This window comes from Ornithodoros turicata, chromosome 3 (assembly GCF_037126465.1).
Source record: "Ornithodoros turicata isolate Travis chromosome 3, ASM3712646v1, whole genome shotgun sequence".
Lineage (NCBI taxonomy): Eukaryota > Metazoa > Arthropoda > Arachnida > Ixodida > Argasidae > Ornithodoros > Ornithodoros turicata.
The window spans coordinates 77477733-77596067 of NC_088203.1; the positions used below are offsets into that span (position 1 = coordinate 77477733).

The 118335-nt window shown below is 44.8% G+C and overlaps 7 protein-coding genes and 1 long non-coding RNA gene across 10 annotated transcripts; 5 read left to right on the plus strand and 3 right to left on the minus strand.

Moving 5' to 3' along the window:
- Positions 1–394: 394 nt before the first annotated feature.
- LOC135388675 (homocysteine S-methyltransferase YbgG-like) lies at positions 395–1998 on the minus strand. Its single transcript, XM_064618378.1, has one exon. The coding sequence runs from the start codon at positions 1370–1372 to the stop codon at positions 452–454; it is 921 nt and encodes a 306-aa protein (XP_064474448.1). The 5' UTR covers positions 1373–1998; the 3' UTR covers positions 395–451.
- Positions 1999–3064: 1066 nt separating this feature from the next.
- LOC135388673 (protein fem-1 homolog CG6966-like) lies at positions 3065–9320 on the minus strand. The gene is made up of 4 exons (XM_064618376.1): positions 9119–9320; positions 6941–7090; positions 5277–5610; positions 3065–4544 (listed from the first exon to the last, which is right to left on the minus strand). Exons 1-4 carry the CDS (start codon positions 9176–9178, stop codon positions 3229–3231), a joined length of 1860 nt encoding a protein of 619 aa, XP_064474446.1. The 5' UTR covers positions 9179–9320; the 3' UTR covers positions 3065–3228.
- LOC135388674 (protein misato homolog 1-like) lies at positions 9308–23843 on the plus strand. The gene is made up of 14 exons (XM_064618377.1): positions 9308–9638; positions 9832–9921; positions 9989–10110; positions 10373–10442; positions 11178–11223; positions 11694–11829; positions 13491–13605; positions 14381–14527; positions 17834–17980; positions 18084–18215; positions 18427–18608; positions 18686–18760; positions 23278–23396; positions 23485–23843. Exons 1-14 carry the CDS (start codon positions 9564–9566, stop codon positions 23679–23681), a joined length of 1653 nt encoding a protein of 550 aa, XP_064474447.1. The 5' UTR covers positions 9308–9563; the 3' UTR covers positions 23682–23843.
- Positions 23844–24481: 638 nt separating this feature from the next.
- On the plus strand, positions 24482–31803 carry LOC135388676 (peptidyl-alpha-hydroxyglycine alpha-amidating lyase 2-like). Its single transcript, XM_064618379.1, has 9 exons — positions 24482–24819; positions 25043–25078; positions 25164–25303; positions 25585–25698; positions 25765–25837; positions 25905–26112; positions 26993–27184; positions 27270–27376; positions 30036–31803. The coding sequence occupies exons 1-9, from the start codon at positions 24688–24690 to the stop codon at positions 30135–30137; spliced, it is 1104 nt and encodes a 367-aa protein (XP_064474449.1). The 5' UTR covers positions 24482–24687; the 3' UTR covers positions 30138–31803.
- A 426-nt stretch (positions 31804–32229) lies between these two features.
- Positions 32230–61152, plus strand: LOC135388677 (peptidylglycine alpha-amidating monooxygenase-like). 2 transcript variants are annotated; one of them, XM_064618380.1, is made up of 22 exons: positions 32230–32427; positions 32827–32964; positions 34537–34591; positions 34672–34765; positions 34848–34933; positions 35005–35082; positions 35202–35250; positions 36906–36973; positions 37184–37350; positions 38442–38492; positions 38578–38630; positions 39449–39717; positions 43277–43400; positions 43539–43655; positions 43734–43806; positions 44115–44257; positions 46351–46427; positions 48220–48362; positions 50783–50956; positions 51084–51180; positions 53251–53493; positions 57105–61152. In XM_064618380.1, exons 2-22 carry the CDS (start codon positions 32827–32829, stop codon positions 57296–57298), a joined length of 2493 nt encoding a protein of 830 aa, XP_064474450.1. In that variant the 5' UTR covers positions 32230–32427; the 3' UTR covers positions 57299–61152. The 2 variants fall into 2 exon arrangements, with proteins under 2 accessions (XP_064474450.1, XP_064474451.1); XM_064618381.1 differs by having other exon boundaries at positions 32423–32468.
- A 160-nt stretch (positions 61153–61312) lies between these two features.
- On the minus strand, positions 61313–63075 carry LOC135388679 (uncharacterized). The gene is made up of 5 exons (XM_064618382.1): positions 62901–63075; positions 62460–62590; positions 62297–62373; positions 61529–61609; positions 61313–61459 (listed from the first exon to the last, which is right to left on the minus strand). The coding sequence occupies exons 1-5, from the start codon at positions 63003–63005 to the stop codon at positions 61314–61316; spliced, it is 540 nt and encodes a 179-aa protein (XP_064474452.1). The 5' UTR covers positions 63006–63075; the 3' UTR covers position 61313.
- Positions 63076–63989: 914 nt separating this feature from the next.
- Positions 63990–75212, plus strand: LOC135388680 (pyroglutamyl-peptidase 1-like). 2 transcript variants are annotated; one of them, XM_064618383.1, is made up of 5 exons: positions 63990–64052; positions 64347–64388; positions 67502–67668; positions 70788–71026; positions 74616–75212. In XM_064618383.1, exons 1-5 carry the CDS (start codon positions 64022–64024, stop codon positions 74791–74793), a joined length of 657 nt encoding a protein of 218 aa, XP_064474453.1. In that variant the 5' UTR covers positions 63990–64021; the 3' UTR covers positions 74794–75212. The 2 variants fall into 2 exon arrangements, with proteins under 2 accessions (XP_064474453.1, XP_064474454.1); XM_064618384.1 differs by having other exon boundaries at positions 64038–64123.
- Positions 75213–109328: 34116 nt separating this feature from the next.
- LOC135387372 (uncharacterized) lies at positions 109329–110371 on the plus strand. The gene is made up of 2 exons (XR_010421076.1): positions 109329–109821; positions 109896–110371. It is a non-coding gene; the product is annotated as an uncharacterized LOC135387372 (long non-coding RNA).
- The last annotated feature ends 7964 nt before the right edge of the window (positions 110372–118335 follow it).

Consider the following 118335-nt stretch of genomic DNA (forward strand, 5'->3'; position numbering starts at 1 on the left):
GCTATGTGAAAGTTCAAGGTTCTGGCCCAGGAGGACAGTTGCTTTCAACTTCTTGCCCCTGGAACTCCTTCCTGGTACATACGTTTTACCTTGGTTGTCACTGGCACGAGGTGCTTTGTCGACCTTGGCTGCCAGCTTAATCTGCCCTGTCATAAACTGAGGTCTAAAGTCCAGAGTACATAGGTTCTAGGGGGTCCAGATGACTTCACCCCAATCCTTGTTACTGAGTGTTTCAGTTTATCTTTGGCAGTATTATATATAGTGTATCCTCCTAGACGAGACCTTCTACTCCCTTGGAAAGGTGTGTTCAGGATCGTTCTCCCGTCCTACGACACGCTGTTCATAAAACGAGGGAATTTACTGCATAGACTAGCTTCAATCTATACACATTAAGCAACAACAAATGAAACTGATGTACTTCGAACTCAAGATTGAACACAGGATCAACCACTTATGCTGAACAGTCATTTCTTAGCCTTACCACATTGACTATGCCTTCAATGTCTTTTGGTCCTGTTCTGCAGCAGCCACCAATAAATAGCGCATTCAGCTCAATCCACTCATTCACGTACGACGAAAGAGGTTTTAGGTCCTGTTTTCCAACCCAGCCTTCTGGGGTGTATGTCTCTCCACTATTTGGATACACCACATACGGAACTGTGAGTCTCCCTGTGGTTTTAAGTAGTCTTGAGACCGTCTCCGGCGGGCAACAGTTTACACCGATGGCTACAAGCTGACGGCCAACGTCTTCCTGTAGGCACTTCTGAACAACATCTGAGAACAGTTCGCCCTTGACTGTATGTTCGCCGTCTTGACACGAAAAGCTTAACCATGCTTTTGCGTTTGGAAACTCCCGGAGTAATCTCGTAAGTGCCAGTCCTTCTAAAAGTGCCGGGATTGTCTCAAAAGCGAATAAGTTGCAGCCAACCCTATGTAAACACTGAAGCCGTGGTTTGTGCCAAGCCATTAATTCCTCTGTGGTTATGTGGTCGGCATAGGCTCCTGTGTACTCCGAACAGTCGGCCAGGGCTGCACCGTACGGACCAATAGAACCCGCAATGACTACATTAGGTCGCTGACATTCCTGTCTTGCCGTACAGGCGATCTCATAACTGCTGGCAATGATGCGTTCAGCTTCCGCACTGCTAATTTTCAGATGTTGCTGCAAATTCGTTATTCCGGCCTGGTAGCTGATCGTAGAAATCACGTCACTGCCGCTTTCAATATATCGTTTGTGCAAGTCTATGACAGCTCTGGGATTTGATACAAGGCATCGAGCGCTCCAGAGGGGGTCTTTAGCACGAACAAATCCCAGCTTTTTTAGTTCTGATCCGGCACTGCCGTCTAAAACACGTACCGTCTGATGGGCCATATGCTAGTCTCCTATAGCACAGCTGGTAGCACAGTTCAGGTACGTCGCTTCCCTTTTTGTGTTTGAGCAGAGTTCACTGGACTGCGGTTGGACTGTGGTAGTGAAACTGGACACTGGACTACGTTTCACTACCACAGTACGCGAGTCGCGCCGTCCGGTTGGCGACCGACTCCAATATCATTCCATTGGTCTAACTCCAATGTTGAATTTGTGAGGTTCCGTGACGATGGCTCTGTCTGTGCTGCCACGTGGTCTGTGCAAACTTCGGGTTTCACTTGTGTATACTTTGCAACTTTTTCTTTACTTTCCTTTTCCCATTCTTCAGTCTCCGCCGTTTTGATTTCTTCGGCCGTGATGTTTGACCACTCTCTCTCGTTGCGAGCTTTGTGTCGCCTCGTGCCTCTGCTGTATTTTCGTTATCCAGGTTGTTTTACGTTGCCGAGGAACCGAGGTATCGAATATGCTGCAAAATGGCATAGCCATATTGGTATGGTATAATATTGGCATTATGGTTCACCATATTGGTGATATTGAAATCATGGTGGTTCATATACTGATCAGTATATAGGAGGCTATGGGTGGTTCCTTCCTCCATGATTGCCATGCCATGGCCATGCATATTGGTCGCTGCCAGTCGCCGCAATGAGAAGTAGTCCCCAGTTGTCGTCACGTGACATGTAAAATGAAACCGAAACCACGGCAATGTTCCAGAGCAAATATTGCACTTGCCAGTTATTTATCCAGACTCCCCCCCACAAAAAAAAAAAAAATTGTTTGGCACCCTCCAACTTTTTTTACCTGTGCACCCCCAATACAGGGGAGGGGGGCGCAGGGGGGCTTGCTGTTTCAGCTTTAGGCATGTAACGGCACGTGAACCTGTTATCACGTAATTATGGTAATGACCCCCAACCTGTATGCTCGGGGTTCTGGATAAACCACTGGCCACTTGCAGCCAACACCTCCCAAGACAAAGCAACCCTAGCTTCCAAAAAAAAAAAAGGCCTGGGGCCCATAACTTGTGCATATGCTGTAGATTTGGTGTAGCCAGAGGGGGGAGGGGTTCAAACTCCTGAAACTGTACCTTTGGTACTGCTTTTGGCAGTGGGAAAATAGGGCAAAATCCGCCCCCCCCCCCCCTATGTAAAGTTCCCATCAAACCCCTCACGAAATATTCTTCTGGCTACGCTACTGTGCCGTAGCAAGCGTTAACTGTGTCATTTCCCCCGCGATTTGTATAGAAACAGCCGTCCCATCACGTTTAATGTGACTGCAATGCTCAGTATGCGACAATTCAAGATAGTGACCCCGAACACTACAGTCACACTAGCAAACAGGCTCAATTTTCTCCTCACGATTACCTCCTTTCCTGTAGAACTTTTACTCCAGGTTAACATTGAGGCAACAGTGTTGTACACATATCTAATATAACAGGGTCGACTCTAACAGGCCCGCTATGTACAACATTCCTTTATAACGCTATGTAATAAATATCCCTTGACAATTTGGGGTGAGAGTAATAGAGTTGATTGATAAAATGGCGCCGTAATCAGCAGGTCTTGTTATGAACCGGTGGCTTGACTGCTTGGCAAAAGACACTGTACCGTAACTGGTTGCAAATACATGTATTGCATGATTTGGTTTGGGTCCAGATTGTTGCTACAAGCCATGCTACAAGCACTTGCACACAATACATAGCTGCCAGCTGAGTTTTATTTTTACACACTGCATCTCGACCTTTGAGAACCAAGGCATATGGTGAAACAAAACCACTCTTCCCCAAGTTCTTTTTCCTTTGGACATATAAAACATGAAAATGTTGAATGCCACTCAACTTTCTCCTGTCCCATCTTTTATGATCAGTGACACTCAACAAAATCCTCCAAGTTCCTGGGCACAAATCCACGGTAGGGGACTCGTAGCCTTACGATAACTCGAGCACAGAGGCACTTCAAGCTGGTATAATGCAAGGGGCTATTGTCTAAGAGGTTTGAGCAGTAGTCTGTCGCCACATTCCCCATCTTGTCCGCTTTATCCAGGTGTGCACCATGAGCCAGGAGCACCTTAGCAACTGCAAACGCAGCAAAGGGCTTTGCCCTAGCTGAGGTGTGCAGGGGTGTTCGGCCATCTTTATCCACTGCATTGGGATCGCTGCCTAGTTCCAGGAGTAGCTTGGCTAGCTCTGCAGATGGGAACGACACAATGCAAGCAGTGCCGAGACTCGATGGGGCAGAGTTTGGGTCCCTGCGACATGCAAGGTGTAATGGCGTTTCTCCATTTGTTCCACGTACGTTGAGCTTAATGAGACGATACACTGTACTCTTCAGTTCTTCCTCCTGTTCTGGGCAAGGAGACAGACGACAAAGAATGGTACAGAGCTGCAAGGCCACAACCAGTGTGCGATGAACTGCTTCTTCCGTAGATGACAGGATCGGGGCAGATGCCAGTTCGTTGACAGCACGATGGAAAACGGCAAGTACGTCGCCAAATGACACCAGGGCTGGGAGCCTCCTGGAAGGTCCAGACCGTGATCGTGTTTCCACGAGCATGAAATAGAACAGCTCAGCAAACGATAGCAAGCTGCTCTGCGTCATAGGACTTAGTGGTTCGAGGCATTTCTGCTGCATGTCGAGAGCATAGAGCCACAAGCGAAGACAGCGGGGGAAGTCGCCCAAATCTGCAGAGACTGCGCCACGGTATCGGATGTAGTAAGCTGTATCAGGGTGCGCTGAGCCAAGGACGCGTTCCCTGACCAACAAGGCTTGCATCTGCATACGGTCCAGATCGTAGAAGAGGTCTTCGAGGTCAGTCAGTGTTTGTGCTTCAACAGCGTTTCCATAGGCTTCAGCCGGTTCTCGCTTTGGTTTCAGTATTGGTGGTTTGCTGCAGTGCCTCTCTTTGAGTGCTCGGTGCCAGAATCGCAGTGCTCCCGATGTATCTCGTTTCTTGTCGATGTACGTGGCGCCAAGGAGCTCGAGGGCTTCGATGCGTTCCAGGCGTGAGCAGCTATCAAGCGTTGAAAGGTACTCGACAACTGGTCCGTGACCTGTTACAGCTGCAGCCAATAGGGGAGTGAGACCATAGGAGTCTCGTTCAGAGACTGCTCCGTGGTTCAGGAGCAGACGTAGAATGTCTAAGCTACCAGATTCTGCACAGTCGTGTAGTGCTGTGTTTCCTGGAGTGAAGCAAAGCAGAACATTATGGCGCAAGTCTGGGAACACGAATATTCAAAATTTTCGATACAATTCATTTCTCTTCTCTGACCCAATTAAGAAAATCTGCTTATCAAAGTTTACCCGACACAAAAAAGTTACCCACAGACATCCAAACTGCTACGATACACCTAATATTAAAGGGACAGTCGCATCAGTTCAAGTCATATTTTGATACAGAGCGTCGAACAGAACTGAAAACCAAAATTAACCATAATTTTTGGCTGGAATTGAACCGTAAGTAGTAGCGCCATCTTGGAGCTGAACCGGAATCGAACTGACCTAAAACTTCGATTACCGGTTCGGGATACTGGTCCGGTTTGGGTTGGTGTGTGGTGGGGATGACGTGGGGATTCGAGCGGTCTGCCTGCCTAGATTGGCGGCATGTTGCTCGGGGAAGGGATGAAAGGGGGTCCTGTTTGTCGAAGAACAGAAATAAATGCATAAAAAGCGTAACTAAGAGATCTTGTATTGTTTTCAGTGGCTACCTATAATCTTGTAGCATATTAGAACCTCAAAGCGGTTCTGAACAGGTTTACAGCCTCTGAACCGGTTAATCTAACCTATATATTTGAACTACGGAGCTGAACCGGAACCGAACCCGAAACAAACCAAAAAGCATTTCATTTCGACGCTCTTGCAGCGGCCTTTGGAGGCTCACGACCGTAACTGGAAACAGACACTCTGTGGCTTACCTTTGGCACTCTTTCTATTCACGTCAGCTCCACATGCTACTAGATATGCAGCAATGTCAAGGTGCCCCTTGTAGCAGGCTATCATGAGACACGTGTGCCCATGGCGATTGGCAATCTCGATGTCAGCACCAAGTCGCACAAGGAACCGCACAATCTCAAAGTGTCCATCAAAGCATGCAGCTCGGAGGGGTGTAGAATTTGTGGACGTGGTGGCATTGACGCTTGCTCCTCTCACGACTAAACTCTGCACCACGTTCATATAACCAGCAGCTGCAGCGCACCACAGTGGAGGAGCTCCTTCGATTGTTTCCCCGTCAAACGTGACAGATCCTACCTGCAATGTGGGAATGCGCGTAATATGAAGACGTGCAAAGTGGACAGACTACAATTTTGTAAAAATCGTTTTTTGCCAAAGCACTGCAAAAGTAGAGCACTGCGCCGGCTCAGGCTTACCCAAAAGCTTGAGCCTTACGGAGTAATTGTTCTCTTGGTAGGGCCGTGCTGGCCTCGGGAACGACACTTGTGGGCATGGGACAGGCCCAGATACGGATCGGGCCCGTCCTACGCTACTGTGAGTTAGCCACGGTCAACTTTTATAGCCAGCTACTCTGTAGTTGATGCGCCAGGTAGTCTAAAAATTTCTCGGGCACGTGGCCTGGCCTGGGAAACCTGGCAGGTAAATCCAAGGAAGATCGGGCTCGGTCCAAGGATAGAGCCCAAGCAGTGCTCTATTTCAAAGATATTTCCTGACAATGCAACATGATCTGCTCCCAAGTGGGACTTTGTCATGTTAAAGGGGCACTGAAGCGCAAAAATTTTTCCTTGTCGAACGAAAGATGCTATTACCTTAACAGCAATAAAAAAAGGAACGACACAACTGATGAATCCTGTTCCTTTTGTGTTGGTGTCAAGGTAACTGTGTTTTTCATTTTGCGAGGAGATATTTTTGCACTTTATTGCCCATTTAAACTCCTTTCACACTTATGTCAGTAAAGCTAGTAAGTGCCATGCAGATTACTCTGCTAACGCCACCTAGATACAGAAGGCCTGCTTATTTCCTCCTCTCCCTCCTTCGCTACGTGGACATATAAAGTCAGAATTAGTCTGCTACTGCGATTCGCCGTTCTGTGAATTCAACTTGGAACCTGTAGATCTAAATCTGTAGACAAACAACAACAAGTTTATTTTGAGATGATGAATGGAACTGTAGACAAAAAGTGCAACACGCCTTCCAGAAAATCAGTCTTGAGAAAGCTATGGGACCGTTTTGCGCTTTATTTTAAATGATTTTCCATTCAGTACGTGGCGACGTTCAATCACTGATCGCAGACGACGGTGCTTCGTCTCCCTGGCCACGACCGCTGAAAGCATGTTTGTGATTGCCAACCGCTGTTGAAAACATGATCTCAATTGGCTGACTCTTAGTTATGTAATGTCGACGACTAAGCAGGCTTGCTTACCAACGGTTATTTTTCCTGCACAGTTTGCCATCTACTGACACAAAGTTGATTAACTAACATTATAACAGCTTGGGAGGTTTTGCTAGAACGTGACATGGAACTTTAAAATTAGTATTATTATGACTCAATTTCTCATTTATTTTGAATCATAGTTTGCGAGTCCATTTAACCTTGAAGAAAAGACAAGTTAGTTGCTTTGCATACCTGTTCAATATCCGCATTGCACCTTTCTATGAGGTACTCAATGACTTCCAAGTGGCCATTTCGAGCTGCCATTACTAAAGGTGTTGAACCATCGGTCTTCGCGGAAGTGAGCATAGCCATTTCGTCCTTTGGTCTGTGGTCCAAGAACACCTAGACGTAACATTAACGGCACATTTATTTTTAATTCTTTCAAAGGGTTAGTGCAATGGCTAACTTTTTGCCTCCAAAACAGAACTGAAAAGACAGTGACGTTATGGTGTAAACAATGTCTTAACAGCTACCAAAAGCTCACCACGGAGAAATTGTAAGGCTAAATATAACAGTTCAGAAAGCCAGAGGAAGAGGTCATAGTCAGATAGGCAAAGTTAATGTTGACACGAGGCGATTCAGTGACTGCTGTGATAATGTTCACCTACATCTAGGATCCCTTGGGTTTTTCTAGATATTTACACTTTCATAGAACGCCGTGTCTAGAGGTCCGTCGGACGGTCGGTGATCTGAAGAATGCGACAGGGTCTGATATGCCGGCACCACCCAGAAGATGCACGAAGCTAACTTGGGACTAATCTAACGATAGACTCAGTTACCTAACCTAACCTAACCTAGAGCTGCACAAAACTAACATGTGTACAAACAATCAGGTCCATCCGATGGACCTGACTGTTTATGCAGCGGGGTCCGTCGAACTGTCCGTCACATGATGAACTAGACTCAGTTGCCTAACCTAACTTGATCTAACCCAACATTGCATAAAGGGAGAAGTGAAGCAGACTCGCAGAATGGTGTGTTCAACCAAAACAATCCCCAGCCAATGTTACTTGTACTTACTAAGTACTTTTTTTAGCTAGGTTCCTGTCACCATTCCATATCAAGTCAGGTGACCATTTGGCGGAAGCTAGAGTCACTCAATAAGCTTCGCTTCAGAGTATCGACACTGAGGTCCAAGGGAGAGCAGGAGCGCCATCTTGTTTCTGCACCACACCGGTACCATCCCCAGTTGAGGATCAAAGACGACTAAGACAATGCTCACTGTTGGATGGGGAAGCGTGAATGATTGTTGTACGATAATCCATGTATTGTCCACCAGTGTGTCCCGAGGATGTCAAGGTGAGCACAATGCCGTCAACCTTGATGAGCTGCTTGCTAGATAAAGGAATATTTCACCCGCGCACGATAGATGGCATCATCCGCTAAAATGCGCCTGAAGTGCGCGTGGCTACCGTGGCGCGTAAACAAGATGACGCATGCTCGCTCTTGGAACTTGGTGTCAACACTCTGAAGCGAAGCGTATTGAGTGACTCTAGCAGAAGCGAGCATATAAAATTGTCAGAACCCATCCAGGGGACCCAGTGATGTTGAAAGCAGAGTGCATCCGACGGACTCCGATGTATAAAGAATCAGGTCCGTTCGACAGACCTCTAGACAGCTCCTTCATTGATACCTTACCAAGTGCATGCTCTTAGTAATTTTGCTCTTTACACAGCTTTTTCCGCGATGCCCTTTGCAAATATTATGACCAAAGTCACAGCCAACACTTGTCTGCGCAGTTTCCTGTAATTCGGGAGTGTTTTCAAGTTTCATTAGATCAGCAGTGGGCAGAAAATAAAAATAGAGATGTACGGCTGTCATGTTGAAGGGGCCAGGGACAACCAGTACACTGTTATATAGTTATACAGCGAAGTTGGAGCTGCTAAGACGTTCTTCCCCGCTAGCTGCACACACATGAACGTGTTTCATAGTCCCGGCTGTTCCAATACTGACTGTAACACATACTCCAAGTCGGTTACTGCAGGAAGGAACACAAACCATCGCAAAGCTCCCAACGTTCATGTCCAGCTCTCAAGAGTCACGCGACGACGACGGTAGTGCACTGTCTTAAGACTTTATTTTTGCGGAAGGTCATATTGGACATTGTCTACTCCTACAACACCTCTGGACAGTCTCCAAAATACCGAGCGCGATGGATTTTGCAGGCCCTGTCGGTTGACCAACCGTGGACATGCGGACACTGCAATAGCTCATACGCAGTCCATGCCATCGTTTTCTGTTGCTGGCACTATCACATCGCAACTTTATGGCAACAACAATAATGAAAAAGCAGGATCCAGGAAATAAGAAAGTGTGAGCAATTTACTGTAAGCCTAACTTCAGATCGAAAGCGTCAATTACATCACCTACCTTGAGTCGTTTTAGGTTACCATCTTTTGCAGCGTTAAACACGACGCTCTTGAATTCCATGGCGATACGAACGCTGGTTTGTGTTAAGAAATTTATGCAACTGATGCAAAATCAGACGCCGCGGATGAAACTATGACCACAACAGCGGCCATGGAGACTTTTAAATGACGTCATGGTCATGGGCTTCGGAGCACGTGACCTATGGCAAAAAAGGAGCCGCAAAAGGAACGAGTGGGCACGTTCGTGAGTGTTCGTGAGTTCGTGAGCGCTGTAATAATCATGGTAACAACAGAGAAGATGAAAAGCGAAAGTCTGGCTAGCCTCGTGCAGTGGCCGCGACAGAAAGTTGTTATTGAGAAATAACGACACATAGATCGACTGTCACCATGTGTTTTCAAATGCAAGAGCGCATGGCATAGCATTGAATCGAGCACGATTGGTAGTGATGTCTAGGGAGGTCATCTCACTTCAGCTGGGACACTATGCTAACTATGTGGGTTCACACATTTGGAACCTGCAGGTGAGGAAACATGTCATTCTGCAGACGTTACTTCTAGCCTTCCATTTAGTAAATTCTTCTTCATGGAGAGTTCATTTGTAAGAAAAGTATAGGAGACGTCTGCCCTTACAGGGTGGAATGTGCTGGGCGAACTAGAGATGTTCCTTCATTTGTTCAATGTTTTCTGAATAAGAAACAATACACCTTTTTCTAGGAATCATGTTTTTCCTATGACCAGGCTGACACCAAAATTCCTCATGAGTTCAACCATGATGTATTCTACCGAGAAGGTTTGAGCCCTAGGGTAAGTAATAGGTTGTCAGAAAGGTATATATCTGTTCGTTAACCGAGATTTAATTGTTGAATTATAGGGGAAATTCACCTATGCACCACGGCTGCTTCTCGTAGACCTTCGTGGGAGCTTGAAGTCTCTGCGTCAAGAAGGTTCACTTTATGACCCTTTGCCATCTCCAGCAAAAGAGTATATATGTTGGTACGCAAAGAATTGCAAGCTCAATACAAAATCATTATCACCCATAATGAAAAACAACGGAGATTTGCAACGACAAGAGAATGCTCATGAACTTCACCTTGTTCGTGTGCATTTTTCTGGCAGTCTCCCTCAGATTTTTTGTTTTGTTTGTTACGGGTCTATGCTGCCAGCTCGCTTGCGTTTAAATCATTTTCCCAGTGTTGTTATTATAATCATTATTTATGCTTATGCATAACAAATACAAATGTTGATGTCCACTAAGGTCCGAAAAAGTAACCATACACAAGACTGAGCCCGAAAGGAAGCCTACGTGCACAAAGTCGAAGGACGAGGTATAAGTTACGTTTGTTGTGTGACTAGGTTTTCTGGTTTTCTGCAGTTTTCGAAAATTGCCAATTTTCTTGGAAACTTGATAACTGTGGCAAAAACATTTTTGATTATGTCTGAGATGGTGCAAATAGGTGAAAAACGAAAATTCAGTAATAGAAGTTTTAATTTGTTTACATCTTCATAATATAGCAGGTAAGATAAGCACATCTACAACTTCAGGTTGTTGTAGTAGATTGTTGTGTACATATTGAGGGACTCGCATTACATAGCACTTTTTTTTCCACACATTGTTTCTTGACTCTGACTTCTTGAAGGGACAACACATCCTTACCTTGTCCTGAATGCAGCCGTTGGAACTGTCTATTGTTACTGTAAGGTTTTTCTCTCTTACAGAACCCCACTTGTCGAGAACAACTTCGTATTTTTTATGTTATCGCGCATTTTGTGTGATCTGGCAACATCTGTGGGGGACTCCAGAAGGGCCATTGTATTTGACTCACGATCTAGATTTAGTGTCCTTTGCAGGACAATTTTCCCTGTCTGACCTTCCAAAGAGCCGTTGAGCGCGGACCACGTGCCCTTCTCACAGCAGTTGTCTATGATTACTTGTTTTTGCCAAACATATAAAAAAGTCGCTATTGGGCTGTTATCGGCAGTTTTCGTTAAATATTGAAAACCGGAAAGCCTATGTGCAGCAAATACGTGATCAGTGCTGAATTTTTTTCTGATCTATGTAGGAAGGGTCTGGGGTGCAGCACGATGAAGACAAGGATGTTTGTCGGAGTACGTATATCTAGCTAACTTTGCCCGTGGTTTTGAGCATTGAGCATTTGAACCGTTTACCTACTTAGAATAAAGCAGGATTGGAACGCAGGCTGTTACTCGAGTTCATTCTCGAGCATATCCTCGGTGCTAGGATGAATTCCCCGGAGTATAAAAGGCTGTGGACACGAAACCGGTGCATCCCTCATGTACTTGTAGTTGCTGGCTTGTCCCAGTCTTTGAGCACCCCTCTTTGCCCTAATGCCACGATCCTGTAAAGAAACAAAAAGGACCAGCGACATTCTGCGTTATTGTTGTAGGAATGGCTGCTATGATGATGTGCATGGAAAAGGTAGTAGAATTGATCGATGTAGTACATATATCAACGAATATTACCTGTATCAGTTCAGAGATGCCCTGAAGCACCTTGTAAGCTAAAGCAAAACTGGAGTCAAATGCTGCTTTCAAAATTTCGTATTACTCCATTTCAGGTGAAGTACCACAGACGAGTGGTAGAACACAGCAGCAGCAACAGCTAGAAAATAATGTAGAAGTGTGGTCAGATTTCCTTCAAGCCCGTCTGCATTCACGAAGCATACATCTGCTGCAGGACTATGTCTACGAAAAGTAAGCTTCCCCCGATTGAACTATATTTCTTTGTGAATTAAGCACTGACCAATTTTCCTCGAGATATACGATGTTGTACTAGCACAACGATGTGAGATTTTGTACCTGGCGAATGTGATGACTAGAGCCCAGATTTGTAGGCACGAAAAAAACCTTGTTTTAGGCGCCTATAAAAGGTGCTAAAAATCCAGGTTTGGGCACTAAAAATGATAATATAGGCACTATAAATTGTTGATTTCTTATCTGTATCTCCGCAAGTGCAAAAGCAAAGCGAATAAATCAGTTCCATCCGCAAGAACAATACTGTAAATGGGAGTTTTGACTTTTTTTCTGATCTTTTTGCTGTACGAAATGCAAAACTTATCCATCCTACTACGGTCACAAGGCTTCTAGCCGTTGTCACCGGTTCCACGACACTTCTCAGAAGGACTTGTCGCGGGCAGCACACTGATGATATGCGAGATGGGTTTCGAGCATCGGAGGCTTTGGCCTAACGCGCAAATTTCTTAGTCCTCAAACTTTTTAAGCTTCGCATTCTAGATTTCGTTTTCGGCATTACCACAAGGCTCTCAATAGTAGGCAAATATGGGGGATCTATTCTGCTCACACTGGACGCGGCGTCACAGCCCGCGAGGAGGGCAGCTTCCTCAGGTTGCCAAACTGTAGGGATTGTACCGAGCCCGCACCTACATTTGTACATCACGCCCCCTCGTCAGCATTTTACGTATGTGAGATTCGATTAAGCATGGGAGATTCGTTGTACAAAAAAAAAAAAAAAAATTAAAGTCGCTTCGGGGGCTCTTCTAGATGTAACAAGCAATAGCGTTGAGAGTTCTAGATTGTGTATATTTCATAATAATGACCCAACAACCCAAACAACACAATCCTGGAAGGGAGAGAAAGAACGAGTAAACGACTGTACCGAGTAACCGATTTTCAATTCTCAGCTTACATTCCAGCACCTTTGAGATACTGTACTCGCTTCTTTAGAGCGATTGATGGTTTCAAAAGGACGTGCGACGTGACCGGTGTCAGTTTCGCCTGGACAACGCAGATTCGCCACCGCTTTAGGGCTGTTGTAGACGTTTTTTTAATGTTTAATCGGAGTTTCAGGCATCTACGCTACAATAGGCACCAGCACTGGAATAGGCATTTATAGGCACTATCAAATCGATACAGGACGTTCCGCAGCACCCAGTTTGTGCTCCTGTATTGGAAAGGCACTGTTACAACCACATGAAAAAAAATAGGCAGTTGCCTAGGAATCCGGGGTCTAGTGATGACACACATTTTTTGTGGACGTGTATTTTTGCTAGCTGGGATATTCTCATAGATATCACACTGCGTGTGCCTGCACGCACTGGTGTAACAAAATTTCTCTCTCAGCTGCATGCACCCGAAGAATACTCTTTGGGTACAACCTGAGGCCATGTTTACCAGGCCCCCTAAGGACTCCTAATAAGGACATTGCAGATACCATTGTTGTCCTATAACGTCTGTAAGGGGGACGCTTACATGATATTAGGGCCAGGCAGTTGAGTGAGTGAGGGCAAGGGTTCGTGCTGGAGTCAAGCAGACCTATGACATCATGATATGCTAGTACAAAGCTTTATATTTCTTCATGTTCAAGATGCTTAATGGGGCCAAACCTTTCTCCGCAGCAAAGATCCCCTTGACCAGTTTGGTTTAGGTCTCCAAGTTTGTGAAAGTACCGAATGGCATGATGGGTTTCTGAACCACCTACGACAGTACGTCGAAGAATGTGATTGCTTGCAGGTAATTTTTGAACTGACATAGATCGCTCCTCTTTTTAGTTGTGCCTTAGCTTCAATTTTACCATATTTTCTCGACGACCTTTTTTTTCTCCAAAATCCCGCGTTCCAAAGTCTGGAGTCATCTTGGATTCGAATATCCGTGCCACAACGAGTTCAGGGGAGAGGCGGGACCAGGTGACGGGATCAGGCCAATAGCGTGGCATGAACGACACCACGTGTTGCGGTTGTCAGTGCCAGTGAGCGTGAAACAAACGAACCAATGCAAATGGGGATGGACTGTCATGGCGTCATCACTGCTGCGTTCGAACGCAAAATTATCGCTTTCGCCACGGAATGTGGCAGCAATTTAGCGGTGGCAAGCCAGTTTCAGGTATCGGAAGCGAATGTTAGAAGATGGCTAATGCGCCAGCGTAGTGGATTTTGAATGCTTGGTGCGATGCGCCTGTCGATGTTGTCGTGCGCGCTTTTAGAAAGTATGGTTTGTGTAACGCTTTGGGACGGAACGGAGGACAATGAGCTGTGGGCAGATAGCGACAAAGAAAACAGCAGCGAAGAAAGTGGTGATGAATAAATGGCATCGTGCATTGTTTTCAACTGTTATACTGCCTCCCAATCTCTGGTTACTTTTTTTTCTCTAAATTTGTGTACCCTAAACTCAGGGGTCATCTTAGATTCAAGGTAGTCTTAGATTCAAGGCCATCTTAGATTCTCGAAAAAACGGTACTCATTGGCTGGTCAGTAACATTGCAGTGTTACATATCCAATAACCATTACAGGCCTTCAACGTTATGTTTGATGCTTACGATGGGTTTGCCGGTTTGTGCAACGGCCTGCTGGAGCACATTGACGACGAGTATCCTCGGAAGAGCTCCCTCTGTTGGCCACTTTTTCAGCCTCACTACCGCATCTTGAAAGAGGAACGGGTAGGATTCTTGCTTTGAATTACATTTTGTACTGTCATTACCGAAACACGGGAGGTTACGTCCTATACCCTTTGTTCCGCAAGATACCACCACGGTGCATCCTGACTCTACTCTTTCTAATTTACAACCTAATAAGTTGTGAATGTCCATGATAGAAGGAGCAAGAAAAACAGAGACGACCACAAGACACAAGCTTCGACTAACAACTGGCGCTTTATTACTACACAATGAGGGGAGAGGGGGAAATGGAAGAAGACACTATTGGCGAATTCACGTGGTCATTTCCTGGCAGATGTCTTTGCCAGATTCCGAGCAACTGCGTTCTCTGTTCTCGGTTCTCTTCGGAACTGGGTTCTCTCACTCACAAAAAGTTCACTTGGTCAAAACGTACCAATCTCGTGTGTTCTCGTGGCACTTCCTGAGCACCAGGAATTTGCCAGCTAGCACTTTTCCGCCTGGCCTCGAAGCGACCGGGCGGCGGATTGCCCAACTTTATCCGCTGTCGTCACATCCACACCGCGAGGGTGGTGAGGGTCCTCATTGGCCCGCACGTAGAAGTTCACACGGGTTAGCAGATGACGGAACCCGAAGACGAGCGAGAGCGATGCCCTCAGCGTGATCCAAGCGACTAAAACCGCTAGATTCCTAGCACTCATGTTTGGGTGGCTATGGTCATGCAATCCAGCACGGGCGCCGACCTAGCAAATTTCCGAGCACTAGGCCGCGTTGCCACGAAACGACCACCTGAATTTGCCATATGAGTCACCCAGAAATACCAGCTCCTCCTTGGACAGCCTGACTGAAGGGTGACTTAAACAAGGCCAGCCTGCCTGGAATATCCTCAAGGCCGCCCTTCAGTCCGGCTGTCCACGGAGGAACTGGTATTTCTGGGTGACTCATAGTGCCTTCTTCCATTTCCCCCTCTCCCCCTTGTTGTTTCATAATAAAGTGCCAGTTGTTAGTCCGAGCTTGTGTGTTGAGGTTGTCTCTGTTTAGCTTGCTTCTTCTAAATCATGTACCAACCAACTAGCCCGTCTTGACATGCTTAGTTTCGAATGAGCCAGGATTTGGAAGAGCGGTCAAATAATTGGGACCACAGCGAGCCTTCAAATTAAACAACCACCACCACTTTATTTTGATGATGATGATGATGATTCGGGTGTTTCATCGCCAGAGGCGACGTGTAAAGAGGCACTAAATAGGGATACAAGTGGTACACTTTTTTGGCAGCAATATGCTACATAGCCGATTGAGTTTTCCAACAACTACTGGCGCTGAAAAGTAGAAAGTAAAAAGTAGAAAAAGAGTGCCTACAAACCGACAAAATATGCACTACACTCTGTCATACTCGTGCTCCGCCCTGCGATGCCTTGCTGACAATAGCCACTTACCACTACCAATACCACCGATAGCCACTTACTTATTAGGTAAATGGTCATTTACCCCCTTGAAGGGCAGGCAAAAATTACAACTATGCTCCAAAATGGGTAAGGTGCTTCATAAACAATGTACACACCTGATGAATTCTGGAAAGTTATTTATCGAGTATTCCTACGAATATCCCACGGGCCTTTGATAGTCATATTGCTTATATTTGCACTTCGGTTATGTATAATAGAACATGTTTTGTGTTTTTCTCTTGTCTGCAAAGGTTCGTGAGAGTATGGTGCCACATGAATTAAGGCACAGCTGTATGTAGAGACCTTTGTCATACTCAACGCATATGAATTCGGTGTCTTTCCATAGCTGAGCGTGCCGCGTTGCCTGTTGGTGCAAGCGAAGTGCCTCCTACACGTCCGACTTCCCTGCACCGCCATCCGCAGTACCGGCGATGCTCACCCTCCAGCGATATTTCCAGTATACTTGTAAAAATAGCCCACAGATGGCTCCACAGTTCCACAGAGAAGCCTCGAGCAGCCAAACATCACTCCCAAAGCAGCGCCGCAGCACCATAAAGAGAGGGTGCGAAAATTCAAACAGAGAGCTTCTGACGCACTGGTGCACCCGTACCCTTCAAATGGTTAATGTTGCACCCCATCAACCAGTCACAATACAGGATCATATCGGCTTACTGCAGCAATAGATGTGGGCAAGGAGTTGGAACATAAATGGGACAAACCACCTCCGGATCATCATAGCGCATATCAGAACCCAGTACACGTCAGCAATTTCACAGACTCACCACGTGGTAACTTAGAAAGTGTTACAGTCATACTCCTGACCTTGAGGGTTCACCAAGGTTCAACAAATTTCGTATACCGTCAAGAAATTCCTTTTCCTGGTTATATAAGGAAGGTGAGCTGACACGTTTCTCACCAAACATATGGATGGCAAAGGCCTCCGTTATTTAACACACAGTTTGGTCTGTTTAGTTTGGTCTGTGTGTATTGATAGCACTGAAGCCTGGTGAAACATAGGTGTACACGAGCATTGCCTGCAATGGAGTGCAAGATTACTAGATGGGGCAGAGCTGTTTCCGTAGTACCACATGTGTTATGGTGAGGTCGCCATAGTGTCCACAGAACCAGTGCACTGAGCACGCCACAGCTTATCACAACAGGGACCCCTTCATTGACGAGGAGTGCAAAACACCACGGAGCTCCAGTTCTTGGAATGTGGCATTGCAATACATGGGTGCTTCATGACCTAGCTGAGTGACACAGGGAAGGCAGAAGAGAGTCGTATGGATTATGCTTTCAGAATAGCATTGTCTCTCGGTAAATACGCTCGCTAGAGCTGAAGAAATTGCTTGTGTTTATATTGTGAGCTTCGTTTTTTTGTGGAGCATGATACTTGGAATATGTTCAGCAAGCTCTTTTGTGCAGTTTCCAGAAAAAAAAATGAAAAATAAGTTTTGCGCTACGGTAATAACTGGCATTGCGCCCAACTTTGCCCGTCAAAGGGGTTGCGACACTCCATCTCAAGTGATTCCGGATAAATGTAAAATGTATTTATTTGCATCGATGTGAACGTGCATTCCAAGTTAAACTGGCACAGCGAATACCGAAACTCGTGCGGTTCTGACGTTGCGACAGGTGTCTCTGCCAGTGAGGAAGTGCGAGAGAGGCCACGTGCTTACCAATGGGAATGGAGTACATAAGTGTGTTCAAGGGTTTATATCTCGCAAAGTACGACACGTACAAAAATAAGACAAGTTGATAAGTAAATTTTTTTTTTAAATATGGAGAAATTGAGTTACGTAGAAAAATAATTATTTTTTCCTTAGTACCCTAGTGCACAACACAATTTGTGCATGATGAAATGAAGCGCATGTATTAAAGTGCCACAATCCCTTCAATATTTCAGGCAACCATGGAGGCCGCCTTCCGCAACTTCAATGCAGTCATGTGTTACGATTCCCTCTCCAGGCTCTCCTCCGCTTTCTGCCCCCTCAGTGTTTCGGAAAGCCAGTTTGAGCCGAAGCTAAGGCCCTTCCCTCACCTCACATTCCAGGTACACTTTTTGCTTGTTTTCTTCAAACGTGTAATCCACTACGTTTCTTGGCACAACTAACGTTGAAGTATCGTTATCTGTTTGTTTGATTTACCGTGCAAAGGAGAATCTGCCTTACCATACCAGTGCCATCCTAGCTGCAGCACTTGACAACATGTGGAGTGGGCTGAAACTCAAGAATGATCCCCTGAGCATTCCAGAGCTGATTGGCCAACTGACCGGATACGGCCGGAAGGTGAGCATGCAAAGGTTCTTGTCGAGATTCACTGTAATTGCACCAAGTGCAATGTAGGGCTTATTAAACACAGTTTCTTTTACCATTCAAAGTGTCGAGCAGGCAGACTTTTGGATTAAATTTGTGTGCCAAGAATCACTGGTTTTGAGTACTGTAAACCGGTGTCATTGCAATTTGAGTAATTAATGTAGATGAAATTACCTTTTTATAGGCTCTTGCATTGGGAAGTGCCTTTCCAATGGGATTAGCTGCAGAGCAGTACGTTGCAGATTGGAAAGAAGGGTGTTCCGTAAGCCCACTCACACCTGGGGTGCCAGCGCGAATTAAACCTTCTGACAGATCATCAGTTTCCTTTGCTGTCATCCGTGGACTTCCTGGTGACATGATATCCAGGTAAAGATGCTTTGAGGGACTTGTAACCGCACATTTTTTTGCCCAACAGCTTCGTAACCCTGCCTTTACATTTGTAGGGTTCCGGCACACATTGAGGCTCGGCAAGAGGCTCTCTTCAAGTTTGTTGATCGTCATTGTCACGATGGTCTCATGTAAGGTCATTGCTCGATTTCTTTTACAAAATGCAGGGTTGTAAATATGTGGTATGTACTTGTACTACTACCAGAGCACATTACAGTACTTGCAACATCAAAGTGCACTTGCATCTTGAGCAGGGTACCTAAAAGGAAGTACCGAGAGAGACAACATTTTCCTCCACAGTTCAGAGCAATTAGTTATATACGGAACTAAGTTTAGTAAGAACAGCTTGTCGGACTGACCAACCTACAGACCTTATCGCATACCGCCGGATGAAAGCTAAACTAGTACGAGCATTTAAGAAAGAATACCGGAAGCACTGGCATAATTTTTGTCAACACCTTTCACCATTCGACCGGGCCACAAAGATCTGGAGGACAATCCGATCTCTGAAAGAGGCGCACACGCAAAGGCATCCTCTCACAACCTTGGCTATTGTTAAGGGTGTAGACGAAAACACACTCGCGACGGATTTATGTGCGGTATTAATGACACCGGCCACAGCCTCGACAACTCTGATACACAGTACTTTTGCCCAGAGTTTGATGGCTGAAATTCATCAAGACTGGCCCAGTCCACTGGAGGTTATGGACCGTGACTTGACTCTAATCGAGCTAAACACAGCATTGAAGCTTGTGAACGTGGGCTCATTCCCAGTATCCGATAAAATCACCTATGTGGCAATCTTGATGGACGATCACTCCAAGCTCTCATTCATGTATATAATACATCTTGGCAAGGTGTGTTTCCTCAGGAAATGGCTTGATTTCGTCGCCACTGAAGCTCTATGGATCCACTGCCCGAACTAGTCTCTACACGATGAAAATTGATGTTCTGAGGCAGGAACACAGAAGAAAGGATAAACACACAAAGCCTCAAGTGCCTAAGAACAATGCCCTTCTTTCATCGTTCATCAGCCTCTACAGTCCAGCAGGCTCGTGCTCAACGGCAGATTGTGGTATCGGTTTTCCTGGACATCAAGCTCACATTTGTGTGCTACAGGCCCTCCACATTTTTGGTGTACCCGGTCTACTCTTCAACTGGCTCTAGGACTTCCTTACAGACCAAACTGTCACTCTCCGCAAAACCCCAAGCATCACGTTCATCAAGGAGTTCCACAAGGAAGCATCCTGAGTCTGACACTCTTTAATGTGGTGATGGTGGGCCTAAAATGGATAATTCCTCGAAAAGTGGCATCCTCTGTGTATGCTGATGCCGTTGCCCTTCGGACAGTAGAAAAATCACAACTTGCCATTCAGCGCTACTTGCAACTGGTTTTAAATAACATCCACAAGTATCTCACGCAACTTGGGATGGATCTTTCACCTGAAAAGTGCGTCTAGCTCCCGTTCACACGCAAGGCTATGACAAATTTCCCTCTGTGGGTTGGTGCCAAGAAGCTTCAGCCTGCACGTTTCCATAGCTTCCTTGACGTAGCCATGGACTCGGATCTACGCTGGACTCGCATGTGTGATACCGCCCCAAAAAGTGATGCATATGACACGCCCGAGCCTCACTGGCTTTATAGCAAAGGATGTATCGCCGCCGGAAGCGTCCTTACTGCGGTGTTACGTCCTTAGTACGGAGCCCCTTGGTCCCTGCCGGTCCCACCCAATCTTTATGAATCTTCAGGATCTTTGGGAACGACGAGACCAAGTGCCCCCTCAAGTCCTTCGAGCCCATTTTTATGCCCTGGCAGAAGAGAAATTTTCCACTTCTGCAGCAGTATACACGGATGGCGCTTCCTGAAATGGCAAATCTGCATCAGCCGTTGTAATGCCATCCGAAGGCGTAGCGCAAGGATGACGCTTGTCGCATCTAACCTCATCAGCAGCTGCAAAACTCTATGCCATTCTATTCTTTCTGCAGCACATAGTTGATTTTAGCCCGCGAGAATGGGTAATGTTGATAATGGATAATGTAAGCTATTGAGAACACAGGCATACCAGGTTTGTCTGCACCCCTAATGACGGATGGCTTACCAGCTTGTGTACAAAGCAGGCCATAGGCTGGCTCTCCTGTGGGTTCCAGCCCATTGTGGTGTCATGGGGAATGAACAGGCAGACTGCGCCGCAGAAGCAGCTCTCTCATATCGGAGACGTTGAGAAATGCACTGCTGAGATGAGACTGTTGTTCCATTCTTCGACGTCTAGTTGCTCCCCTGACTTCCCATCAGTGGACAATTGACATTTTCCCCCCATCTATGCTAAGAAGAGTTGTTCCAACGCTCGCTTTCCGGATGCCACAAAACACCTTTCATCATGACCACGACCTACTAGATTATAGTGGCCATGTCATAGGCACCCCTTCCCAGCGCCGCATTTGAAGGCTAGCAGTGGCGCTAGTCATTGGCCCGGTTATTGCTTCCTCAATTTCTACAATACTTTGTACTTCAGCTTACCTTAGTATTTTCATACAAGCGGTGGATGTCCCATGAGAGATGCTTCTTTCTAAACTTAATTACCACCATCATTCTACGCGTTTTCATAGAAGCTGTTGCTGTCGTCTGCTACGGTAGTCGTACGTCCGCGGACGGGCTCCACATAGGTGCTGCCGATTATGACATGGTCGCTATAATCTAGTAGGTCGTGGTCAAGACGCGTCAATTCATCGGATGCGAATAAATGTGGCATTACCTCTTGCGACGAGTTAACTCTCCTGTATGCCATCACTCCGGTGCTCTGGAAAATCTAGGGCACATCCTCCTTCATTGCCCGCACTACCAACCTTTCAGGTCCACACTTTGAGTGTCTCTAAATCGGCTGGACTCTCACCCTCTCGCTACGTCAAAATTGCTTGGTCGATGGCCAAATCCAGCCCACCAACACTTTGCCTAAAAGCAGGGATCGGAACCGGAACTGAACCCGAACCGAAAACCGGAAAAAAACGTTATTTTCTGACGAACCCGAACCGAACCCGAACAATTTTTTTGCTTGTCCTGAGCCGAACCGGAACTGAACCGGAAAAAATTGATACGGTTACCGGTTCGGGAATTGGTTCGGAGGTGAATTAATTGTACTACTGACCGACCTTTTTTTCGCTCACCTGAAACGGTTATCTCACACCTTTCTCTTACAATCGTGTACGGTGAGCGTAAGCTTGCTTGCATGTAGCAAAATTACTGCCCATGGACCGGTTAAACCGAGGCCGAAAAAAGTAACTGTTCCAATCCCTGTAAATGCCCCGACCGCTGACAGATTTTTTTTTGTCTGTGTATGTGCGGGGGTGGGGGGGTTCTCCCTGAGCCGAACCCGAACCGAACCGATATACCTGAACCGTTTAAGCTGATAATTTCAGTTCAGCGGAGCTAAACCCGAACCGAACCAATATGCCTGAACCCGAACCCGAACCCGAACCGGACAAAAAAAAATACCGGTTCCGACCCCTGCCTAAAAGCACTTGTAAACTTTTTGGAGAGGCGACTCATTATTCCCCCCCCTTCCCCCACCACCAGGCTAGAGATTGTGTCTTCCTCCCCCAATGGGCGCGTCGACAAAGAACCCCCCTTTAAAGGGACTATGAAATTTCCCGAACCCCCATACTTTTTTTCGATGGAAACTGTTCTTCCCGCAGAGAAACTAATATGCCACAAATTTTCCCGGACGAAATCGCTCCACTCTGCGAGGAGCGCGCGCTGGAAATGTCTCTTCCGCGTTCCTCCTCTCCCGCACATATTTCCCTGCCGATGGTGTAACTGTACGGACCGCTCTTCGGTTCCCCGTTACGTCACCGGTGTTGCACAATGGCAAGTAATGCCGCGAGCTCGCGCTGTGGCTGCCGCCACTGCCGAAATCTGCCGATCGCGCGAAAGCTGCTGTCATGGAGATTTCCACTCCCGATGAACGCATATGCGGGATCCTACGGCGCATGCTCCTGGCGGGATTCCTCGGCTCGGCAACACGTCACGATGACGTGTTGCTGAGCCGGCCGTGGTCGCGTCAAGTTACCCGTTGTGTCTCCGCTCGGCAGCTCGTCACGGCGCGGCGCCAGCTGTCCTCCCTTCGCCGCTCCGTTTAAATTCGCTCCCGAGAAATCCGCTCGCGCGACGAAAGTAAAATTTCGGTTCTAGACTCAGAAAAATGTCTTCTTTCGAACGAAACGAAGAAAAAAATCGTTTCATAGTCCCTTTAAGAAAGAAAAAGGGGGAGGGGTCTGGATCTGCCCCTATAGTGAGTAAATACATATTGCTGGCGCTGAAGAATAGCTTTGGGGAAGGTTACATGTGACACGATAAAGTGAAAGTGTTATGGATGAAACATGCAAGTGGAAGGCAGCAATGTACTGAAAAATCAATGTTATATATTAACATCAAAATTATAGCTTCATGATGAAATCCATTACCTTTAATAAACTCTTTGTCAGACAAAAGGTTTGCATGCACATCTGCCAAACAAAAATATGTTCTAAATTAAAATGGATGTGTTATTTCTATCGCACTTCTGCTGTTTTTTGTTGAATGTATAAATAAATACGTATATTTACATAAATATATATTTAAATATGTAGTTACATAGTTTCTTTCCCTCAAAAGGTTAATGCGGGGAGTACAAAACCCATCACGAACACACTCACCCTTTCCGAGCATATTTGGGAGTGCTGTGTCGTCTGAGGGATTAATTTTGCCTAGTGGTACAGTGAGAAGTAAACCAGGTAAGTTCCAATTTTATTAATGTTCTCATTAGTACTTGTGATAACAGTGCCCACGAAGATGTGTTCTCGTTACTCTGGATTTATTTAGGTGTGGATCAAGTGCCGTCTCTTACGACTCTCTCCTGCAACGAAAGTGCTGGCAGCCCTCTGCACGAAGCAATTGCAGCAGGTTCCAAGCTTCGGTTGTCAAAGCTTCACCGATGTGTGCTCACAGGCACTGAGACTGACTCTTTCAATGAGGCACTGAACAGGGTTCAGGAACTTGCATATGCATATGAGTCATAGGAGTAACAAACAAATGAAGTTTTGCTGGTGATGCAGTGGCATTCCTTCTATGTGCTTCTGTGAAGCCTGGTAAACTTATTCATCGGTGAAGACTTTGTGCTTTTCTGAACCTGTACTGATCACTCTTTACACCGAAAAGCTATAATAAATGAATTGTGTGTACCTGTGGTATTGCAGTGTAAATAAGGAAGCAGAAAATGGTGCATGCATAAACATATGCAATGTGCGGCATTATAGCCAGAAAAATATATATTGGGGGGGGGGAAGGTCTTAGGGGCTTTACATTGGGGAGGAGGTGTTTCCTTCTCCCAAATGCACTACCGAAGGTACATCTCCGGGGGCGGTTGAACCTCCCCGCCCATGGCAATGTGGATGCTACATTTGTGTGTGTCCCCTGACTGAAGGTGTTTTTGCATTTGAGTTGCTGTTCGTGTTGAACTTGTCAGAACTTGTTTGTTCTTCATATATATATATATTTATATATATATATATATATATATTTGTTTGTTTTGTTTTGCAGTTCCTGACAAAAAAAATATATATATTTGCACTTGGTATGATGCATTAAGACTGTCAGGGTGTCTTGTCACAATGCAAACAATTATTTTTTAACTCACTTTAGTTTAGTTTAAATGATGCGTACGTGTGCGCAGGGCGAAACCGAAAGTATGCGAGGAGCAAGGTCAGCCAGACTGCGAGGGAAAAGGACATTGTGAAAGCTAGGCTAAGAGATTTCGACCTAAAAGTGCAGCAGAGCGTTCCAGAACCGAAAGCAAAAGAAAGAAAATGTTTTCTGTTACACTTTGCTTATTCTTATTACCCTTGCGTTCGACCATTTGCGCAGTGACGTCAAGGTAAATGTTGGTGACGTTTTGTGCCCTAGCGGCAGTCTGCGGCAACTACTTATAGAAACCAAAACTGCATTCTTCTGTGTTGTTACATGTGATACATGACTATATAACTACTTCGTATGGTATTCATTCATATTTAGCATAATCTCGTAACTATGAAGGCTCTTATACTCAGCACGCTCGTGCTAGCCGCAGTAATCGTTGGAACGGAGGCTCGAATACTTCGAGAAGGAGAGCCAGATGTGGTACGATACTTCGATCAAGAAACGTTTGACAGTTTGCGCTCAGTAAGTGTTGACTCTTCTTCATACATCAGAAACTCCACACTCACGTTGGTTTAGATTTTCCTCATTCAAGGAAAGTTACGATCGGATGTCGTTGAAACTGTTCACATGAACAGGAACCACCATATGCTTCGTTGTTCCAGTGATCGGGGGATTTTTTCTTGGGTGTCTTGAGATAGGATTTCTATGATTTTATCTTGTCTTTAATAATTCACGTAAATTTTAGGAGTTGCTTTCCCGGATGCTGGGAACTCGTAGAAACGTGAGTATTGTTTTTGTTCCTTCTTATAAATATGCACAATATATGCATATGCACATCATAAATATCTCGAATATACCTTCTTCAGGAGGACTCTGGTATAGTGGAAGTCACACAGTGGCCACCTGCACACATCACTAGCAGCCTTGGTCAGGTGTCCGGTGTAGCTGTTGACAGTCGTGGATTGGTCTACATATTTCATCGTGGTGCCACTGTTTGGGATGCCCAGTATGTCATGCTCGTTTTAAATATGCAACAGTTGTATGTGCTGTGATGAGGCAGCCTCATACTTCATACAGTCTTTTGAATCTTTTTTTTATTATTATTGATAGCACTTAGCTTATATTGCAGTTATCCATATTTTTTGCTTTATATGCCTTCCCTCCAGCTCATCATCAGTCCTTCTGTTCGTTGTGCTACACCTTGACCAGCTGTGCAGCACAGTTGAACGAAATATTTTATGATGAAATATATTAATCTCTCTCCCTCATATTTTTCATTTTTTCCAGGTCATTCAACATGGACAATGTGTACAGTCATCCGGATAAGTTCATTGACGTCCCCACAATTTGGGTACTGGACCCCAAGTCAGGAAAAGTATTGAAACGCTGGGGTGAAAACATGTGAGGAATTCTTGAATGATACAAATGATTGGAAGAGTAAGCTTATCACTTGTTTTCTTTAATCAGGTTCTTGATGCCTCATGGCTTGTACATCGATCCTGAAGACAATGTCTGGGTCACAGATGTTGGATTACATCAGGTATGGTACATGTTAGAAGTAGTACTGTTTTCTGATAATCAGTGTATCTTCCTCCTTGGCTATGCAGGTTTTTAAGTTCCCGAAAAACGAAACAAAGCCATCCCTGGTACTGGGTGAAGCATTAGTGCCTGGAGATGATTCTGCTCACTTCTGCAAACCAACGGACGTCGCCGTTCTAAATTCGGGTGTTGTATTCATTGGGGATGGTTATTGCAATCAGCGTGTAGCAGTGTTCAACGGAGAGGGACAGTTCCTGACTGATATCGGTCGTGCGGGTAAGGAAAACTGGTGTAGTTCCAGAATATTGTACAACAATTGCTTCACAATTTTTTGGCGTCTAAGCCAACTCAGAAAGAAGCTTTTGGACAATTCTTTACAATAGGGCTGAATTCAAAGGAACATTTGTTGTGGTTGCAAGGCACCTCGTAATATAAGCTGAAGATGGGGAAGTTGTATATTTAGGGCCCTGTGTTTTCAGGTTCTATGTTTTTTTGAAAATCGGGTGAGGGGGGGTTATATCAGGAGCTGTAAAATAGGATAAAATCGGGTAACACCGGGTGGAAAATAAAAAAAGAGTGCTTCACGCATTTTAGATTGACATAAGATTCGGAACGGCTGTGCTGAATGTAACGAATGTAGCTGAAATTGTTTAGCGATCTCCGGTGCCCAGTTGGTGGCTGAATTGGCACTGTGCAGAGTTTGTTTTCGGGTGTTTTCAGATCTTACCCTAAGTGATGGTGATGCAAATCGGGGGGAGTGGGTTTTACCCTAACACACCGGGCCTACATATATTCCCATGTAATAATTTTTAGAGTACTGGAATATTTTTTAAAGTTTGTAATACACAAACTTGTCTAAAATTGTATTGCCACAAAGGAATCAAAGCTTTTCAGGACACTAATCCAGTGTAGGAAAAACTTTTTAATACTGTAAATATTCTCTGGTCTGGTAAATTGACAGCTGACAAAGGAAAAGTAGAAGGAATACTAATTTTACTATGAAAGCAATCAAAAACATCTTCCATATTCTGCAAGCAGTGGGGCCTGAATACAAGGAGGCTTATGCACCGGATTCCAAGTGCATGCCGGTTCACATGCGATACATCTGTGATGCAATTTTGGATTAACATGTGCACCTCCTTTTCTTTTCTGTTAGATGGCATGTTAGTTCCACATAGCATTACCCTTCTGGAAGGAAACGATACCCTCTGCGTTGCTGACCGTGAGAATTCTCGCATCCTGTGTTACGCAACTGGACTGTCCACTAACGGAGAGTATGGCCTTGGAGACATAAAATTTGCTAATGCCGATGAAAGTCTTGGAAAGGTCTACGCCATAGCTGGGCACGGTATGTAATGTGATGCCATTCATACGCACAATTTCTGTATCAGTGTCTCTAACTTTATACAGAAATGTTTTAACCTCACATTTAGGCAACCGCTTGTACGGAGTTGAAGTGTACAGAAACGGTCAGCCACATGCTGGGTTTGTGACGGAGGTTTTGGAGAATTCCCCTATTCAGACTTTCACACCAAAGGAGGTATGGTACTGTCAAAGAAATTCACAATACGTGTTAGTGTCCTTGAGCAGCAAAACAACAGCTTTATTTAAATGATGATGAGCGGGGAGTTTCATCGCGCTGCTGATCATTGCCAGGGGCCCTTATCTGTGGCCCTAATACAATGGATATCCTAAAGTTTTCATGTGCTAATCAAATCTACCCTAATTATTCTACGGTGCCTTCCAGTTAGTCTGCAACTGCACTCTGTGGCATAAATCTGGAAGAAATTCGGAACACTATGTTTATGGGCACCACATATTTGGAAAAACTATGACATTAAAACTGCATTTTTTATAGAGATGTGTGAATAGCAAAATTGCTGTTGTAAATAGTTTACGAATATTTCACTTACACTGCGAATCGAATCCGAATAATTTCTTCAGATGGCGAATGGAGTTCGAATAATCAGAAAAGGCCGAATTTGAATAATTTCGAATACATCACGGTGAAATATCTTGTGGTGTTGTGCTCATAAGATGATGTTCTGCTCCAAACATGTGAGCCTTTCCACCCATCATAACACATCGTGAGAGAAGGGTCCCTCTGTGTTGTGTATGGTAGGCTGCATTAGTGGGATGAACTGCACTGAGAGTTAGTCAACATGGTCCATGCAGCCTGCTTTGTGTGCATCTCCTCATTTCTATGTTTACATTGTGAATTTCCTGTGCTTTTTTTTTTTAGAAACTGCACATATTTCCATCGGTTACTGAACATAACTCTGAAAGTTGGGAGTACATTTACTGGAACTTGCAATGCCCAGAGTATAGTGTTGACCATGAGCTCACAAAATTTGTAGACTTTAGTGACAGAATATAGAAGCGTATACGAAGAGGGGAGTCAAGTCCTGTAGATCACATAAACAAAATACAGAAACCGACACTGAAGATTTTTGTTTAAGTTTAATTTGTACAAGCTTTCGCGTGGAGGTCCACGCTTCCTCAGGTGCCTGAGGTTCCTCAGGTGCCACGCTTCCTCAGGTACCTGTACTTAAACAAAAATCTTCAGTGTCGGTTTCTGTATTTTGACAGAATATAGTAAACAGTGTAAAGCGGGCTTCACCTAACGCTCGAGAGTAATGAGGGGAAGCCGACTTGCAGAATGGAGCCGCACACCAAAAGAGCAATGGCAGTGACGTGAAGTGGACTTCACCTAATTCTAGGATGTAATGAGACTAAGCCCACATGCAGAATGGCGATAATGATAGCTCGCTTCAGTACTATCAAAAATATTCGAAAATTCCGAACACTGAAAATAGAGTGCGAATAGCATCAGATATTCGTTTCATATTGGAAATTTCGAATATTTGCGCACCTCTAATTTTTTAAATGTAAGTAGTAGCTTAATATTGTTGCAGTGTACAATAGTGTAACAATTCTTTCTTCTTGGGTCACAGCAAAATTATGGTTTCATTTTTTTATAGGAACTGCTGCTACCAGATAAACATTTGCTCATCCCTTTCTGATACCTCAAATGCACTGTAGAGCATGATGTAGATCAGCACCCAGTAGACATTGTATCGCCATCTGTAGGATGGGGTAAGCGTTAGCTTGCCCACATCACGCTTCAAAAATAGACCACAAAACAGCAACCGCCTGAGATCCCTCAGAAGCCTTCATTGGGACCGCAAGCGCCACCTATGACACACAAGGGCTCATGGGAACTTAGAGCGCCTGAGAGCATTACGAGACAACCAGAGGCGGAGGTAGAAGAAGAATAACAACATTCCTGGTGGCATAGCAGCAGACCGAAGCAGACGACGGAGCAGTGTCCCTCAAAGTACCCATGCCACTTTGCGCTGCGCGTTTGGTGGAGCGCGTATCTTTGTAAAATCGTCTATTTTGATCACAGCCACCTCGTTTTAGAGAACCTTGCTATCCGCGCTTGACATCAGGGATCCAGGTTTTCACTTACCGCCACCTGTAGGGAGCTGATCATGTTGGACACTGAAGCGGTGAATACATTCTGCATCACTGAGTTTAACCACAAAACACAGGGCCCTAGTTATGCGGTGTCTGGTTGAGAATGCCGAAAGAGTACGCAGCAATTTCCGTACCTCGGCACATGCTGTGTTGTTCCTGGCTGCAGTGCGCGGTCGGGTACCAGTCTGCCATGAGGAATGGGAATGGAGGTTGCATGCCTAGATGAACCTAGCGAGTGAGTCTCTCAAACGTCTATAAGGGTCGTTATTTCAGCGTGCGTCCACAGGCTTTCTTTGCACGCTCAGCCATATTTCGCAGAGGCATGGCTGTGCTGTCGGCACCACAAGGATTGGAGGGAGAAGGAAAACAAATGGAGCACACTGCGCCGGTGCAAGCCCTTCCTGAAGTGCGCCATCTTCGAGAACGAGGGGCGGATATCCGTGTTGATCATTTCGGTTGTTCAGACCCAAGTTGTCCACATGCAAGAGGGATTGCGATCGTAGCCGTATCATGCTTTCGCACAATCCAAATCCTGCGCCAGTGCGAACAGGGTATCAGATTGAAGTGTGCTGTTTGTAAATATATCGAGTGTTAGTAACTTTGAAGGAGAAGCAGCTCCTGTGAAAGCCAATATAGTAACAAAATCTTTCTGTGGTATGTTGCAGTGTACCCTGAATACCACACCCTTAAATCTCATTTGCCTCCTTTGTGATCCACAGCCTTTCGTCCTTCCTCACGATATTGCCCTTTCTCCTGATGGATCCAGTATCTATGTTGTGGATGCTGGAAGCAAGAAGAAGATTTACAAGTTTATCGCTTAATTCTGTTCAACTAGCACTGGAATGAGAAGCGTAATTCAGCACATTCCACTTCTGGCAACGTATGGTAAGAAATCACGTCTGAAACGTGGGCATGAGGTTAGTATCAAATGACCTCGTTGGTATTTTTTGAACAAAGTTTACTTTTCTTCTGTGAGGTGATAGTGATACTCACGTGTGAGTGATATTCAAGATCAATATCAATTTAGATCTTGTCTCTATCAATGTTACTTTAGTATTGTGAGCTCCGTGGACCCCGTGTGATATTTGACTTGTTTTAAAGAGATGCAGGAATTTATCTATGAACTGTTGCAGTACGGGTTACTCTATATCAGACCAAAGGCAGGGTTCTCCACACCATATGTGATAATGTTTTCATGGAATTGCTTTTGGCATGTTCCCCTGTATGAGTTTAGGATCTCTCCATATCAGTGTTTATTTACATGTAAAAGTTGCTTAGAAGTAAATAGTATTTGTGTTTTGAAATGTATATTGTATATGTCATATTACCAATGGAGAGTGAAAATATTTATACTTATACAATATTGTGAACAAATTGTTTTATTTCTCGTGCATTTTAACCACTCAATTTACTCACATGCTTGTCGTAAGAGCTAATTTATTGTAGAGGATTTAGAGAATTTCTGGTTTAACACACAACGTGCAGCATAGTCTGTTCATGTGAAGTCATCCTCAGAGGAGTAGCAGAAAAGTTAACTATACCCACTAATTTGACAACATCACTGCTCCAATACATGCTACGTACATTTGCAAAAGACCTGTGTGCCAGAGATGCATGCTTTACAGCTTACATTGAGTAGGAAGGGATTGAACTCAATACTTGTGCAACCAGTCGCATGAGTTGCCTACTATTTTGTTGAGTGCAGGATGGCTATAAATTACCCATTGTTGTTGCTCTGTTTTAGATGTAAGTTTTATTTCGTGGAATGTGCAACAGTGTTTTACATGTACCGATATTTTGTTGCTGGATAAAATTTTGTAGTAGTCTCATGTGGGACCTGCACTGTTTGAGTACTTTCCAATTGTGAAGCATCTAAGTTAGTGTATTTCTTGGTGTCATACGAATAACAGAATCTTTAAAGCACTGTTGCAATAAAGTACTAGAAAATATATTTTGAACTTTTGAAGTGCATGTATTGTATATGGTCAATGCTGCCTAGAACACGCCCGATGTTAGAGCATTCTTTAGAGCGGTCACTCGCCACCAGCCTCAGCTGTTTGTTTTGTACATTGGCACTAATGTATATACTGGACATTTGTCTAGTTCTAGCAAGCAGTCACAAGCAGTCACAGGCTCTGACAACTGTTTTCTATACAATTCTACATGATTGCAACTATAAATTTGTGCAGTGTGATACGTACAACGCAGCAGTTCACAAAGAGGTACCACTGCATACATGGAATTCTTTTTTTATTATGGGCACTGGGAAGAGAATTCTGTGGTAGTGCAACCGTTGGATATGCTTTCGTGGGTTACAGGACTCTCAAACATTCCAAGAAGTGTATAGTATATTATGTATAGTTTATTTTGTGATACACATTATTTCGAGTGTAGGGATCCTACATGCAGCTTGTTTTCTCTTGATACCTTGTTCTCCTTAAAACGTTGCCGTAGAAATGGAGGCAAAAAATAAAGGTGTTCCATATATTGTGTGGCTTATTTTCTTGTGGGAGCAAAACCAAACCCCTGTCGACCTTATGGTCGTGAGTGGTCCAGGCAGTTGATTCTTGATAGCTGACTGGGTACGACCGTACGACACTAAAATTTGACATGATTGACTTCATTTTTTGCGTGTGCACCCTTGATGAAAAGATTTATTTAGTAAGAAAGGGGCTGGGGAGCTTTTGGTTTCGAGTTGATCCTCGCAATAAATTCATTTGACATTGCCCTGTGAGACAAATAATCAGGTTGCGAATAACAGAAAGGGGAATTCGTGTAAATGGAAAAGTTGTTTTCGTGCGTTTGTGTTATTATTATTATTATTATTATTATTTATTACTGATTCATTATTCATTACCAGATGACGCCACCACCGGCTACCGTGGATGCCCTCTGTCAGAGTAGAGGAGAACTAAGGATGTTGTCTGTACGGTGGCGTCAGTGTTGTTTCCCTCTGACTTTTTAGATGAGTCGGAAATGTTGACAGTGTTGTGATTAAGTATTCTCTCGTTCCTCCACAAATCAGACAGCCTCCCAATGTTGTACGCGAGACGGCATCACAAATTTTCAAGCTCTCAAGGATAATAGAGCCATAGGACAACGAAAATAACGGTACCCATCCTCAATATGCTGACAAGCTCTTCTCCACAGATGTTCGTGTCTTACAGCAGTGTTACCAATCGTGTGTCCTTCAGCACATGTGTTCGGCAGAAATAGTTTGCTCGCTGCTGATTTGAGGTCATAGACAAGATTGATCAATCTAATCATGGCAATGAAGCAATGGTGAATCAGTGAAACGTCAGTGCAGATTGCACAGCCTACTCTGGTAGATACTTCAGCGGATGAATGACTTTTGTTTTCGGTTCAACAACTTTTCCGAAGGGAAAGTTCGAAGTGTAGTGACTGTGTAATTAAGGTTTAATGACAGTATTGACCGTACATGTGTCACACGAGCCCTCCACTTTATCATCACAACTACATGCACTTTGTTTTTCTCTTTATCGATTCCAGATGACTTCTGGGCTGCTTATCCTACTTTTGTTGATGCTAGCAAGGTGTGCCCATGCGGTTTGGCGTCGGGGCGAGCCACCTTATGGAAGGACTCACGAAACATTCGATTTTGTTATGCCAAAAGTGCAGCCAAAACAGGTAACACAGTGTTTATGGGAGTGAACAGAGTAGTGTGCAACACATTAAAAAAAAAAAGGCCCACAGGAATCTTAATTTTGAACACAAAATCCAGAAACACATGAATCCAGAAGGTTGCTGACCTGGCCCAGGGATGTGCAAATCATATCGCATGCATTGATGTTCCTAGGAGGGACAGTTTTCTTATGTCAGGGTGTTTCAGTTGACCAAGTGCAATTTATGTATTACAGCACCCTCTGAAAGTTCTTCAGAGGCTACTGCATAACTTAAGGGCGACAAATGCATGCACGACATTGCACGTTGCGATATACAAGAGCAAGAGCAATGCATCTATCTGGCCACATGAACAGAAATTAGAAATGAATTTGTCCCTTCGTGTCTTCTCCTCGCACTCAATGAAATGTTACCTACATGAACTGAAATGCTATTAAAGCAGTCAAGTAGGCATGTCCCCAGAAAAAAAAAAGTCATGTACATAGTAGAAACTTAGAAAGTAACAAATTATGGATTATTATGTATTTTTCACGACATACAAGTGATAACTGTAGGAAGAAATGCATGTGCCTCAACGTTGACGATAAGCCACTTCCTGAAAATCTTTGCTGTTTTGACCAGTTGAAGAATGTAGAGGGTTGGGTCAAGGCCCACTTGGCAGAAGTAACAACAAAATTATAAAACACTGAAGCATTCCGTTAATGGTTACAAGCTTTCATGCAGTGGACTGCATTTCATCAGGTACAAAAACAACAGCATTGGAGTTACAAATATATATATACACACTCGGATGACACTCGTTGACATACGAAAAGGGAGAGGGTAAAGGATATAAAGTAACAGAGGGATGACAGATACCACGTGGCTAGAAAAGGGTGTTCGCAAGCCTGCAGGCACAGCAGAAGCGATAATGGAAGGAATGCAGAAACCGGACATGATTCAAAGAAAAAGGCACGAAACCAGTTGAAACTGGCATATTGGATATAACTGGATATAATATGGATATATAACTGGATATAACTGGAAGCAGCATATTATAAGTGCCAAAGGGATTGGGATCCAACCCAATTGGGAAGGCAGGCTATCCCTTCCCTTTGGCACGTCTAATATGCCGCTTCCGGTGTGCCACCTTTGCCTCCAGTTTCAACTGGTGCTTAACTGTTATGTTGCACTAATGTAATTTCAGCACTGCCTGTTCACATTGCTTGAGCAGATCCCAACTGACAGTGCAGCCATTTTTAATGAAATTTTTTAACAGCTACGGACCTATGCTTATAGAAAATGATCTTATCAAATGTTGAATTGCTTCGCAGTTTTTAATAATGCAGTTTTTTATTGACATGTACCATTAGATTTCTAAATAGTTGTTTTGTCAAATTTATAGCCATAGCGTCTCACATTGGCACAATGGCAAATCAAATGCTGCGGTGTGTTTTGGGCATAATTTTCAGCAGTTCTCATCGCAGCAACCATTCTTGTTACTGCATAAAATCTGTATGTTTGGTCGAGCCAGTGCATGTCTCGTGTAATGTTTCGAGTCAGAAAGTTTGTAACATATTTCACTGATACTTTCCACAGGCCGATGATTATTATTGTACAGCAAAGCATGTAACATATGATGAATGTTTCATAGGTCAGTATTAATTTTGTTATAGGCTACTCAACCTGTTTATGATAGCCAGCCCTGAGACTACAGTACTGTTTCTTTCCCAGTTAATTTTGATCCAAAGCCGGAGAAGGCAAACCACATGTTGCTCTTTGGCTGCGCTAATATTTCCAATGAAGAACACATTTACCCAGGTTTCTGGTATGTGCTGCACATCGTGTTATATTTACGCATTATATTTCCCATCCCTTCTTTCACAAATGTTATTTCATTTATGAACTAGGAATTGTGATCGTAATGAACCATGTAAGGATCTTACGATACTCTATGGATGGGCACAAAATACGACTTCTATAACGTTGCCCAAAGGTATGTAAAAGAAAAGTTCCCTCTGAAGAAATGGAAAGCATCTTTCAAATACCTCTTTTTCTTTTCTTTAGATGTAGGATTTAGAATTGGGCAACAGTCTCCGATCAAGTATCTTGTGTTACAAACGCATTATGCAAAGGGCTTAGAAGGTTGGTTCAGTTCGAAATGTTTATTTTGTAGTTTACATAGTTTAGCAGTTTTTGTAATTTTGTACGATATACTAGAATAAGGCTGTCCTGACATTGCTCGTGTAATATTGTATCCACAGGTGACGAAAGTGATTCAAGTGGCTTAAGGTTACAAATCAGCAAGTTGCCGTAAGTTTCAGTCTTTTGAATCAGTTTGAGCCCTCCTAAGTGAGAATGCCCAGATTCTTTAGATTGTTTGACTGTGGCATCATTGCTAGTACTTATTTAGGTATTCGCATGGGTCAAGTGACATTGCATAGTGCAAAGAGAGTGAATCTTTAGTTATTTAAAATAATTAAATAATTACAAAGGCAAAAAGTACTAGTATACATCCAATTAGGATATGAAACAGTCTTTTGTTGCAAAGTGACAGAAGGGGACATTCTAGGTGCAACCATAATTGTCTTCTGGGAGATTATTTCATCCGCTAGTGGCAGTAAAAGTCAAAATGACAAACGATGTGACACGGTTCTTAAAATACAGGCTCGATTTTTAGATGGTGTCCACAACATGGAAAGTTTGGCCAAGAGTTAGAGCATGCAGTTGGAATGTGCCCATAATACACTGTGGAGATAGCACTTTAAGCAACATGTGAGCACCAAAAATGGGCACAAGATTGTTATAATTTTTTTTTTGTTACTATGTTACGAAAGCTCATTAGCGGTACAACCCCTTTTAGCAGGATTGCATGTATAGTGTGCAATGTGCATGTGATTCATTTTTGTTTAACTGGATACCAGGTACAGAGCAGTAAAAAGAACAACAGAAATGACACCATGGTTCGAGATCCATAGCATTAGCTAGCAAAGGACTTCTGTAACACAGAGTGTAAATAAAAGGAAAGGGTAATAACTGACAACATAAGACAAGCAAAGGATACAGTTCAAGTGGACAGATGTAGCTATTATGTATTCTGTTCATCCAATTCAGTCAAATTTTTATTAAAGTCCCTGAAGGAGAGATTGCTACCTTTCTGGCTGTTTTGACAATGAATTCCAAGACTTGGCACTGAGGGATACAATCAAATGTTGCTTGGTCTGTTATTAACATGAGCAGTTGGCAGTCGTGTGTCACACAATTCTGTGGAGCGAAGTTCCTCTTGTTTTTGGGAGTCATCCATTTCGGAACTTCTGCACCACATTAATTACCACTCGCTCTATGGCACTTCGCTTTGGGTTTAAAAAGTGTTAATAATGCGACTAAATACTGTAATGTACTGACACTTCAGTTCAGGAAGTAGAGGCTATTAATTGTGCATGTCAGTAATGATCATAATGAATAATGGGTGAGTATGTAATGAGCCGTTTTCCAGTAAGAAATGAGTTAGACGCATTTTTATAATTTATTATGTATTCTTAGGGCCCAGTGTTTTCGGGTTTTATGTTTTTTGAAAACCAGGGGGTGTTAAAAACTGGTTTTATTTCAGAAGCCGTAAAACAGGGTTAAATTGGGTGATATCAGGTGGAAAAGTAGATTTTCAGTAGAAAATTAAAAAAAAAAAACATTTCTCTCATTTTAGATAGACAGAAGATGCGGACAGCTGTGATGAGCGTTGAATGCTTAGCGTCCTCCAGTGCCCGTATTGGTGGCTGGATTGGCACTTTTCCAAGTTCATTTTCGGGTTTTTTCGGGTTTTACCCTAAGTGATGATGAATTGATGATGCAAATCGGGGAGTAAAAATGGGTTTTACCGGATTTTACCCAAAAACACAGGGCCCCATGTATACTTTAGATGTTTGTTGACTCGGGACCATTCGCTCACACTTGTTTTCCTTTCTTTGCAGACAAAGGTTTCTTGCTGGAATTCATGTTCTTTATGCAAGCAACCACGTCATTCCTCCTGGACATTACAGTAAGTTTGTTACTATTACAGTAAGCCTGCATAAGAATGATCTTACGTTCCTTTTGCCTGTTCTGCAATTGCAGATTTCTTATTTATCTGCAGAGTTGAATTATTTCACATTTCAGTGTGTAACAGATGACGATGATAGAAAATAGACAAGTATCAAAGCTAATAAAATGACAATGAAAAAATGGACAATGAAAAGACCTTTATTTACAGACTACCACATAGACATAAACTGCCGCATGCTGCTGCAGGAGAGTATGTTCCTGTTTGCGTATCGCGTTCACACACACTCCCTTGGAACCACGGTGTCGGGATACAAGTACAACATGGACAATTCCTCGTGGAGTCTCCTGGCAAAGGGCAACCCACATTGGCCGCAGGTAATGTTACTTGCTTTCCTCTTGTAAGAGTTCCGTTTGCGCCCATTTGCATTAAACATTTGCAGTTTTCTTTAAAAATAAATTTAAAGCAGTCATCCCCTCTTTTCCTTTTGCCATCGCTGTTTTCCGTGAGAATACGGGTGTTTGGAGTAGCGTCGAGACATTTAGACGATAGACGTTTAGGAAGGGCTCAGAACATACTGAGTTCCAATGCAATGCAAGTTCCAATTTGAAATCACACGTTTTACATAATGAATAAGTTGCGGGGGACGATTAAGCTGTCAGTGACCTGATTGACATGCTTTGTGATATTCAAACGTAGTGAAAGAGCGCTACAATACGTGGGACACAGAGAGAACAGATGGGATGAGCGCTACACTACTAACAAATAAACTTTAATGTACAGAGGTGTGTCGACACAAAACAGGTTCTTCTTTCCTTTGAGAAGCTGACGTTAACAGCGAAAACCGTGTGTTTCATACACATGTGTTGTGATAGTCACGGTGAGATCCCAACAGCTATCTGCCCAAGATTTGGGGCACTAATTGAGTGTTGTCAGCAGATTTATGTTGTCTGCTAGTTTTCTCTTACGTTCTTGATTGACTCACTCCAAATATTGTCCCCGTCCCCACAAGGATGAATGAATGGATGCGTGTGACATATCTGAGATATTTTACAAATATCCCACATTTTTGGGAGGCATTATTTTAGTGACTATGTCATAGACTGCTGCTACACAGCAGAGTATAATCCCTTCAATTCGTTTATCTGTAACAGAGATATCGCACATAGAAAATCTCACACACATTCTAAGAAACCTGAGATAAATATTTTCGGTGGCCTCAGTTCCAATTTAATGCAAGGATCCAAATGGACCACGTCAGAATTTAACTGCTGAGAGCAGATACAGAGTTTTCTATTAGACTTCTTTGTGAGCCTTGGTCATTCTTTCTCCAGTTTAACTGGAGAAAATTGTGATTTAATTACTATCTCAGTATCCCACCATCTGTTTGTTGATCTGTGTTGTAGTTTGTTGTCCCTGTTCGTGTGTGTCTTGTTTTGTTGTAAACAATGTTTGTCGTCTCTTACAGGCGTTCTATCCAATGAGCAGGACTGTCAGAGTACAGCCTGGAGACATTTTGGTATGTTGCTATACACTGTAGTAGTGTGTGCAGCTGTAGTGTTTCCGAGTGGCTGTTGGCATACTAAGCACGAGACCTCTTTCAGGCTGCACGCTGTACATATAATACAATGGGAAAGAAGACACCAACAAGCATCGGGTATGTGTGAAGCTAAATCTGCAAACATATAATCAGTATCAATTTTGGATAAACATGGTCAAAGGGGAAGATTAGATTAGTGACATCAAGCTGGCAGTTCCAGGTAGTTGGCGTGATAACTGTGATCTGAACGTGATTGTAACTGCACAAGGAAACATGGACAAGAAAGGCACTGACAACATGTTGAGAGCTTGTTTGACATTTGCTGAGAGTTCAGCATCGTGTTGTCTGTGTCTTTCTTGCACATGTTTCCTTGCGCTGTTAGAGTCATGTATCTACATTAGTGACACTGAATACATTTCCTTGAATGTGATAGTAGATGAGGCAATTAAATGTAGAAGGACGAACACAACACAAGCCTCACAATGCCTGATTGCATACCTCAATTGAATAATGGCAGTTGAAGAAAAGGGCTAACTGCTGGTGCCTTTACTTCAACTGCCATTATTCAACATTTCATTGAGTTTGAGGAAAACTCAACATACACGCAACACAACAGAGGGCTCTGAACCAGCAAAAAGGTTTGTTGGACTACTGAGGATTGTAAGTATATTTTACAGTAAGGTGCATAAACGCTTTCCTTTAGATAAAAAAAAAAAGTTCAATACCAGTGTCAAACCAGATAGCTTGATACATTCTTCTTGCTTCAGTATCATGTTATTGGCACAGAGATTAGATCTATTCTGAGTAACCATCACAACCATGAAGCAAAGTGCGAGCTGTGTTGTTAGAAACTTCATAAATTTATCGTGATGAAGTTTCCTCCGTTAAAACATACAAATCTCAGCTGTCTCCTGGAAACCTCCTTTCTTATGCAGCCGAGATGCGTCCATGGAGATGTGCAATCTCTACTTCATGTACTATGCCCTGTCATCGAGCAGACGTTCATCTGGAAAGTGTGAGAATGTCGAGCTCTCTCGTCTGGCGCAGCGGATGCCATCCGACGATGATCGGCCAGATGACAGCAGCTACGGACCGGTATTTAAAGAAGGCACACCTTACCATGAAACAAATGTAGTAGATAACCACTTCAACATACCTGGAGCTGTAGATCACCGTCATCATCTACCACCTACTTCACGGTTCTGTAAGTACAACGTTACGTTTAATACGACTGAGTCACATGTTTTACAAGCCTTACAACTTAAGTTGATGAAGAGGGTAAAAGAGGGTCGTCAAGTAAAATAATAATGCAAGAATGAAGCACGAAGTCAGAATAACTATTTAATACGTAAGCTTTCGGACAGAGCCTGTCCTTCTTCAGACCTTATGTTTTACAGGACTTGTATACTGTAAAATTCATTGATTTAATGTGGAACATATTTTCGCATTTGGTGGAGATCTTTCTTGAGAAACAATCCACAGGAACATAAATTCGTGAAAAATGCGGGTTCATGTTTCTCAGTGATCTCAGAGAGCACCCCATTGGAGTACAATAGAACAAAGACCCAGCCCTTTGCGATGACGGTACAATTCTTCACCGAGAAATTCTCCTGCATAGTCATCGGCTGGGTTGGCAAAAACGGGTGCTGTGTGCTAGCCTGCTTTTTTTTTTCTTACAAACAAACTCGAAACCTTTTCTTCCAAGAACCACAGCTTCTTCTAGTCTCATACGAAGAAGAAGAAGATGCTCTGTTGTATTCGGAATTTCACATCCTGCTGGTTTCACATCAGTTATTACTAGGGTTCCGCATTTTCGGCATTTATTTCTCAGAAGACGTTTCGGGCATTTTTCCGCATCTATATTTTTTTTGTCAAATTCGCAAATTATCGTCATTTCAAAACGTTTGTGACAAAAATAAGTGCCGAAAAATCCACAGCTATAATCACCGGGCAAAGTTACACAGGGAGGAGCAATTTCCCTAAAAACTGCGTGAAATACAGCCAAATGATGAAATTATGAAATGAAACATACTTGCATATCAAACCATCAATCCCTGCTATAGAGGATGCTTCAAAATCAGGATTTTCTTTCACATAGCCATCAGGAGCTTTCCTCTTGTGTCCCGTTTTGCAGCCGCTGGAGAGTCTGCCTTAGGGTTTCGCTCCAACCAACTTAAAAAGGCGACCCCTGACCTAAGCATGCAGGGCCATCCCTACTCCTTGACCAATGACAGGTACAGGCGTGATTCATGGAAGGAGAGCAGCTTAGTAGGAAGGCATTGGGTGCGTTAAGTAGGCGCATCTCTTTTAGCGCACTAAGATCGGGAGTGTGAGACACGAGGAGCAGTCACAAAACAGTAAAAAGTAACTTTGGAGCGCTACACTGCTTGCTCGCTGGTGCCGCTTCCTGTTGCCTGCTCATGCAGTCCACAGACGGAGGACACGTTGGCTTAGTTTGAACCTATAGCAACGTTGGAAGAGACGACCGTGGTTGTGAAGACTTTTCCTTGTCAGCAAACGAAATGGAAAAGATGGGAATGGACCATTTCCGACAACGCGTATGCGCATGCCCAGCCCTTGAGTCCGCCATCTTTGAGTGGAAAACATCGCTATGGACCCACCTGCGGGAGATTGTCGTGTTCATTGTGGGGAGATAATCGGTTTCAAGGTTACGCGGACGTTTGAGGTCTGGTAACGAGTACAATGTGCTTTTCACTCTTTCCGCATTCTTCTTCCAATCTTCTCTTGCTACTTTCCCACGCAAGGTGCCAGTCCGAAAAGCGCTTCACCATTATTGGGGGGAAAGACACGACGTTCGACATTCCGTCGGCAGGGGCGACGCGAATGTGGAAATGGTCCATTTGTGTGATGGGAAGGTGTCTGCATTAAAGCACTGCATTTCCCACGAATAACCAACGATATCCGTTTGGAAGTTGTCCACTAAGAGAAAAAGCATGGTAACAGTTATAAAAATATACAGTTTAGTGAAATTGGAGCACTGGGTAACACAGAAAGCCCATATTATGCTTCCGAGCACAGACCTCAAAGGTTGTCCTGCCGCCGCTCAACAGGAAGTATGTCACGGAAAATCACAAGCACCCAGGCATCTGCTTTCATGCACCGAAATGAAACGGGAGTGTGCGAGCGTCGCTGGTGTCTGAAACACTCGTGCCCGGAGGCGCTTACTCAATGCACTTGCGGAGGCGCTTACTTAATTGGGGATGGAAATAATTTCTTTTTCCTTTGTTGAGGGGCTCTAGGTGTACTTGACCACGTTGACCCACTGATAAATGTTACAGGGGAGGGTTCTTCCACAACCTAGAGGTTAGTGGCCTCACTGGGCTGAGAAAACAACACAGTCGGGTTCCATCACTTTCAGCATGTAGCACCGTATGCAAGAGTATAATTCAGATTTTTTCGGAATATGCCGAATTTCGAAACAAATATTCATCGGGTGTTTATCGCCATTTTTCGGTAAATGCCGAAAACGCGAAACCCTAGTTATTACATTACGCGAGATGTTCGTATTCGAAGTCAGCTTATTCATAGTAAACATTGTATCTACTTCATGGGTACTTAAATTCGTGAATTACTGTTGCTCGCGAAAAATGCAAAAACTCGTTCCGCACGAAAAGAAAAAAAAAACACTTTTACAATATTTACGACTGAGCACACATACAAAATCTGACTACATAGTCAGACAGGTAGTCCAATAACACCCTTAAAGGAACAGTGAATAAATAATTTTTTGTTCTCTTACAGGTTCAGGGGTATCTAGAGGGTGTACTGTGTAAAGATCAGATGTCCTATTCTAGAGGGTCGATTCCGCCGTCCTACCAGTTTTGGCTCAGTGGAGCAATATGTCCTGTTTTCGTGGATGGTGATTCAGTGTGGAATCAGTATGGAGCGAACAAAAACAATGTTCACTTCTCATATGTGTAGTATTCTTTACTAAACATGCTGCGAAAATATTTTCTTCCATGGAATACAATTTATTACTGCCTTCGTTGTTACCATCAGTGCCTTTTCTTTTTTTTTTTGTTCCGAGATTGATGCGCACAAACTTTTGTGGTGCAAAATTTAGCATGGTTGTAGAACATCATTTCGGTAACCCTCCATCATAGCTCAGAAATGGTGAAAAACGTCCATGCATGTTTAATGAAGGTTTCAATGAATAAATCGATTTTTTTGGTTCAGCTTAATATAGCAGCAGAGTTCATTGTCATACCTGTGGTGTCTGTGTTTTGCTGGTGAGCCTTGAGGCCACAGTGACTTAGTTGAAAGTCGTATTGTGTTGCTGCATGAAACCAAAAATAATTTCAGTGCTTTTTTTGTGCAAATTGTTCTCCCTATCCCCCTCACTCTCATGCCCCATTTTCTACCTTCAGAAATATGGTCGCCCTAGGTACACCCTAGCCTTCATTCTTGCATGGAAGCTTATGTTATTTAATGCATGATATGCTGCAGCAAAAAAGAGAAAATTTATGGGGGGGGCTTTACTACTTTTGTAATGCTGTGTCGAGCATGAGCATGTATGAGTACTGCAAGGAACGACAGGAAATAAGCAGGCACAAATAGAATAGTTGCATTCCATGCGTATTAGAAAATTTCAGTGTTCATACACCAGCAAAATTACTCTTCACGTCTACCTTGTGTCTTCTGCCTTGTCTTTCGAGCATGTTGCGATTAAATGTTTTGGATTTCTGGGTTCTACATGAGTGGGAGGTTGAACAAGTTGCATTTATCTGTTGTACTGTACGCAGCCTACAAGACTAACACAGGATGGCCAACACCAAAAGTGAACCTGGGGCAAGTTGTAGCTGTTTCTCTCGATAGGGATGGCAACGTCGTCATCTTTCACCGGGGTAGCCATATTTGGTCTGCATGGTGAGGGCCTGTTTACACGACCTGTCTGAAAACTGATAATCGTTGCGGGCGTGATGGGCTAGTGATGAGCTGGCATGCCTTTGTCTTTTGCAATGTGGCGTACAACAGAGTTACTGTAACGCCGAATTTTTTGTTAAGGTCATTCAACGATGATGATGTCTACGTACGTGTTGAAGAAGGTCCCATACCTGAGGCGACGGTTGTGACATTTGATGCTGCTAATGGACACCTGCTGTATCAGTGGGGCGATAAGATGTGAGTTTAATTTTCTTCGTCCCAACTTGTGTTTGATTTAGAATTATCGTTAATGTCGAATGAATTTTAATATTGCAGGTTTTATCTTCCTCATGGGCTCACGATTGACAGCAGAGGCTTTATATGGGTCACTGACGTTGCATTGCATCAGGTTAGAACAGATGTCGTTGTATCCCATGGTGCTGCCATGGTAAAACGTAAAAATAATGTCCACTACTGTCACCTTGCAATAGAAATTTTGTGATGCTAACAGCACAGGAAGAAAGAAATGGTTAAGAAATTGTGGAGTTAAACATGCATTCTCAAACATAAATTCATTCTTTTCTGGACTTGGAACCAAATATGTGGTCAGACCTCTACCATATGCATGACTTTTTATTTTGTTGTGATGGACAAATCTTATGTATCTTACTTATCTATAATTAATCTTACTTATCTATATGCACCTGTCTTATCCAGGTGCAGAAATATCCTCCTTCTGGAGGTCGACATCCCTTGCTGACACTCGGCAAAGCATTTACTCCTGGCCATGGAGAAAATTTGTTCTGTAAACCGACCAGTGTTGCCGTTACGTTGGCTGGTGACTTTTTCGTTGCTGATGGGTTAGTATGCTTGTTATAGTGCAGCTGTGGGCATCTGGCTTTGTAAACATTAGCTTAGGAAACATGAAAGGCATGCTGGATTTTGCAGTTCTACCCTGCTGTTCATTGCTAAGGCCCTCGGTTTTCTGCGATTCCGCGAAATTAGCGGAATCCTTCGTTTGGCACGGAATTTCGCGGAATCCCATATTTTTCTCGAAATTTTGCGGAATTCTTGGTTTTGCACTGAAGTTCGCGGAAATCTGATTGGGTTGAAGGACTCGATTGGCACGATGTGGACCGTTACTACGTGTCTGTTACTCTCTCTGTTACTGTTCTCTGTTACTACGTGACCGTTACTATGTGTAGTGTCTCAGGAGAAGTATTGCATGCTCACGCAAAAGACTGTCAGATAAGTGCATGTACTGCGCGCACTTCCAACACGCTCTGCAAGCAACCGAGCGTTCTGCGCATATATCGTCTCCCGGTTACTCCACTCGGGAAGCCCCATTGGCTACGGCGGCGCCCTCCCTCTTCCCTCTCACAGCCTCCTCTCATGCGCAGAGACGCACTTGCACAGCGTACTGCTCTAAGGTGCCCGTGACCTTGGAGAACTGACAGAACTTGTGTTGACAACAGTGCTGCCTGCGTGACCCGACCTAAGTACTTTCGTTTCGCACGAGCAGCCCGTGTATCCATCTATCTTGTGCTGCATGTTCCCAATACATATTGCCACGCTTCTTGTTTGATAACGACTGTAACACGCGGCCGACGTCAAGGTCAAGGGCAATCAGCACTTCGTGAACTTTTGTGAGCAATCTGTCTATGGCGCGCGCCATCTACGTTGCGCATGCTAGTACTTATACCTTGACGATGCACGCAGTCCCTTCTCGATTATTCCCTCCCGGGCAGGGGCGGATCCAGACCCTCGGTGTGTCGGGTATAGAATGATTGTAAGCCTCAAGCTTGAGCATTCAAAGAATCAAGTATGATTTTGTGCTCATCTCAGCAAGAGCTCAAGTATTCTACCCATTGCGTAGCGGTATTCGGCAAAAAGGTTGCAAGTCTAGGCAAGAAGGCGGGTGAGGGTCAGCGAGTTGCTTCCCACAAGGTGTTCAATGCCATGTTTGCATTATGGGGCTATCTGAAAGCTGCATCGGTGGAGAATTATGTTGCCCAAATTAGGCAGGAAGGAGTAGAAGAGGTAGAAGCTACCCACGTGCGAGAAAAGCTAGAAAGAGGCAGGCAGCAGGCAGCTCAGAAAGCACAACAGATCCTTGAAAACATTGAGAGCTGGCAATTCTTCCAAAGCAAGAGGGTCTTGGACCTACTACAGGTCAAGTCTCTGTCACATGAACTCACCAAATTCGACAACAAACTCCAGCCATAGAAACAGAAAGTTCAAACCTTCTGGCAGAATGGCAACTTTATCCACAGAAAGCCAAGGACCTGAAGTCTGTGGATAGTGACTTGGCTCCATCAGTGTCTAAGCAGATCAGCCCACCTCCTCATGCCTTCGACATAATTGGGTTTTGGAGCCGGATGAGGGAGCTTGATTCGAACTTAGCGTTCGTTGCAATAAAGTATTTGTTAGTTCCTATAAATTCTGTAGATGCTGAAAGATCTTTCAGCAGGTATAAAATGATTGTAGGCAACAGACAGCATTCTCTGTCAGAGAATAACACAAAATATCATGTAATGCTGAGCAACAACAATGCTTTCAACCTGTCGTTTGATAAAATATTTTTTCTTCCACGTTATCCAAGAAAAGAAAGTGTTTCCCATTTCCAGCAGCCGTTGACTCCTTGCCGTGGAAAGTTGTGGAATTTATGAGTCAGTGCTGCAAAATTTTGGAATTACCACAGCTGGAAACCGGGTACCTTATTCATTGCTTGGGGGTTTAGTAGATCAAAAGATATTCGTGACAACTGTTTCGAAAACAAGATAAGCCAAGTGGCTGATGTTGCTGATGTCACATTGCCAAATTTTTATTTGGAACTGCCTTTCATCATTTCATTTTTTGGAAAGTGCTTCCAAACTACTAAAACTCCTTGTCAATGTAGAATACTGTCGTTTCTTTTATTTGTAGCACTTTGAACTCTGTTGTTTTGCTGCAGGTATTGCAATGCACGTGTTGCACATTTCGATAAAAATGGCAAGTTTCTACAAGAAATTGGAGAGCAATCACCAAATGGTGAGTCATTTTTTGTCTGAAACCTTAATGAGCTGGGATTCATGCAAAGAGCTCTAATGTATGGGCTGTAGGTTGGTTTCGTAGTTTCGTGCAGATATCACTGACAGGATCATGTGGTGGTGGTAGAATATATCGGTTGCTCCACTCGAAGCATACTGGAGGTGTCCCTCTTGCGCTTCTGAGATCTTTATTTTTAAAAAAATCTGTGCAGTGTATGCTTTATTATACAGGATGCATCACGTAAGCCTGACCAGAATTTTCTTAAATTTGCGATTTATTTTTCTTTTGGAAAAGTCGCTGAATATATCTATTCACCTACTGGGGCCTACTCAAAGGTAGTGGTGTATCAGTAATTAGTGCAGCTGTTAAGTAAATTTCATATTTAATCTTAATAATCAGTGAAGATAGGTTGACTGCATAATTACAAAGTTGTAGAGCACAACCCTGGGGAGCCTAGTCCGATAGAATCGAAACTGCAGTGCTTTTATGTGCTCTAGTAAAAAATTTGCGAGAGTGCACAGTTTTCTAGCTTTGCGCGGGTTTTGCGGCCACTTTCTCCTCTCCCCTTTCGGTGTCGCCCTTTCTCAACCGCCTTTCATTTTGTTCTCTCCATTTGTCTTGTTTAACCTGCTCAACACCCCCCAAGACACAGTTCACAATTTCATCTGATAATGTCACGCAATAAAGCTGCCAATCCATAACTTCCAAATAACACGCAGATAACAAAAATAAAATACCGTAATTAATTAAATAAATAATAAATAAATACCGTAGGTAATTGATTCCGCTACTGGATAAGTGTGGTACGTTCTTCGAGGTTTGAACAAAACAAAACAAACAACTGTATCGGCTGGGGCAGTAGGAAGCGCCTGCTTTTCAGGTGAGTACATACTGGGGTAATGATCTTGATTTCAAAATTTGATGTCAGCAAATGGCATGTTATACAGGAGAGGCTGCAATTGTTTCTGAACATCCATAGGTCACTTGTGAAACAAATAAATTGGCGTCCTGCCTCAGCTTTGTCGTGAACATCTTTTAGCTTCTTTGCTGGAGTGTGTATGTCTGGGGAAGTTCGGTTGCTAAAGTTTTGAATATAAAAAAAACACCTTTTTGACACCCGTTTTGTCTCTGTGCTGTAGGAATTATTTAAGAGTCTTATTAACTTTTTAAAGGCAACCTCCCAGACATCAAATCAAAATCTTGCGCAGCCCCATCCTCGTGCGAAGTATGCGCAATAAACTTGGGCTAACGTTATCTTAAGCTTAACTACAGTCCGTCTGTGTTGATCCTGCAGCACAGGCAATTTCATAAAGCAGGCTTCAATTTTGTAAAGCAGGCTTCTCCTCATGCAGAGAAGCATCATGTGAAGCCCACTTTTGGGAGGTGTCGTTCATATTTGGCGAATAGTCGAATATAAACTCGAATATTTGCACACCACATAAAAAAACATGAAGCCCGAAAACACAGGGCCCTACTTATACTCTATAGCACATTTGTGCATTTTGTAGAGGTATCTTATATAATTAGACTTCCGTGAGCTCTAAACTTGAGACAGTTAACTGTATCTCCGGTCCCATTATCTAAGCAAGTTGTCCAAGGCAATGCTATCGAAGGAACAGAATTTTTTTCATTAAAATTTTAGGGAGCTCGAGCCTCCAGCTCGTTTGGTGTGGAACGATAATTGCGTAACATCTACCTAGGAAGAGTAATATTGTAGGGAATAGGGCTATGGGCACTGGATTGACTGAGACTCTGTGTTGGTTGTTACAGCTAGCAATGTCTTCTTTTCCAGTACCAGGACAACCACCTCCAAGCACTTTCAGCATACCTCACAAGGTTGTGCTTGCTGAAAGGGAAGGGCTTCTCTGTGTAGCTGACAGAGAAAATGGCCGTATCCAGTGCTTTGCCATCAAAGATGGGACTTTCGCTTTCCAGGTAATTATTCGAGGAACTTCCATTCTGTTATGATGAAAGACATAATAGCCTGTAAAGGTCCCTTGTAGCTATACATCCATAAATTGAATTTGTTATAGCATGCACTTTGTTACATCATGCAATAGTATGATGTGCTACACTTCAATAAAATTATGCTTGGGAGTACAATGTCTAGGGTGATTGTATGGTTTTCTCTCCTCCTCTTTTCTCTATTGTATGGGGCTTTGGAAAGGAATGGGGCCATGATGATGATGGGGAATGATTGCCCTGTGCTCTTACTTTTGCCCAAAATCCCCTAATTAAATCGTTAATTGATGGATTTTAGGTAATTAGTCATCTTTTAGTAGCACACTTTCTTCGAGAGGATGTCCACCTGGCTGTAGAACTCAACTGCAAAAATGGCAGTTATACTGCTCTCGTAGCCTTTTAATAAAAATTCTGTAAATGCTAAAAAAAACCATCCTGTATAGTTATTTGAGAGTATTGAAAGCTTGTTTATGTCAAGTTTTTCTTAATATATTGTCACAGATCAGAGACAAAGACAAGACGACAAATACTTCCAACTACTTTATTTAGCTGCCTTGGCTTTAAAGGAGTACAGAGGGCCATCCAAAAAAATTTCAGATTAAGACATCTGATGAAAGTGTGTGTGTCATTATACCGAATAGCGCGAAAGGTTTTGATGTGTGCAATTTGTTTGCCAGAAAAAAACTCACATAAACATAGCTCCGCGCCTTCACCCTTAACTCGCCACTCCAGCTATAACGAGGATGAGGAGGTACGATGGCACGTCACCGATGACGGCATAAGGGGACTCGTTCTGGTTTGCCGATCAGTGGGGGTCAGCGCATTGTTCCTTTGCCGCCGTAAACCTGTTTTGCCAGTTTTCCCGGAGAATTGGGGATACAAGGAGCGCCCGAAGCTTTACCGAGCAAGGAGAAAGGCTTTATCAGAACCCCGAACAGCCGAGTAGCAGACAACATTTTTCTAGGCCAATCAGCGAGCGAGTCCTTATAGCGTCAGCGCGAGGTTCCAGGCAGATCACAGGCTGGTACTGCTCTTCACCACCGTTGCGCACGGTCGCTTTTTGCGGCATATTTTAAATTCAGTTTCTGCGATAATTATGACTCTGTGGTGTAAATTACTTCGCATGGTGCATCTTACTGGCAAACTTAACAGTTTTATAAGAAGAAAACTGGGTGTTAAAAATGACTTCTGTGCTACTTTAAGGGGCACTACCACTATGGGAATGCCCGAGATTTTACAAACCTGGTCACGGAAGCTCTCTCACGCATATCGTCTAAAGTTTGTCATTAGTAGGGCCTGGAATTTGAGGCATTTGCCTATAGATGTCTATAAGTGCCTAAATTCAAAACTTTGGGGGTTGCCTGCTTTTTTATTGGCTCTATTGAATTGTAGCCTTTTGAAAATTTTTACATGCCATAATAGCCTTTTTTAGAGGTGCAAGTGTGAGTGCGCCTTTCAGTCTTATGCTGAGTGCTGCATTTTGTTTTTCGTTTCTGCATGTTGACGCTTTTTGTTCTTTTTTTTGGGGGGGGGGGGGGGCGGGGGTTGGTTTCTTACAGTATCTTGGTTTGCTAGAAGGGGTTCAAGTATATTTGATCAAAAGATTTGGCCTTTCTTGGCCATTTGAGATCTGTGAGGGTGGAGAACTAAAAGTAGTACAGTTGAACCTCTCAATAACGAACGTCCATTTAATGAAATCCTCCGTTTAACGAAAAATTTCCGTTGCACGAGCGCGTCCCCATAGACGCCAATGTATTTTTGAGCTCGATTTAACGAAATACGTTCGTTTGGTCACCTCTATTTAACGAAGTCCCCGGGCTCTCCTGCGCATGTCTTTACCCCTTAACCACAAAGAAAAGGAGGAGAAACTTTCCTTCTCCGTTGGTTTTACGCGAGTTTTCGTTGGTTACTTCGGTTGTCACGTGCTGGGGGCGCGAACGTGCCGACATATTTAATATCGCGTGGTTCCAGGCAGTCTCAGCATTCGTGTACAAGACCTCAAAGCTTGTACGGTACCACAGTGTTTTTCCCTGGATGGAGCATTCTGAAGCACCAACAAAGCCAAAGAGTGTACCAGATTAATGTGTCTATTTTTGTATTTTCTTGACTATTGAGGGCCTAATTGCCTGCCTGTTTCCATCATTTTTAGTGCCTAAATTTCCGGGCCCTACCATTAGATACACCAGGCTAGATTTAGCAAATCTTCTGTCTTCAGTCTGCCATGTGTATGTCATGCGCGGCATCACTGTGGCCGAAACGGAAACATCGGAATGTAGCAGTATGCGGCCTGTGGTGTCCATCTTGACATTGCTTGCTGGGTTTGCGGCACCACCGCTGCATAGTTGTTTCTTACTCGACTGAAAATACACTGTTGATTCGAAATACATTTTCAGATTGCCATACCAGAGTTCCAGCACCAGCTGTATTCGATTGCATACAGTGAGGCAGAAGCCGGTGGACTTCTTCTGGCAGTTTCGGGCCCCGTGGTTCTGTCAAACTCATCGAAAGGGTTCATATTTAATTTGACGTCACACGACCTACTAGGAACCCTTGCACCTCCTAATGGTGTAAGTATTTTCTTGTCATGCTTCGGAACATTTCCAGCCGTTCAGAGTGACACCATATATATCATCTTCGGTGACTTGCATATAGGTTGAAAAACCTGAGCGTGTTTTGTGTTTGCTTCTTTCTTAGACTTTCACCACCCCTCACGATATTGCTTGCTCCAAGGATGTCGAAGAAGTCTATGTTGGTGAAATTAACCCCGACAAAATCTGGCGCTTTGTGAAAGGTGGGTATTTCTGGAATTTTGTATGACTTCGATACAAATTGTAAATGATGTATGCAGCTAGCGTGCAGTCAAAAACAAAATCGATATTTGTTTAGTCTTTTAAGTGTGGCTTCCTGACAGTTTTTGCATTTTGAGTTGAATTTCTCCGAACCTCCAAAATTTGTACTCTCATTTCATGGGAACAAATTCCTACGTGATACATGCTGCGTTCTATACAGGTACCTGAATATGCTTTGGATAATTCCCAGTTAGGCATGTTAACGAATTTTGGTTGATTATAAGTAGGGTTTCCGGTTTTCGGTATTTACCGAAAAGCACCGACCAACACAGCTGGTAATTTTTTTACGCGCTCGGTGAAAATAATTCTTTGCCGATAATCGCTGAAATAAGCTCCTCAAAATACTTTATGTTGTGTTGTGTAAGTACCCACTGGACGACTGGCAGTGGTCACCCGAGGTGAGGTCACTCCCAAAATAACAAGTGATCCTCCTGTAGCCTCTCAAGGTGTCCAGGTGTGACACACAGGCTGGGTACAGTATGATCACAAGTAGGTCCGTTTGGTCAAGAAGTGCCCCAGTTAGTGGCTAGGATACATTCTACGGGTGTACTTGGACAACAAGAAAGGCAAAATCTATACGTGAGAAGAAAGATTATCCGGGCAGAAAAAAGAATGCGCACCACATGCCATTCCCTTGAAGCTTGTACGTGTGGCAGCTCTTGAGAGCTTGGTTGTCATTTGGAGCTCTATGCGCAACAGGATGGGACGGAAGCGTGAGCACGTGGAGGACTACGCAACCGAGTATAGTGACTTTGAAGTTTCCAACGCAGGTGGTCTAAATCGCCTTGTGTGCAAATACTGCCACATTAATATACATATACGATATAATGCCAATATAACATTTAAAAGTGGTCATGGAAAGTCCAGTATAACAGAACAGTTGTCATCTGAAAGACACAAGTCAGGTCAAGTACCAGGCGACAGGTAAGCTGTGTCACCATTGCACAGCTATTTCATGTACTGCCGTTCATTTCACTCTTAGTGCTTACCGCTCAGTGCTTACGTTACTTGGGTTGCCTGTATCAAGCGCTAATGTAGAACGGGCATTTTCGAACTTGACGCTACTGCAACGAAAGGAGCGGTGTGTGATTTCTTGTCAGTCACTTAAAATGTACTTATCAATTTATTATAACAAGTTCAGGATGTAACCCATGTAGCCATCTGGTTTTGAAATAAAGCGTTACATGTAGTGTGCATGTAAGACGCTTCTATTTTTCGCCGGTTTTCACCGAATCTCTACGCCACCGAAAGCCACCGATTCGTGGTAAGCGAAATAACCACCGATTTTCCGTGCCGAATCTGGCTACAAATAAACACTGAAAACCGGAAACTCTAATTATAAGTTACAGAATATGCAGCATATGTGCTACATTTCATTCTCTGTGTTGCTCTTTGCCCACACATGCTCTGATGTTATTGGCGGGCAGTGTGCGAGACAATTTGCATGCTTGCAGTCTAATTGTTCACTTTACCTGCTGTTGGTGATGCTGCTCATGAACTTCTGCTCTAAACTACTAACACAAGCAGGCAAACACGGATTTATTAAGTTAGTTATTTTTGTGCCCTTGACACATGGACATGGTATTACAAACATAACGATGAATTTATTATAATAATTAGAAGAATGTGCGTAAGAGCCATCACGCACATCACATTCTCATCTAGTCATGAGGTATCACTCACACAGTGAACATTTGTTTGAAATGACGTGTCTCTTTTCAACTAGTCTCAACAGATGGTATTGTTACTGTGAAATTAAAGCTCGCAAATGTCACAGTACTGGTTTATCTTCTAGTTATTAACTCTGGTCTGCTTTTAATTCAAAATCATCAGGATGCGTGGTTTTTGCTTCATGTGTTACCTTACTGTTTTCTATTTTATCGCATGTGTCTCTTATCATCACATGAGGTGGTGAATGTGTACTTTTTGGAATACATGTTGAGTAAATTTCTTTCCTGCTGCCATTACTGAAAACCATTCTTGTGGATTTTTTCCTGTTTCATCGCAAACAGATGTTCATCGCTCAACAAAGAAAATTCTCATCACCACATCTGAAGCAGAACAGCCGCACGTTACGCACCACGGGAGCAATAATCACCTCGGGAACACGTCAGCTGGTGTGTTCCCTGTCAACCCGAGCGGCACAGATGAAGATGGAGAGAATTTTGGTGTCTCCATGGTCATCATGGCACTGCTTGCAATTCCAGTCTTATCCTTCATCGTCATTACAATAATTGTACGACTTAGAAAGAGAGGTAAGGCTCACGACACAACTTAGAGGCTAACAAAATCTTGTCTGACGAATCCTTACTACTCGCAGATTCATCACTCTTACTTTCATTGTGAAAATTAGTAGAAACATAAGCACCATGGTATTTTATGTCGCAAATTTTTCATGGACTGCACAACTTCACACAACTCACAACTTCATGCAGCTTTCACAACCTTTCAAATGTCTATTCACTGAGGTCTGCAAAGGTTCACACACTTGACCTTTCTGTCCTATATTTCACAAGATGTAAAGTGCATGTGCATGTGCCACTGTAACATAATTAGGGCATGATTTCTTCGGGTTATATTTTTCTGTAAAATCGGAGGTAAATATTGGGTTATACTTTCCTTTCAATATTCAATATTCAATATTCAATTTCAATATTCCGGCAAATTCGAGCTATACAGTCACTGACCGATTTTTCGGACTTCTAGGTGCCACGAAATCAGTTATAATTATCGGGCAGTGTAAGTTTTTAGTGAGTGGCATAAATCCACTTTGTTTCAAAAGCCTTCATTCAGAACATTCAGAGTGACATTTAAAAGTGCCTATACTTGTCTGCTTCGCAGTGCAAACGGTGAACAACGTATCGCGGCAAGTTTCAGCGAGTGTACAGTCATGCCTCGTTAATATGAACACTTTCATCCCCGACCAAAATCGTCCATAAAGCTTATTGTCCATCTTATCAAATACCAAGGAAGTAACGAAAACAGTGATGAAGTTTTATTGGAAAAGCTCCCGAATTAGTAGCTGTTTAGGGGTACACTTGGTTGCACATCGATTTAAGCTAAGCAAAACGTTGGCCATTAAAAGCATCAAACCTTTATTTTTTACTAATAATAATTGAGAGTAGACTTACACGTAAAATCTTTATTTTCTTGTCTGTGCTCACATTGGGTAATGAGTTAACACTCATGCACTTAGCCTTGTATAGGAGTAGATATACTCAGCTCTCAAGGGCACTGTCACATCTGGGAACTTGTGTATGAGACCAATAGAGTATTGTTCGGCACCGATTCAGAGTCCATTTGGAGAAGTTTCTGTTCTGAAAACAGCTTAAATATTCAATGAAACAGTTTTAAAGATTCGCATTCCCTCTGCAGCCAAGGAAGGCCTAGTGATAGTAACATCATGATTACGTAAGCCAGGCACACGGATGGGAGCGCAGTGCAGGCGATTGTCTCTGAGCTTGTCTGCTTCTTGTTCGCACAGCAGTAGATTACGTGAAAAGTCCTTAGCTGTTACCTGTGGGAACTCTGACATGACCATGTAGCATGTAGCAAAGTGCTACGCCCACGTCTGATGCTAACCCAGATGCTAAACCAGAAATGACGCTTTCCACAACCGATCACAGAATCTCAACGGCCTGCAGACGCCATTCCAACCGCCCGTCGGTCGGTCGCCAAAGACTCTCCGACCGCTCCCTGATTGGATTTTCTGCGCCAAAGGGTGCTTTCTGATGAAAAGCTTCTGGCGCTTCTGATGAAAAAAAAAAGACGTTTTCTCCGATGTCCAGTGAGGGAATTCCAGAAGGCTCTCATCATACGTCGTCTGCTCTTGCAAAGCATTACACCAAATTGCACACAAACTATTCCACCAATTCGTGTCAAATTTTCGCCGTTATTGCCTCTGATGAACAAGGAGTAAAATGGCACTATAGTTTCGGAATCAGCCGTGACGGATGTGATGGTCCCTTTAATGTGCATCATGAGGTGCATTTTAGAGCTCATCACTCATGCTGGAATGCTGTGGCCATTGTATGTATCCCATTTTTGAAAATGACCTCCCATATCACAACTGGTATTTGGGATAGATGAGAGGCTTAATGAAGCAGTTGAGAGTACATCGGGTAACAGGCCTTCGTGGCACTGCAAAACGTCGTACGGTTTCTTCTTAGGATCTCCATTGATCTTAATCGCATACCTTCTCGTTTACAACTTCTAGTGCTTCGTACTCTACACAGCAGACTTCAAACATTTTGGCGAACTTGGGCTTGTTGATCCAAGACATAGTTTGCTTCGCAACTACCTCCTTCGCCTTCGTAGCTTTCGCTTTGCCCCTACACTACGCACATGAGGGCACGCCCCCCACAGTCGCCTTCTGATGAAAAGGCATAGCCAGCATAGCGCTCACCGGTAGCTCATTGCAGTGACCACTGCATTAAATCAGAAGTATAACTGCACGGGCTTGTAAACGCTCGCAACCCGTTAATTGGTTACGTAGATGTCATGCAGAAGCAACTGCTCCAACGGAGCTCATATACGTCACATGCGTGCCATACATCGCGCATTTATGCAGGCGGAACGGGCGGGAAGCGAGAAACTTCGATTAGCTCAGCAAAACTGGATCGACCACAGTGCGATAATATCGATATACAGTGAATGGCGGCAAATAAAAATTTAAAAACCCTAGTTTTGACTGTTTCCAGACGAGGTTGCCAGTCGGTAGTGTCAACTGCGATGCCAAGAAAAGCCCACGTAAATGACTTGTGGAGACTGTGGAAATGACTCGGGGAGAAATCGGACAAAACCTGAAAATGACTAATTTGGATCGGAAGGGTAAATATCGGACGTTTTTGGGTTATTATCCGAAAAAGTCGCGGCCCTAAATGTAATGTAGAGGAGGCCAATGCAGCCAATTAATTATGCAGGCCACACATGCACAAGCAGAGTTTATTTACAACACAGTAGTTTAGCAGTGTCTGGCTACAAGAACACCATCTGGTCCGTTGCAGGTGTTCTAGAATAGTTTGCAATAGAGTGTTATTAAATACACGTGGCAAAGAGGAAATTATGAATGTTTGTGGAATGCAGCCTTTTCATTACACCAGCACAGTTTCTTAGGTAGTGCCCATAATAGATACATGTAGTATTTTCCATCTGGCTAGCATTAGCCAATCAAGATACTGTGCATAGCTGGGCTTACAATGTCATAACCCAAACATAAGAGCAATATGTGGCAGCTTCTTGAATTATGAACCATGCATGAGCTTCCACTTTCAACCGTGCAAGCTTTCATAAGCTTTTATGCATGCGCAATAAAGTCAAACCCTGCAAACCGTTCTTAATGTGCTGCATAGAACTTGTAGCTTAACAAGCTGTTAGGAATTTGAGCATCGACGAGTTTGTGCCATCACTATCCATGACTTTTATTAGACACGATGTGAGCTCAGCAGGCCATCATTCTAGGTAATACTTTCAGCCCACTGTTTACATTTTTTCTTGTTGCTGCCTACAGGCCAGAATAACATGAATAGAAACACGAGGTGTACTTGCAAATCTCGTTAGTTGAAGTGGTTGGAGTTGGGTTGAAGGTGCACTAACGTGCAAACATTTCTCCTGGCAGAGTGAAAGACATCGTTACCTTGACACCAACACAAAAGCAACGGGAGAGATCCATTGTGTCGTTTGTAATTTGGTAGCCTAGCAAATTGTGGTGATGCGTGCTATTCCTCTCCCTCTCCTTCTCAAGAAGCCCGATAATGTGGAGGGGCCTCATATTGGTCTCCTCAAACGATCCCCCACAATGATATCTGAATTTGTGGCTTTGCAAGATCCTATTACCTAAACTGAATGTTCTTGCATGCCTTACCAGGAAAACTTAAGGTGCAACACAGCGGCGGCAAGCACTGGTTGAGTGGTAGCGTGAATGGACAGAGCAAGTTTGACTTGGGAAAGCTTCTGAATCCGCACAGAGGATTCGATAGGGTAGCACTGGAGGAGAGCGATGGAGGAATCAGCAGTGACTCGGACGTCGAAGAGTTTAATGCGGCAACGCGCAAGGCGTAACACTCTCCGCTATGCCTGTGTCTTTTCTGATTTCGCGCGGTAATCCACCAGGACTTATGGTGCTGGTGGTGGCCACTCTCTGAATCACAAGCTGCAACACTTGTGTGTGTGACAACGTGATTGTATAACAGAGAAGTGGAAAAAGATCTCAGAGACAAGCCACCGAGAGAGCATCACATGCAGCACGATGGATATACATAACTGAATTGTCTTTTTGTTAACCCAGTAAACGACAAACCCTGCACAAACTACGGTGACATGAGTTGAAAGCCAAGTAATCAACATGGACATGCAAATCTGAAATGTGGCTATCATGATGAACTGCTTAATGGGATGATGGAAAGTCCAGCAGTCAATATGTGAAAGACATAGAGCACCCCTCTTTATTTATTTTTGTTTTTGCTTTCTTTTCGAGACAAAGCTTCTTCCTCTTATTCGGGTCAAAAGGATTTGTTTGTATGTAGCCATGTGAGCTTGCAAGGCTGGACCTCTGTGTAGTTTAACAGCGTTTACGTATGACAGCATCCTTGGGGTAGGTGTTTTGTATTGTGTTTACATAAATGCTTTTTTTGTGTGATAAGTGTTTTGTCTGCTTGTGTGCCTGTACATACTTGGGTGTGACACTGAAGAGTGAGACTAACGATTTAGGTTCCAGTATGGCCTGGTTGACATTTTATGTGAGCATTAAAAAGGAGGTTTGGTGGTTTTGTGGCAAAAAGTAATGGTCACTCTAGATGTATTTCCTTTGTAATTCATGTTGGGTACTCTTCTTGGCTGGTAGTAAACCACTACTTTGTGTAACACATGCAATATGGTGCGCTACATTTTGGGGGGCTCAGGCCTGGTATGCATTAATTTCTTTGCGCAGCATATCATGTGTCTGATACCCAACATCAATGTCAATGAGAAAACCGCCGATATCTGGTACAACGTAAGGAATAAAAAGAGCAGAACAAGGTGCATGTAGCATATCATTGAGGTCCAGCCTTGTGCTTAAACTAGAATCTTCTGTTGGATATCATCACAGCCATATATGTACCTTGGTTTCTGTCGGAACAATTGTATGACTAGCGCTGATGCGACTTTTGACAGGGTTTGTCATATCATGCATCTGAAATGTATGCAAGAATGTGTCGTACGTTAATGTCAAGCACCTACTGTTGTGTAATATCACGTGCTGGTGTCAAATACCCGTAAATGATTGCGTATCTCGTCTCACATTCATGTATTTAGCCATTGCGTCTTCTTTTGTTGCTCTTTTTTTTACTTTTTTACAGTTTGCTTGAAATGCCTGTGGCTTTGGTGTTTGTTTGCTTGTTTGAAATGGAGTGAGACCAAGTGAACACTCACACATGCTGATCACACTATCAAGTGTACTGTAATTTACCTTTTTTCTATTCATTATTATTGTATTCATATTTAGTCATGTTCTTTCATACCCTCGTTAAACACTTCATTCTCATTACGTATGTTGGCAGCTTCTCCTTGTGCTTTTAGGCTTTACATACTTGTGTTTGCTTATACTTTGGGTATCCATAATTCATTGCATAACTTCCTCTGGAATATTTTAGTAATCTTAATGAACAAGTGAGCTATATTCGATGAACACAAGCACGCCAATTTCCTCTGCAGTGTGAAAACACAACATTCTAAAATATAAATCATTAACTTGGATGTGTCACAAGCATTACTGCTAATACTGTGTCATTTGCATTGCATTGTGTAGGGAGAGTTATATACGCAACATCCTTTGACATGCAGAACAGGGTCTCCCATGAGATAGCACGACCTGACTGTGCTAACATAATTTTCCCGGTAGAATGTACAAAACAGATATTTAACTCTCCTGTTTATTTTTTTCCTTATCATTACACCTGCATTCTTTGCAAGCAAAATCTGTGCCTTTGTAGAAACAGTTTTTTCATTTATGTTTGTCTTCCTGTGCCTTTTTGTAATTTGGGCACAGCTGGGTAACGTTTATGCATAGGAACACTAGACCATTGATCCTAGCAATTCGGGTATTATTTTTGTGTGTAGGTACTGCACATGTGTGTGGTGCGTTCCTAAAGGCAGCTGCGACATGTTGCTGGGTGCCGCTTCTGGGAACACCTTCTCAGTTTTCTTTTTTGCAATAACATTGTATACACCAATATCTAGTGAATGTGTTGTCCCTTCAGTCTATGAGACCCATATTGGTGTGTTCAAATGCATTTGCACAGATGCCAGAGTACACAACACTTGCTTAGTTAATGAAATTTTTGTCTATACCACTGTGGGTACAGGAGAGAGTAACAAAGGGGATTTTGAGACTAGAATGAAAAAGGAAAAACTAACTTATTATGCATGTTATTGTATAGTATGGAGTATTCTTATTTTTCCACAGTAGGCAGTGACAAGAAAGTATAGGAGTCACAGCAGTTTTTAGTATGCCTCGAAATCTTAGCATTGTGTGCAGGAGCAGCAGAACGATTGTGAAAAACTACAAAAAACACAGCAGCTACAATCAAACCCTATCAGTACGGGCTCCCATAAATACAAACTCACAACATAAGGGACGAAGATATACCCCACAGAAGTGGATATGCCAGTTGTATTTAGGGCCCCGTGGCTCCTACTTCCAACTGCTCTCTGTAAAATTATAGACTTCCAAGGTGGGTAGTCTATGTAAGATAGATCGCTACCTGTCTGACTTTCCTCTACAGTAACATTTGGGTTATTCTATTGTACAGTCACCCACCCACCATTCCCTCAGCTTTCCACATAAAAAGAACAAACCTGAGTGTCGAGCAGCCAACCAGTAGAGTTATGAAGAGCGAACCATTTGACCTGTTGGTGCCACAGTATTTGAGTAGATTGGAGTGTGAAAATTTAACACTCACTGAGAATGAAGCAGAAAAGTACAGCTTGACTAGCACACCATTACCAGTGCCAATGGAACAGCACCAAATGTAATCTCATGGCACGCTGCATACTGTAGATTTAGATTACTGTATAGCTACAGTAATCTACGTGCTACATACTATATACATAGGGCCATGTGTTTTCAGGTTTTCTATTTTTTGAAAATCGGGGGGAGGGGGGGGGGAGGGAATAGGGTTTTATACCTGGAGCCGTAAGAGGTGTAAAATTGGGCGATATCAGGTGGAAAAGTAAATTTTCGAGTGGAAAATAAAAAAAGAGTGCTTTTCATATCTTTGATGAACACAAGAAGAGCTGTGTTGAATATGCAATGCAAAGCATTCTGCAGTGCCTGTATCGCTGGCTGAGTTGGCACTTTGCCAAGTTAACTTTCGAGGGTTTTTGAGTCTTGCCCTGAATGACAATGATGCAAATTGGGAGTGGGTTTTACTGGGTTCAACTGTAAAACATGGGGCCCGATGTACACAGGCACGCTGCGTACTGTATTTAAATTATTAACTGAGTGAAGTAAATAATCTCGTCATTTCGAACCTGTTGCCACTACAAAGAAAGGGTTTGATTGCACTGCTGGTAAAATAGAATGTATGAGCATACTTTTAAATCGCATGTGTGTAATAAATATTGTGGTAGGTTATTGTTCTTTATCGTGTCACAAGCTTGCAGATCACAATGCACTGACAGTTATCAGCGGTTGTGTACCGGAGACTTGCCCTCTGCTTATTGTGACAAAGTTGCTAGATTTTCCTTTTGCCAGCTTAATCCTTATAGCAGTGAACGTTGTCATTTATGCCACAAAAGCAATTTCTTTTAAGCTTAGGTATTATGTTTTTCAATTTAACCTCAAGTGCATTGTCAGATACATACTGTACTGCTTGTACTTACACCACTGTGATGTACTGTATGGTCCTTTGATAAAATATTGCCTTAACACAAATTACTATGGACATTGTAAGGAGTGGCCTAAAAAAGCTGGCCCAGCTCAGTATGGAAAATGTAAACGGTACATCCTGCAACAGAAATGAGTCCACCTGTCAAAACATGCATTGACACAGAAACAAATTGTCTTTAATGTTCATTAACTTCAATAGTGCCAATTTTAAATAGTGTCTTTCTTTGTGCAGTCTTCATTGGGAACAGTCTTAAATTCACTCTTCTTAACCCCCACTTTGTCCAGTACTTCCTGAATGGGACCTTGAAACTGACTTTCCATGTTTGGCTTGCGTGTCACGACATTATAAGATGCTGTTAAGAGAAAAAAGGTATGTTAGGGGTGTCACTATACACATGGTAAATGTAGGGAAGGCACCTTACCAACAGTTCCACTTTTTGCCCAGACGACAGCCCAGTTGTCGTAGTCACTTCCAACTATTGCAATTTCCATAATTGTATCATCTGAAGAACAATATTCTTTGTACTTCCAAAATTTGACATTTTTCGTTTGTGTACCTATGTAAAATGTGGCTATGGTCTGTAAGATAAGGTATGTGCTTGTATATGAGTTTCTACAGTGTAGCCGTAATCGCATGGAGGGAGGCATTCACGGAGCAGTGCAAGTCTGACAAGTCACATGCCCTAGCCCTATCCTTTGGTCAATGCTTTTAGTGCTGTCACTGTTCATCAATGGTGAGATTATCTGTGTATTCACACGAGCGACATGCAATAGAATACTCCAGCAGAGGATGGCTTTGCGGTGCTAACACGGAATTTAATAATTTAAGCAGAGGATGGCTTTGCAGCGCTAACACGGAATTTAATGATTTAAGCAGAGGATGGCAAAATGTCACAGCTTTCTGCCCTCGACGTCATGTCCTTTCGTGCTCTTCTAACCACGGCGAACATCCTGCGGCTCAGCGACAAGATATTCCATAGCAGACGATAGGGTCGCGATGGTGTCGTCTGCTAAGTGCGCAGAACTCCACAGCCGATATTCTGTCGCCATGCATATGTGCTCAAGAATAGACATGACAGAACTTCTGCCCCGCAGTTTTTCTCTTCTTTTTGGCTTTTTCTTCTACAGAATATTCTGTGGGAATGTCGTTCGTGCGAATAGACAGTATGCCTTCTGAAAAACGACCATACCTCCAACCTTTAAGAAGAAGCGGGCAGGGTGCCTGTCGTCCTCTGTCACGTCGATAGCCAGCTCTACGAGTTCATTGCTTGAAGAGAGAAACTCACGTTAGAACAAGGACTTTGTCATTCGCTTGTGCGTTGCAAAAACCTGCTCAAATTTATCATCACATACTCTTCCGAAACATATTCTGCCGTAATCTTGTAGACGTCGTCGTGATTCTTCTGGATGGTGAAGTGTGCGCAGCGATCTGTATCGCCGTAAATTGCTTGGCTGAAGCTGTCTACCCACCACTTGCCTGCAAACTGCAGTAAGTGATTGTGTAAGTGTTGCGATCCTGTTGCGCAGATATTTATCTTTGTAAAACACAAAATATCTTCTTACAAACGCAAACGCATGCTATATTCGGACTCATTACTATTAAAGTATTTTCCTACAGCTATCCAAAACGGATGCAGGTAGGAACAATGCAACACAGGTGTAGGTTTGGGAACACACCCTTTCTAAAAATTCTTGAGCCCAACAGAACTTTTCTACTAATTGTCAGAAACCTTACATCAGGTGCTTGTAGGGTGCACGAATTGAAAGCGCACACACACAAAAAGAGGAACAAACCTTGACTGGTGTAAAGCCTTCCATTACGTATTTCGGAGTTCCGTAGGACATTTTTGCAAGCGTTACCACAATGACTGTGGTCAATATCGTGGTAAGTGGAGACATGCTTGGGCTTCCTTGCCAGTCGAATTCCAGGCTCGTCTATGACAGTTCGATATTGCGGCGTACGTGGTTAGCGCGCTAATCGTTAAAAATCCTTTGTGTGCACAACTGGTGGTCGGGTGAAAGAAATGCAGACATGTTCTAGCGTCGCTGTTTCCGTTACGAATGATTAATTGAGTCCATTACCTTTGCAGCTGTCATTTTTTTGCATTTCAAATGAAGGCTAAGCGTGTCGTTCTATGTAATTTAATTTTGTCATTTCGTGAAGAAATTTCCGCAAAAATTCATTCATTCTCATGAAGAAGTGTGTGTACGAAGTAGGACTTCGCTCAATCCTCGTGCCATGACCGAAAGTACTGTATTGAGTTATTCTGAGTTTCGCGCCACACGAAAAACAACCTTATCCGCTATTCTACGACTATATACATAATAGCAGAACAGTAAACCCTCGTTATAACGCAGCCAACGGAAAGAGAAAAAGAAAAAGAAATCGGCAAGAGCGTCGGTTCGATATGAGCGAAAAGTCCCACAAAAACAACGACCGTGGCCTCGAGAACGCTGAAGCAAAGAAATCTTTGTGGATGAGAACCACGGCCAGTCATTTGCTTACAAAGAAAAAAGACGTAAGCTAGATACGGCATCCGCACTAACCAGAGTAGCCTGGCAGAACACTCCCAGTTCGAAATGCATGCATTTAGGGCGATACAGTGTGACATTTAGAATACTATAGCGATTTCGTTATAACGAGAGGTATACTAGTGTACGGTGATGTGCGTCCTATTTTCGAGTACTAAATATTGGGGAAGCGGCAACTGCGAAAAAAGTCAAGCTTCTGAAAGCAATGAGATCTTTATGGTGATACTAACATAATTAATTACGTGTATGATAGGACGAACATCACGCGCGTAAGTGAAACACATTTATTCAGTCTGAAAACGAGCGCAATGGAAAGAAACCGAAACTGAAAGTACGGCGGTGCGGCCGAATTCAAAGCAGTGGATGGTGATGGTGAGCAAGCAATGGCGTCTGGAGCTGGTTGCCTGGTAAACGGTGAGCCTGTTTAGGTTGTTTGGTACAATAATCTGTTTATTCGGCTTTGAATTTGCATTCATTCATCGCTGGTAAGTTCCCTGACATGTCCGTGTGGCGATTTAGTGGAGCCACCTTGTTGAAAGTGTAGGTGAATCGTGCTGACGAATGTATGAAAATGTGCAAAAGCTTATGACAGCGATGAGCGGATGAGCTGACGCAATCTGTGTTTTGTTCGCGACATAATCGTGTCGCGGTTTTGTAAAATATCTGGGATATTGGAGAATGCAGACTCAACTGTAATTTGCATTTCAGGCATGTGCGTAACGCAGGAACAGCCCACCGTACTGTTGACAGGTGAGCGTCATTTTCGTGGACTGCTTTTTTCTTTCTTTTTTGCGAAGTGTTGCGTTCTATTGCCGGCGAAAACACTTGTGCAACACCTTCGACAAGCGTGGGAGCGTCAAACTACAACATAAAGGAGACGGAAAGGTCCCGTGACAATCACGCAACGCCTCCCAGTTTATTACTGATACAGCCGTGTTGCGGTAATATTCACTGCAGACGAAAAAGGGGGCTTTTGAAACCTTAATTGAACAATGGCAGTCGAAACCGTTTCGAGAAGCCTTCTTGCTATAATGCTTGCGTCATGTGTTTCAGCATTTATTCTGCCCCTGTTATCCAAGCAGGGCCATAAATCTTTCGCCATGCCTATGATCATAAACCTTAATTGTACATATGTGTACATACGTGATTGTACATACGTGTATATAGATGTGCCTGTTCAGCTTGTTATGCATAGAGCTGAGCAGTAATGGGCAAAGTACCCAGAATTGTATGTGGCTTTTTGTCAACGGTTCCTGTCACAAAAGTGATGAAATAAATAAATAAAGTAATACTCGCCAAGTATATTGCAACTGAGTTAGGGCAGTAATCGAGGCAAGTTGGTACGTGTTCACGAGGAAAAACTTGCAATGCATGTACGTGCAAACAACGGGACTAAGGAAGAGTGTGTGTTGCGAATTTGTGCTTGCGAATGTATTGCTTATATAGGCTAAATGCCAGTGGTAACATTTTTTTGCAAATGCTAGTTCTGAAGCCCAGCTACTCAGTGCTTGCCCATGAGTATGAACTGTATCAGATTGCATAATTTCCGTTTACAGCTGCTCAGGCAAGCAGCTGTGCTAGTGGAAAGGATTTTTATTTCCTGATTTATTCCTCCTTGCATCTCTCGGTACTATGAAAAAGGAGGACAGCACTCCACTTTCTTGTTCAAAAATACTGCTTCTAGACACAAAACTTACTTGATATTTTACATTTTTTCTATCTTTGTATTTCCAGTTGGGTACTTGAGCACTTGATGGGAAAGTACTAGACAAAATAACTTAAAGTACAGTAAAAAGTGTGCAATTGAAAATGTACTTAAGTACAAGTACTCAGAAATGTACTTAACGTAGTACCTGGTACTTCAAGTACTGCCCATCACTGGAGCTGACACATCAAGTCTGCTCAGAATGGAGGCAAACTGCAACGGTGCACTTGACATGGCACTTCCAAATGGATGTATTTGGAGCCGGAGATGATGCAGACTTTTCCTGTGGGAGGAGAGGCCTGTCCTAGGAAGCATGCTCATAATATCAATTAAAGCACATGATGAAGACAGAAATTGAGGGGGGTTGGGGACACTCCCCCCATGTGTTGTGTGATTTGTATTGACACTCAGCATGACACTCATTGTACTATGTATCACAGCGAGAACAAAAGAAAAGTAACATTCAGCTGCCAGTGTTTTCTTGCCAGATCCTTCTGCATATTTTTGCGTGAACTGTTCGTAAGTAATGTAGGGCTGAAGGAGGACTCTGTAGGAAATATGGAGAATGGGGGCACTGATAAAAACCGAGTCTTTGCTTTAAATACAGAGCAATAATACCAATTTGGGCCTGTTGGTCACCCATGATAAAATCGCTAAAACCAGCGCTAAAAACATTAAGGACGACGCAGGATGGACGCAGTGCTTAGCAGTGTGTCTGTCCTGTGTCGTCCTTAGTGCTTTTAGCACTGGTTTTAGCGATTTTATACAGAGCAAAATGCATTGCAAGGAGGTTTTCTATTTAGAGACTTATTTACCAATATGAGCACAGTTTTTGTTTCTGGGTATACCTTACAGAAAAAAACTGCAGCCAGGAAATGCTCTCTAGATTTGTAATTCATAAAAACAAAGTGGGAAATTATGAGCCTGCTGAACAGGATACATAAATAAATTTTTGTGTCTGACTTCACGAAAGTAGCATTCTTGACAATCGCTGCTCTGGCTATGTCTACCACTATCTCATTTCTATGCATTAAGTGCCAGCTGAACTAAGTTCACTTAGGACGGCCACTGCATGTTAGAGTTTTCAAAGAGAAAACACAGTCTGAAGCTAGCCAGCAGTCAATCCCGTGCTGATTCGGTGTTGACAATGACATGACTGTTGATTCTGAAGGTTAGACACCTGGATGTCCCAGAGTAAGACTGTAGCGAGTCTACTTGTTGAGGCAACACCTTTTTTTTTTTTTTTTCTCTGTTTCTTGCCTAATGACGTACGGCTTCTGTGGCACTATCTTTTCAAATTAGGAGAGCTAGTTAATCTGGAAAGCTGGCATAGTTAGAGTCACTAAATATGCTTCGCTTCAGAGTATCGAAATTGAGTTTCAAGGGCGACCATGCGCCATCTTGTTTCCGCGGCTCGGTAGCCACACGCACGCGCGCTTCAGAGTGCACTTTAGCGCACAATGCCATCTACCGTGTGTGGGTATAATGTTCCTTTGTCTTGAAAGCAGCTCATCAGGTTTGACGGCCTTGAGTTCACCTTGACATCCTCGGGACGTCCTGGTGGACAATACATGGATTATCGCGCAACAATCATTGCACGCATCTCTATCCCACATCGAGCATTATGTTTGCCGTCTTTGATCCCCATCTGGGGATGGTACCGGTGTGGTGCGGAAACAAGATTGTGCTCCTGCTCTCCCTTGGATTTCAGTGTTGATACCCTGAAGCGAAGCTTGTTTAGGGACTCTAGGCATAGTTAGCTGTGCATTTCAACACAGAATCACAGAAAAGGCTACTCCACCTAGACATTGGGTGTGGGTTCACCACCATTCTTGTTTCATAGCATGTTTGTAACGGATAAATGGTGCAGCTGAAGAGTGCTGCTCTACTCCTACTCTCTTCTAAAAAAAAAAGTCTCGCTTCCTACTTCCTGAAAATTCTCGAGGGGAGGGTGGCGGACCTCAAGCTGCTGTACCTGACAGCTACTATCAGTGCAATGATTTGTTCGCAAAACATGCACAGAGTAGTGCACACAATGCCTGTAGGGTCAGTGTTGAGAAGTTATTTTTTGGTGGTTCACCTGCAAAACATGCCGTCTTGCTAGCATCATGTGCAAACTATTATGTATGATTTCCTGATACTTTGTCCACTATTCCAGGTTTTGGGCTGTTCAGGGATTACAAGAACAACTCCAGCAAAGAAGTGGTCTCTGAGCTGTCTCGTATGGGCATTCCTGGTGTCCGTATTGTCACAGCTGAGTTGCCAGTCGAATATGAAGTTGTCTCAAAAACTGTGCCCGAGCTCTGGGAAAAACACAAGCCAGTGGTCAGTAACGAAAGCTGCATTTTTTTTTTCTTGGGAATATTCTTGGGCATTACAAAGTTGTGCCAGCTCTCGGGGGGGGGGGGGGGGGGGGGGGGGAGGGGGGGGGGGGTCTGGCCCCAACAACATCCCCACCTGCCTCGAGGTCTGCAGCGGACGCTCTCATTTGATGTGCCCCTGTTCAGCATCTGAGGAGGTTTGAAGTCAGAACGAAGTGAAGTCTGTGGTTTAGGCATCGTGTTGTTGCTGTGCGCTTGTGAGTTTGGCAAGGGTGCGCTTCCCTCTGCACTGTCAGCAGTGATGTAAGCACCTCCGAAGTCTATATCGCTTGCACATCGCAGTTCAGTCCTTTTAGTCAGAACTGCCCTTATGCTCTGATGCTGTCTTCAGCTTCATTCGAGATGCTCAACTTCTTCATCTAATCTAAATGCTCTTCTCATCATGTCATTATCAAGGTCCTTAATTTAAGCCTGGAATAAGACAGAACAGGATTTCAACCCATCGCTCAGAGTATTCTCAGAAGTCGTGATAGACAGAGGTGGAGTTATGACTGGTAAGCCATGGAATCCTCTAGGGTAGAAGGCTTAGTGATCCCCCAGCCAGGAATACAACTGAAGTTTCATGTGTCAAGTAGGGGAATACATACCTGCAACTCCTTTCAGTTATATTAAGGTGCAACTTTGTCATGTATGCTTTTACAGCGACAGCTGTTAGTGTCTCCTTTCCCGAGATCGCGCCGTCAACGTCGTTCCCAGAAGGAAAAGTTAGGACAATGTTAGAATGGTGCTTGAGTAAGAAAACACCCTTAGTAATTCTCAGGGTTCGCACAGGCTCTTGAAGTCTTTGAATACCCTTGATTTCGAAAAACACTTCTCAAGGGCCTTAGAACTCCTTGAGCATAGTGTATCCTTGTATTCCATGAAAATGCAGCGGTTAAGCACGCTAAGAGACACGTCCGGCCGCTACATTTTTTCCAGATTCGTCACTCCTCTGCATTTTCTACCCCTGACCCACACCTGCACGTTCGAAAGTGCGCAACTTTTTTCCACGTCTCCGTCAGATTTTTGCTTTCATCGCATCTTGCAAGAAGATGCCGGGTGGAAAATGCAAATTCCAAGCTGCCTGGCTTAACCATGATGACTATCGTTTGTGGGTGAGACCAGACGCCAGTAACCTCCACTGAGCAAAGTGCACATTATGTGGACAATTTTTGGACATTGCCGCAATGGGTGAGTCAGCCTTGAGGAGTCATCTGAAAAGCTCCAAGCATGCATCCCGAGAAACGGCAAGTGAAGCTCTGGTTCTTCTTTTGCCAGTTGTATGACACTGTGACTGGAGAGTCATACGTTGGGAACTCTTGGATACAGGCGTGAAGATACGCCGAGTTCATCTTACCTTCCAGCAGCTGATGCGGCAAGTAAGAAGCACTAAGATAGTGTGGGCTATGAAAGTAGTGGCCTCCCACTAGTTCTATAATTCTTGTGCAAACATTTTTCATCGCATGTACCCAGACAGTGAAATCCATTCCGAACTTCCTTGAATTTGATCCGTTTGAACCTTGAAATCCTTGAAATATCCTTGAGTTTTTGCTCAGGTATTCTGTACAAACCCTGGTCTGCTTCAGACACCATGGAGATACTAGGTCCTGCTGATGCACAAGCTTTGCGGTGGGCACGAGAATGAGAACGGAAGCGCAGAGCTTCCGAAGACCCAGCTTATCGCGCAGCCGAGGCCGCAAACAAGAGAGTACGATGTCAGGATTCCAACGTGAGTGACGCTGAAGCTGAGGCAAAACCACATGGAGGCGAAGACCTTGCAGTGCGTGCCGCCGAAGTGGAGGCCAAGAGGCCTCTGAGGCAAGCGAAAGCCGAAGGAGCTGCTAAGGGCTTCACTAGGCAATTAAGGGGAGCCCATTTGGGTACAGTTGCTCGGTGTGCGATTGCTTGTGGTTCAAGAATGATCTTACTGCGACGGTTAAAATGATGGCCTAATGCCGACGGTGGAGTCTCTGAAATTCGCGTTACACAACCGTAACTGTGCTGTGATTTATTCTGACAACCTATTTACATTTTATCCGACCTGGATGAGAGTGATCTGACCACAGATTGCGTACCACATTGGTGTCGCACAATGGTGAAAGCTCGGCGCTCCAATGGCCGCGGTTACACGAACCTGACAGAAACGGGTCAAGTTGACTTATCGCACCTCCTCACATCAGTCCTCCCCAGAAGATTGGTTGACATGGCCTGATGGGAGAGGATTTGCTGCTATAAACCAACTCGACCTGTTTCTGTCTCGTTCGTCTAACCGCGGCTAATGATGTGATCATTGACTCATTGTTATTACCCCGTAATGTTGTTCGTTCTACACGGAAACACAGCCACCCTCCAGATATTTGCACACTGTACCTCAGTTTGTGATAGAATGCTGGCTGATGACACCGTTAACTTGGTGGCCTCTTATGAGCTGCTTAATATTACCTTCTGCGAGAGACGTTAAATACAGTATGCTTCGGTTTCAGTGCACACCAAGGAACCCTCAAGTGTTCATAAGCCAAGTATAGTGGATATTCCTTGAGACTGAGGAAGGAAATAAGACTACAACCAGCATGGTGGCACTCATGATCATAGTTTTTTTGTGATGTAGTGCCACAGATTACCATGAATTATCTCTTTCCCAATAAATAATGATCTTATAACAGAAATTCTGAGCCTAGGGATGGCAAGAAAACACACAAACACTTGTTCATGTGTGTTTTCTTGTCATCCCTAGTCTCAGGTTTTTTGTTCTGGACCTTTTTGCAGAGAGCTTGCTTGCTTTTGAACCATACTTTCAGTTATCCTAATTTAACATCAGACTATTATTGTAACTGCATCGTCCCGCACCGCATGATCTTCATTGTCCTTGCACCACTTAATTTCAAGTCAAGTCAAATAATATCTGACATTGAAATTATGTATACATTCATCGAATAAATTCAAGCTGTACAACCAAACTGGGTACGCATAATTTGAGGACAATGTGAGTAACAGAGAATAGGCAACATGCAAACAGTGCAAACAAATAATATAGTAAGGTGCTTTTCCAGCTCATGAATGGGGTGTTTGTGTATGGTTTTGCAGTTAGCTGTGCACTGCGGCATGAATGCTAATGCTGATGCTCTTACACTGGAGAAAGTTGCCAACAATGGTGGATATGGCTCTGTGGACAATGTTGGTGCTTGCCCTCAAGGGGGACTCTGCACTGTGGAATGTGCTAGCGACCTCCTGCTTTGTACCCGCTTGGATGTAGATGCCGTCTGCAAGCGGTTGCAGGAAGATAAACTAGACGTTCCCGTGAAAGTGTCTCAAGATGCTGGCAGGTAAGTGTATGGAGGGATGCATCTACTATTACTGTGTGCTGGCACCCCCCCTTGTTGTACAAATGTCTAAACTCCTCATGTTGTGGAATGTACGCATGCTAGGTGTCCTTTCTTTTTTTTTTTTCCCAGTTAATTACTTGAAACAGTTACAGTAGAATATCCACAGGGCACACATATACCTAGCAGCGATAGGCAAAGTGCCTCAAAACTGTACTTAAAGGGAAGTACCAAATACTGGCAAAGCACTTTAAATTTTAAGGTACTCGTCAAGTACATTGTCGTTTGTATTTTACTGTTCGATGGTGGCAAAGAGTGATAAAGCAATTATCGTACTATAGCACACTTTCAGTTGTCAAGTGCAACTTGCGGCGTCTTCCAGCAGCGTCGCAGCGTCTTGACATATTTCACTGGTAGATGAGGCACTGATAGATGAGGCACTGGTAGATGAGGATGTAGTGGGCCCAGCATTTTGCATCTTACCATCTCCGGTTGTGCAGTACTTGAGTACTTCTTTCGCGCTTGTGCAATGCAGTGATAACGTGAATATCGGCTCTACCGGGAGCCCATGTGACCGGCATACTAAAATTTTCAAATTTTGCATTGTTTGGATATCGTAACGAACGTTCCTGCACAATTTGCACATCCCCAACTTTTCCGACTTTTGGGGGGAGAAAAAGCGCGCAAATTATGCGAGTAAATGCAGTATGTTTTGAATGGAATGTATAGCCAGTGCTTTTTATGAGGCATGGCCAGTTCACTTCTTACTGATGAATATGAACTGAAACAGGTGGAGTTATTTGCAATTACGCTGCACGACAATCTGCTGTGCTAATGCACATTATTTGTGTAGTGGAAAGCGTGCTAATATCTAGGCGTTATATGAACGAAGACATAACTTCAGAAAAAAGGGAAACAAGCAGATAGATATGGGTTACCTAGCACTTCACACTGTGTCCCGACAAGTCACAGTCTTTCTAAAATGCACGATCGAGCAGGAAGCAGAATGCAAAACGTCCTGTTTTATGCATGTCTTTTTTTTTTTTCAGTAAAGATTTCTGTTACCACATGAAAAAGGTAAAATGTAAAATTGTGAGAAAATAAAAGCATGTGTGTGGTCTCCTCCTTTTTCATTTATCATATAATATAAAATAAAACCCAATAATAAGAATACAAAACTCAATCACGCATTGTGAAATATGATAATTGTGCTTACAACCGAAAGGAACAGTGTAACAGAGCAATAAAATCGAGGATCTTGTACATGAAAAAAGATTCAAAGATAAGCTGGAGTGCTTCCTATAGTACAGCGTGTGCACAAATTTTTCTGTTTCCGACTTCGGGCTGTTGAAGGATCAGTACTACCCGACACACACAAGTATCTATGGGCGCGTTAATTAGTGGCTCTACTCCACGAGCTCAGTGCACACTGTCCCTCGTAATCCGGTGCCTCTACTAAACGGTCTTTCAGAGCCACGAGCGTGATATGCGCCCCAGCGAAGTTTCCAAGGCATCTCATTCGTTTTCCGGCGTCCCCTTCCTCCATACGTCACGGAGCCACTGACGTGCTCCGACCTGCAAGCTGGAGCGTGAGAGTGCATCAAAAGCGCCACACTCCAGAAGAGGAGTGATACCGTTTAGTAAAAAGGAGCGCGCTCCCTGCGCCCTGGAGTCGATACTTAACACACCCTATGATTATGTACCTTTCTTTCTTTTTTGTGTTACCAGTGGGGTACTTGAGCACTTGATAAGAAAGTACCGTGCAAAAGTACTTAACGTACAGTACAAAGTACACACTTAGAAAAGTACTTAAAGTAAAGTACAAGTACTCAGAAATGTACTTAAATTACTACTTGAGTGCTTGGTACTTGAAGTACTGCCCATCACTGCCTAGCAGCATGATACATTTTTAGAACATCTTCTTTACAATACGTATATTCAAAATGATGACATTCCTAGGCTGAGGCTGACTCACAAAATATGTGTTTACTAATGTAATTTTTGCTCAAACTCCTAGTGTTTGAACATGAGACAATTGATGTTCTGAGACTGGAACACATAGAAAGGACAGATACATACAAAGCCTCAAGTGCCTAAGAAATGTATGGTAAAGCCCTGGACCGGTAATCCAAAAGATATGAGTTCGTGTCCTACAGCTGGGGATAACCTTTTCAGAGACTTCCGTCTTTCATCATTCTTTCATCCTAGTGTTTGTCATTTTTGATTTGCTATTTACTACTTTGTGCTCAAGCACAAGCTATTTCTTTTTCAAATCTGATAAGGGCACGCCATTATACGAAGGGGCGCTGAAAAGTTATTGGCCTGACAAGGAAGAGTGCGGCCTATAGTCATAAACCTTTATTACAATTCAACATATTCACCTTGAAGTTCAACACACTTGGCACATCGTTCCTGAACCTTCTTTAACCCTTGAAGAAAGAAATCTGACGTCTGCTCTTCAAAATATGCTTTGGCTGCTCCTATTTGGCTGATCTGGCGTGTATAGCGGATGTTCAGTGCATTCAAACAGCAAGTCCTTCAGAAGGTTTGACGCCTGGCGATTAAACTCCCGGTTCATCCTCTCGCAACAAAGTAGTTGTTCATTGCCAGGGGCGGTACACTACCTCATTGCTGGTGGTGATGTGGGGAACGAAATGATGAGCCCTTTCACAATAAGAATTGAAGCCTCCGAAGGTGTGCAAAAAAAGTCAAAAGAGCTTTGAGGGCAGAGTGTTGGTGGGCTGGATTTGGCCAGGGACCAAGCAATTTTGAGAGAGAGAGCGAGGAGCGAGAGGGCGAGCGTAAGTTCAACCTTTGAAAAAATTTCAGGCTTGTAGTAGACATGGTTCTGTTGATAGCCCGAGCCAAAATGAATGCTTTGGGTTAGAAACCTACAATTTATCCTCTTCTTCTTCTTCTTCGTCTCGTTCTTTGTGTCTACGTAGGGTTGCCACCTTTCGGAGTGTAAAATACCGGCTGAAGGAGCGGGGGTTGAATAGAGGGAAAGGAGGAAATGTTCGCGGGAAAGGGAAAGTGGGTGAGGGGTGGAGAGTATACAGAGAGAAAGAAAGAAAGAACGAGCGTACTCGCTCAAGACAACAATGATAATAATAATGAATAACTAAGAAAACGACTGGTGACTACGGAGTTGGGTCTGTGCTCCAGATTTATTCAAGCTGTAGTGGAATGTTGAAAGGAAAACGCCGTAAAAACCCCTATGAAAGGTGTTGAGTCACAAATACCGGCAAAAGGCTGCCGGTATCACCTTCCTACCGGCAACCGGCAGAGCGAGCAAATAACCGGCCCTGCCGGTATAATACCGGCCTGGTGGCAACCCTATGTCTACGGGATCACGTTCATATGTTTGGAATTGGGTCGAGCCGAGAACTTTTCTGCACACCCTCGTACATGTCCCAATATGACAGTGCATTTTCTGTATGCCTATGTGGTACATAGTTGTCAGTATTAGCTGGCAGCGAATATGCAGTTATATGTGAGGTGGGGAAAGGCTAAATAATGCCTTCCCGCCAATGTACCATGTCTGCACAGCTCTTTGTGCCGATAATGTTATGCATAACTCTGTGTCTTACAGGTTCCTCTGCGAGTTCATCTACTTCACTTCACTGAAGATCAACCAGTCCACTGTGTTTGTGCATGTGCCACCATTAGACGAGCCTTTCAGCATTCAACAGCTCGCGAGAGCCTTAGGCGCAATAATCCGAGCTCTGTTGGAACAGCTAGGTTGCAAGCTGATGAGTGCGGTCGTATAGCATATTTTTATCTTTCCATCGCCAACCAAAGTTCTCAGTTTTACCCTGTTGGTTATTTTGTTGGCCACTCGTTGCAGGTTTACATTCATACACTTTGTTGTCCTGTTTTTTTGTCATATTTTTATTTTTCTCTGATAATGAAGCACTGTTGTAGGAAGAAGACAGTTACAGTGCGCCGAGGATTTTAATCCCAATCAATGCCATATGATGTAGTGAAGGCAAAATTTTTGAATAGTGATTGATCATGTGGATCAAGAAACGTTTAGAGCATAGTAGGTGAACAAGTTTAACCATACTTCGAAAATATTATAAATGAAATCGCCTGAACTTGATTATCTGTTGACTGTTTTGCAGATGATTAGTAATATGTGGCAGAGAGGCACAATTAAATGCGCTGCAATGTCAGCTCATTGCCAGTAGTTTTGGAGTCGTCACTATGAAGTGGATACCCAGAGCCATATTTCCAGAACGCATGCATCGTTCTTGAAGTGGAGTATTTCACGTATAGAAAATATGGTTTTGCGCCAATACATTGGGTTGATGTGTTTGTTGATGTGATACAGAAGAACATGTCAGGTTGAACATTTCCATAGCCATGTCTGAGAACACCTGGGAAGGGGAGAGGGTGTCTTCTGGGGGGGGTAGGGCTGCTGGACTTAGCTCCCCTGGTTTGGGACAACAAGCTTCCCTTTTGCCTTCACTTTGCTTTTGTGATTGTTCACTTCTTTTTTTTTTTATTGTTGACTTCTTTTTTTTTTTCTCTCTCTTTTCATGCACATGTGTGAATGCAGGGATTTTTTATTCTTTCAATATTTTTTTATAAAATAGGATGGGGGCAGCATAGACACTGGTTTTACAGGTTGGTTATGCGGGCAGTCTGGCATTCTCTCGAAGAGAGTATGTAACTACCGTATGACTAATAACCTAAAATTTGGGGCTTTCAGGCAAAAGTGAGACAGCAGAATGGGAGACAGTCCTTGTTGGAAACATTTGTATTCTTAAAATATCGTAATACGAGCATGTGCGTTGAAATTTGGATAGCTGAATTTTGTTATTGAAGTGAGCCGAAACCGAAACCAAGCTCCAACAGCTCCCCATAGTTTGAGGTAATTCACACAACAGTGGACATGTGACCAATGAAACTGACATTGGACACATTATACATACCAGTCGGCCAGTCAGGAGCCTCCCTGTGTGGCTCGCCATTCGGCCGGTCCTGGCTATCATCGACATCTACTGCTTTCACGCCTGCAGCCGTTGTTCCTTATTCAAAATAACTAAATCGACTTTTGGCAAGAGACATTTATGTGACACAGGGTTCTGAATCAAAGTTGTGATACATATGTGTGCGCTCTGCATAGAAAGCCCACTGCGCTGCGCTTGTTGACACATTGTAACCAAGTTCAAACTTGAAGCACAACGAACACGCTGTTCAAATCCTAATAACGAGCCAGTCTCTTGAGTGCGTACCATTTCATGATGAGCATCTTGCGCCGTCACGTGGGGCAAGGGGGGCGTCGGCGTTCTGATGGTAGCGGCCTGACCTGTAGACTAAGCTGTAGTCATACGTGGCCAGCTGAAGACACCAACCTGTCATTCTCGGTGATAGCACCTGAGGTACCTGCTTCTTTTCTCCCATGACACCCAGAAGCGGTCGATGGTCCGTAATGGCAGTCACACGTCGTACACCGACGTATGCGTGAAAATGTGTGACGCCAAAAATGACAGCGAGGCCTTCCTTGTCAAGCTGGGAGTAATCCCTTTCTGTCGTGCCCAGCCTCCAAGACGCGAAAGCGATCGGGGCCTTCCTGCCGTATTTATCTTCCTGTGCTGAGACAGCGTCAACTCCATATAAGGAGATGCGTCAACGGCCAAAAGAAGTTTCGTGTCATCGTAGTGGGCGAGGATCGCAGGTTCGAATCAGGTCTTCCAGCGCCTTGAATGCTAGTTCGTGCTTCCTTTCCCACTTTCAAGGTGCATTCTTTTCCAACAGTCTGTACAGCAACGACGGGGGCTCTTGTCTTTTAAGAAGCGGTCGTATGAAGCAAGAAGTCCTAGAAACGCTTGGAGGGACGTCTTGTTCGTTGGCGTGGATGCCTTGATGATAGCCTCTACCTAGGGTGTATCCCTTTAGCGCCGATGCGGTGACCCAAAAACCTGAGTGGACGCCAAAGTGACACTATTCTCGTCGAGTCGAAGTCCCGTCCTGCTCAGTCTTGAAAAAACCAGGTCCAGTCGTTCAGCGTGGTCCAGGGCGTCTTTCTTGCTTACGATAATGCCGTCCACTGACTGCGCTCCTGTAGTCGCCGCAAAGGCGAATCGTGCCGTCCTTTTTCCGTACTAGAACAAATGGTGCTGCCCACTCAGCTTGCTGCGTAGGCTCCAGGATGCCCTGTCGTTCCAAAACGACAAAGTTCTTCCACTGCCCTTCGCAGGGCAAAAGACACAGGGCGAGCTTTGTAAAATCTTGGAGATGCTCCTTCTTCAAGCTCTATGTGGACGAGAGGCCCTGTATATCCGTCGATGTTTTGCCAGAACCTTCCCAATTTCATCTGTGTCTTGAACCACCTGACGAATTCCGCGGAGACGAATATGGAGCGACAAAAACCAGTCTCGTCCTAAAAGGTTGCATCCAGCTCCTGTCATGACAAACAACTTCTCCTCTGGCCACGTTCGCAAGCCTATTTTGTCTTGAAATAGCTCAGGACGGTTCCTTCCCCAAGTTTCCCCACTGACCAACGAGGTGCGGCGCCCGTATCTACTTCAAACAGGAGAGGCTGACCTTTCTACCTTCAAGTCGACCAGAAACTTCGGACACGAACTTTGGCCACCTGTTGCGTGCAATTCGTAACAGGGCTCGTTTTCAGATGAGCCATCTGTTTCATGCGATGAGGAGACAACGTGTGTCCCTTTTTCTGTGCTTGGACGTGGTTTCTTGCTCTAGGGGGATACAAGCCTTCACTATGTGGTCCTTCTTGGAAGAGAAACGGCATTCCGCGGTTCTGAACCTGCAGCTTGCGGCGTTGTGCGACCCATTACATATGAAACAGCGCTGCCAGGACGGTGATTCCTTAAATTCACTCTTGTCTTGACGCTTGGTTGAGCCTTGAGTGCTTGGAAGCGCTTTCCGCCGCCAACGCAAGTTCCAGAGCCCGTTTAAGAGTTAGACCTTTCTCTGCGAATAAGCTTTGCTGGAGGTGTCCATCGTGAATACCACAGACAAACCTGTTTCGCAGCATCACATCCTGAGGCAGCATTGTTGGGTTCTGTCGGAGATCGGATTTCGAAGACGAAGACATGGGCGTGGGGGACTCTGCTTGCGTCGTCACGCCGAAGTTGCAATCGCGTGGTAACTTCTTAGGGGCTGTAGTCATTAATTGATTCATTTTCCAATTGAACGCGTCTCTGGAACACGCACCGGCTATAAAGCTCCGACGGTCTTGGTTCGAAGTGGTGCTCCAGAGCTGCCACCAACTCGCTGAAAGTGACTGCGCCGGGGCCTTGGGTGCGGCCAACGCACGGGCCGTCTCGAACGTCTCTGCACCACACAGTGTCAGAAGAAGCGCCCGCTTCTTTTCTTCGCCCTGCACGTCGTTCGCCACGAAGTAGAAGGTCAGACGTTGCATCGACGACGCCCAGTTCTTACCGGCAAACGGTTCGATAGCGCCTTGTATGCCACTAGAAGCCATACTTGCGGTCGTTACGTCCGTTCCGTTATCCAGCTTCCCGTTGGCAGAGTTAAGTTTATTGCCAGACGATATATGCAAACTTAGCAACTTCAGTTCCAAGAAGAACCCAGACCAAAATGTCCCCCAGCTCGAAAACATCAGAGTGTGAGGCCAACGCACGAGCTCGCACGCGCTTCCGACAGCTGTAGTTATGCGGGGGTTTTGTGGTGGTGAGGGTGACGGTGGTGAATGGAACATTAAGCTGCCTCACATTGAGGACCGAAGTCCAACATTGTCCAAAAACTTTAGAAGTGCTCTTAGGGCAGAGCGTTGGTGGGCTGGATTTGGCCATGGACTCAGCAATTTTGACATAACGGAAGCGCGAGAGTCCAGCCGATTTAAAGACACTGAAAGTGTGGATCGGAAAGGTTGGTACTGCGGGCATTAAGAAAGATGTGCTCTAGATCTTCCAAATCACCGCAGTGACGGCATGGGAGAGTCAACCTGTCGCAAGCGGTAAAGTCATTGAGTTGTATGAGCCACATTGAGTCGCATCCTATATGAATTAATGCAGCGTCTTGACGAGAGGTGTTTCGTGGCATCCGGAAAGTGATCGTTGGATCAACTCTTGCAAGCATAGACGGGGGAGAATGTCAGTTGTCAATTAGTGAGAAGCCAGGGATGCCACCAGACGTCGAAGAATGGAAGGACGGTCTCCTATCAGCAGCGCAATACTCGTTCGTCGCCTAGATGAGAGAGCTGCGCTTTTGCGGCGCTATGAGCCTGTTCGTTCTCCACGACACCACAATGGGCTTGTACCCACTAGAGAACTAGCCTAACGTGCAGCATGTCGCCGCACAAATAGGCTGACAAAAGTCGCCGCCGACGAAGGTCATGCGCTCCTGAGGCGCGCGGTTTTGGTTTCTGCTTTTGCGTAGTGGATGAATGGGCTTTCCGAGAGGGGGGGGGGAGGGCAAGGGACCGGCCCCATGATTTGTACTCCGATGTCATCGTCGTTACTTTGTGAACCCTACCCTCTTGATCCTCCGCATACCAGAGGTTTCGATTGTCTTCATTCTAGTGTCTATTGGCAACAAGCTTTGCCCGTACGTTCCCTGGAGAATAACCTGAGAACGCCCATGAGCCGCTGCTAAACGTGCCTAATTCGGCCGGTGCCAACTGGCAGGTGCAGTGAACGAGCTTGTACAGATGTCCTGGTTCTCACATTGTACTCTTGAAAGTGCTTTTACGGGATGCGTGTTTTTACATGACCTACAATATGCTTGGTAGTGTATAAAAAGCAAGAGGAAGGATGCTGCTACAGGGAATGTGGTTTTACACAGTCTGACCAATATTTATGCCAGAGCGTATCATATCCGTTGAGCCGTGAGAAACGTAAAATATGTTTACACACAACACTGCTTTGCACACTGCTTTATTCCCTTGCTTCTTTTTAATGTGGGATGCAACAATGCCTTACAGGCGGAGTTGCCGTTGCGCATTCCATCAGGGACCCCTCGAGCCTTTATGGGAAACTTGTCCCTCGCGTTGAAGCTCTCATACATACAATAAATTTATCGCGATAACTCTTAGGCCTATTATCGACTGATCCGCTGCAGCCATTCCAAATCCCCGAAATAAATCACGGGGATTATAGTCGTTTCGCCACTCGGCTGCTGCTGAGGAACGCTTCGAAATTTCTCCACTGGGATTTATTTGTGCAAGCCTTGCAGGGGACTCTCCCATTTTTACAAGTGCATCCCTCTGCCATTTTTTTCTCTCCATACTTTGCGAATGTACTTTATGCTGGTGCAAAATATAATTTTTATGGCTGTCGGATGTGATAAGTTCGCCAATCCGGCAAAATGAACGTGGGGATTAAGGTATCGGAAAATGTGAGATTACAAGGCTTTAGTATCCGACGGGTGCTTTGTTCAAGGTGCACGTTTGGCTATCATATTTGCACGGCGTTGGATAGGCGTATGGACGTATATTAATGTGTTTCTGCACGCTCCTGCAGTTTCGGAGGAGGAAAAATTACGCACTAAATTGGTTATCTTTCAGGAGCTGCTCGAGCGCGTCAAATGGAAACCTAAAGAAAAGAAACAGGCGCAGAACTTTGTGGTCTTTGATAACGCGATGCTCGTTCTCGTTTGCAAATTTAACTCTGCCCAACTCTGACGACAGTAAATGGTTGCAGCTCTGCGTTTCAGTAGCAAAACGTCGAGCTTCTACGGACTAGTAGCGTCGTTATCGTGTAGACCACAATCCCTTACACTACGCTACTATCCTGTTCCTGCGTGCACTGCCGTCCTCTACGCAATACACGCGAGAAGATACGCCGCCTCGTGCCTGTAGCGAACAGGATGTTCGGTGTTAAATGAACGCGCGTCTTTCAGTGACGTCACTGCAGTGTGCGAGATCTGTGACTACAGAATTTGGCTACTTCGTGGGATGGAGAGCAGGAAATGGAAAACCTTAACCTCTAGATGGTCGTTGCTCCAGGCCTTTTTCTAACGCATAGCGAAGGAAAGGACAGGGAGTAATCAGTATGCTTCTGTAGACCATCTGCACCAGGCCTCTTTGTTTAGGAAACCTTAGGAAGTGTCCATAGATCTTGTTTAGTCTAGATGACGTTCCACCGGGCCTCTGTGATGCGTACCGTAGAAAAGAATAGTGTCCAGCGGACCTGGTTTAGTGTAGATGACTTTCACCAGGCCTCTTTCTGACGCATACCAAGAAGAGGACAATCAGTATTCAGCACGCCTTCCGTGAATTATTTTTGCCTAATTAATGAGCTCCCACGAACAGCCAAAGGGTGACTATGTGGCGTTGCACCAGACCTGTTTGTGACGCGTACCAAAGGAAAGGACAGGAAGTTTCGAGCAGATATTGTTTAGTCTAGTTAACGTTCCACTCTGCACGCTCCCAGCACACCTTCTAGTCAGCACGCGTTCCATAGACTATTTGTTCATCTATGAGTGAGTGCCAATAGCCAAACCCTGTGTTGAAGATTAAGAACAACGCGGGGGCGGCGCTGCGTCCGAGGGATACGAGCTGTATCGTGCATTCTTGTTCCTTGCTTTGAGTTCACTAAACAACTTGTCTACTTCTCGATCGTCTGCTCTTCCCTTGCATAAAACCATGACCATATGGCGTTGTACCAGGTCTTTTTGTGACGCGTACAAAAGGCAAGGACAGGAAGTGTCCAACAAATCTTTAGTCGAGATGACGTCCCACTGAACACGCTCCAAGCACACCTTCCGTAGACTATTTGCTCATCTATGAATGACCGCCTACCAACAGCAAAACGCTGACTGCACCAGGCCTCTTTGTGACACGTACAAAAGGAAAGAACAGGACGTGTCCAGCAGATCTTATTTAGTCTAGATGATGTTCCACTCAGCACGCTCCCAACATGGCTTCCGTAGACGGGGCGCAACGGGTCCAAGGGCGAACGCAAAGTGTGTGTGTGTGCGTATGTGTGTGTGAGAGGGGGGTGACAAGAGCACGGCTTCCAGGATGAGCTCCTCCATGTTATGCGTGCGCAGCGGTATCGTCCGGGCATCACCGGACTTCCGTCTTGCCCGGCGACTTTACTTTTGCCGTGCGCGGGATTTCCACTGCGGGAACTACTGCGCAGGCAAATTTTTCTTGGATACGTTTCTAGTACTTTTGTAGTGCGCTTTGACTACACTCATTCCAAAACTTGCAGTGATCTGTGTCTGATTGGCGTGGGCCAGAAAGAATAGATGTAGTTGTTGTAGGAAGGTTGTATAGTAACTGTTCCTAGGGGGGGGGGGGGGAGACTAGAGCCTGTTGTATGTGCGTCTCGCAATTTTTATTCGATTTCTACACTGAACTCACCAGTGAAACGAAATGAGATTGGGAACAATTCCGGCGCCGTGGTGAAAAATGTGTTCCTTTGCACTGCGGACCGTCCTACGAACTCGTCTGCAATGGCATCAAGGTTTAATTTGCGGGCGAGCTCTTTGTGGCCGTGCAGAAGCGCCACATGGTTGAGTCGGGCTTGGGATATTGATGATCTCAAATATGTTTTGATGCGACGGAGGCAGGAGAACGATATTTCTGGCGTGCACGACGTCAGTGGAATGGTCAGTACGATTTTTAAGAGTTCTGTTATTTCCGGTAAAAGGTCTCTCATATGGCTGCCGTCATCGCCCGAGAAGAGATCTACAACATCTTGAAATGTTTTCAAGGGCACGTCGCAACGCTGCCTAGCAATATCGATCGCCATGTCCCGGTGTAACTCAAGCCGTACAGGATCAAAATCTGCACAGTAAAAATTAGAGATGTACGTGCTCTCGTTTCTCCTTGTGAGGAAGCACTCAATGTGTGCAATATGCTGCCGCATAGCTGGTGGGTATCTATCAATTCTCGGTGATTTCACGGTGTCGACTGCCTCGTAGTAACGCTGTCGATACATGTCTTCCGCTGACTGGAACGCGTGAGCGCCCGATCCTTCATCATATCGCCGTGGCATCTTTCTTTGCTTTGAAACCGGAACACTCTTCAATGTCGAACTTCTTCGCCTCTGTTTGCGTTGCGTTCCAGAAGCGCTAGATGACGTCACTAAGTTCAGTAATACTCCCTTTGACATTTTCTACCATCTGTTCTGCTTGGTCAAATCTCAATCCCAGTTTCTGTAAGGCTGAATTCACTGTCTGTAGTCTCTAGAACACGAGGGTCAGTAGTCTGAGCAGGGTAATTTGTTGCAGTAATCAATTCGTTTCGCTATAGTACATATTTTCGTCGCGGTGAAGCGCAAAAAGACGCTCTTCCACTCCCTTATCCACCAATAAATTATCTCCTTACACCACTGAATTACGTCCTTTTCCGCTTCACCACGACCAGCCGCGACAAAATATGTAAACCGAAACCAATTAATTACAAAGTAAAATATGACAGCATCAGCTACGTTATTTTTTACGTCAACTGAAACGCGACAATCCTGCATGGCAACATTTGTCCTAAAGCGTCTTCCAAAAACCACGTGCAAGAACGAAACTCGTATATTTCCGATCTAGAGGGAAAAACAGCATGGCGAAATGTGTCGAATAGTGGGTTTATTGTGGCGCCGCCGCAGTCGTCTACGGAATGAAGAAAGGAAAAAAACATAACAGCATCAGCTGCGTGATTTTTTACGTCAACTGAAACGCGACAATCCTGCATGGCAACATTTGTCCTAAAGCGTCTTCCAAAAACCACGTGCAAGAACGAAACTCTTATGTTTCCGATCTAGAGGGAAAAACAGCATGGCGAAATGTGTCGAATAGTGGGTTTATTGTGGCGCCGCCGCAGTCGTCTACGGAATGAAGAAAGGAAAAAAACATGACAGCATCAGCTGCGTGATTTTTTACGTCAACTGAAACGCGACAATCCTGCATGGAAACATTTGTCCTAAAGCGCCTTCCAAAAACCACGTGCAAGAACGAAACTCTTATATTTCCGATCTAGAGGGAAAAACAGCATGGCGAAATGTGTCGAATAGTGGGTTTATTGTGGCGCCGCCGCAGTCGTCTACGGAATGAAGAAAGGAAAAAAACATGACAGCATCAGCTGCGTGATTTTTTACGTCAACTGAAACGCGACAATCCTGCATGGAAACATTTGTCCTAAAGCGCCTTCCAAAAACCACGTGCAAGAACGAAACTCTTATATTTCCGATCTAGAGGGAAAAACAGCATGGCGAAATGTGTCGAATAGTGGGTTTATTGTGGCGCCGCCGCAGTCGTCTACGGAATGAAGAAAGGAAAAAAACATGACAGCATCAGCTGCGTGATTTTTTACGTCAACTGAAACGCGACAATCCTGCATGGAAACATTTGTCCTAAAGCGCCTTCCAAAAACCACGTGCAAGAACGAAACTCTTATATTTCCGATCTAGAGGGAAAAACAGCATGGCGAAATGTGTCGAATAGTGGGTTTATTGTGGCGCCGCCGCAGTCGTCTACGGAATGAAGAAAGGAAAAAAACATGACAGCATCAGCTGCGTGATTTTTTACGTCAACTGAAACGCGACAATCCTGCATGGAAACGTTTATCCTAAAACGCCTTCCAAAAACCACGTGCAAAAGCGAAACTCTTATATTTCCGATCTAGAGGGAAAGACAGCATGGCGAAATGTGTCGAATAGTGGGTTTATTGTGGCGCCGCCGCACTCGTGTACGGAATGAAGAAAGTAAAATATGACCGCATCAGCTAAGTTACTTTTTACGTCAGCTGAAAAGCGACAATCGTGCATGCAAACATTTATCCTAAAGCGCCTACCAAAAACCACGTGCAACAGCGAAACTCTTATATTTCGATCTAGAGGGAAAGACAGCATGGCGAAATGTGTCGAGTAGTGGATTTATTGTGGCGCCCCCGCAGTCGTGTACGGAATGAAGAGAGTAAAATATGACAGCATCAGTTAAGTTACTTTTTACGTCAGCTGAAAAGCGACAATCGTGCATGGAAACATTTTCCTAAAACGCCTTCCAAAAACCACGTGCAAAAGCGAAACTTATATTTCCGATCTAGAGGGAAAAACAGGATGGCGAAATGTGTCGAATAGTGGATTTATTGTGGCGCCCCCGCAGTCGTCTACGGAATGAAGAAAGTAAAATATGACAGCATCCGCTAAGTTACTTTTTACGTCAGCTGAAAAGCGACAATCCTGCATTGAAATATTTGTTCTAAAGCTCCTTCCAAAAGCCACGTGCAAAAACGAAACCCTTATATGTCCGATCTAGAGGGAAAAAGAGGAAGACGAAATGCGTCGAATATTGGGTTTATTGTGGCGCCGCTGCAGTCGTGTACGGAATGAAGAGAGTAAAATATGACAGCATCAGCTACTTTACTTTTTACGTCAGCTGAAAAGCGACAATCGTGCATGGAAACACTTTCCTAAAACGCCTTCCAAAAACCACGTGCAAAAGCGAAACTTATATTTCCGATCTAGAGGGAAAAACAGGATGGCGAAATGTGTCGAATAGTGGATTTATAGTGCCGCCCCCGCAGTCGTCTACGGAATGAAGAACGTAAAACATGACAGCATCAACTACGTGATTTTTTACGTCAACTGAAACGCGACAATCCTGCATGGAAACATTTGTCCTAAAGCGCCTTCCAAAAACCACGTGCAAAAACGAAACTATTATATTTCCGATCTAGAGGGAAAGACAGCATGGCGAAATGTGTCGAATAGTGGGTTTATTGTGGCGCCCCCGCAGAGGTGTACGGAATGAAGGAAGTAAAATATGACAGCATCAGCTACGTTACTTTTTACGTCAGCTGAAAAGCGACGATCCTGCATGGAAACATTTGTCCTAAAGCGCCTTCCAAAAACCACGTGCAAAAGCCAAACTATTTCTGATCTAGAGGGAAAAACAGCATAGCGAAATGTGTCGAATAGTGGGTTTATTGTGGCGCCCCCGCAGTCGTCTACGGAATGAAGAAAGTAAAACATGACAGCGTCAGCTACGTGGTTTTTTACGCGAACTGAAACGCGACAATCCTGCATGGAAACGTTTATCCTAAAGCGCCTTCCAAAAACCAAGTGCAAAAGCGAAACTCTTATATTTCCGATCTAGAGGGAAAAACAGCATGTCGAATTGTGTCGAATAGGGGTTTATTGTGGCGCCCCCGCAGTCGTGTACGGAATGAAGAAGGTAAAATATGACCGCATCAGCTACGTTACATTTTACGTCAGCTGAAAAGCGACGATCCTGCATGGAAACATTTGTCCTAAAGCGCCTTCCAAAAACCACGTGCAAAAACGAAACTATTATATTTCCGATCTAGAGGGAAAGACAGCATGGCGAAATGTGTCGAATAGTGGGTTTATTGTGGCGCCCCCGCAGAGGTGTACGGAATGAAGAAAGTAAAACATGACAGCATCAGCTACGTTACTTTTTACGTCAGCTGAAAAGCTACAATCCTGCATGGAAACATTTTCCTAAAGCGCCTTCCAAGAACCACGTGCAAAAACGAAACTCTTGTATTTCCGATCTAGAGGGAAAAACAGCATGTCGAAATGTGTCGAACAGTGGGTTTATTGTGGCGCCCCCGCAGTCGTCTACGGAATGAAGAAAGTAAAACATGACAGCATCAGCTACGTGATTTTTTACGTCAACTGAAACGCGACAATCCTGCATGGAAACATTTATCCTAAAGCGCCTTCCAAAAACCAAGTGCAAAAGCGAAACTCATATATTTCCGATCTAGAGGGAAAAACAGCATAGCGAAATGTGTCGAATAGTGGGTTTATTGTGGCGCCCCCACAGTCGTGTACAGAATGAAGAGAGTAAAATATGACAGCATCAGCTACGTTACTTTTTACGTCAGCGGAAAAGCGACGATCCTGCATGGAAACATTTGTCCTAAAGCGTATTCCAAAAACCACGTGCAAAAACGAAACTCTTATATGTCCGATCTAGAGGGCAAAAAAGCATGGCGAAATGTGTCGAATAGTGGGTTTATTGTGGCGCCCCCGCAGTCGTGTACGGAATGAAGAGAGTAAAATATGACAACATCAGCTACGTTACTTTTTACGTCAGCGGAAAAGCGACGATCCTGCATGGAAACATTTGTCCTAAAGCGTATTCAAAAAACCACGAGCAAGAACGAAACTCTTATATGTCCGATCTAGAGGGGAAAACAGCATGGCGAAATGTGTCGAATAGTGGGTTGATTGTGGCGCCCCCGCAGTCGTGTACGGAATGAATAGAGTAAAATATGACAGCATCAGCTACGTTACTTTTTACGTCAGCGGAAAAGCGACGATCCTGCATGGAAACATTTGTCCTAAAGCGTATTCCAAAAACCACTGCAAAAACGAAACTCTTATATGTCCGATCTAGAGGGGAAAACAGCATGGCGAAATGTGTCGAATAGTGGGTTTATTGTGGCGCCCCCGCAGAGGTGTACGGAATGAAGAAAGTAAAACACGACAGCATCAGCTACGTTACTTTTTACGTCAGCTGAAAAGCTACAATCCTGCATGGAAACATTTTCCTAAATCGCCTTCCAAAAACCCAGTGCAAAAACGAAACTATTATATTTCCGATCTAGAGGGAAAGACAGCATGGCGAAATGTGTCGAATAGTGGGTTTATTGTGGTGCCCCCGCAGAGGTGTACGGAATGAAGAAAGTAAAACATGACAGCATCAGCTACGTTACTTTTTACGTCAGCTGAAAAGCTACAATCCTGCATGGAAACATTTTCCTAAAGCGCCTTCCAAAAACCACGTGCAAAAACGAAACTATTATATTTCCGATCTAGAGGGAAAGACAGCATGGCGAAATGTGTCGAATAGTGGGTTTATTGTGGTGCCCCGCAGTCGTGTATGGAATGAAGAAAGTAGAAGATGACAGCATCAGCTACGTGATTTTTTACGTCAGCGGAAAAGCGGCGATCCTGCATGGAAACATTTGTCCTAAAGGGTATTCCAAAAGCCACGTGCAAAAACGAAACTCTTATATGTCCGATCTAGAGGGAAAAACAGCATAGCGAAATGTGTCGAATAGTGGGTTTATTGTGGCGCCCCCGCAGTCGTCTACGGAATGAAGAAAGTAAAATATGACCGCATCAGCTACGTTATTTTTTACGTCAGCTGAAACGCGACGATCCTGCATGGAAACATTTGTCCTAAAGCGCCTTCCAAAAACCACGTGCAAAAACGAAACTATTATATTTCCGATCTAGAGGAAAAGACAGCATGGCGAAATGTGTCGAATAGTGGGTTTATTGTGGCGCCCTCGCAGAGGTGTACGGAATGAAGAAAGTAAAACATGACAGCATCAGCTACGTTACTTTTTACGTCAGCTGAAAAGCTACAATCCTGCGTGGAAACATTTTCCTAAAGCGCCTTCCAAAAACCACGTGCAAAAACGAAACTATTATATTTCCGATCTAGAGGGAAAGACAGCATGGCGAAATGTGTCGAATAGTGGGTTTATTGTGGCGCCCCCGCAGAGGTGTACGGAATGAAGAAAGTAAAACATGACAGCATCAGCTACGCTACTTTTTACGTCAGCTGAAAAGCTACAATCCTGCATGGAAACATTTTCCTAAAGCGCCTTCCAAAAACCACGTGCAAAAACGAAACTATTATATTTCCGATCTAGAGGGAAAGACAGCATGGCGAAATGTGTCGAATAGTGGGTTTATTGTGGCGCCCCCGCAGAGGTGTACGGAATGAAGAAAGTAAAACATGACAGCATCAGCTACGTTACTTTTTACGTCAGCTGAAAAGCTACAATCCTGCATGGAAACATTTTCCTAAAGCGCCTTCCAAAAACCAAGTGCAAAAGCGAAACTTATATTTCTGATCTAGAGGGAAAAACAGCATAGCGAAATGTGTCGAATAGTGGGTTTATTGTGGCGCCCCCGCAGAGGTGTACGGAATGAAGAGAGTAAAATATGACAGCATCAGCTACGTTACTTTTTACGTCAGCGGAAAAGCGACGATACTGCATGGAAACATTTTCCTAAAGCGCTTTCCAAAAACCACGTGCAAAAACGAAACTGTTATATTTCCGATCTAGAGGGAAAGACAGCATGGCGAAATGTGTCGAATAGTGGGTTTATTGTGGCGCCCCCGCAGAGGTGTACGGAATGAAGAAAGTATTAACATGACAGCATCAGCTACGTTACTATTTACGTGAGCTGAAAAGCTACAATCCTGCATGGAAACATTTTCCTAAAGCACCTTACAAAAACCACGTGCAAAAGCGAAACTTATATTTCTGATCTAGAGGGAAAAACAGCATAGCGAAATGTGTCGAATAGTGGGTTTATTGTGGCGCCCCCGCAGTCGTCTACGGAATGAAGAAAGTAAAACATGACAGCGTCAGCTACGTGTTTTTTTACGCGAACTGAAACGGGACAATTCTGCATGGAAACATTTGTCCTAAAGCGCCTTCCAAAAACCACGTGCAAAAGCGAAACTTATATTTCTGATCTAGAGGGAAAAACAGCATGGCGAAATGTGTCGAATAGTGGGTTTATTGTGGCGCCCCCGCAGTCGTGTACGGAATGGAGAGAGTAAAATATGACAGCATCAGCTACGTTACTTTTTACGCCAACTGAAACGCGACAATTCTGCATGGAAACATTTGTCCTAAAGCGCCTTCCAAAAACCACGTGCAAAAGCGAAACTTATATTTCTGATCTAGAGGGAAAAACAGCATGGCGAAATATGTCGAATAGTGGGTTTATTGTGGCGCCCCCGCAGTCGTGTACGGAATGAAGAGAGTAAAATATGACAGCATCAGCTACGTTACTTTTTACGTCAGCGGAAAAGCGACGATCCTGCATGGAAACATTTGTCCTAAAGAGTATTCCAAAAACCACGTGCAAAAACGAAACTCTTATATGTCCGATCTAGAGGGGAAAACAGCATGGCGAAATGTGTCGAATAGTGGGTTTATTGTGGTGCCCCGTAGTCGTGTATGGAATGAAGAAAGTAGAACATGACAGCATCAGCTACGTTACTTTTTACGTCAGCGGAAAAGCGACGATCCTGCATGGAAACATTTGTCCTAAAGAGTATTCCAAAAACCACGTGCAAAAACGAAACTCTTATATGTCCGATCTAGAGGGGAAAACAGCATGGCGAAATGTGTCGAATAGTGGGTTTATTGTGGTGCCCCGCAGTCGTGTATGGAATGAAGAAAGTAGAACATGACAGCATCAGCTACGTGATTTTTTACGTCAGCGGAAAAGCGGCGATCCTGCATGGAAACATTTGTCCTAAAGGTTATTCCAAAAGCCACGTGCAAAAACGAAGCTATTATATGTCCGATCTAGAGGGAAAAACAGCATGGCGAAATGTGTCGAATAGTGGGTTTATTGTGGTGCCCCGCAGTCGTGTATGGAATGAAGAAAGTAGAACATGACAGCATCAGCTACGTGATTTTTTACGTCAGCTGAAAAGCGACAATCCTGCATGGAAAGATTTGTTCTAAAGCTCCTTCCAAAAGCCACGTGCAAAAACGAAACCCTTATATGTCCGATCTAGAGGGAAAAAAAGGAGGACGAAATCCGTCGAATATTGGGTTTATTGTGGCGCCGCCGCAGTCGTGTACGGAATGAAGAAGGTAAAATATGACCGCATCAGCTACGTTACTTTTTACGTCAGCTGAAAAGCGACGATCCTGCATGGAAACATTTGTCCTAAAGCGCCTTCCAAAAACCACGTGCAAAAACGAAACTATTATATTTCCGATCTAGAGGGAAAGACAGCATGGCGAAATGTGTCGAATAGTGGGTTTATTGTGGCGCCCCCGCAGAGGTGTACGGAATGAAGAAAGTAAAACATGACAGGATCAGCTACGTTACTTTTTACGTCAGCTGAAAAGCTACAATACTGCGTGGAAACATTTTCCTAAAGCGCCTTCCAAAAACCACGTGCAAAAACGAAACTATTATATTTCCGATCTAGAGGGAAAGACAGCATAGCGAAATGTGTCGAATAGTGGGTTTATTGTGGCGCCCCCGCAGAGGTGTACGGAATGAAGAAAGTAAAACATGACAGCATCAGCTACGCTACTTTTTACGTCAGCTGAAAAGCTACAATCCTGCGTGGAAACATTTTCCTAAAGCGCCTTCCAAAAACCACGTGCAAAAACGAAACTATTATATTTCCGATCTAGAGGGAAAGACAGCATGGCGAAATGTGTCGAATAGTGGGTTTATTGTGGCGCCCCCGCAGAGGTGTACGGAATGAAGAAAGTAAAACATGACAGCATCAGCTACGTTACTTTTTATGTCAGCTGAAAAGCTACAATCCTGCATGGAAACATTTTCCTAAAGCGCCTTCCAAAAACCACGTGCAAAAACGAAACTATTATATTTCCGATCTAGAGGGAAAGACAGCATGGCGAAATGTGTCGAATAGTGGGTTTATTGTGGCGCCCCCGCAGTCGTGTACAGAATGAAGAGAGTAAAATATGACAGCATCAGCTACGTTACTTTTTACGTCAGCGGAAAAGCGACGATCCTGCATGGAAACATTTGTCCTAAAGCGTATTCCAAAAACCACGAGCAAAAACGAAACTCTTATATGTCCGATCTAGAGGGGAAAACAGCATGGCGAAATGTGTCGAATAGTGGGTTTATTGTGGCGCCCTCGCAGTCGTGTACGGAATGAAGAGAGTAAAATATGACAGCATCAGCTACGTTACTTTTTACGTCAGCGGAAAAGCGACGATCCTGCATGGAAACATTTGTCCTAAAGCGTATTCCAAAAACCACGTGCAAAAACGAAACTCTTATATGTCCGATCTAGAGGGGAAAACAGCATGGCGAAATGTGTCGAATAGTGGGTTTATTGTGGCGCCCCCGCAGTCGTGTACGGAATGAAGAGAGTAAAATATGACAGCATCAGCTACGTTACTTTTTACGTCAGCGGAAAAGCGACGATCCTGCATGGAAACATTTGTCCTAAAGCGTATTCCAAAAACCACGTGCAGAAACGAAACTCTTATATGTCCGATCTAGAGGGGAAAACAGCATGGCGAAATGTGTCGATTAGTGGGTTTATTGTCGCGCCCCTGCAGTCGTGTACGGAATGAAGAGACTAAAATATGACAGCATCAGCTACGTTACTTTTTACGTCAGCGGAAAAGCGACGATCCTGCATGGAAACATTTGTCCTAAAGCGTATTCCAAAAACCACGTGCAAAAACGAAACTCTTATATGTCCGATCTAGAGGGGAAAACAGCATGGCGAAATGTGTCGAATAGTGGGTTTATTGTGGCGCCCCCGCAGTCGTGTACGGAATGAAGAGAGTAAAATATGACAGCATCAGCTACGTTACTTTTTACGTCAGCGGAAAAGCGACGATCCTGCATGGAAACATTTGTCCTAAAGCGTATTCCAAAAACCACGTGCAGAAACGAAACTCTTATATGTCCGATCTAGAGGGGAAAACAGCATGGCGAAATGTGTCGATTAGTGGGTTTATTGTCGCGCCCCTGCAGTCGTGTACGGAATGAAGAGACTAAAATATGACAGCATCAGCTACGTTACTTTTTACGTCAGCGGAAAAGCGACGATCCTGCATGGAAACATTTGTCCTAAAGCGTATTCCAAAAACCACGTGGAAAAACGAAACTATTATATTTCCGATCTAGAGGGGAAAACAGTATGGCGAAATGTGTCGAATAGTGGGTTTATTGTGGTGCCCCGCAGTCGTGTATGGAATGAAGAAAGTAGAACATGACAGCATCAGCTACGTGATTTTTTACGTCAGCTGAAAAGCGACAATCCTGCATGGAAAGATTTGTTCTAAAGCTCCTTCCAAAAGCCACGTGCAAAAACGAAATCCTTATATGTCCGATCTAGAGGCAAAAAGAGGAAGACGAAATCCGTCGAATATTGGGTTTATTGTGGCGCAGCCGCAGTCGTGTACGGAATGAAGAAGGTAAAATATGACCGCATCAGCTACGTTACTTTTTACGTCAGCTGAAAAGCGACGATCCTGCATGGAAACATTTGTCCTAAAGCGCCTTCCAAAAACCACGTGCAAAAACGAAACTATTATATTTCCGATCTAGAGGGAAAGACAGCATGGCGAAATGTGTCGAATAGTGGGTTTATTGTGGCGCCCCCGCAGAGGTGTACGGAATGAAGAAAGTAAAACATGACAGCATCAGCTACGTTACTTTTTACGTCAGCTGAAAAGCTACAATCCTGCATGGAAACATTTTCCTAAATCGCCTTCCAAAAACCACGTGCAAAAACGAAACTATTATATTTCCGATCTAGAGGGAAAGACAGCATGACGAAATGTGTCGAATAGTGGGTTTATTGTGGCGCCCCCGCAGAGGTGTACGGAATGAAGAAAGTAAAACATGACAGCATCAGCTACGTTACTTTTTACGTCAGCTGAAAAGCTACAATCCTGCGTGGAAACATTTTCCTAAAGCGCCTTCCAAAAACCACGTGCAAAAACGAAACTATTATATTTCCGATCTAGAGGGAAAGACAGCATGGCGAAATGTGTCGAATAGTGGGTTTATTGTGGCGCCCCCGCAGAGGTGTACGGAATGAAGAAAGTAAAACATGACAGCATCAGCTACGTTACTTTTTACGTCAGCTGAAAAGCTACAATCCTGCGTGGAAACATTTTCCTAAAGCGCCTTCCAAAAACAACGTGCAAAAACGAAACTATTATATTTCCGATCTAGAGGGAAAGACAGCATGGCGAAATGTGTCGAATAGTGGGTTTATTGTGGCGCCCCCGCAGAGGTGTACGGAATGAAGAAAGTAAAACATGACAGCATCAGCTACGCTACTTTTTACGTCAGCTGAAAAGCTACAATCCTGCATGGAAACATTTTCCTAAAGCGCCTTCCAAAAACCAAGTGCAAAAGCGAAACTTATATTTCTGATGTAGAGGGGAAAACAGCATAGCGAAATGTGTCGAATAGTGGGTTTATTGTGGCGCCCCCGCAGAGGTGTACGGAATGAAGAGAGTAAAATATGACAGCATCAGCTACGTTACTTTTTACGTCAGCGGAAAAGCGACGATCCTGCATGGAAACATTTTCCTAAAGTGCCTTCCAAAAGCCACGTGCAAAAACGAAACTATTATATTTCCGATCTAGAGGGAAAGACAGCATGGCGAAATGTGTCGAATAGTGGGTTTATTGTGGCGCCCCCGCAGAGGTGTACGGATTGAAGAAAGTATTAACATGACAGCATCAGCTACGTTACTATTTACGTGAGCTGAAAAGCTACAATCCTGCATGGAAATATTTTCCTAAAGCGCCTTGCAAAAACCACGTGCAAAAGCGAAACTTATATTTCTGATCTAGAGGGAAAAACAGCATAGCGAAATGTGTCGAATAGTGGTTTATTGTGGCGCCCCCGCAGTCGTCTACGGAATGAAGAAAGTAAAACATGACAGCGTCAGCTACGTGTTTTTTTACGCGAACTGAAACGCGACAATTCTGCATGGAAACATTTGTCCTAAAGCGCCTTCCAAAAACCACGTGCAAAAGCGAAACTTATATTTCTGATCTAGAGGGAAAAACAGCATGGCGAAATGTGTCGAATAGTGGGTTTATTGTGGCGCCCCCGCAGTCGGATACGGAATGAAGAGAGTAAAACATGACAGCATCAGCTACGTTACTTTTTTACGCCAACTGAAACGCGACAATTCTGCATGGAAACATTTGTCCTAAAGCGCCTTCCAAAAACCACGTGCAAAAGCGAAACTTATATTTCTGATCTAGAGGGAAAAACAGCATGGCGAAATGTGTCGAATAGTGGGTTTATTGTGGCGCCCCCGCAGTCGTGTACAGAATGAAGAGAGTAAAATATGACAGCATCAGCTACGTTACTTTTTACGTCAGCGGAAAAGCGACGATCCTGCATGGAAACATTTGTCCTAAAGAGTATTCCAAAAACCACGTGCAAAAACGAAACTGTTATATGTCCGATCTAGAGGGGAAAACAGCATGGCGAAATGTGTCGAATAGTGGGTTTATTGTGGTGCCCCGCAGTCGTGTATGGAATGAAGAAAGTAGAACATGACAGCATCAGCTACGTGATTTTTTACGTCAGCGGAAAAGCAGCGATCCTGCATGGAAACATTTGTCCTAAAGGGTATTCCAAAAGCCACGTGTAAAAACGAAACTCTTATATGTCCGATCTAGAGGGAAAAACAGCATGGCGGAATGAGTCGAATAGTGGGTTTATTGTGGCTCCCCCGCAGTCGTGTACGGAATGAAGAGAGTAAAATATGACAGCATCAGCTAAGTTACTTTTTACGTCAGCTGAAAAGCGACAATCCTGCATGGAAATATTTGTTCTAAAGCTCCTTCCAAAAGCCACGTGCAAAAACGAAACCCTTATATGTCCGATCTAGAGGGAAAAAGAGGAGGACGAAATCCGTCGAATATTGGGTTTATTGTGGCGCCGCCGCAGTCGTGTACGGAATGAAGAAGGTAAAATATGACCGCATCAGCTACGTTACTTTTTACGTCAGCTGAAAAGCGACGATCCTGCATGGAAACATTTGTCCTAAAGCGCCTTCCAAAAACCACGTGCAAAAACAAAACTATTATATTTCCGATCTAGAGGGAAAGACAGCATGGCGAAATGTGTCGAATAGTGGGTTTATTGTGGCGCCCCCGCAGAGGTGTACGGAATGAAGAAAGTAAAACATGACAGCATCAGCTACGCTACTTTTTACGCCAGCTGAAAAGCTACAATCCTGCATGGAAACATTTTCCTAAAGCGCCTTCCAAAACCACGTGCAAAAACGAAACTATTATATTTCCGATCTAGAGGGAAAGACAGCATGGCGAAATGTGTCGAATAGTGGGTTTATTGTGGCGCCCCCGCAGAGGTGTACGGAATGAAGAAAGTAAAACATGACAGCATCAGCTACGTTACTTTTTACGTCAGCTGAAAAGCTACAATCCTGCGTGGAAACATTTTCCTAAAGCGCCTTCCAAAAACCACGTGCAAAAACGAAACTATTATTTTTCCGATCTAGAGGGAAAGACAGCATGGCGAAATGTGTCGAATAGTGGGTTTATTGTGGCGCCCCCGCAGAGGTGTACGGAATGAAGAAAGTAAAACATGACAGTATCAGCTACGCTACTTTTTACGTCAGCTGAAAAGCTACAATCCTGCATGGAAACATTTTCCTAAAGCGCCTTCCAAAAACCACGTGCAAAAACGAAACTATTAGTAGTATAGAAGAAGTCCTATAGCCAAGAGTTTTCTCTAATCCAATTCCAATCCAATTGTAATCCAATTCCAATCCAATTCTAAGCCATAATCCAGTTATAATCCAACACAATCCAGTCCTAAGCCAACACAAGCCAAATCCAAAGCCATCTGATTGGCCGCCATTAGCCCCGCCCACTTCACACGTTGATTGGGCCATGCTAAGCCTACTGATCTGATTGGCCGCCATTAGCTCCGCCCACTTCACGTTGATTGGCCCATGCTATGCCTACTGATCTTTGATTGGCTTACCGTAGCTCCGCTCCTTCATGCTAATTAGTTGGCTTGGCTCCGCCCAGTTCACGCTGAATGGCCCGTGCTAAGCCTTGACTGATCATTGATTGGTTGTCTGTAGCTCCGCCCCTTTATGCTAATTACTCGTCTCTGCCCACTTCACGCTGATTGGTGTATGCGTATCGCTGAGCACAGCTCCGCCCCTTTATGCCGATTAACTGGCTCCGCTGATTGGTCCATTCGAAGCCTACTGATCACTCTCCACATTTTCCCGACTTTCTAGGCCCTCTGATTGGCCGTCCCCCGTTTAAGCCCACCGATTGGCCCCATTCTAAGCCCACTGATTGGCTGACTAAGTCCGCTGAACATAGCCTTCGTTAGCGCCCGCCAGATGGCGCGCTCGGCAGCGACCCTGCTGCGGCTTTATCTCATACTGACAAGGAAAAAATACCTTTCAACGTTTATTGAGTACATGTTTGAGAAAAAGCATGGCGGTCTTGGAGAGATTGATTCCTTTGATGCTGGGCATGGTTCCACGGAAGTGACGGATCATGTAGACGTCTCCGGACAGCGGCTGAGAAAAATTTCGTCCTCCGTGAGCTGGCACATCCGCGTGCACTGGATATCTTCGTAGCTGTCGCTCACGTCCAGCGAGTGAAGGCACGTACGCAGCGATCGAGTAGCGTTCCTGTCCAGGTTAATGCCGGACCGCATAGGTACCACGTGCCACTCTCTGATGGCCAAGATGTCGCCAGGGCATTCGTGCGCGTACGTGTGCTTATCCTTCTCCAGCTTGATGCTCGCAGTACAGTTGCCAGCGTCCAGCGCCAGCGCGCACGAGACGAGCGAGAAGAGAACGAGGTGCCACATCCTTCCAGTGACGCAGGTCAAATGATGCTACTCCTACTCATCCACTGCATTATCTGTGCGGCGGGGGGGGGGAAAGAACGCCAGGTGAAATCTCGCTATCTACGTCATCCACTCGAGCTTACCATATTCGCAGCTTCCGTACGGGTAGGAGTCTACGTCATTGTAGAGGTATCGTTTGTCGTCGTACGCCATCAGACTTCTTTTCACATTTCTGATGGTGTACATGCACTGTTTCTTTCCCACTATTGACACCTGTTCGTGCGATACGCTAGCGTGCTTGAATAGGGTATCGCGGGTACGTATCATGGAGGAGGTGTTTGCGCACAATGTTCTTTTTGACCCCTTTAGCTCTTGCAATTTGTTTTCCCCAGGCTAATTTGATGGAATACATTTTGGCTTTCAAGCATATTACTTCCTCAATGGGTACGCTACCCGTTTCACTTTTGAACGCGCCAAGTCTACCGCGATTCCTCTCGCTGTACAGTGGATGATCACGATCGAAGGAAGACAAATCTAAATGGTCGTCGGCGATCGCGCGTAACTGATCTTCATAGTCTTGCAGAATAGGCCGAGGATCAGAGAATCCGTGTCAAAGTAGCACGTAATCACCGGACAAGTGAGCTTACTCAACAGGGTTTCATAGTAGAACGAGTACATGGTTAACTTACTCAGTTCTAAAATCGTGAAGCCAATCTGCAGGGGGAAATCGCATCGCACTTTTCTTTTGCGCATTTCGTACATGACGCAATCGGGGGACAAAATTTCCATTCGCGCGCATTCCGCCTGGCTCCCGAGGCGACTCGCCGTCTCCTCATCGAAGGCTACTCGAATGTCCCGCATATTAAATTTATTTAGTAGCGTACGCCCGAAGACCGCATTATTTGAGATTTATAGAAATTTTTCTCAAACGTCGTGCTCGATGCGATGCGTCTGGCAACATTGTCCTCGATGTAGGGACGCAGGAATGGTGCCTGACGAAATTTTAGAATTCGGTGAATTTTTGTCACCCGCATGCCCAGTCTACAATAGAGAGCGAGCAGCGCGTAATGAACAACGTACTCGACCTTGTCCTTGCACGTGAGCAGCAGCTTTTTGCTGTTCGCCGGCTGATACATTAACTCTTCGAGGAGCTCTCGCTGGAATGGCGAGAGCCATTCCTTCGGGACGACCGCCTTCTCAGGAGCCAGGGGGAAGTAACCGCGTCAGCGCGTGGATAGATTTTGGATACTCCAAATCGCACACGTACACGTATCCCACATCGGAATCTGTGGGATGACGCATAATATCCACGGAGCTAAAATCCTCGACCCATTCGAAATCGCCGACGGGAGGTGCTTATCATACTGAATCCGTAAAGATTGTTGCAATCTATGTACGATATGTTACACCTCCTCTTTTTCGGGATCGTAGCCACTGCACAGAGGGTTGTTAGCCCGTAAATGACGCCCTGCTCGCCTGACAGAGTCCGCCTCTAACACCCGATTCGAGGGTCCGGTACACGCCCTCGTCGATGATCAGCTCCAATTTTGCCCGCGTGTAATTTTAGAGCGCATTGCCACGAATAGGATGCCAGAGAAACGCAATGAAGCAATTCCAAACGCGCGCGTCGTAGCACAGGCGTCGGAAGTGCTTGCATTACGTCAGCATGTAACAGGGCATCCGTTTTCAGGTACAATGCATTATATCCCTCAGATTCGAGCATCCAAAACGTTCAAATACGTGCAGCGTGTACTGATAGTCTTCATTCGCTTATATCCTCCCCCCGTAAGATCGTTTCGAAAGGCGGATTTTGCCGGCAGAGCCAATTCGTCGTAGACCGCGAACGAGCTCACGTGGCTGTACGGGATTACACCTTTACGAAGCAGAATTTTGTAGTCGTCTCCAAATACCTGCTTCAGGCATTGGAACGCCTCTGCGCCCCCCATGGATTTGACGGTTTCCACGAGCTCTCCAGCGACGAATTTAGGTACTGCATGGTATCTCTGAATAGGAGGTGCCAATTTCGAACGATCGGATTTTTTCCATGGAACTGGCCACGATGAAGGGAGCTCGCTTCCCACCCGAGAAGGTGAAATTCCCGCAGTAGTCCGGCCAAATCGTAAGGCCAGATTGTGCACCATGATGGGCAGTTTTTCACGCGTCGTGCACGCCACGTTACAGGGGTTGCACAGCGTCGCGATGTAATTTGTCTCGGCCGGCAGTACAACGCTTGGAATGGTCGTGGTGCCGGACACGGGGTAGATCTTGGCGCGAACTCCCGCCCGCAGTACGCGCAGTGGGTGGCAGCTCTGTGTCGTGCTCGTTGCTCATCATTCAGCACCATTTCCGCGGGGCAGGCGTTCAGGGCGATCATCTCGTCCCGCATTTCCATCAAAGCTCTGACGCACTGCCTCGCAGAATCTTCACCGTGGTGCGTCCTGATGCGCATCACCTTCGAGTCGTGGGTGCGTACGAGCACTGCACAGAAGCTAGAGGTGACGTGACGCTGCATGCCAACACCACTGGGCGCGAGCACGCTCTCCGTGTCCAACGCGACGACGTAGTTGTACTGCTGCTTGTACTGTATTTTAGTAAACTCTACATAGTTTTTGCCCGGTTCGCAAAATTCCAATATGATTTCGTTTACGTCCGCGCACAGGCGACGATGTTTCGCCATGCTCTCTTCCTGTTAAAAGAGCGCGTGCAACGCTCGCAGACGAAACGCTTGTCTTTCCTAATCAGTAACCGCTCGAGGGACTTGATTCCAAAAAAATGCTGGTCTATAGCCAATAAGTGAATTTTCTTTTCATACGCGAGTTTTGGAGGTCGCGACAACGTGCACTCCCTGATCGACGTACTCGTATACGTACACGGATATCATGTTTTTGTCTTCGAATTCGTCCAGGTCAGAGTAGGGAAACGGGAAGCGACTAGGCCACCAGTACTCCGCTGCATAATTTTCATATTTTTTGACCATGTATTCCAACTCTGCGGGTGTGCAGGAGGGCGAGGCGTATTGTATTTAAAACACTCACCCTCCTTACGTGCCGGTAAATGAATATTGTAGCACGTTCCTGCGCTTAGCCAAATGATCGGGAAGTGTCCCATTGCATCCGAATTTTTTTCGTTTTCACGGCGGAAATGCACATTTGAACGTTTTGGACGTCGGCGGACACGAACCCACTCCCTTCCCGCTGATAATTTTCGACGCGCCCCGTGGACTCCTGAATCGCGTCCATCAGGGTATTCGCGACGGCTCCGTCGCTGTGGGACTTCGCGGCAAACGCCATAAAGTGGGCAATGTGCGCGATTATCTCCCCACGAGTTTCCTTTACCATTAAAACATCTGAACAAATGCAAAACCTAAAGGGTATTCTTTGCGCTCTCAATATAGCGAACATATCGTGAAGTGACTCATTAAATATTGTCGCAAATCCTCTACTCCATTGATCGTGAACAGATGCCAATAGCACGTACCTTTTAACGACACCTCTAAATGCACTGTCAGTCCTGGAAGAAGGGCAGGAAGGATGTATCCACGTCGGGGTGCGATCGCATCACGTGAGCAGACAGTGTAGGAGGTGCGCCGTCCGAGAATCGTCGTCGTCCGATTCATCCTCGATATCGTGAGGATCAAAAAAGCAGAACACACACCGAGGCACTGAAAATAAACGGATTCGTAAGAAACGTGCAACAAGTGAGGACGAATAACTTACTTGTGAAGCGAGTGAAAGCAGACTGTTCCCCCTGAGGCGATCGCGCGGCTTATAAACCAGCAGCCATGCTGCATGTCAGAACACGTTGGGGCTTCATGTGTTTTATATCAAAGCTCGCATATTCCCATGCTTTGGCAGTCGTAATCATGTGTTCCGAGAAATAGGGTCACGGAGAGAAACGAGGTCACGGAGCTTCATCGGCCATCCCAACACGTTGGAGCCATCTGTTTTATATCAAAGGCTCATGTACTCCCATGCTTTGAAGGTCGTAAATCACGGTCTCCGAGAAATGAGGTCACGGAGCTTCATCGGCCACTCTGCACGTCAGAACACGTTGGGGCCATCTGTTTTATATCAAAGCTCGGGTACTCCCATGTTTGGGTAGTCGTAAATCATGTGTTCTCAAGAAATGAGGTCAAGGGGCCTCCGCGGTCGTGGTGCACGTGTCAACACGTTGGGGGCCATGTGTTTTATATCAAAGCTCGCATATTCCCATGCATTGGCAGTCGTAAATCTGTGTTTCCGAGAAATGAGGTCACGGAGGAGAATTGAGGTCACGGAGCTTCAATCGGCCATCTCACACGTTGGGGCCATCTGTTTTATATCAAAGCTCGCGTACTGCCATGCTTTGGAGGTCGTAAATCATGCTTGTCAAGAAATGAGGTCATGGAGCCTCGCCGCGGCGCTGCATGTCTCAACAAGTTGGGCCATCTGTTTTATATCAGCAAGCTTTCTGTAACCAAAAACAAAGGGTTCGCTTATGCACTTTGGTTTCCAAGAAGTTCCAAATGTCCTTCGCGTGCGCGCGCGCGCATCATAAATCACATGCTGTTCCTGCGTGATTGTTGTAAACAGAATCGCACCACCCTTGCGCTCCTCCAGGGGTGCTTTATATAAAAGTTGCGATATATACAACTCATTTGAGGTCTGTGAAGCTACTTCGTCGGTTGACTCTCGGTGAAGCGCACAACGAGAAAGGTATGTTTCACTATTGTCTTCAAGATGAGGAAAGTTAGGTAATAGTTGTCCTCATTTTCAGTTCATTTGCGTGCGTAGAAACTTGCGCTGAGAGATATGTCATCTTTTTCGAGAAGCTGGATAAACTAACGAAACCCGGTGATGGGGACATTCAGAAAATGAGCACTGTTCCGAACAACGAAAAGCTCGACGTGTTGGACTTGCGCAAAGTGGATACTATGTACGGGGAGGGTCCGAGTACTGGAACTCCTGATGGACAACGATAAACGCGTAAAGGTGTACCTACCCAGTCGTTTTAAGCGACTGACAGATGAAGATTTGCAAGAAATGCGAGAATTACCAGATCTGAAACTAGAGAAGAAGGAGAGATTCAGGGATGGTAAAAGAGTCGCATCGCCCGACATCATCTTTACTCACGCGAAGAAGAAGTGACCGCGAGACCAGCGAGCGCCCCATATGTAATCAGCAGTAAAATAAAAATACATGTATTTCTGATTTTAAGTGTGTTGTTGTAATGGATTAGGAAGATAGGCTGATATGATGGGAAGCTGTATTGATAGAATGATATGATAGGGAGCTATAGCGTGTATTCATTGACTAAGCAAGTATAGTTTGTGGGGGAGCTATAGAGAATAAAGGACACCAGGCGTTTTTAAGCGACAAACAACTTTTCTAGCAGCTTTATTGATTTTAGGTCATTAGCGGCGAGATTATCGGAAAACAGGGATACAATGCTCTTCAGTGATTTCCCTTTCGCCAACAATGTCGCCGCGATACAACAGTACACACCACACATTGGAGAATACAGGCTTTGGATACAGACATCATTATATTCGTCGACGGTGAGGCGTTTCAACTCGGGTTCGATGGGCGGCAATCCGAAGGAATCAAAGTAGATGAGGTCATCCTTCATTTTCGCGTACAAAATCCAGTGCTCCCCAGCTTGCTGTCGCCGATCGGTGTTCACCACGATTATACCCGGTCTATCCAGTGCGGGCAGACGGTCGTCTCGAGCGTATACACCGCGAAAGAGCGCCGAAGTGTAATCGTTGTACTTCAGGAGTCTCTCGATATCTTGCTCGAACATTGCTAATCCAGTGTGACGTTCCTGTTCTTATCGATGGACATAATTCGCACACTCTCGGACAGTATCAATACGGTCGTGGGTTCGGCCAAGGCACGTCGGAACTTGAGTTGCAGACGAACGTTTCCACGCCTGATCGGTGACAGGTGGACGGAGGATTGATCGGATCCAGGTCGTAGTACAGTAGGAACTTGTTTCCAACGTAGTGGTCGTATTCGTAGGAGACGTGCTTCTCACACAGCTGCTCCAGGAGGTTGAAGTAGCTTCGGTGGTTCAGGTTATTGTTGAAGTCGAACGTGTCTATTCGCTGCGTCCCGTTCACGGTGAGCGTCGCCGACTCAATGTCGCAGTTCACGAATCGGTACGGGTCCCGATTGAATGCTCCCTGGTAGGCTAGGGTGGGCACGAATGCGACCACCACCTTAGACGGTATCTTCTCTGGAAATAAATCTTCCAGGCATGCATCCAGGTTGCCAACTGGTAGCGAACGAATACGCGATTCACTTCCGGCCAGTGTGTAGAGAGCCTTGCGCTTCTGCAATTCCGTTTCGTGTCCGAGGAATAGGCTGGGAGACACGGTGATTTTCTTTATGTACAAGGTGGCACTCATGATTTCCACTTTATGCGTGTGCTGCTCCTGATCGGTCTTCATAATGCGGAACGCGTCGGAGCCTTGATAAAAAACAAGCCTAATTTCCACTCCCGATATGAGTAGCTTAGGCTGCAGGAAAATGTCCGAGTTGATCTTGGAAACCAGGTCGATGGTCTTGCCGCCACGTGTGAGGTTGTATCGTTCGGCGGTCCACGAGCGCGAATGTTGTTTTCCGTTTGACGCGCTTCTTCTTGCGTGTACAGACCTGCTTTATGCACGGTATTTTGCTCCGTGGTGCTGGCGTGAAGCAAAATATCCAAGTAGCTTCTATAGCTATACAAATCATTATTCGTAATCATGGTCTGATTCAAGAAGACGGCTACGTTCTTGAAAAGCGAGCTGGCGAACGCGTTGACGGGGTAGACCTCGTCGTAGGTCGTCCGATCGCCAGCCTGTGTTTCCGGTAGCGAACCATCGTCACGTACGATGCGGACTTTCGTCACTATGTACGCGGAGTTCAAATCGAGATAGTGGTGCCCCAAATTCGAAAGCTGGAACTCTATGACGGAGGATATGTCAGCGACCGGGTAGAATACCTCATATTCCCCCTTCAGTATATGCCACTGCGTTCCCGGCACGGAAAATAACTGTGTTTCCGACTTATCCAACAGAGGAGTGTCGGGATGTACGACGTTAATCGTGTCCATCTCGCAACTAAATTGTGGCCGCGCAACCAGCGTGATTTATGCCGTCGAAGACGTCCGGTTTTCTCCTCTTTCTTCGCCCGCCAGCCCCTCCGAGGTCGCGGAGAATTTCACGGCCCGTATCTTTCGCCGATCTTTAAGCGCACTTCGGAAAGAGTCTCCCTCCGACAGATTTTTGGCCACGCGCTTAGCGGCCGCAACAGCCGTCTTTTTTAAGTAGGGCGATACGCGTTTAAAGAGTGGAATAGCGAAACGCCCGAGCTGAGAAAAGAAATTGCCTCCCCTCTGGTACAGGTGCGACCTGTATACCGTTGGAACGCCAAATCCGTAGATTGGTACCGCTTTAGTGTACATGCTTAAAGTGCAGCGTCAGCGTCGATCTACCGCGATTTTGTAGCGGTAGCTTGCGACCCGTGTCGTCGCGTATAGAGACGGTGATTGAGGAAATTTCGCGCTGCACTAACTTAAAATACTGAACGGGTAGAAAGCTGAAACTCAGTTGTTCTTTCGTTCTATCGTATACGAATGGAATTAATTTCAGTATCGGATGCCGCCCGTTTCCCACTACGGAGGGCGCGACGAGATCCGTGTATATCATAATACAGTTAATGGGAAGATCTATGGTCACTTCGTCGACGCCCGTATCGTTTTCCGTAAATACGGTTTTCGCGCCGAAACCCAGTAGGTACGCAAAGTAATCGGATAATGTAAGCGACACGTTTTCCCGCAAGCTCAACGAACACTTCCTCGCCCATGCATCGTACGTGAGGGAAGCCTCCGGCTGCAGACGCTCATGGATGGCGCTCACGAGAGCTTCGGGTGTTTCGTAGTAATTCGGTGGAAGTGAAATGCGCCGACTTTCCGTCTCTCGAGTGTTTATGTGGACGCGGTACGTCTTCACTATGGGATTACACGTGATGTGCTTTCGGGATCCTTCAACATGGATGTGCTTCACCTGAATGAGGTCCAGGAACTCGGTCGACAAGTTGAAATTCGTCGGGAGAGAAAGCGAGTAAGTGTTGTCTTTGTATTCCACCCGTGATTCTGTATCGTTCGTCGCTCTGAAGAATTCGTTGAATGTGTCGGTAATGAGCGATCGGGGTTCTAAAATTAGATCGTTATTGATCACTATCACCCGGCGAACTCGCATCATAACGGCTCTTTCCTCCGCGAGCGGTAACACGTTTGGGACGGCGCGTACTTTACCGCCCTCCGGTGATCTCCATCGATGTCGACGATTCCAAAGGCGAGATGCAGCGGTCTGTCGATTAGTTTCGCCGAGCGCACGCGCGACGGTAGCTTAAACACGTAGTGATCTTCCTCGTAAGTCCACTCTATCCCATATTCGGGGAATATTTTATTCAATAGCGTGTCCGTGTCTTCGAACGTGAGCTGTTTTGTTTGCCACTTCTCCGTTGATAGCGTTATCAGGTTATCAGGCGCTTGGTTCACGTTCAGGAAGCTGTTGGGAATGGAAAATCCCTCTAGACCGACGACGTACGAATCATCCAGGTGTAGCGGCTTATCTAACGCGATCGTGAAGTCATTCAGCGTGTTGGACGGGTACAGGTCCATGCTAGCGTTCGAGAGCAGATACACGTAAAATTCATTTTCTGACATCGCTGGCGGGCACCCAAGAATCGTGATCTTTGGCGTATCCGAACCAACGAACCAAGTAGTGCAATACTCCGTTAATTTTCTTCTTTCTAATCACCGCGGATATGAGTCGCTTATCGTACGAGGAAAGATGGTGGACGGGCTGCAGCTCCTGCTCGTAGAATGATCCCAGTATTTCTTTTCCCGTCGAATCTTTCACGTACACTACGGGCGGATCGGTCTTTCTCGTTCGCGACACCTCGAACACTTCGGCCGTCCACCTTTGATCGTAGCCTTTGGCGAACACGCCGCGATCTAACGCGAGCCTCACCTGGTCCCCTGATTTATACTTGCTCTCGCGCGGGGTCGTCTTACGATTCAATCTGTTGAACAGAGCTACTTCATTTCCGGCGTTCACGTTTTTCGGCTTTTCGCCCGTGACAGTGTACCGAGTCGTTATAGTCGGCCACTATCTTCGGCAGCGCGTTGATATAATTAAACTTCCCCGTACTAGTGAAATGCCTGGCTATTCTTTCCTAATTGTTCTCTGCACGCGTTCACAGGAGGCCGCTTTCATTCCGCTGCGTGCTATAGTGATTTAGTAGCGACTGAAAGTACTGACGAACGGGGGAACCCCAAAATTCGCTCCCGCGATCCGTGAGCAAATTCTTCGGAATTCCGTGACGGAAAACTCGTTGGAAGGCTTTCTTTACGTCTTGCGGGCGCTTTGTGCGAATGGGGACCATGTACAGGTACCTCGATAGCGTATCTATGACCGTTAGGATGTACCTGAAGCCCTTGTTAAATTTCTGATATTTACGCATATCCAGAAGGTCTGCCTGATATAAATCCCGCACGTGAGTTGCGATGATGGAGCGCCGCTTAAATTTTTTCTTCACTGGCTTGTGAAGGGTGTAAGCATCTTCTTTTTTCAGCTGTTCCACGGCTTCTGCGTGCGTGAGCTTGTGATAACGTCGGTACCGATCAACTCCACCTAACCCTTTCTCCTTGATCTTTCTATAGCGCCCCATATTTGCTCCAGCGAGCAATTCGCTGTATTTTCAAAGCGCTTATAATTTTCGATACTTTTTTGTACCAACTGGGTTTCTTGATGAGCGCGCTACGACGTGCTAAGTAGCTCACGAGATGCCACAATGTTTGAGCGATTGATTCGTTCCCTCTATATACTAGCACCATATCCGCCTGCCAGGTGAATACTTTCTTCCAATTCTTTCAGCACAGATTTGCGCGTGCTTATCAAACGCACGCGAGGGTAGAAGATTAAAAATCGATGGATTGGGTTCCGGTTCGGGCTCCGAATGGACAGGTTCCAGAGGAGGAGGGGAGGAGGAGGAGATGAGTGAGCTCGCTTCAGCAAGTAATAGAGGGCTTCCAGTATTTTGCCCACTTTTACATCGTCCGAATCGTTAGATTTCAGAACTTCACCTATTTCTATTCTATGAGCCATGACCGATGGCTTTGGATATCGCTCGCCCGGCGACTCCCGCCACGAGACTTGATAGCCCTGAGAGGAGCAGTGGAAGTATGGGAATGAGACCACCTCGTTGTCCCCTAATATATTTCTTCAACTGCCGGGGGCACTTATGAAGAGACTTGTAGGCGAGGAAGCGGAGGATTTTTTTGTGTTTCTTCAGGTTTTTATGAAGTTCCGTCGAAAGTGGGATATTTCCGCGTAGAATATTCAGACAGATTTCCGAAAGGATTCGAATGTCGTCGCAGCTGAGCTCTTTAAGTAACTCTGCGCGGTGCGTCGGTTTGCTGGCGGCCAATACTTTGAGAAGCGTGAGATGTCTTCTAAGATCGGCCGTCATTCGCGGGCGTAACAGGAACTGCCGGTCGTGCGGTAAAATACCCGTTCGCAGGCTACGAGAGGGAGGTGTTTGCGCGTGCAGATCCACAACTAAATAACCGTGCGCCTTCTTCGTCGCCTGGTTATATGCGTCGAGAAAATAGGAAAGCCCCTGTTTTCCCGAATACCCTGACGTCCGAAGGTTTCGATCTGTTGTACGGACCGCGCATTCCGGAACAATACGATATAACTGGCGTTCAGCGATATCGTTCGAAAAGCGGCGTTATGATAGAACAAGGCTTGTGTGATCAGGATCACGGACGCATTCTTATGATGGCTACCACGTACAAACAACGACTCTACCTCCGATAGAACCCCCTTTTTCCGTGATTTGATCGTCAATAACTATGAGAGTGGGATATCGCTCATCCCAATCTGCGGGTATCCTATCCATAAACTCCACACCGTTGAAATCCTTTTCCCAGCCGGCTGCATGCTTTCGTACGTAGAGTATCTTCTGCGGTGAATGCTAAATAATTCGGGGTGTCTCATTATATTCTGCGTGAGCACCGTCTTCCCACACATGGATGCGCCGGAGATGAGAATTCGAGCAGGTGCTGGAACTGCATTGCGCATCGTGCAATAACTTGAGCAGACTGTGTAGCGAGGTGTGATGCATCTTTATTTTCATCCATAGCTCCTAGAGCGATTGATGATCGTCCTCCAGGACTCTTATTTCTTCCTGACATAGTTCCTGAAGCTCGCGCAGTGATTGCTCCCTGTAAGCCGACAGGTACTCGTCCAAGATTTCGCGTATGATTTCCCGCAACTTGTTTGCGGTGATACGGGAGCGCAATATGTGGCAGCACATCTCGACGAAGTTCTCTCGCTCGTGTGACGCCTCGAAGCGGAACAGAGCGGAGTTGATGCACCTGAGTCGCGCCATCTGGTGGCACGAGGGTAAGTTTGGATGTATGAGATAAAGCCGCAGCAGGGTCGCTGCCGAGCGCGCCATCTGGCGGGCGCTAACGAAGGCTATGTTCAGCGGACTTAGTCAGCCAATCAGTGGGCTTAGAATGGGGCCAATCGGTGGGCTTAAACGGGGGACGGCCAATCAGAGGGCCTAGAAAAGTCGGGAAATGTGGAGAGTGATCAGTAGGCTTCGAATGGACCAATCAGCGGAGCCAGTTAATCGGCATAAAGGGGCGGAGCTGTGCTCAGCAATACGCATACACCAATCAGCGTGAAGTGGGCAGAGACGAGTAATTAGCATAAAGGGGGCGGAGCTACAGACAACCAATCAATGATCAGTCAAGGCTTAGCACGGGCCATTCAGCGTGAACTGGGCGGAGCCAAGCCAACTAATTAGCATGAAGGAGCGGAGCTACGGTAAGCCAATCAAAGATCAGTAGGCATAGCATGGGCCAATCAACGTGAAGTGGGCGGAGCTAATGGCGGCCAATCAGATCAGTAGGCTTAGCATGGCCCAATCAACGTGTGAAGTGGGCGGGGCTAATGGCGGCCAATCAGATGGCTTTGGATTTGCTCACTTGTCCGGTGATTACGTGCTACTTTGACACGGATTCTCTGATCCTCGGCCTATTCTGCAAGGACTATGAAGATCAGTTACGCGCGATCGCCGACGACCATTTAGATTTGTCTTCCTTCGATCGTGATCATCCACTGTACAGCGAGAGGAATCGCGGTAGACTTGGCGCGTTCAAAAGTGAAACGGGTAGCGTACCCATTGAGGAAGTAATATGCTTGAAAGCCAAAATGTATTCCATCAAATTAGCCGGGGGAAAACAAATTGCAAGAGCTAAAGGGGTCAAAAAGAACATTGTGCGCAAACACCTCCTCCATGATACGTACCGCGATACCCTATTCAAGCACGCTAGCGTATCGCACGAACAGGTGTCAATAGTGGGAAAGAAACAGTGCATGTACACCATCAGAAATGTGAAAAGAAGTCTGATGGCGTACGACGACAAACGATACCTCTACAATGACGTAGACTCCTACCCGTACGGAAGCTGCGAATATGGTAAGCTCGAGTGGATGACGTAGATAGCGAGATTTCACCTGGCGTTCTTCCCCCCCCCCCCCCCCGCCGCACAGATAATGCAGTGGATGAGTAGGAGTAGCATCATTTGACCTGCGTCACTGGAAGGATGTGGCACCTCGTTCTCTTCTCGCTCGTCTCGTGCGCGCTGGCGCTGGACGCTGGCAACTGTACTGCGAGCATCAAGCTGGAGAAGGATAAGCACACGTACGCGCACGAATGCCCTGGCGACATCTTGGCCATCAGAGAGTGGCACGTGGTACCTATGCGGTCCGGCATTAACCTGGACAGGAACGCTACTCGATCGCTGCGTACGTGCCTTCACTCGCTGGACGTGAGCGACAGCTACGAAGATATCCAGTGCACGCGGATGTGCCAGCTCACGGAGGACGAAATTTTTCTCAGCCGCTGTCCCGGAGACGTCTACATGATCCGTCACTTCCGTGGAACCATGCCCAGCATCAAAGGAATCAATCTCTCCAAGACCGCCATGCTTTTTCTCAAACATGTACTCAATAAACGTTGAAAGGTATTTTTTCCTTGTCTGTATGAGATAAAGCCGCAGCAGGGTCGCTGCCGAGCGCGCCATCTGGCGGGCGCTAACGAAGGCTATGTTCAGCGGACTTAGTCAGCCAATCAGTGGGCTTAGAATGGGGCCAATCGGTGGGCTTAAACGGGGGACGGCCAATCAGAGGGCCTAGAAAGTCGGGAAAATGTGGAGAGTGATCAGTAGGCTTCGAATGGACCAATCAGCGGAGCCAGTTAATCGGCATAAAGGGGCGGAGCTGTGCTCAGCGATACGCATACACCAATCAGCGTGAAGTGGGCAGAGACGAGTAATTAGCATAAAGGGGCGGAGCTACAGACAACCAATCAATGATCAGTCAAGGCTTAGCACGGGCCATTCAGCGTGAACTGGGCGGAGCCAAGCCAACTAATTAGCATGAAGGAGCGGAGCTACGGTAAGCCAATCAAAGATCAGTAGGCATAGCATGGGCCAATCAACGTGAAGTGGGCGGAGCTAATGGCGGCCAATCAGATCAGTAGGCTTAGCATGGCCCAATCAACGTGTGAAGTGGGCGGGGCTAATGGCGGCCAATCAGATGGCTTTGGATTTGGCTTGTGTTGGCTTAGGACTGGATTGTGTTGGATTATAACTGGATTATGGCTTAGAATTGGATTGGAATTGGATTACAATTGGATTGGAATTGGATTAGAGAAAACTCTTGGCTATAGGACTTCTTTCTATACTACTACTATTATATTTCCGATCTAGAGGGAAAGACAGCATGGCGAAATGTGTCGAATAGTGGGTTTATTGTGGCGCCCCCGCAGAGGTGTACGGAATGAAGAAAGTAAAAACATGACAGCATCAGCTACGTTACTTTTTACGTCAGCTGAAAAGCTACAATCCTGCATGGAAACATTTTCCTAAAGCGCCTTCCAAAAACCAAGTGCAAAAGCGAAACTTATATTTCTGATCTAGAGGGAAAAACAGCATAGCGAAATGTGTCGAATAGTGGGTTTATTGTGGCGCCCCCGCAGTCGTGTACAGAATGAAGAGAGTAAAATATGACAGCATCAGCTACGTTACTTTTTACGTCAGCGGAAAAGCGACGATCCTGCATGGAAACATTTGTCCTAAAGCGTATTCGAAAAACCACGAGCAAAAACGAAACTCTTATATGTCCGATCTAGAGGGGAAAACAGCATGGCGAAATGTGTCAAATAGTGGGTTTATTGTGGCGCCCTCGCAGTCGTGTACGGAATGAAGAGAGTAAAATATGACAGCATCAGCTACGTTACTTTTTACGTCTACGGAAAAGCGACTATCCTGCATGGAAACATTTGTCCTAAAGCGTATTCCAAAAACCACGTGCAAAAACGAAACTCTTACATGTCCGATCTAGAGGGGAAAACAGCATGGCGAAATGTGTCGAATAGTGGGTTTATTGTGGCGCCCCCCGCAGTCGTGTACGTAATGAAGAGAGTAAATATGACAGCATCAGCTACGTTACTTTTTACGTCAGCGGAAAAAGCGACGATCCTGCATGGAAACATTTGTCCTAAAGCGTATTCAAAAACCACGTGCAAAAACGAAACTCTTATATGTCCGAACTAGAGGGGAAAACAGCATGGCGAAATGTGGCGAATAGTGGGTTTATTGTGGCGCCCCCGCAGTCGTGTACGGAATGAAGAGAGTAAAATATGACAGCATCAGCTACGTTACTTTTTACGTCAGCGGAAAAGCGACGATCCTGCATGGAAACATTTGTCCTAAAGAGTATTCCAAAAACCACGTGCAAAAACGAAAATCTTATATGTCCGATCTAGAGGGGAAAACAGCATGGCGAAATGTGTCGAATAGTGGGTTTATTGTGGTGCCCCGCAGTCGTGTATGGAATGAAGAAAGTAGAACATGACAGCATCAGCTACGTGATTTTTTACGTCAGCTGAAAAGCGACAATCCTGCATGAAAAGATTTGTTCTAAAGCTCCTTCCAAAAGCCACGTGCAAAAACGAAACCCTTATATGTCCGATCTAGAGGGAAAAAGAGGAGGACGAAATCCGTCGAATATTGGGTTTATTGTGGCGCCGCCGCAAGTCGTGTACGGAATGAAGAAGGTAAAATATGACAGCATCAGCTACGTTACTTTTTACGTCAGCTGAAAAGCGACGATCCTGCATGGAAACATTTGTCCTAAAGCGCCTTCCAAAAACCACGTGTAAAAGCGAAACTATTATATTTCCGATCTAGAGGGAAAGACAGCATGGCGAAATGTGTCGAATAGTGGGTTTATTGTGGCGCCCCGCAGAGGTGTACGGAACGAAGAAAGTAAAACATGACAGCATCAGCTACGTTACTTTTTACGTCAGCTGAAAAGCTACAATCCTGCATGGAAACATTTTCCTAAATCGCCTTCCAAAAACCACGTGCAAAAACGAAACTATTATATTTCCGATCTAGAGGGAAAGACAGCATGGCGAAATGTGTCGAATAGTGGGTTTATTGTGGCGCCCCCGCAGAGGTGTACGGAATGAAGAAAGTAAAACATGACAGCATCAGCTACGTTACTTTTTACGTCAGCTGAAAAGCTACAATCCTGCGTTGAAACATTTTCCTAAAGCGCCCTCCAAAAACCACGTGCAAAACGAAACTATTATATTTCCGATCTAGAGGGAAAGACAGTATGGCGAAATGTGTCGAATAGTGGGTTTATTGTGGCGCCCCGCAGAGGTGTACGGAATGAAGAAAGTAAAACATGACAGCGTCAGCTACGTGTTTTTTTACGCGAACTGAAACGCGACAATTCTGTATGGAAACATTTGTCCTAAAGCGCCTTCCAAAAACCACGTGCAAAAGCGAAACTTATATTTCTGATCTAGAGGGAAAAACAGCATGGCGAAATGTGTCGAATAGTGGGTTTATTGTGGCGCCCCCGCAGTCGTGTACAGAATGAAGAGAGTAAAATATGACAGCATCAGCTACGTTACTTTTTACGTCAGCGGAAAAGCGACGATCCTGCATGGAAACATTTGTCCTAAAGCGTATTCCAAAAACCACGAGCAAAAACGAAACTCTTATATGTCCGATCTAGAGGGGGAAAACAGCATGGCGAAATGTGTCGAATAGTGGGTTTATTGTGGCGCCCTCGCAGTCGTGTACGGAATGAAGAGAGTAAAATATGACAGCATCAGCTACGTTACTTTTTACGTCAGCGGAGAAGCGACGATCCTGCATGGAAACATTCGTCCTAAAGCGTACTCCAAAAACCACGTGCAAAAACGAAACTCTTATATGTCCGATCTAGAGGGGAAAACAGCATGGCGAAATGTGTCGAATAGTGGGTTTATTGTGGCGCCCCCGCAGTCGTGTACGGAATGAAGAGAGTAAAATATGACAGCATCAGCTACGTTACTTTTTACGTCAGCGGAAAAGCGACGATCCTGCATGGAAACATTTGTCCTAAAGCGTATTCCCAAAACCACGTGCAAAAACGAAACTCTTATATGTCCGATCTAGAGGGGAAAACAGCATGGCGAAATGTGTCGAATAGTGGGTTTATTGTCGCGCCCCCGCAGTCGTGTACGGAATGAAGAGAGTAAAATATGACAGCATCAGCTACGTTACTTTTTACGTCAGCGGAAAAGCGACGATCCTGCATGGAAACATTTGTCCTAAAGCGTATTCCAAAAACCACGCGCAAAAACGAAACTCTTATATGTCCGAACTAGAGGGGAAAACAGCATGGCGAAATGTGTCGAATAGTGGGTTTATTGTGGTGCCCCCGCAGTCGTGTACGGAATGAAGAGAGTAAAATATGACAGCATCAGCTACGTTACTTTTTACGTCAGCGGAAAAGCGACGATCCTGCATGGAAACATTTGTCCTAAAGCGTATTGCAAAAAACCACGAGCAAAAACGAAACTCTTATATGTCCGATCTAGAGGGAAAAACAGCATGGCGAAATGTGTCGAATAGTGGTTTATTGTGTTGCCCCGCAGTCGTGTATGGAATGAAGAAAGTAGAACATGACAGCATCAGCTACGTGATTTTTTTATGTCAGCTGAAAAGCGACAATCCTGCATGGAAAGATTTGTTCTAAAGCTCCTTCCAAAAGCCACGTGCAAAAACGAAACCCTTATATGTCTGATCTAGAGGGAAAAAGAGGAGGACGAAATCCGTCGAATATTGGGTTTATTGTGGCGCCGCCGCAGTCGTGTACGGAATGAAGGAGGTAAAATATGATCGCATCAGCTACGTTACTTTTTACGTGAGCTGAAAAGCGACGATCCTGCATGGAAACATTTGTCCTAAAGCGCCTTCCAAAAACCACGTGCAAAAAACGAAACTATTATATTTCCGATCTAGAGGGAAAGACAGCATGGAGAAATGTGTCGAATAGTGGGTTTATTGTGGCGCCCCCGCAGAGGTGTACGGAATGAAGAAAGTAAAACATGACAGCATCAGCTACGTTACTTTTTACGTCAGCTGAAAAGCTACAACCCTGCATGGAAACATTTTCCTAAATCGCCTTCCAAAAACCACGTACAAAAACGAAACTATTATATTTCCGATCTAGAGGGAAAGACAGCATGGCGAAATGTGTCGAATAGTGGGTTTATTGTGGCGCCCCCCGCAGAGGTGTACGGAATGAAGAAAGTAAAACATGACAGCATCAGCTACGTTACTTTTTACGTCAGCTGAAAAGCTTCAATCCTGCGTGGAAACATTTTCCTAAAGCGCCTTCCAAAAACCACGTGCAAAAACGAAACTCTAATATGTCCGACGAAGAGGGAAAAACAGCATGGCGAAATGTGTCGAATAGTGGGTTTATTGTGGCGCCCCCGCAGAGGTGTACGGAATGAAGAAAGTAAAACATGACAGCATCAGCTACGCTACTTTTTACGTCAGCTGAAAAGCTACAATCCTGCATGGAAACATTTTCCTAAAGCGCCTTCCAAAAACCACGTGCAAAAACGAAACTATTATATTTCCGATCTAGAGGGAAAGACAGCATGGCGAAATGTGTCGAATAGTGGGTTTATTGTGGCGCCCCCGCAGAGGTGTACGAATGAAGAAAGTAAAACATGACAGCATCAGCTACGTTACTTTTTACGTCAGCTGAAAAGCTACAATCCTGCATGGAAACATTTTCCTAAAGCGCCTTCCAAAAACCAAGTGCAAAAGCGAAACTTATATTTCTGATCTAGAGGGAAAAACAGCATAGCGAAATGTGTCGAATAGTGGGTTTATTGTGCGCCCCCGCAGAGGTGTACGGAATGAAGAGAGTAAAATATGACAGCATCAGCTACGTTACTTTTTACGTCAGCGGAAAAGCGACGATCCTGCATGGAAACATTTTCCTAAAGTGCCTTCCAAAAACCACGTGCAAAAACGAAACTATTATATTTTCGATCTAGAGGGAAAGACAGCATGGCGAAATGTGTCGAATAGTGGGTTTATGTGGCGCCCCCGCAGAGGTGTACGGAATGAAGAAAGTATTAACATGACAGCATCAGCTACGTTACTATTTACGTGAGCTGAAAAGCTACAATCCTGCATGGAAACATTTGTCCTAAAGCGTATTCCAAAAACCACGAGCAAAAACGAAACTCTTATATGTCCGATCTAGAGGGGAAAACAGCATGGCGAAATGTGTCGAATAGTGGGATTATTGTGGCGCCCTCGCAGTCGTGTACTGAATGAAGAGAGTAAAATATGACAGCATCAGCTACGTTACTTTTTACGTCAGCGGAAAGCGACGATCCTGCATGGAAACATTTGTCCTAAAGAGTATTCCAAAAACCACGTGCAAAAACGAAACTCTTATATGTCCGATCTAGAGGGGAAAACAGCATGGCGAAATGTGTCGAATAGTGGGTTTATTGTGGTGCCCCGCAGTCGTGTATGGAATGAAGAAAGTAAAATATGACAGCATCAGCTAAGTTACTTTTTACGTCAGCTGAAAAGCGACAATCCTGCATGGAAATATTTGTTCTAGAGCTCCTTCCAAAAGCCAGGTGCAAAAGCGAACTTATATTTCCGATCTAGAGGGAAAAACAGCATTGGCGAAATGTGTAGAATAGTGGGTTTATTGTGGCACCCCCGCAGTCGTCTACGGAATGAAGAAAGTAAAACATGACAGCATCAGCTACTTGATTTTTTACGTCAACTGAAACGCGACATTCTGCATGGGAAACATTTGTCCTAAAGCGCCTTCCAAAAACCACGTGCAAAAGCGAAACTTATATTCTGATCTAGAGGGAAAAACAGCATGGCGAAAGTGTCGAATAGTGGGTTTATTGTGGCGCCCCCGCAGTCCGTGTACGGAATGAAGAGAGTAAAATATGACAGCATCAGCTACGTTACTTTTACGCCAACTGAAACGCGACGATTCTGCATGGAAACATTTGTCCTAAAGCGCCTTCCAAAAACCACGTGCAAAAGCGAAACTTATATTTCTGATCTAGAGGGAAAAACAGCATGGCGAAATGTGTCGAATAGTGGCCTTATTGTGGCGCCCCCGCAGTCGTGTACGGAATGAAGAGAGTAAAATATGACAGCATCAGCTACGTTACTTTTTACGTCAGCGGAAAAGCGACGATCCTGCATGGAAACATTTGTCCTAAAGAGTATTCCAAAAACCACGTGCAAAAACGAAACTGTTATATGTCCGATCTAGAGGGGAAAACAGCATGGCGAAATGGTCGAATAGTGGGTTTATTGTGGTGCCCCGCAGTCGTGTATGGAATGAAGAAAGTAGAACATGACAGCATCAGCTACGTGATTTTTTACGTCAGCGGAAAAGCGGCGATCCTGCATGGAAACATTTGTCCTAAAGGGTTATTCCAAAACCCACGTGCAAAAACGGAACTCTTATATGTCCGATCTAGAGGGAAAAACAGCATGGCGGAATGAGTCGAATAGTGGGTTTATTGTGGCTCCCCCGCAGTCGTGTACGGAATGAGAGAGTAAAATATGACAGCATCAGCTAAGTTACTTTTTTACGTCAGCTGAGAAAGCGACAATCCTGCATGGAAATATTTGTCCTAATGCGCCTTCCAAAAACCACGTGCAAAAACGAAACTATTATATTTCCGATCTAGAGGGAAAGACAGCATGGCGAAATGTGTCGAATAGTGGGTTTATTGTGGCGCCCCCGCAGAGGTGTACGGAATGAAGAAGTAAAACATGACAGCATCAGCTACGTTACTTTTTACGTCAGCTGAAAAGCTACAATCCTGCATGGAAACATTTTCCTAAATCGCCTTCCAAAAACCACGTGCAACAACGAAACAATTATATTTCCGATCTAGAGGGAAAGACAGCATGGCGAAATGTGTCGAATAGTGGGTTTATTGTGGCGCCCCCCGCAGAGGTGTACGGAATGAAGAAAGTAAAACATGACAGCATCAGCTACGTTACTTTTTACGTCAGCTGAAAAGCTACAATCCTGCATGGAAACATATTCCTAAAGCGCCTTCCAAAAACCACGTGCAAAAAACGAAACTATTATATTTCCGATCTAGAGGGAAAGACAGCATGGCGTAATGTGTGGAATAGTGTGTTTATTGTGGCGCCCCGCAGAGGTGTACGGAATGAAGAAAGTAAAACATGGCTGCATCAGCTACGTTACTTTTTACGTCAACTGAAACGCGGCAATCCTGCATGGAAACTTTTATCCTAAAGCGCCTTCCAAAAACCATGTGCAAAGCGAAACTCATATATTTCCGATCTAGAGGGAAAAACAGCATAGCGAAATGTGTCGAATAGTGGGTTTATTGTGGCGCCCCCACAGTCGTGTACGGAATGAAGAGAGTAAAATATGACAGCATCAGCTACGTTACTTTTTACGTCAGCGGAAAAAGCGACGAGTCCTGCATGGAAACATTTGTCCTAAAGAGTATTCCAAAAACCACGAGCAAAAACGAAACTCTTATATGTCCGATCTAGAGGGGAAAACAGCATGGCGAAATGTGTCGTATTGTGGG

What these genes read in the sequence shown, in the direction of transcription:
- LOC135388673 (XM_064618376.1), bottom strand. Translation starts at nt 9,178, where the DNA reads ATGGAATTCAAGAGCGTCGTGTTTAACGCTGCAAAAGATGGTAACCTA. An exon ending in GTAACCTAAAACGACTCAAG is followed by an intron (nt 7,091 to 9,118) that starts GTAGGTGATGTA and finishes TGTTACGTCTAG; the next exon opens with GTGTTCTTGGACCACAGACC. An exon ending in GAATAGAAAGAGTGCCAAAG is followed by an intron (nt 4,545 to 5,276) that starts GTAAGCCACAGA and finishes GCTTCACTCCAG; the next exon opens with GAAACACAGCACTACACGAC.
- LOC135388674 (XM_064618377.1), top strand. Translation starts at nt 9,564, where the DNA reads ATGTCTAGGGAGGTCATCTCACTTCAGCTGGGACACTATGCTAACTAT. An exon ending in GCATCTTGAAAGAGGAACGG is followed by an intron (nt 14,528 to 17,833) that starts GTAGGATTCTTG and finishes TCAATATTTCAG; the next exon opens with GCAACCATGGAGGCCGCCTT. An exon ending in CATTGTCACGATGGTCTCAT is followed by an intron (nt 18,761 to 23,277) that starts GTAAGGTCATTG and finishes TTCCCTCAAAAG; the next exon opens with GTTAATGCGGGGAGTACAAA.
- LOC135388676 (XM_064618379.1), top strand. Translation starts at nt 24,688, where the DNA reads ATGAAGGCTCTTATACTCAGCACGCTCGTGCTAGCCGCAGTAATCGTT. An exon ending in AAACGCTGGGGTGAAAACAT is followed by an intron (nt 25,699 to 25,764) that starts GTGAGGAATTCT and finishes TTCTTTAATCAG; the next exon opens with GTTCTTGATGCCTCATGGCT. An exon ending in CTACGCCATAGCTGGGCACG is followed by an intron (nt 27,185 to 27,269) that starts GTATGTAATGTG and finishes CCTCACATTTAG; the next exon opens with GCAACCGCTTGTACGGAGTT.
- LOC135388677 (XM_064618380.1), top strand. Translation starts at nt 32,827, where the DNA reads ATGACTTCTGGGCTGCTTATCCTACTTTTGTTGATGCTAGCAAGGTGT. An exon ending in TTATGCAAAGGGCTTAGAAG is followed by an intron (nt 35,083 to 35,201) that starts GTTGGTTCAGTT and finishes TTGTATCCACAG; the next exon opens with GTGACGAAAGTGATTCAAGT. An exon ending in AATCTGGCGCTTTGTGAAAG is followed by an intron (nt 51,181 to 53,250) that starts GTGGGTATTTCT and finishes CATCGCAAACAG; the next exon opens with ATGTTCATCGCTCAACAAAG.
- LOC135388679 (XM_064618382.1), bottom strand. Translation starts at nt 63,005, where the DNA reads ATGTCTCCACTTACCACGATATTGACCACAGTCATTGTGGTAACGCTT. An exon ending in GCAGAATATGTTTCGGAAGA is followed by an intron (nt 62,374 to 62,459) that starts GTATGTGATGAT and finishes TCTCTCTTCAAG; the next exon opens with CAATGAACTCGTAGAGCTGG. An exon ending in CTTCTTCTTAAAGGTTGGAG is followed by an intron (nt 61,610 to 62,296) that starts GTATGGTCGTTT and finishes ATTGTTCTTCAG; the next exon opens with ATGATACAATTATGGAAATT.
- LOC135388675 (XM_064618378.1), bottom strand. Translation starts at nt 1,372, where the DNA reads ATGGCCCATCAGACGGTACGTGTTTTAGACGGCAGTGCCGGATCAGAA.
- LOC135388680 (XM_064618383.1), top strand. Translation starts at nt 64,022, where the DNA reads ATGGCGTCTGGAGCTGGTTGCCTGGTAAACG. An exon ending in AGCTGGTTGCCTGGTAAACG is followed by an intron (nt 64,053 to 64,346) that starts GTGAGCCTGTTT and finishes TTTGCATTTCAG; the next exon opens with GCATGTGCGTAACGCAGGAA. An exon ending in GTGTCTCAAGATGCTGGCAG is followed by an intron (nt 71,027 to 74,615) that starts GTAAGTGTATGG and finishes TGTGTCTTACAG; the next exon opens with GTTCCTCTGCGAGTTCATCT.